Source organism: Astatotilapia calliptera, chromosome 6, assembly GCF_964374335.1.
Source record: "Astatotilapia calliptera chromosome 6, fAstCal68.1, whole genome shotgun sequence".
In the NCBI taxonomy this organism is placed as follows: domain Eukaryota; kingdom Metazoa; phylum Chordata; class Actinopteri; order Cichliformes; family Cichlidae; genus Astatotilapia; species Astatotilapia calliptera.
In genome coordinates, this window is record NC_137427.1 from 38818289 (window position 1) to 38950699 (window position 132411).

Genomic DNA, 132411 nt, shown 5'->3' on the forward strand with positions numbered 1-132411 from the left:
TTCTACTTCAGTCATGAAAACTGATCAATGATCAGCTGATGGGCTTTTCTCTCTTGTTTGTTTATCGCTCACTTTGCGCAGAAAGAGGAAACCAGCGGATGTCGCGCTAAACAACAGCAGCACGTTTAAGCTTGATCAGCTATTGTTAGAATTTATTTAATATTAATTTCTAGTATCAGCTGATGTTTGCTGGAGCCACAGCTGCAAAAAAGCTGGTGGTCATGATATGGTTTGGTTATCTGGTGAGAGGGAAACATGAAGATGAAACCAGGAGATGTCCTTACTGGATCATCAGAGCTGAACAGGTGATGGAGAAACAGGTTTATCTTTTAGGTGACATGAATGAGTTGAAGGGAAGTTATGAACTGTTTCTGAGAGACAAATAACACCAGGATCCTTTTCTATGTAGCTGACAGCTGGTAACTGTGCAGGGGCGGATCTAGCAAAGTGTGGCCAGGGGGGCATGTAGGGCATTAACAGGGAAAGGGGGGCACAAAGAAATACTTTTCTTTCTTATTCTCATTTAAAATGTCTAGCTTTTAAAAAATAATTATCTGAATCTTACAACAAACGATTGATAGATTGATGCATATATACCATCAAAACAGTGAACATCACTGTCACAACAGTGTTTATTTTCATTCAAAGGCTTTATGATTTTTCCTATAATGGTGGGCCGGTCTCTAGTCAAAATGCCCGGGCCAATTTTCTGTCCCAGTCCAGCCCTGTATGCAGCTCATCTGCAGTCTGGTGTTGCCTACATCTTCCTATTCAGAAGGCAGAATTTCCGAGTTCTGAGTACAATCGAAAGCACCACGACTGCAGTTTTTGTGTTGGATGTAAAAGGCGCACATGACACTGTGACGTAGGCTAGAATCATGGCGGCGGTCAACAACGGTCCAGGCGTGGGATTTCTCTCCTGGAAATATGCACATTATCTTTTCCTTTCTATTGGTAGGTGGCACAGTGCACTGTGGCAAGTAAGCAAGCTAGAAGACTGGCAAAGTTATGGAAGCAACACATTAACAAGAGAATTCTGAGTAAAACCAAAGTTACTTTCCCTAGTAACTAGTTACTTTGAAAGTAACGAGTAACTTGAAGTAACTGAGTTACTTTTGAGAGAAGTAACTAGTAATGTAACTAAGTTACTATTTTAAAGTAACTTACCCAACACTGGTTATGAGACACACTGGCAAACTTTTCATTGTGTATCCTGCCTCTCACTGTGGCTGGGAGAGGCTCTAGTCCCCTTATTTCTTAGTTGGAGAACTGCAATACTAATCAAGTGCAACATTCATTACTGTAGCCATTTTGACAGGAGCCACTGTCCCGTCCACATCTGCCTGTCCACAAAGATCTCGTTCTCTCTTGAAATCAAGATGAGACTTGACACTACTGTAGATTAACTACCCCACCTTGTGGTACAAATTTGCAATTACATGGAATCACATCTTCATCATGCAAACTCAAAAACCTCAACTGGCTATTTGAATACATGCAATACATTCAGTGAGGGTACACTGTGAATTATTTGTTCATCAACTTGTCTCTAATGCCACCAGCGACACTTGCGTTGAGCTTTGTCCATGTTTTCTAGGTTGCTAACATTCTCCTAGTGGCACCACTATGAAAGTTTTAAAATTCCTTTTTTTCCTTTTCTAAAAGATGAATTGTGATGCCACTGGAACATGAAGTCATAATATGGATGAGGACAGTGACTGCTGTACTAAAATCATTCAAATTCACTGAGCAGCTGCTATGGCATTAAACAAATTAATAACATGCTAATACCTCCTTGTGTTTTCTTTCCCAGATGCTCCAAAGCTTCCCTCTGTGTCAGTGAGTCCCTCTGCTGAGATAGTGGAGGGCAGTTCAGTGACTCTGACCTGTAGCAGTGATGCTAACCCACAGCTAATTACACCTGGTATAAGGAGGATGAAGACTCACCTAAAGCATCCGGACAGAGCTTCACCATCACTGACTTCAGATCTGAGCACAGTGGGAGTTATTTTTGTGAAGTGCAGAACACCAGAGGACGTCACAACTCCACCTTAAAGCTGAAGGCTGTAGCAGGTAAGTTAGACCAGCCATGTTGATTAAGCTCATACCACATCCATCACCTGGTTGTGTTTTTCTAATAATGGCCAGTTCTTGTTAAATTCCTGTGTGGGGTGAGAAGATGTTGATGTTGATTGTCTCAGTGTAATAAAATGCATGTAGCTGTCTCATGAAATGCTCTGTTTATGATTTTAAAATGGGAATTATATCTAAGAGCTTCCACAGCAGTCAATGGTTTATCCTCAGTAATTAAAATTAGCTTAGATTAAGTTCTATGAATAGTGGAATACAGATGCTGTAATGGATTTATCCTGCTGATATTTATATATAACACACTAGTTGGAGATAAATTCTGAATTTCCACGCCCCCAAACACACCACTTCCAGTTCTTATTTATACATATTTGAGCCCCCAGTTCTACAAGCTGTTCATTCTCGTTTCCGTGCCCCACACTCCCTCCCTTTTTTCAATTCTTTTACTTCTTTCACTTTACTTCTCATTAGTACACGTGGATCTGCCAGGCCCAGGAGCCATCGCCAAGGCCCAAACCACAGTTCAATTCATGTTTAAGTTATTCGTCTTTATCTACTAAAAAAACACTGTCAAACCTAAAATGAGGACGTGGGATCAGCTAATGAATGACTTCTAATAGGTTTAATAATTGCATTTGATCACTTTTTTTTAGGAACATGGACAATGGCATCTCTTATGGTTCCTGCTAGTCTCCTCATTATTCTTCTGGCTCTCGTACTCATCTCTCATCCTGTGGTTCATGTGAGTGCATCTTTAGTGTCAATTATTCTGTGGTCTAAAATTTGTTCATCTTAACTTTGAGTTTTGTTCTTTTGTTTGTCTTTTAAAATGGATTTTAATGAATGAACATGACAGAGCCTCCAAGCAGCAGATTCCTGAGCCTGTAGAGACACCAGATAACAGTGAAGAGGTGAGACTCTAAGTAAGAATACATACATATTGTGTGGAAGTGTGGGGAAACACATATAAAAATACAACTAATCCATTAGTCACAGTACAGAAACGAGCACTGCGTATAATTCACAAGGCTGGTTATCTAGATCATACTCACAAATTCTTTCTTCAGGCAAAGTTACTTAAATTCCAGGATCTGGTTAATTACAATACATCCATAATTTTGTATAAAGCTTTTACTAAACTTTTACCGGCAAATTTACAAACTAGATTTGAAATTCGAGAAAAGGTTTATAATGTTAGAGGATTTGGAGAATTCAAATTACCCAGAACTCGAACAACCCGTAAAGGTTTTTGTGTGTCTGTATGTGGTGTGAAAATCTGGAACAGTCTGAGTTTACAACTGAAACAATGCAAAAATATTCATAGATTTAAATTTCTCTACAAACAGTTGGTCTGGTCACAGTATACTCAATGATGGTTTTTTAGTGTGCTCTGTAATGTCTGTTCTCTTACCATTGCTGGTATGGATTAAAAAAAAAAAAAAAAAAAAGACTGTGCGTATGTATGTACATATATGTACATGTGTGTGTAGATATATATGTATGTATATGTATGTGTGTATGTGTGTGTTTGTTACTTGTAGTTATTACTGCCTGTTACCTGTGGTAATGTAATTTATAATTTATATATTCTGTATTCAGTTATGAAGGCTCTAATTGTTGCTTGCGAGCTGCAGTTTAGATGCTTGTATCTGCCCGGGGCTGTTGATGGGACTGTATGCAATAATGGGCGTAGCTGCGGGAAGTATATTGTTTTGTTTTGTTTTTTTGTTTTTTTGTTGATGAGTGAGTATAGGGGTGGGATTTAATAAGTTTTCTTCGTCCCACTCCTTTTTCAGGCAATTTTTGTTTTTTGTTTTGTGCATTTTATGTTCAATATAGGTATTTGTTGTGCCTGGAAATGAACAAATAAATGAATGAATGAAAAAAAAGAAAACACTTTCAAAGTGACTGCTGCAATCTCTACTTTCCAGCTTGTCTTAAAGTAATAACTGATTGGGCAGTAACTGTTTATTACTTTTCAATCTCACAGCAAACCATGCTCTTCTTTGTGTTTCATTTTAAATGCGTTTTCTCTTACATTTAGTCCAGGATAACCAAATGCACTGGAAAACACATGAACTAAACAGGTAGCCTGGCTAGAGAAACAGAGGGTTTACATACACATGGAATGGCGAGGGGAGGCAAAACATATGGGGAACACAAATTAGACACAAAGAGATGGACAAAGCTAAACTATTCACACTGAACATGGGACGGAAGACTGTCACAATAAAACAGGAAACCATGAGACGTAGACTGACATGAGCCTGACAAAGGAGTGGAGGAAGGGCAGAGGAGAGAGGGAGCGAGGAAACACAAAGGAGAGAGGACGAGATCAAAATATAAACAGGCCCAGTTACTCACTCAGACAACCAAAACCATAAATACTGAATAAGCTCAAGAATATAAGCAAACTAAACTAGCAAATAAAAGATACACAGGACGTAAAACAAGGCTCCAAAACACATAAAAACCAAAACACTGGGTCAACGACCCAGGTACGCTAACATGAACAGGAAATAAACCAACAATAACTGTAATGTGCAATATGTCTCTCTGCTTCAGAAAAATCAAAATAGTAAAATTTCCTTATAAGTTGTACTTACCTTAAGTTCTCTCTGTATATAATCCATGCGTGTAAAATAGTTATGTTTCTAATGTCTGCAGCTATGGCCAACATTACCATTTTTCCATGGTAATGACATTGTCTATGCTAGTGTCCACTTTTCCCAACATCAGGCAGATCATGTTCACACCCAAATTAGACCATCTCTGACCAAAAGTCACAGGAAGGAAAAGGAGGAAGAAGCAGAGATGCTCACATTTAGGAGTGCAAGTACCACAGCAGGGTGAGTTCCTTCTCACACAACATCTATCTGACTAAAAGTAGATTTTTTTTGTTGTTTTTTTAAATAATGTTTGTCTTTTTTTGATCACTGGTCAACATACATATTACATCAATATCATACCTACAGAAACCAAGAAGCAGCAGCAGATCCAGCTCCTCTGTACGATACAAACCCGACTTGGAAAGCCAAGTCGTAAGCTAATTTTTCCATGGTAATGTTTTAATATCTTTTTAAAAAGAGATAAGTGTGAATATAATGCACGCATGCACAGTGCTTAACACATTTATTAGACCATCTATCATAAAAACAAAAAGAAACAAATCATGCAGAAATCTGCCAAAAACTAACTAAAACATATGTTATTATTGATTAGGCAGCTGTGGCGTAAACCTTACATTGGGTAGTGATCTAATAAATGGTTTTTGTATTATATTTTTACTGGTAAGTTTGTCCAGAAATACGCTTACATCATAATTTTAAAGACAATTTTAAAATCTGACTGACACTTTTTTTTTTTCTTGTGTCTCTTCTACCCGTCTGCCTGCAGATATCACAACAAATTAATTTGGAGTTGAGCAACATCAATCACCAACTTCCTGGATAATCATACCAATCATTGTTTCTGCTTGAGTAACCAGAACCTTAAAACCCACATCTCTGTGATGTGCTGACCACCCCCTCAATTTCCATACATTATAGATATTTCTGGTATATTGTGCTGCGTTTGTGTTTTGGAGCACACAAAAATGACAATGATAATAATAATATTTTATTTTTCATAGAATCAGAGAACATTGGTGTAGCAGCCAAGGCCACCTCATGGGGTACAAATTGTATTTCTGCAAAACTATCTTTATCTTATCCTGTCAACTCTAAATGCAGAATACTATGATATAACTGTCTGCAGCTTACAGATTGTACACGTTCGTCATTAATCAGTGATGAACATTATATTATCATGAACAATCAATGATTATGTTTCTATATATTTGAGGATCATTTTGTATGTATCGCAAGCCATGTTTACATGGACACAAGTAAATCAATTAAGAATGTGACCGAAATAAAAATGCTTCATGCCAATTGGATGATTCTAACCCAATCAAGCTCGTTCACATCACAATTTCTTTCTGATCAAAACAGGTGGCTTATACTGTTTATTAATGTGATTGGTGTGCATGGAAACACCTTTCCTGATGTTTGGGGTAAAATTATCCTTATTCTGCATGCATGTGTTACCTCCTAAAGGAGAGAGAAGTATGTACTGCTGGGCTTGTAGCTTCATTAAAGACACCAGCATACACACAATTAATATGGGAGAAGAAAAATGATACAAAAGTCCCAAAAGAGAGAGGAGACAAACCAAAATCAGTGGCATGTAGAAAGGTGATGATAAAGGGCGTTTGTTTCCATCGAAAATCACAACTTTTTCTTTTACTATTTCTGGATGAATCTGCCTATGATTTAGTCTGTTCAAATGCTTGATGCATTTAGAAAAGTCCCCTGATTTAAGGTTTAAAGCACAAATTCTTCTGACTGTGAAGCACATCTAAACATGGCTATAGATTTTTCAATTAGTTCTTAGATTAATGTAGATTAATCCAGATCTGTCAGTGAATGCAAGGTTTAGCAGTTTATTGCATGCTTTTTGTCTTCTACTGTTAAAGTTAGATGTGAGGCCAAAGGATGCCATTTTATAGCAACAATGTGCATCTGAAATGTTTGTGCACATAGCATTAGTAGACACAAGCATTTGTGTGCAAGCTAAAAACATATAGTGGCTCTATAAACAGTAGCTAACATGCTTATAAAAGTTTCTACTTGACAAAGAAAAAAGAAAAATAAATGACATATAATCTAAAGAGTTGAGTATTTTTTTGCTAATCAAATAGTAGTTTCCTTTTGCTGCCAGCAGGTGTTTGTAAATAATGAAATAATTTATTCCTACTATACAGTGACCAGGGCTGGACTGGGACCAAAATATGCCCTGGTGGCCCACTATGATTATTTCTACCACATGCAAAAGCACACATGACATACCAGAGGATATATGGACTGTTAATTTCACTAGTGTTATTTCTCTGGTTACCTATCAATGATAGATCCTGCATTTTAGTAAAGCACAGTTTTAAATATGTTTTAAAATATTACATGATAATAACTGTAACGCCTGCAAACTGTAACTTCAAGGCAGGCTAAAATACCTCTAAACTGGACACCAAGTCTACTCGTAGCATTATTTAAAAATGAAGGCTATAAAGACATTTCTCTCTTTCATACACACACAGTTTGTGCACTGACACCTAACTCTATTGATTAATACTATTATGCAGGTTTTAACTCTGACTGAATAAAATGAGTCTTGTAATCATTTCTAACTTTTTTCTTCTTTTTTTTTACATTTTCTGCTTTAATTACTAATATTATTAGTAGTAGTAGTAGAAGTAGTGTACACTGACTGTGTGTAAGCTTACGTGTATGCAAGGCCCCCCAACACCACACACACACACACACACACACACACACACACACACACACACAAACACACACACACACACATGTGGTCTCTCTCTCACACACGTTTTTTTATTTTTTATTTTATTGCTATGTCTGGTTTTATTACTGTGTGCATATTAGTATTGTATAGCACTTCGGTCTACCAGGTGTGTTTTTAAAGTGCTATATAAACTAGAAAGTGCATTTTCTGAAGAAACTGCAGTGTGAATGCTTGAATCTGAATGTATGCACTGAAATGAATTAATTGCTGAATTTTGAGTTAAAAATATTGAATGAGATTAAAAAAAAAACAAAAAAAAAAAACACGAATTTAACCTGAAAACAAAGGTGCTGAACTGCTAAAAGCTGAAGGTTACACAGAAGAAGGAGTTGGAAAAAAACTGAAAATGTTTTAATTGTAAATTAGAAAACCCTAAGAAATGAGAAAAGAACATTTAGAGTCAGAAAACATCTGAATGAATATTAAAAGGTCATATTCTTTGAATCACTGAATGACTCAAATGTGATCCCTCCACTTTGATCCACACAGTTTAAAAAGTTTAAATGCCTGAGCTTTGAAAGATACGGTGTTGGAAAGAGAACAATAATGGCGACAATTTGAGGGTAAAATGATGGCTGTAACACTGTGGACACAGCAGCAGTTGAAAGAGAAGTGCTTAAGATGAATCTTGGTACAGTGGCAGGCAGAGCTCGTTAAGCAGGCAGGTGTGAGCCTGGTTGCTATAGTGACTGCACCCAATGGCTCCTACACACGTACACAGACATGCGCCTCACTTTTGCTGCTTAAAATGAACAGAAAAGTCAGGCCGAAACAAATCGTTCCCAAATGAAAAGTAAAAGTCGTATTGACAAAATTCTTTCACCGTGAGCGACAGCAATGTCTAGTCTACCTAATTCTCAGTTTTCATGCCTGTGGAGCTTATTATATGGACGTGGTGACAGTGGAAAGACACCATGCTCTTCTGATTTTCAAACGAACCTTCTGAGCCATTTTAACATTAGAGTCTATGGAAGAGTTGGAGGGAGGAGGCTGTGCATTGGTGGCATTTATGAAAGAACCATAACACCTGGTACAATAGTAAACACATTGGATGAAAGAGGACAGCCATGGCTACGTTTTGAGGGTAAAATCATACCTGTAGAGCAAACGCTGCGGACACAGCAGCAGTTTTAAAAAAGATTTTAAGATTAATTTTTTCGCTCCTCTCACTCTAGCAGTTGAGCTGTCTCACTCTAGCCCCAACATTCCGTCCCATACACACCCATTATAAACTCTGAAACGGGTGAAAAAACATCATGAAACTTAAACTGGAACTGAAGAAAAAGTATAATAGATATTGAAAAGATAAATACAAGTTGAATAGTTGAATGTCTTGTCTTCGTTTTAAAGTTTGAATGGTGGCTCTATGTCAATGTATGTGGAAGTAGTAAGAGTTTAAAAATGAATAAGTTGAATGAGAATTTGAAGGGTCTCCCCATTGAAATACATGGGAAATTTTTGTTGAATAAAGTTGAATAAAATTAAAAATATAAATGTTAAAAATATGAAAAATAGAAGCAGTGTTGTTCAAAAGAATAGGAATCTAACGGTGTTTGAATGGTTTTTCTAAGTTGAACGGTTTTGAAGTTATAGGATTACAAAAAACGTACGGAATACAGAATAAAATATAATAATAATAATAACTAGAAAGTGCATTTTCTGAAGAAACTGCAGTGTGAATGCTTGAATCTGAATGTATGCACTGAAATGAATTAATTGCTGAATTTTGAGTTAAAAATATTGAATGAGATTAAAAAAAAAAAAAAAAAAACGAATTTAACCTGAAAACAAAGGTGCTGAACTGCTAAAAGCTGAAGGTTACACAGAAGAAGGAGTTGGAAAAAAACTGAAAATGTTTTAAATGTAAATTAGAAAACCCTAAGAAATGAGAAAAGAACATTTAGAGTCAGAAAACATCTGAATGAATATTAAAAGTTCATATTCTTTGAATCACTGAATGAGTCAAATGTGATCCCTCCACTTTGATCCACACAGTTTAAAAAGTTTAAATGCCTGAGCTTTGAAAGATACGGTGTTGGAAAGAGAATAATAATGGCGACAATTTGAGGGTAAAATGATGGCTGTAACACTGTGGACACAGCAGCAGTTGAAAGAGAAGTGCTTAAGATGAATCTTGGTACAGTGGCAGGCAGAGCTCGTTAAGCAGGCAGGTGTGAGCCTGGTTGCTATAGTGACCGCACCCAATGGCTCCATACACACGCACACAGACATGCACCTCACTTTTGCTGCTTAAAATGAACAGAAAAGTCAGGCCGAAACAAATCGCTCCCAAATGAAAAGTATAGGTCGTATTGACAAAATTCTTTCACCGTGAGCGACAGCAATGTCTAGTCTACCTAATTCTCAGTTTTCATGCCTGTGGAGCTTATTATATGGACGTGGTGACAGTGGAAAGACACCATGCTCTTCTGATTTTCAAACGAACCTTCTGAGCCATTTTAACATTAGAGTCTATGGAAGAGTTGGAGGGAGGAGGCTGTGCATTGTTGACATTTACGAAAGAACCATAACACCTAGGACAATAGTAAACACATTGGATGAAAGAGGACAGCGATGGCTACGTTTTGAGGGTAAAATCATACCTGTAGAGCAAACGCTGCGGACACAGCAGCAGTTTTAAAAAAGATTTTAAGATTAATTTTTTTGCTCCTCTCACTCTAGCAGTTGAGCTGCCTCACTCTAGCCCCAACATTCCGTCCCATACACACCCATTATAAACTCTGAAACGGGTGAAAAAACATCATGAAACTTAAACTGGAACTGAAGAAAAAGTATAATAGATATTGAAAAGATAAATACAAGTTGAATAGTTGAATGTCTTGTCTTCGTTTTAAAGTTTGAATGGTGGCTCTATGTCAATGTATGTGGAAGTAGTAAGAGTTTAAAAATGAGTAAGTTGAATGAGAATTTGAAGGGTCTCCCCATTGAAATACATGGGAAATTTTTGTTGAATAAAGTTGAATAAAATTAAAAATATAAATGTTAAAAATGAGAAAAATAGAAGCAGTCATGTCCAAAATAATAGGAATCTAACGATGTTTGAATGGTTTTTCTAAGTTGAACGGTTTTGAAGGAGTAGGAGTACAAAAAACGTACGGAATAGATAAAATATAATAACTAGAAAGTGCATTTTCTGAAGAAACTGCAGTGTGAATGCTTGAATCTGAATGTATGCACTGAAATGAATTAATTGCTGAATTTTGAGTTAAAAATATTGAATGACATAAAAAAAAAACCAAAAAAAAAAAACCGAATTTAACCTGAAAACAAAGGTGCTTGAACTGCTAAAAGCTGAAGGTTACACAGAAGAAGAAGTTGGAAAAAAACTGAAAATGTTTTAAATGTAAATTAGAAAACCCTAAGAAATGAGAAAAGAACATTTAGAGTCAGAAAACATCTGAATGAATATTAAAAGGTCATATTCTTTGAATCACTGAATGACTAAAATGTGATCCCTCCACTTGGACCCACACAGTTTAAAAAGTTTACATCTCTGAGCTTTGAAAGACAAGATGTTGGAAAAAGAACAACGATGGCGACGTTTTGAGGGTAAAATGATGGCTTTAACACTGTGGACACAGCAGCAGTTGAAAGAGAAGTGCTTAAGATGAATCTTGGCAGAGAGAGAGAGAGAGCTCGTTAAGCAGGCAGGTGTGAGCCTGGTTGCTATAGTGACCGCACCCAGTGGCTCCATACACACGTACACAGACATGCGCCTCACTTTTGCTGCTTAAAATGAACAGAAAAGTCAGGGCGAAACAAATCGTTCCCAAATGAAAAGTAAAAGTCGTATTGACAAAATTCTTTCACTGTGAGCGACAGCAATGTCTAGTCTACCAAATTCTCAGTTTTCATGTCTGTGGAGTTTATTATATGGACGTGGTGACAGTGGAAAGACACCATGCTCTTCTGATTTTCAAACGAACCTTCTGAGCCATTTTAACATTAGAGTCTATGGAAGAGTTGGAGGGAGGAGGCTGTGCATTGGTGACATTTATGAAAGAACCATAACACCTAGTACAATAGTAAACACATTGGATGAAAGAGGACAGCGATGGCTACGTTTTGAGGGTAAAATCATACCTGTAGAGCAAACGCTGCAGACACAGCAGCAGTTTTAAAAAAGATTTTAAGATTAATTTTTTTGCTCCTCTCACTCTAGCAGTTGAGCTGTCTCACTCTAGCCCCAACATTCCGTCCCATACACACCCATTATAAATTTTGAAATGGGTGAAAAAACATCATGAAACTTAAACTGGAACTGAAGAAAAAGTATAATAGATATTGAAAAGATAAATACAAGTTGAATAGTTGAATGTCTTGTCTTCGTTTTAAAGTTTGAATGGTGGCTCTATGTCAATGTATGTGGAAGTAGTAAGAGTTTAAAAATGAGTAAGTTGAATGAGAATTTGAAGGGTCTCCCCATTGAAATACATTATAAATTTTTGTTGAATAAAGTTGAATAAAATTAAAAATATAAATGTTAAAAATGAGAAAAATAGAAGCAGTCATGTCCAAAATAATAGGAATCTAACGATGTTTGAATGGTTTTTCTAAGTTGAACGGTTTTGAAGGAGTTAGATGCCAAAAAACGTACGGAATATGGAATAATAATAAAGATTCGAATAACAATACTGTGAATGCTTTTCAAGCATTCACACTAATAATAAAGATTCGAATAACAATACTGTGAATGCTTTTCAAGCATTCACACTAACTAGAAAGTGCATTTTCTGAAGAAACTGCAGTGTGAATGCTTGAATCTGAATGTATGCACTGAAATGAATTAATTGCTGAATTTTGAGTTAAAAATATTGAATGAGATAAAAAAAAACAAAAAAAAAAAACGAATTTAACCTGAAAACAAAGGTGCTGAACTGCTAAAAGCTGAAGGTTACACAGAAGAAGGAGTTGGAAAAAAACTGAAAATGTTTTAAATGTAAATTAGAAAACCCTAAGAAATGAGAAAAGAACATTTAGAGTCAGAAAACATCTGAATGAATATTAAAAGGTCATATTCTTTGAATCACTGAATGACTCAAATGTGATCCCTCCACTTTGATCCACACAGTTTAAAAAGTTTAAATGCCTGAGCTTTGAAAGATACGGTGTTGGAAAGAGAACAATAATGGCGACAATTTGAGGGTAAAATGATGGCTGTAACACTGTGGACACAGCAGCAGTTGAAAGAGAAGTGCTTAAGATGAATCTTGGTACAGTGGCAGGCAGAGCTCGTTAAGCAGGCAGGTGTGAGCCTGGTTGCTATAGTGACTGCACCCAAGGGCTCCATACACACGTACACAGACATGCGCCTCACTTTTGCTGCTTAAAATGAACAGAAAAGTCAGGCCGAAACAAATCGTTCCCAAATGAAAAGTAAAAGTCGTATTGACAAAATTCTTTCACCGTGAGCGACAGCAATGTCTAGTCTACCTAATTCTCAGTTTTCATGCCTGTGGAGCTTATTATATGGACGTGGTGACAGTGGAAAGACACCATGCTCTTCTGATTTTCAAACGAACCTTCTGAGCCATTTTAACATTAGAGTCTATGGAAGAGTTGGAGGGAGGAGGCTGTGCATTGGTGACATTTATGAAAGAACCATAACACCTAGGACAATAGTAAACACATTGGATGAAAGAGGACAGCCATGGCTACGTTTTGAGGGTAAAATCATACCTGTAGAGCAAACGCTGCGGACACAGCAGCAGTTTTAAAAAAGATTTTAAGATTAATTTTTTTGCTCCTCTCACTCTAGCAGTTGAGCTGCCTCACTCTAGCCCCAACATTCCGTCCCATACACACCCATTATAAACTCTGAAACGGGTGAAAAAACATCATGAAACTTAAACTGGAACTGAAGAAAAAGTATAAAAGATATTGAAAAGATAAATACAAGTTGAATAGTTGAATGTCTTGTCTTCGTTTTAAAGTTTGAATGGTGGCTCTATGTCAATGTATGTGGAAGTAGTAAGAGTTTAAAAATGAGTAAGTTGAATGAGAATTTGAAGGGTCTCCCCATTGAAATACATTATAAATTTTTGTTGAATAAAGTTGAATAAAATTAAAAATATAAATGTTAAAAATATGAAAAATAGAAGCAGTGTTGTCCAAAAGAATAGGAATCTAACGGTGTTTGAATGGTTTTTCTAAGTTGAACGGTTTTGAAGTTATAGGATTACAAAAAACGTACGGAATAGATAAAATATAATAATAATAATAATAATAAAGATTAGAATAACAATACTGTGAATGCTTTTCAAGCATTCACACTAATAATAATAAAGATTCGAATAACAATACTGTGAATGCTTTTCAAGCATTCACACTAACTAGAAAGTGCATTTTCTGAAGAAACTGCAGTGTGAATGCTTGAATCTGAATGTATGCACTGAAATGAATTAATTGCTGAATTTTGAGTTAAAAATATTGAATGAGATAAAAAAAACAAAAAAAAAAACAACCCGAATTTAACCTGAAAACAAAGGTGCTGAACTGCTAAAAGCTGAAGGTTACACAGAAGAAGAAGTTGGAAAAAAACTGAAAATGTTTTAAATGTAAATTAGAAAACCCTAGGAAATGAGAAAAGAACATTTAGAGTCAGAAAACATCTGAAAGAATATTAAAAGGTCATATTCTTTGAATCACTGAATGACTAAAATGTGATCCCTCCACTTGGACCCACACAGTTTAAAAAGTTTACATCTCTGAGCTTTGAAAGACACGGTGTTGGAAAGAGAACAACAATGGCGACGTTTTGAGGGTAAAATGATGGCTTTAACACTGTGGACACAGCAGCAGTTGAAAGAGAAGTGTTTAAGATTAATCTTGGCAGAGTGAGAGAGAGAGCTCGTTAAGCAGGCAGGTGTGAGCCTGGTTGCTATAGTGACCGCACCCAATGGCTCCATACACACGCACACAGACATGCACCTCACTTTTGCTGCTTAAAATGAACAGAAAAGTCAGGCCGAAACAAATCGTTCCCAAATGAAAAGTAAAAGTCGTATTGACAAAATTCTTTCACTGTGAGCGACAGCAATGTCTAGTCTACCAAATTCTCAGTTTTCATGTCTGTGGAGTTTATTATATGCACGTGGTGACAGTGGAAAGACACCATGCTCTTCTGATTTTCAAACGAACCTTCTGAGCCATTTTAACATTAGAGTCTATGGAAGAGTTTGAGGGAGGAGGCTGTGCATTGGTGACATTTATGAAAGAACCATAACACCTAGTACAATAGTAAACACATTGGATGAAAGAGGACAGCCATGGCTACGTTTTGAGGGTAAAATCATACCTGTAGAGCAAACGCTGCGGACACAGCAGCAGTTTTAAAAAAGATTTTAAGATTATTTTTTTTGCTCCTCTCACTCTAGCAGTTGAGCTGCCTCACTCTAGCCCCAACATTCCGTCCCATACACACCCATTATAAACTCTGAAACGGGTGAAAAAACATCATGAAACTTAAACTGGAACTGAAGAAAAAGTATAATAGATATTGAAAAGATAAATACAAGTTGAATAGTTGAATGTCTTGTCTTCGTTTTAAAGTTTGAATGGTGGCTCTATGTGAACGTATGTTGAAGTAGTAAGAGTTTAAAAATGAGTAAGTTGAATGAGAATTTGAAGGGTCTCCCCATTGAAATACATGGGAAATTTTTGTTGAATAAAGTTGAATAAAATTAAAAATATAAATGTTAAAAATGAGAAAAATACAAGCAACAGTGTCCAAAAGAATAGGAATCTAATGGTGTTTGAATGGTTTTTCTAAGTTGAACGGTTTTGAAGGAGTAGGCTTTCAAAAAACGTACGGAATAGATAAAATATAATAATAAAGATTAGAAGAACAATACTGTGAATGCTTTTCAAGCATTCACACTAATAACTAGAAAGTGCATTTTCTGAAGAAACTGCAGTGTGAATGCTTGAATCTGAATGTATGCACTGAAATGAATTAATTGCTGAATTTTGAGTTAAAAATATTGAATGAGATTAAAAAAAAACAAAAAAAAAACGAATTTAACCTGAAAACAAAGGTGCTGAACTGCTAAAAGCTGAAGGTTACACAGAAGAAGGAGTTGGAAAAAAACTGAAAATGTTTTAAATGTAAATTAGAAAACCCTAAGAAATGAGAAAAGAACATTTAGAGTCAGAAAACATCTGAAAGAATATTAAAAGGTCATATTCTTTGAATCACTGAATGACTCAAATGTGATCCCTCCACTTGGACCCACACAGTTTAAAAAGTTTACATCTCTGAGCTTTGAAAGACAAGATGTTGGAAAAAGAACAACGATGGCGACGTTTTGAGGGTAAAATGATGGCTTTAACACTGTGGACACAGCAGCAGTTGAAAGAGAAGTGTTTAAGATGAATCTTGGCAGAGTGAGAGAGAGAGCTCGTTAAGCAGGCAGGTGTGAGCCTGGTTGCTATAGTGACCGCACCCAATGGCTCCATACACACGCGCACAGACATGCACCTTACTTTTGCTGCTTAAAATGAACAGAAAAGTCAGGCCGAAACAAATCGCTCCCAAATGAAAAGTAAAAGTCGTATTGACAAAATTCTTTCACCGTGAGCGACAGCAATGTCTAGTCTACCTAATTCTCAGTTTTCATGCCTGTGGAGCTTATTATATGGACGTGGTGACAGTGGAAAGACACCATGCTCTTCTGATTTTCAAACGAACCTTCTGAGCCATTTTAACATTAGAGTCTATGGAAGAGTTGGAGGGAGGAGGCTGTGCATTGGTGGCATTTATGAAAGAACCATAACACCTAGTACAATAGTAAACACATTGGATGAAAGAGGACAGCCATGGCTACGTTTTGAGGGTAAAATCATACCTGTAGAGCAAACGCTGTGGACACAGCAGCAGTTTTAAAAAAGATTTTAAGATTAATTTTTTTGCTCCTCTCACTCTAGCAGTTGAGCTGTCTCACTCTAGCCCCAACATTCCGTCCCATACACACCCATTATAAACTCTGAAACGGGTGAAAAAACATCATGAAACTTAAACTGGAACTGAAGAAAAAGTATAATAGATATTGAAAAGATAAATACAAGTTGAATAGTTGAATGTCTTGTCTTCGTTTTAAAGTTTGAATGGTGGCTCTATGTCAATGTATGTGGAAGTAGTAAGAGTTTAAAAATGAGTAAGTTGAATGAGGATTTGAAGGGTCTCCCCATTGAAATACATGGGAAATTTTGGGAAATTTTTGTTGAATAAAGTTGAATAAAATTAAAAATATAAATGTTAAAAATGAGAAAAATAGAAGCAGTCATGTCCAAAAGAAGAGGAATCTAATGGTGTTTGAATGGTTTTTCTAAGTTGAACGGTTTTGAAGGAGTAGGAGTACAAAAAACGTACGGAATACAGAATAAAATAGAACTAGAAAGTGCATTTTCTGAAGAAACTGCAGTGTGAATGCTTGAATCTGAATGTATGCACTGAAATGAATTAATTGCTGAATTTTGAGTTAAAAATATTGAATGAGATAAAAAAAAAACAAAAAAAAAAAAAACGAATTTAACCTGAAAACAAAGGTGCTGAACTGCTAAAAGCTGAAGGTTACACAGAAGGAGGAGTTGGAAAAAAACTGAAAATGTTTTAAATGTAAATTAGAAAACCCTAAGAAATGAGAAAAGAACATTTAGAGTCAGAAAACATCTGAATGAATATTAAAAGGTCATATTCTTTGAATCACTGAATGACTAAAATGTGATCCCTCCACTTTGATCCACACAGTTTAAAAAATTTAAATGCCTGAGCTTTGAAAGACACTGTGTTGGAAAGAGAACGATAATGGCGACAATTTGAGGGTAAAATGATGGCTGTAACACTGTGGACACAGCAGCAGTTGAAAGAGAAGTGCTTAAGATGAATCTTGGCAGAGTGGCAGGCAGAGCTCGTTAAGCAGGCAGGTGTGAGCCTGGTTGCTATAGTGACCGCACCCAATGGCTCCATACACACGTACACAGACATGCGCCTCACTTTTGCTGCTTAAAATGAACAGAAAAGTCAGGCCGAAACAAATCGCTCCCAAATGAAAAGTAAAAGTCGTATTGACAAAATTCTTTCACCGTGAGCGACAGCAATGTCTAGTCTACCTAATTCTCAGTTTTCATGCCTGTGGAGCTTATTATATGGACGTGGTGACAGTGTAAAGACACCATGCTCTTCTGATTTTCAAACGAACCTTCTGAGCCATTTTAACATTAGAGTCTATGGAAGAGTTGGAGGGAGGAGGCTGTGCATTGGTGACATTTATGAAAGAACCATAACACCTAGTACAATAGTAAACACATTGGATGAAAGAGGACAGCCATGGCTACGTTTTGAGGGTAAAATCATACCTGTAGAGCAAACGCTGCGGACACAGCAGCAGTTTTAAAAAAGATTTTAAGATTAATTTTGTTGCTCCTCTCACTCTAGCAGTTGAGCTGCCTCACTCTAGCCCCAACATTCCGTCCCATACACACCCATTATAAACTCTGAAACGGGTGAAAAAACATCATGAAACTTAAACTGGAACTGAAGAAAAAGTATAATAGATATTGAAAAGATAAATACAAGTTGAATAGTTGAATGTCTTGTCTTCGTTTTAAAGTTTGAATGGTGGCTCTATGTCAATGTATGTGGAAGTAGATACAGTTTAAAGAGGAGGAAGTTGAATGAGAATTTGAAGGGTCTCCCCATTGAAATACATTATAAATTTTTGTTGAAAAAAGTTGAATAAAATTAAAAATATAAATGTTAAAAATGAGAAAAATAGAAGCAATGTTGTCCAAAAGAATAGGAATCTAACGGTGTTTGAATGGTTTTTCTAAGTTGAACGGTTTTGAAGGAGTAGGCTTTCAAAAAACGTACGGAATAGATAATAATAAAATAGAACTAGAAAGTGCATTTTCTGAAGAAACTGCAGTGTGAATGCTTGAATCTGAATGTATGCACTGAAATGAAATAATTACTGAATTTAAGTTAAAAATCTTGAATGAGATAAAAAAAAAAACGAATTTAACCTGAAAACAAAAGTGCTGAACTGCTAAAAGCTGAAGGTTACACAGAAGAAGAAGTTGGAAAAAAGCTGAAAATGTTTTAATTGTAAATTAGAAAAACCTAAGAAATGAGAAAAGAACATTTAGAGTCAGAAAACATCTGAAAGAATATTAAAAGGTCATATTCTTTGAATCACTGAATGACTAAAATGTGATCCCTCCACTTGGATCCACACAGTTTAAAAAGTTTAAATGTCTGAGCTTTGAAAGACAAGATGTTGGAAAGAGAACAACGATGGCGACGTTTTGAGGGTAAAATGATGGCTGTAACACTGTGGAGATAGCAGCAGTTGAAAGAGAAGTGTTTAAGATGAATCTTGGCAGAGGGAGAGAGAGAGCTCGTTAAGCAGGCAGGTGTGAGCCTGGTTGCTATAGTGACCGCACCCAAGGGCTCCATACACACGTACACAGACATGCACCTCACTTTTGCTGCTTAAAATGAACAGAAAAGTCAGGCCGAAACAAATCGCTCCCAAATGAAAAGTAAAAGTCGTATTGACAAAATTCTTTCACCGTGAGCGACAGCAATGTCTAGTCTACCTAATTCTCAGTTTTCATGCCTGTGGAGCTTATTATATGGACGTGGTGACAGTGGAAAGACACCATGCTCTTCTGATTTTCAAACGAACCTTCTGAGCCATTTTAACATTAGAGTCTATGGAAGAGTTGGAGGGAGGAGGCTGTGCATTGGTGACATTTATGAAAGAACCATAACACCTAGTACAATAGTAAGCACATTGGATGAAAGAGGACAGCCATGGCTACGTTTTGAGGGTAAAATCATACCTGTAGAGCAAACGCTGTGGACACAGCAGCAGTTTTAAAAAAGATTTTAAGATTAATTTTTTTGCTCCTCTCACTCTAGCAGTTGAGCTGCCTCACTCTAGCCCCAACATTCCGTCCCATACACACCCATTATAAACTCTGAAACGGGTGAAAAAACATCATGAAACTTAAACTGGAACTGAAGAAAAAGTATAATAGATATTGAAAAGATAAATACAAGTTGAATAGCTGAATGTCTTGTCTTCGTTTTAAAGTTTGAATGGTGGCTCTATGTCAATGTATGTGGAAGTAGTAAGAGTTTAAAAATGAGTAAGTTGAATGAGGATTTGAAGGGTCTCCCCATTGAAATACATTATAAATTTTTGTTGAATAAAGTTGAATAAAATTAAAAATATAAATGTTAAAAATGAGAAAAATAGAAGCAATGTTGTCCAAAATAATAGGAATCTAACGGTGTTTGAATGGTTTTTCTAAGTTGAACGGTTTTGAAGGAGTAGGCTTTCAAAAAACGTACGGAAAAATAAAATATAATAATAATAAAGATTAGAATAACAATACTGTGAATGCTTTTCAAGCATTCACACTAATAATAACTAGAAAGTGCATTTTCTGAAGAAACTGCAGTGTGAATGCTTGAATCTGAATGTATGGACTGAAATGAATTAATTGCTGAATTTTGAGTTAAAAATTTTGAATGAGATAAAAAAAAAAAAAACAACCTGAATTTAACCTGAAAACAACAGTGCTGAACTGCTAAAAGCTGAAGGTTACACAGAAGAAGAAGTTGGAAAAAAGCTGAAAATGTTTTAATTGTAAATTAGAAAAACCTAAGAAATGAGAAAAGAACATTTAGAGTCAGAAAACATCTGAAAGAATATTAAAAGGTCATATTCTTTGAATCACTGAATGACTAAAATGTGATCCCTCCACTTGGATCCACACAGTTTAAAAAGTTTAAATGTCTGAGCTTTGAAAGACAAGATGTTGGAAAGAGAACAACGATGGCGACGTTTTGAGGGTAAAATGATGGCTGTGACACTGTGGACACAGCAGCAGTTGAAAGAGAAGTGTTTAAGATGAATCTTGGCAGAGTGGCAGGCAGAGGTCGTTAAGCAGGCAGGTGTGAGCCTGGTTGCTATAGTGACTGCACCCAATGGCTCCATACACACGTACACAGACATGCGCCTCACTTTTGCTGCTTAAAATGAACAGAAAAGTCAGGCCGAAACAAATCGTTCCCATATGAAAAGTAAAAGTCGTATTGACGAAATTCTTTCACCGTGAGCGACAGCAATGTCTAGTCTACCTAATTCTCAGTTTTCATGCCTGTGGAGCTTATTATATGGACGTGGTGACAGTGGAAAGACACCATGCTCTTCTGATTTTCAAACGAACCTTCTGAGACATTTTAACATTAGAGTCTATGGAAGAGTTGGAGGGAGGAGGCTGTGCATTGGTGACATTTATGAAAGAACCATAACACCTAGGACAATAGTAAACACATTGGATGAAAGAGGACAGCCATGGCTACGTTTTGAGGGTAAAATCATACCTGTAGAGCAAACGCTGCAGACACAGCAGCAGTTTTAAAAAAGATTTTAAGATTAATTTTTTTGCTCCTCTCACTCTAGCAGTTGAGCTGCCTCACTCTAGCCCCAACATTCCGTCCCATACACACCCATTATAAACTCTGAAACGGGTGAAAAAACATCATGAAACTTAAACTGGAACTGAAGAAAAAGTATAATAGATATTGAAAAGATAAATACAAGTTGAATAGTTGAATGTCTTGTCTTCGTTTTAAAGTTTGAATGGTGGCTCTATGTCAACGTATGTGGAAGTAGTAGGAGTTTAAAAATGAGTAAGTTGAATGAGAATTTGAAGGGTCTCCCCATTGAAATACATGGGAAATTTTTGTTGAATAAAGTTGAATAAAATTAAAAATATAAATGTTAAAAATGAGAAAAGTAGAAGCAGTCATGTCCAAAAGAATAGGAATCTAATGGTGTTTGAATGGTTTTTCTAAGTTGAACGGTTTTGAAGGAGATAGATTACAAAAAACGTACGGAATAGATAATAATAAAATAGAATAAAGATTCGAATAACAATACTGTGAATGCTTTTCAAGCATTCACACTAATAAAGATTAGAAGAACAATACTGTGAATGCTTTTCAAGCATTCACACTAATAAAGATTAGAATAACAATACTGTGAATGCTTTTCAAGCATTCACACTAATAAATGATGATGATGATGATGATACTCGCAACCAGTAGCGGTTTTAGATACGGGCGACATGGGCGGTGTCGCCCGTATCGCCCCGGGGTGACATCGTGGTGGGGGGCGGCATCACGGGCATCGGCAAAAAAAAAAAAAAAAAATGCTCGTACTCATGCTGCCCCGACGTCAGCCAGCGCATATTGGGAATGGTACAGGCACCGATTGGTTTTCTATCGCCCATTTGCTGGGAGTAAGGGCGCCCTCCGTTTGCGAGGTGAGCTTGCTGCTTGCGGAACAGGGAGGAGAGGGCTGTCTGGAGCAGCGTCTAATAACTCGCAAAATAAAACAGAATAAAAAGAAACCAACAAACACAAAAACACCAGACATCATGATACAGACTTATAATCTGCACCGATGTTCTTTTTCAAAATTCTATACACGAAAAGTGAGCGCGAGAGCCCTCGGTGCGCCTGCTCGCTGCTGAAGTCAAAGTAAACTTTATTGTCATCTCCGCTACAGTCCAGTATATGGAGAGACGAGACAACGAGGCTCCAGTTACAGCAGTGCAAGTAAACAAACAATATATATAAGAAGAGTAAGAAAATAAATATACACTTTAGGACTCGGGGTAAAGGGCTCAATAACAATTTAAAATTTAAAGTTTGATTATTTAAAGTCTCACACACAACCCTTCGAAAGGGGAGGGGGGCCGGCTGCTTCCATATAGAGCACATTTCATTTATAATGTTGTAAATCCAAGCCCATTATTTATTCATGATTTGAATCCTGGGTTGTGCGAAATCTCAGAAATAAACCTTAGACAAAGTGAATCTGTGAACTAAGGTGTAGGTCTATTAGGTTATGTTGTGCTGATCCTTGGGTTGAGGGATGGCTGTTCATACTGGAGTGCAAAATTAAAACCAATGTAAGATGGACAAGAAAAGTTCAAATCCATCAGGTCCTCAGTTTAGAAAAAAGAGAAAAGAAGAGGAGGAGAAACGAGCAACAGATACAGGTAAGCAGATGTGTCATTGGATAATGGCAGGTCATCCTGAAACAATCAGAATCAGAATACTTTATTAACCCTAAGGAAATTATGTGGGTTACAGTTGCTCCAAGAAGAAAATGGTAAAAATAGCAACCTAAATGGCGCAAAAAACTAAAAATATCACATGATTCAGTACATTTTAGAACCTCATTTAGCTCCTATTTGAATGAATCCTTTTCTGTCTTTGTTTCCTCTCTCTCCTCTGACTCTCAGCTTCTTACATCAGTGGATTTTGACCTGTTCTGTCATGGCCCTCTGTCCTTCAGGTACACGTCTGCCTTTGGTCTTTCTCTTCCTCCCTTACTTGCTATGTATGCATGTATTTATGTATGTACGTGTAGAAAAAAAATAATCCAACTCAGAGTTGTCTTGTATTCATTCTGAAGGTAAATACTTTTTGTACAAAGTATCAGTATTGGATCAGTAACAGCCTGAATTTTACTTGGTATCACATCGGAAAGAAAATCAGTGCTATCTCACTCATCACCATCACCTGATTGCATCCACCTGGACCAAACCAAATCATAAGGAGTGGGGAGGCGGGATCAGAGGCAAATTTGGATTTTATTCATCATTGCCCCCCAAAAACCTAATGCTAGGAAATATACACAATTATAAGTACTTTGTGAAGCAAATATAATGTTATTGTAACTAGTTAGAAATATTCTTTTAAAAAAAAAGTATTGACTGTTCTGTTTTCTCGGGCCTCTGTCAGTCATGGGCCCTTAGAATCGTCAGCACTTTTCTCCACCTTTTGGGGCCCCTGTTTTTGGCTGTAAAGTCAGTCAGAGAGCCTGCAGTGTTTTCTTCACAGTGGTTGCCACGGCATTTGTTTCTGATGACAGCTCATTGAACTGTTTTTTTTACAAAATTGCCTGGCTTGAGCAGCTGGGTGTGGGACTTTACTAAAAGCTCAGAGAGAGGAGACACCAGCATCTGAACAGAGACTCAAACCAGCAACCTGCAGCTCCCTGCTTGGCTGCTCCAGTTTTCTCCTCACTCATGTTGCCCACCAGTGATTTCTAGCTGCCCACCCACACAGCAGGCTAGAATATGCGCTGAGCCTCAGCACCAAATACTTGGACATGTTTTCTTTATTAAACAATGAACCAGACCCCAAAAAGTAAACAGCTGTTATTGCTAGGCAACGGGAGCAGCATTTGGAGATGCAGCACCTGACATTCCTGACCATGTGGGCGGAGCATGCATGGAATGGAATGTTCAGTAGAACTGTGCAACACAAGCACTTAGTTACAGTATGTTTCATTGTATCCAGACACAGCTAGAGACAGCATCTCTGTGCAGGACAAACGACAGTTGACGAAGAAAACATCGAAAACTTCACTTCACTCCTCTACAAAACGTTGGCTCCTTTGTTTAAAAGGCCAAAATGAATCGAGGGAGAACGAGAAGAGGATCGGCGAGTGCTTCACCTCACAATTCAGTACAGCTGATTAACCTGCAAGACGAATTTCAAATGATACAGGCTGAAAATGTCAAATTAAAAGAAGAGGCAGAAAAATCAAGAGGAGAAGCTAAAAATTCAAAGTTTGAAACTGAAGTAGTATTGCAGGAATTACTGCATGTGGGTCTCAAACTTAAAGGAGAGAAAATGGGAAAACAACAGGCAGAAAAGGAGAATGAAAACATAAAGAAAGAACTGTTGGAAGCTCAAAAAGCATTGGAGGAAGAGAAAACCACAGCACAAGAAGCCAAAAATAAATATCAAACTGCAAAGAAGGAGGCAGGAAATGTGATGCAGGAATTACAGGAGGTGCAGGAAGCTTTTGAAGAGGAAAAAAGGAAAATGCAGTTGGCAACACAAGAAGCTGTAAATGTAACGGCTGAAGCTGAAACACTAAGTAAGGAATTACTGCATGTAAAGCAACAACTTGAAGAGGAGAAAAAACGTAAACATGAGGCAGAAAATGAGATTGAAAATTTGAAGAAAGAATTGTTGGAAGCGCAAAAAGTGTTGGAGGAAGAGAAAATTAAAATACAGGAAGCAAAGAAAGAAATGGAAGATACAAAGAGTTACACTCAAAACATGAAGAAGGAACTGATGAAAGTGCAAGAAGAACTTGCAGAAGAGAAAATTGAGGTGAAGGTATTCAAGAAAGAAATGACGGTGACCAAGAAAGACTGCAAAGACGCACTCAAAGAAATACAAAAGCACAAAAAGGAAGCTAAAGAGCTCCTCAAACAGAAAGTGAAACTGGCCAAACAGCAGCTGAAAGAAAAATTTAAAGATACCGAGGAGCAGCTCAACAAAACCTTAAACGAACTGAAGGCAAAAGAAAAGAAAGCCGAGGACAGGAGGGGATTCTGGAGCAGACTGCTGAGAAAGAACTGACCCAGCAGCATCAAGTTTGAGGACATCAATAGTTTCTTCCTCCTTCCCCCTCTCTCCACCTTTCTTTCACCCCATCCTTCTTCTTGGGACGTTTGTTTGTTTTTTTAAAACTCTAATCTAAATACATGTACTGAAATACACAAATAAAATTGCCATAACTTGACTTCATGTTGCCTGCTTCTTTTCTTGTGTGTCTGTGGATGTAAAACAGTAACACACTTTCTGCTCTGTGTCTTTAATTGTAAATAAATGCAATATGTTTTCATTTTAAAATGCAGTGCAAAAAACTTCTGCTCTAAATCTTTTTTTTTTTTTTAGCAAAAAGCTTCTTTTTTTTTGCCTGTTGTGGAAGTTTTCCATTTAAATAAAGCCTGCAGACCAGCGGTGAGCGGTAGCTAACATTCTTTAACTGGCTGCGTTGCAACATTTAGGTAACACTCCCATGACCGCACTGCCACTTCCACAAGAACTGCTTCTCGATTTCCTTCCTTAACCCTTTCGTTTGGAGCTGATCTGACCCACTCAGATCAATACTTTGATTCCATTCAATCGATAAGCGATAGCTCTCACTCCACCTAGTTTGTATGTTGTTGTACATTTAGGTTTCCCAATATGAATTACCTTAACCTCCTAAGACCCGAACTCTTTCATGGCATGCATTTTTAATTTTTCTTTGCTGGGTTGACTGGGGGTGAATGTAAAAACAAAAGAAATGTAAAAACAAAGAATTAACAGTTTGTTTGTTTTTTTACCTAACTTTTGTTTTTGAGAAAAATGAGATCCACATATGACATTTGTTTCAAATTTTGATAGAACAGTGGCAGTATAATGTCCTTGTAAGTGGATATCAGGCCCTTGTAGAGAAAAATTAAGTATTTTGGTCTAGACGTCCCAAAATGTGATGTCCACATATGTGGACTCCAGGGGTCCGTTCTTCGTACCTCGCTTACTACATCCGAGATCAAATGACACATCCAAGATCAAAACATCGCGCCAACTTTGAGTTCGCTATTCCGGTTCTCCGAACACACCTGTTGTTGACGATTAGTATAGCTGGATGAAGTAATGTGAGATCACTGGGTGGCTTAACAGGGGCTACGCATCGATAGTAGAAACATTGATTGGCAACCCTTTGATTGGTCGGCGAAAATGTCGAAGGAGCGCGCTCAGTATTTTTCGGCAGCAGAGCAAGAACTCTTGATTGAGGGATTTCAGGAGTTTCAGAGTTTAATTAAAACGCAAGGGAACACTGCAAAGGCTGCAAAAGCAAGGAGAGAGGGCTGGCAGAAAGTTGCTGACAAATTAAACTCGTAAGTAATTTAATAATAATAATAATAATGGAGTGAATCTATATAGCGCTTTTCAAGGCACCCAAAGCACATGACAATGCCACTATTCAGTCACTCTCACATTCACACACTGGTGGAGGCAGCTACGGTTGTAGCCACAGCTGCCCTGGGGCAGACTGACAGAAGCCAGGCTGCCATATCGCGCCATCGGCCCCTCTGGCCAACACCAGTAGGCGGTAGGGTAAATTTATCATATCACACTATATTATCCAATATTATATTACATAATATTATAATATGTTATATTACATCCCCTTTCACATTAGAGCCACAACAGGACCCACTAGAACATGGGAACAAGTAAAAGTGAAATATAAGAATATTCTACAGAATGGTAATATTTATCACTTATATTGCTTTTCGTCTCTTGGAAAGAGACCCTGAAATAATCTGTTTGTTTGTTTATAACAGCAACCAAGAAAAGGGCAGAGCAAAAAAAGACAGGTGGTGGTCCTGCACCCCCTCGTCAACAAGTTGGTTAAGTGAATAATATCCTCACGGGAAAATTGATATCTCTCAATGAGCACACTGTCGCGCTGAGCTAAAGGATCCTGTCTGTCCCACAATATACGCTGAATTCTGAAAACTCTCCTTATCAATCTTGCACCTTCCGCAATGGGCTGCTCGCGTATACGGACAGGACATGGCTGCGACAGACTTCCCAAATCCACCTTCGCTTTTATAGCCGTGGTCTCTCATCTTGATTACACGAAGTAATTTGCAATTACTACTCTGAAATATGAATTACATCTGTAATAATCACATACATGTAATAGAATGTTAATAGTACATTTCCCTTTTTTAGGAAATGACCTGTATGTATCTGTGTGACATTAATAAATGGATCAGGTGCTGCATTATCTTTAGTTACATTGATAATATTTATTTATGGTACAACAGTGGTAAAATATCGCTGTTGCTTTCGTATAAATGAAGCGGACATACCTGCGTGGCTGCGATCTAATCTTGTTTACATAAAGTAAACCTGCTCCCGAGCAGGTTTACGCTTACGGCTCTGTTGCTATGGCAGCAAGTCCCGGATGAGCTTCGGGGAACCGAACGATCCAAGATCACGCGAAATCGTCAACAATCAAATCCAGCTAACCTACTTAGCGAGGTACGAAGAACAGGCCCCAGGTCCAAGAAGGTAAAACTGAATTTGTTGAGATCTCGTGTTACATAAATAAAAGTTGTAAAACTAGTTCTTCGTCTCTCTATAAATGTCTTTGGTTGTGTTGAGCTGAGGTTTGGAATTAGAACGCAGTAAAATAGCCCTTTAAGACTTAATAGAAAATATTAAGGGGCTACATGTGCACAGAAACCAGAGCGTCCCGGGTTTACTGGCATCATACTGATTATTAATGGGAAGAGGAAGGAAGTGTGATTAGTTTAACAGCTTGACTTCTGTCTTCTACTTACTGAACTGATCACTGAAAAACATTACCGTTAAAAGACAGCACCTTTCTCTATGGTAAGTCGAGGTTCATGTTTTAATGTAGTTATTTGATCGATTTTTTTACAGTAAAATGCAATAACTCAATTTTTTACTGATGTAATTTTCTTTGAAGTAGCAGAGAAAGATGAGAGGAGCAGCCATGAGTGTAACTGCAGCAGCAGTGAGTGGATTTGTTGGACTGCTTCTCACTGTGTCAGGTACTGAATACCTAAATTTTACAACAAAGGCTAAGCGAGTTACATTTACTTTAAAAGTTTACAAATATGATGTTTAAAATTATTGTGTTCATTAAAGAGGGATATTATTGTGCCAATGAACTGGTCTCCACAGATAAAGATTTTCACATATTCAGCATCTCTCATTAGCTTTATAAATACATAGACATGTAGACATAGGACTGTTTGATATAACTTTCTGTGGGTCTGATAGTAGTTTATCTGAAGGATTCAGTGATGAGTGTCTGTACTAAAAAAGGGAACCAAACCTCATAAATTAATTTTCATAACTTTCCATTCTGTATTTAGCTACTTGTAAATGAGCCGTTAGAGACCTACGAATACAGCAACAGGAGCATGAAGCACTTCTGTTTTATGTAAAACTCATCATCAGACTCATTAGAGAGAAGAGAAGTAAAAGATGAACATCTGGGACTCACAAAAACAGCGTTTAGGTTACAAAGTCCTATTTATCTCCTCCTGCAGGCTTGCAGTCTCTTTGTTCACTATAGCTTAATACATGAAGAAATCCCAACTCATGAACATAAAGTGTGACAGTGTGATGAAAAAGAGAGAGCTCTACTTTCATAGTAACACATCTTTTTTGGTTTCCATGTTTTCTTAGAATAAAGAAACCTTATACAAGTGTTTCCATTATTAATGTCACTGTGATTGTGTCTGTAGTGTCTGATGTGCTCTGTGTTACAGCGGTACTGGGTCAGACTGGTTGGTCAGTGACTTACACTTCCACTCACATCTGCGCATTAAAAGGATCAACAGTGGACATAGGCTGCAGCTACAGTTACCTAAACAATAGGAACCGTGGAATCATGGTTCAGGAAAGATTTTGGTTTATTAGAAATGAGTATTATGGGCCAGTGGATTTGAGAACAGACCCAGACTACACAGGGCGGGTTGAGCACCAGTTTCATGAGAAGGACTGCACTCTGAGGATCACAGACCTGAGAGAGAGCGACTCAGCACAGTACAAGTTCAGATTCATAACAAATCAGCGTGATGGAAGTTATACTGGCTCACCTGGAGTCACTTTGACTGTCACAGGTAAGATTTTCATTGAAAATAAATATTGTGTTTGTCTTTCAGTCACTTGCTTTTAGCCATGTTGCTTACATTCAACCTGCTCTGAAGGTTTGTTTTTCCGTGTTCATTCACTTTGATGGTTTAGTTAAAATGAAGACGATTTGTTCTTTCCTTCCATATTCAGACCTGCAGGTGAAGAGAAGAAAATCATCAGCCCACACAGAGCTGCAGTGTCACAGCAGCTGTGATGTAATTGATCCTCCATCATATGTTTGGTACAAAAATGGACAGAAAATAGAGGAAGAAACATCTCTGCGAGTCTCTGTTGGAGGTGATGACAGCAGCTATTCCTGTGCTGTTAAAGGACATGAGGGTTACCGCTCTGCTGCAGTGTGTGAGTTTACTCCACAGTGTCACTATGAAATGTCATGTAACATGTGAAATAAAATCTTCAATATTAGGGGAAAAAAAATCACAATTTAAAGATTTTCATCTCCTCCAGATGATCCAAAGCTTCCCTCTGTGTCAGTGAGTCCCTCTGCTGAGATAGTGGAGGGCAGTTCAGTGACTCTGACCTGTAGCAGTGATGCTAACCCAGCAGCTAGTTACACCTGGTACAAGGAGGATGGTCAAACACCTCTGAGTAAGGAGTGGTGGCTCTCCTTCAGCTCCATCCAGCCCTCTGACTCTGGACAGTATTACTGTACTGCTGAGAATGACCTGGGGAAGAGGACATCTGAATCCATCTTTATTGATGTGAAATGTGAGTGAATCTGCTTCAGTAATAGGTTTTCTTAAATGCATTCACTACCTTTCAAATGTCCTTAGTCCTTTTGTTTCTTCTATATTTCTCATTCACTCACACTGTGCCTAATAATCTGGCACTGTTTAATCTGTAGGAGGGATCTTATCAACAAATGTCTGTGTTGTTCTAACTTTTCCTGACAGACAACAAAACATTCACCAAGAACACAAAAAAGAAACCATTATTTCTACTTACTACTTACTACTTGTTTTGAAATCTGTCATCAGTGATCTACACATAACACAGGAACAACAACTATAACTATATCACTGGGTGTGAATAACAGAAAAAATAGAATTTAACTGCAATAGATTCATTCTTTAAAAAAAACAAAAAACAAGACTCCATATTCTAAAATGGTGCTGCATATCTCCTCCAGATGCTCCAAAGCCTCCCTCTGTGTCAGTGCGTCCCTCTGGTGAAATCAAGGAGGGCACTTCAGTCACTCTGACCTGTAGCAGTGAAGCTAACCCAGCAGCTACGTATGTCTGGTACAAGATAAATGGAAGAACACCTCTCAGTAAAGAACGGCAGCTCTTCTTCAGCTCCATCCAGCCCTCTGACTCTGGACAGTATTACTGTATAGCTGCTAATACAGTGGGAAGTAGGACATCTGAATATGTTTCTATTAATGTGAAATGTGAGTGGTAATAATTTCATAATTTCTTTTAGTGCGCATGCGCCAACCAGCGTGCAGCCTGTTACAGTCGCTCCTGCTTTTCTCTTAGTTTAGCTCTTTTTTCTTACGTATTCTTTTTTTTTTCTGACTTGTATTTTCCTCCGTTGTCTATCTCTTACTCAATCATGTGGATTGAGAGAGTTTTTGTTCTTCTGGTGGCCGTGGAACTGTTACTTTTATCATGGAACGGGACCGCGGCACATCTCCTACACGCACGGACTGTTTACTCCAGAGATCAGCTGATCGCCCTGATGCCGGCCGGCTCGCTGGCCAGGCCCGCAGAAGTGCCCGCAGAAGTACCAGCTGAAATTTGGAGGAAAACACATCGGGGATGCAGAGGTCAAGGACAGAAGAGAAGAAAAAAGGTGACGGTGAGACAGCGGAGGCTCGAAGCGAGGAGGAGGTTTAAACCGTGTCTGCCGTCTATCGTGATGGGAAATGTGCGATCGTTGGCAAGTAAAATCGACGAGCTCTCAGCACTGGTACGGAGTCAGAGGGAATACCGAGAGTGTAGCCTGATGTGTTTCACCGAATCATGGCTGCACCAGGTCATTCCCGATGAGAATGCTTCCGTGGAAGGCTTCCACACTGTTCGGGCGGACAGGGACAGCATCGCTAGCGGTAAGCGTAAAGGAGGTGGGCTTGCTGTTTTAGTTAACAACCGGTGGTGTAACCCTGCCAACATAACAATCAAAGAAAGGATTTGTTGCCCGGACACTGAACTGTGTGCTGTTGGACTCAGGCCGTATTATTTACCCAGGGAATTCTCTCACGTCATCTTGGTGGCTGTTTATGTTCCCCCCTCTGCTAACCCCACAGCTGCATGTGACACTATCCACTCTGCCATAGCTCGGCTACAGACTCAGCACCCGAGTGCCTTTATTGTGATCTCGGGTGACTTCAACCATGTATCACTGGACAATACACTACCAACATTCAAACAATATGTGGACTGTCCCACCAGGGGAGAGAAAACTTTAGACTTACTGTATGCTAACGTCAAGGATGCATACAGCTCCTCCTCCCTCCCCCCACTTGGTAGGTCAGATCATAACCTGATTCACCTCACCCCCCGCTATGTGCCAATTGTGAGGAGGGAACCTGTGACCACCAGGACTGTTAGGAGGTGGTCAGAGGAGGCAATAGCGGAACTACAGGGCTGTTTCGAGGTGACCGACTGGGAAACACTCTGTGAGCCTCACGCCGAGGACATCAATGGGCTTACTGAGTGTATCACAGACTACATAACTTTCTGCACCGACTCCATTGTTCCAGCTCAGACTGTTCATTGTTACCCAAATAACAAGCTGTGGGTGACTAAGGACATCAAAGCCCTCCTCAACAACAAGAAGAGGGCTTTCAGAGGGGGCAACAAAGAGGAGGTGAGGAAGGTCCAGGTGTTACTAAAGGACAAGATCAGAGAGGCTAAGGACAATTACAGGAGGAAGCTGGAGTGGAAACTCCAGCAGAACAGCATGAGAGAGGTGTGGAGGGGCATGAAGACCATCACTGGATTCAGGCCAACCAACAGCAGGGGAGCTGAGGGAGGTGAGAATAGAGCCGACGAGTTGAATCTGTTTTTCAATAGATTCGACACCACAGTGTCTGCTCCCACCCCCACAACCTCACCTGCAGTCAGCCTGGAATCCAGAGCCACACCACTGTGCCAGCCTCTCTCTTCACATGTTGCCTCCTGTGAGATTCCTGACACCCCTCCCCCACCCATCACCTTCACTCAATACCAGGTTGAGATGCAAATGAGGAGACTTCACTCAGGCAAGTCTGCTGGACCAGACGGAGTGAGTCCCCTTGTCCTCAAGGCCTGTGCCCCCCAGCTGTGTGGAGTCTTTCATAAACTGTTTATGCTGAGTCTGAGTCTGCAGAGGGTCCCGGTGATGTGGAAGACATCATGCCTCGTCCCTGTACCAAAGACGCCTCGTCCCAGTGGCCCCCAGGATTACAGGCCCGTGGCACTGACCTCCCACATCATGAAGACCCTGGAAAGGCTCATCCTGGACCAGCTGCGACCCATAGTAAGACCACATCTGGATCCCCTTCAGTTCGCTTATCAGCCTCGTCTCGGAACAGAGGACGCCATCATCTACCTGCTCAATCGTGTCTACACCCATCTGGACCAGCCGGCGAGCACTGTGAGGGTCATGTTTTTTGACTTTTCCAGTGCTTTCAACACCATCAGGCCGACCCTCCTGGGTGATAAGTTAGCAGCGATGCAGGTGGATGCTTCTCTGGTGTCCTGGATTGTTGATTACCTGACAGGAAGACCACAATATGTACGTCTCCCACAGTGTGTGTCTGACAAGGTGATTAGCAACACAGGGGCACCACAGGGGACTGTCCTCTCCCCCTTCCTCTTCACCCTCTACACCACAGACTTCAGCCACTGCACAGAGACCTGCCATCTTCAGAAGTTTTCTGATGACTCTGCGGTGGTTGGATGCATCAGCAGGGATGATGAGACAGAGTACCGGGCTGTGGTCGACTCCTTTGTCACGTGGTGTGAGCAGAATCATCTGCAGCTCAACGTGGCAAAGACCAAGGAACTGATCGTGGACTTCAGGAAGACCAGGAAACACTTGACCCCTGTTTCAATCCAGGGGGTCAGTGTTGACATTGTGGAGGACTATAAATACCTTGGAGTACACATTGACAATAAACTGGACTGGGCTAAAAACACCACAGCACTTTACAGGAAGGGCCAGAGTCGTCTCTATTTTTTGAGGCGACTGAGGTCCTTCAACATCTGCCAGAAAATGCTGAGGATTTTCTATGAGTCTGTTGTGGCCAGTGCGATCCTCTATGCTGTTGCATGCTGGGGGAGCAGGCTGAGGGTCGCAGATGCCAACAGACTTAATAAACTGATCCGTAAGGCCAGCAATGTTGTGGGGATGGAGCTGGACTCCCTCAAGGTGGTGTCGGAGAGGCGGATGCTGTCCAAGATAAAGACAATGTTGGATAACACCTCCCACCCACTCCATGACATGTTGGTCAGTCACAGGAGCTCGTTCAGTGAGAGACTGAGATTACCGAAAAGCACCACTGAACGACACAGGAAATCATTCCTGCCTGTGGCCATCTCCCTGTACAACGCATCCACTTAACACACTGTTTGCTGCTACAACTACACATGTTTCTTTTCCAAATATTTATTTATAAGTGACTTATGTATGTATGTATGTATATATATGTATATATTGTACTATTCTTAGTTAGCGTATTGTCTGTCTTGTCTTAATGTTGGTTTAAAATGGAGCACTGTAACAAAAAATAATTTCCCCCAGGGATCAATAAAGTATTCTGATTCTGATTCTGATTCTGATTCTGATATATTTCACCCATCACACTTCTGTCTTTCATAGTGAGATGTTTTTTTTCTGTCCTTTTAAATATTTTTTAACATGAAGATTAATTTGAGATTGAAATACTAGACTTTCCGATGTTACATTATGTCAATATTTTATCATTTTCCCAAAATACTAAATGATTGTATAAATATATTTTCTTTTCCAGATGCTCCAAAGTTTGTGTCAGTGATGGTGAGCCCTTCTAATGAATTCAGGGAGGGCGGATCATTGACTCTGACCTGTAGCAGTGATGCTAATCCAGCAGCTCAATACTCCTGGTACAAGAAGAATGGACAAAAACCTCTCAGTAATGAACAGCAGCTCTCCTTCAGCTCCATCCAGCCCTCTGACTCTGGAGAGTATTACTGTAGAGCTCAGAACAAAGTGGGGAGGAAGAAATCTGAATATACCTCCATTGATGTCAAATGTAGGTGAACAAGTTTACCGTTTTACTCGATCACTTGCTTGTTTCCGATGCTATCCAATATAGATTTTGGGCCCCATCTCAAGATTTCCAGAATCTTTTGATGATATCATGTACTGCAGATGATCATGTATTGAAAGTCTTCACAATTTTACATTGAGGAACATTTTTCTGAAGTTGTTCCACAATTTACAGATAAGATTTTTTGTACCCAACCAAGCTAATTTTTTTTTTACCATTATTCTTTTCTTAAAATGATACTTTTTCCTCAGACATTTGATCTTTTCTCTATGCTCTATTTTGAAACATAACATAAGATTATGAGATTATCAAATCAGTGTCCCCACTGACACTTTAGGTAATAGGGTTATGTAAATATAGTGTAAACATTAAATCGATTGGCTGATGAAGTCATGATGTGGCTGAGAACACATCTCTGCTAGCACCATCCAGATCTCCTCACTGAGAAGCTCCTGTAGCATTAGATTCATTGAGTTGTTTGATTTGATCAATAATTCAACCTTTGAAGGAACTAATAACATGCTTTTGTCTCCCTGTGTTTCCTGCAGATGCTCCAAAGCCTCCCTCTGTGTCAGTGAGTCCGTCTGGTGAAATCACAGAGGGCACTGCAGTGACTCTGACCTGTAGCAGTGATGCTAACCCAGCAGCTACGTATGTCTGGTACAAGAAGAACAGCCAACCACTCAGCAAAAACCCACAGCTCATCTTCAGCTCCATCCAGTCCTCTGACTCTGGACAGTATTACTGTAGAGCTGTGAACAAGCTGGGGTCAAAACTTAAATCCATCACTATTGATGTGAAATGTGAGTGAAACTATGTATAGGCTATAGTAAGTGAAAATATGTATAATATCATCTTTCTTCTCCTCTGTCTATTTCATGATTACAGTCTGCAGTGACATTTATCACAGGTCAGACAGAGGAGAGCACGGCAGTGATTCTGCTGGTGATTTAATAATAATAACTCTTAAAGGAAATTCAAGGCTGCATGAGGTTTTAAAAACATGCATATTGCTCAACTTCTCTTCATTACTGAGAAAGTTTACATTTTAAACTGATGATACTGTAAGAACGTTTTATGCCAAGCTTGAAAAGTGGTTAAAAATGTATGGATAGATGATCTAGCCCTGCGAGAGGTTTAAAAGCTGTTCAGGGTGTATTGACGAGTGTGAGAAAATAGATGATAGTGACAATGACTTAGATGAGAATAACAACATCCAAGCATTGGCAGAAAAACACAAAGTTCCAGAAAAATTCTCAATGAAATGAACCTTTTGAGACTGGACAGAGTGTCACACCTTCATATTCTGCTGGTGTGAATGTTAATAACAGCAAACATGCTCATTTTACTGAAAGAACAGACAGTTGTGGAGTTAACAATAATAAACTGTCATTTGATCAGCTTATATTGTGTCTGAGGATGTTGAACTCCAGAACTCGACACTTACAGACTTGTTTGATGTGGTCAAAAATTCAAACATTGAGGTTTTTGATTTGGTCAAGTTTTCAGCCTTTGAAGGAAATAATACCATGTATTTATTTCCCTTTGTTTTCTCCTCCAGATGCTCCAAAGCCTCCCTCTGTGTCACTGAGTCCGTCTGGTGAAATCAAGGAGAACATTTCAGTGACTCTGACCTGTAGCAGTGTTGCTAACCCAGCAGCTGGTTACACCTGGTACAAGGCAAACAATCGAACACCTCTCAGTACAGATTCACAGCTCTCCTTCAACTCCGTCCAGTCCGCCGACTCTGGAGAGTATTACTGTACAGCTGAGAACAGGCTGGGAGCATCAACACCTAAAAAACTTTCCGTTGATGTGAAATGTGAGTAAAACTGGTTGTTTCTTTAAGCTGATTACTCAGCGTTTGTTAACATTAACAGTCAGCTGCTACAGATCAATGAGCAGCTGCACTGGATGATGTAAAGGATGTATCATTTAGTAGCTCAGACTATGCTGTTAAACTGTGCTATATAAAAGTTCAAATACACAGTTACAAATGTTTTTTCCTCCAGATGCTCCAAAGCTTCCCTCTGTGTCAGTGAGTCCCTCTGCTGATATAGTGGAGGGCAGTTCAGTCACTCTGACCTGTAGCAGTGATGCTAACCCAGCAGCTAATTACACCTGGTACAAGGAGGATGAAGACTCACCAAAAGCATCAGGACAGAACTTCACCATCACTGACATCACACCTGAACACAGTGGGAGTTATTCCTGTGTGGCCCAGAACAACAGAGGACATCATTACTCCACCTTACAGCTGACTGCATCAAGTAAGTGAAACCAGAAATGTTGATTAAACACTGAAAGTTATAACTCACCATCTGGACCTGGTGTGCCTTCCATTCAAAGGGCACTGCTCTTGTTAAATTATTTCTGTTTGGGGGAAACTATACTGTTCTCTGTTTGTGTATGTGAGTCATAAGCGACACATGTAGTTGTCTCATGCAGCTTTCTATTTTTAATCAGACTGGGGATTTTTGGTTTGCTTAAGTTTAAGTAATTAAGTGAGATTAAGTTTTATAAAGCCATTGACTTACAGTGGTGATGTCTAAAATTGGGGTCACACCCTTAACTCTAAATGATTTGACCACTTTTCTTTGTTAGGAGCATGGAAACCAACAGTTATATCAGGAGTCTCTGCTATTCTCCTGGCTCTCCTACTCGTCTCTGTCATCCTATGGATCATGTGAGCAGATGCTAAGTGTCATTTATTGTGTAGTTGAGTTTGTAATATCAGTGCACATAGCACTTTGAACTAACCATTAAAAATGAATTATCCTGACCAGAAAAAAGAGATCCCCCAAGCAACAACAGCCTGAGCCTGGAGAGAGACCGGACACTATTGAACAGGTGAGAGGAGAGAGGAGGTGAACTATGTTGGTACAAAAGAAACAAAAACACATTCTAGCATTAAAGTGCAGCACTCTGTAGGTTCCAACAAAAAAAAGACAAAAAAAAAAGTTCTCTCTACTCTTCTTTGTAGTCAAAGTTAAAGCACTGATTTTAATCTTTTATGAATTGTACATTTCTTATGTCTACAGCTGCAATCTGCAGATGGCGAAGTCGTCTATACTGCTCTCCGCTTTGTCAAACACAAGGCAAATACGGTCCAAGCCAACATCAGACCAGCCCAGGCCAAAAAACACAAGGAAGAAGACGAGAGGGTCGTCTACTCCGCTGTCACTTTCAGAAGTGCTAGTACTTCCCCTAGGTCAGTGGCTTCTCGTGTGTTTACAGAAATAAAACAACTTAATTCAGTCTGTTTTGAGCTTTTTGTGATATCTGTTCAGCAGAATCCAGACCACAACTCCAGAAGATGCAGAGGATCCAGCTGCTCTGTACAGCACAGTCAACAGACTTCCCAGACATGGAAAACCATCTCTCTAGCAGACTTTTTATCCACGGTAATGTTTTAAAATCTTTATGAAGTCCTAAGTATGCATCCAGCACTCCTGAATACAGTTACATCAAAGACAATTTCAAATTTGACTGACCTTTTTGAGTTCTCTCTCCAACTTCTTCACACAGATGTCATAACTAACCTGTATGAAATTGAGCAGCATTGTGTTTAAGGTCATTTCTATCATTTTATGGGCACTTTTCCATTGTCACAAGAATCGCTACTCTTCCTGAGTTATTGGTCAGATATTAATGAAACATATACATGTTACAGTAACTTATTAATAGTGATGACTCTTGATCCAGATGTGCTAATGACATAATTAATAATATTTTCTTGTTTCTTTTGTTTCCCTGTGCTCTGGATTATTTTGGTTTTTACTGTAATTATTCAACACCAAAAATGATTGTAATTTTTTTTCTTTTACCCGTATGTAAAATACTTTCTGTGATGTATTAATACATCACTAACTTCACAATTATTAGCAATAAGGAGCCACTTAATCAAAAATATACTTATAGGTCCCTCTAAATGTATTTCCTAACATTATTTTTGTTTTGTTTTTGGCAGCAAAGAATAAAGCCTCTGTCCCTGCCTCACCCCTCCTTATTTCATGATTTGGTTTGTAAGATTCTAAGATATATTGCAATTCTCTGTACATGGGCCTCCAATTCTGTCTCCTCCAGCGTTTGCAATTAGTTCAAAAATGCCTCAACACACCTCTTAACTGGCACCATAAGGCATGATCACATCACCCCAGTTGTAGCCAATCTACACTGGCTCCCTGTTAAATACCGTATCGTTTTTAAAATCTTTCTGTATACTTTTAAATTTTTAAATAACCTGGTGCCCAGTTACCTAACAGACCTTCTTGGCGTGTATAACCCCAAGAGAGCACTCAGATCCTCTAACCAACTGCTCTTAGTGCAACAAAGGCCCTGACGAAAGACCAGAGGGGACCAAGCTTTTGCAATTGCAGCACCCAAACTCTGGAACAATCTTCCTATCGATGTTCGCATGTCAGATTCCATTCAATCGTTTAAATCACACTTAAAAACTCACCTTTTGAAGCAAATTAGACTTCCACCTGGGCCCTATTTCAGGAAGCCAGTTTAGTGCAAACTCTGAGTAAGTATACCCTGAGTTAACGAAAACTCTGGGTTTTCGGTTTCACAAAGCGAGTTTAGATTAATTCTGAGTGAGTTACTATGACGACACACTCCGTGAAGCTAACCTGCCCCCTAGCAGGTTTACTTCAACTAACCCTGACCTTCTCCGCCTCTTTGTCAGAAACCTGACTGTAGGAAGTGTCAGACATGGCGTGCCCCTTCCTTGAAGAGCCAGTAGATGTTGAAGCCCAAATTCTCCGCAGAGCTCTCCGCCGGGAGAGAGTGATTAGAGCGCTTTCGGACATTTTATCATTTCCTGATGATTTTCTGTGTGAACGTTACCGTTTTTCAGCACAATCTATAATTCATTTGAATAACATCCTCAGGCCTAATATTGCTCATGTGACACATCGCGGACATCCTCTCAGTTCTGTACATATTATTTGTATTGCACTTCGGTTTTTTGCAAACGGGAGCTTTCTGTATAATATTGGTGACGCTGAGCACGTTTCCAAGGTCTGTCGGGCAGTCAGGAATGTTACAGTTGCACTGAAACGTCTCCTGTACTCGTTTGTGGTGTTCCCCGGTCATAGACCCACAAGATTTATCAAAGAGGGATGCCACAAAATTGCAGGTATCAGGATGAACGAAACTTAATTCATGATGTGGTGATACTTGAACTACTACTTAAATTTTACATTTATTCCCACGGTTCCCAGGCGTGATTGGCTGTATAGATGGCACTCACATTCCAATCATTGCTCCTTCAGTAAATGAAGGAGACTATGTGAACAGGAAGTCTTTCCACAGCATTAATGTACAGGTACATAGTTCCCTGTAGCATTTCAAACTAACAAATTATTTCATTATAGTAATGGATGCTAATTTGTGTTCTCTGCACTGTGAAGATCATATGTGATGCTGCCAACATTATCACAAATGTGGAAGCCAACTGCTCAGCCTCTGTGAGTGGTGGTGGTGGAGGACCCCCACCTGTTTTTCGGGCCTCCGCTTTTTTTCTGTTGGCTATAACGGGTCACATTTGAGCATACAGAGTAAGCAAATATGTACTTGTAATGTGCTCAGATAATTTCAATAAGTGCTTACAGAGGGGAAATTAATGTAGCCTCTAACTGCAATTAATTTACATCGGACAAACAGACCAAGCACTATGGCTCATAATACAATTACACCTTACCTGTTTGGACTATATTTTTATATTTCATTTTTACTTGCTGCCAGGAACGTTTGGGGCCTGTTGGGTTGCACCTGCGCTCACATCACATCACAAAATCAAATGTATAAAATAAAAAATAAAATAAAATAAAATAACGTGTTAAATGGGTGGAAATCCCTAGATCAATGTTTAAATTAACACTCACGCATTGACTCTGTCGGCTATGTTTTGCCATGCATGCTCCCTTTCTTTTGCAGCTGAGGCTGTGTTACTTTTTTTCCGCGGAATTTGCATGTTATCGGCATATGCTGCCATCAGAATTTCGGCCTCAAGCGCTGTAAAATGCATTGACCGCGCCTTCTTTCCCTCCGTCTCCATGGTGACTCGCTTAATCTGTGCTCCACTAATCAGGGCTTTATGTATCCTCGTGCGCGCGCTTAACTTGGGGTTAAAGCAACTCCGCGTTGACTGAACTAATTGTTATCAGCCTTTCTGAAACCGAATATTCCGAGTTGGACAGTTCGGGGTTACTCAACCCTGAGTATCGTTTTTCACTCTGAGTTTTCTAAACCGGCTTCCTGAAATAGGGCCCTGGTCTGCAGTTGTGCTATGTAACTGTAACTATAACTGTTTTTAATTGTTTTTAACTGTTTTTGTTGCCTTTGTTGTAATCTGCTTTGCTACCTTGTGTGAAGCACTTTGTCCTTTTTAAATGTGCTATACAAATTAAATATTGATTGACTGATTATTGATTGATGTCTCTGTTAAAGGTGAAATCTGGGTTTAAAAAACTGACAGACAGTTGGAAATTAAACTCCATATAAAAGAAACTTCTTGAGTTTCCCAGTATTAGTTATATTACTTCATTTCAGACTGAAAAATAATGTGTTTGTGTTGCTTTAGCCAACATGCATCAGCTATATCCAAAAGTCTACAGAAAAGCCTGCCTCTCTCCGTTTACCTTTGAGCTGCTGTGTACAGATTTGAGCCTTTGTCAAACACTCTGAGTTTATTAATGAATTCTTAGAAAAACAGAGTCAGGTTAGAATTTAATACTGCTTCACCTCACCTTAAAATGCTTCACTGCAGCAGTTTGATCATGAAGGCAATTTTTGAGCTGTCAAAAGAATATATCTGGCTCTCATGCTGAAACACTAGAGAGCAGCAAAATTCAGTTTCTTGAAGTGGAATGGCAGAAAGGATCATAATTTGTTAGACTCCTCTCAGGAACCATGTTTGAAATCATGCTTCAGATTTTCTTTTTTTTATAAAGCTTACATCAGTATCAGGTTGAGTGGGGTCTTCGTCAGGTAATGCTGCTTTGTTAGTCGAGTAGTTATTTTCAACTACACCCATTTTCAGGTTTCATCACTCATTTAATTTAGTGGATTTTAATTATGGCTTTCCTGAAACACCCAAGGAATACGTGTGTTCTTCCAGACTAAAGAATTATTTACTTATTACCAAATCTCTAAACTACTATGGATCAACTCACTGAAATAAAAAAATATAAAAAACAATTTAAAAAACACCATAAAATCCTCAAAAAGCTCAGTCTGTCATAGAAAATGGAATCTGGCCTGAAAACTTTCACATCTTCTCTTGAAATATAATAATAAGATGTCTATGGCATTTCTGTATTATAAATATGTGAACAGTCTACAGTAGTAGTATAGTATACAGTCCACATTTATACCATTCCCCAACTCCCACAAAGGGAGTGGAGCAGTTGTTTTTTGGGGATCCCTTTAGTATAATGGGTTCTCTGTGGTGGAGCCCATATATGTTGCCCACAGGATTACCTTTTGTGGGCCCATAAAGACAAAATCGGTATGGATCCTACATGGGCCCCACTGTCAGTCTATGCAATATAAAGTACTTTGAAAATGCCTTTCCTTGTGATAAATAAAAGTTGTAAAACTGAGAATTTCTCTTTCTCTCTAAAAGTGGCCTTGGTGAGCTGTGGTTTGGCATTAGAACACCACAAATTATTCCCTCAAGACTTTATAGGAAATATTAAGAGTGCTGTATATGGATTGGAAAACCACAGCAGTCCCAGATGTACTGACTTCATGCCCAATAATAACTCGAAGAGGAAGGAAGTGTGCTTGGTCTAATAGCTATAGTTCTGCCTTCTGCTTACTGAACTGATCATATGAGAACATTGTCATTAGAAGACAACATCTTTCTCTATGGTAAGAAGACTTTGTTTACATTCTTATTTTATTGCACAGTGAAATGCACTAACTCAATTCTTTACTGATGTAATTTTCTTTGAAATCACACAGAGCGATGAGAGGAGCAGCCATGAGTGTAACTGCAGCAGCATTGAGTGGATTTATTGTCCTGCTTCTCACTGTGCCAGGTACTGAATACCTAACCTCTACAATGAAGGGCCTTTTCAGATGAAACTAAAAGAGATATATTTAAAAAATTACAAATGCATCACTTCCCATTACCATGCATTCTTTATTGAGTTATATTATTGTTTTGGTAATAAGATTTGGTAAAAATGTTGACATATTCAGCAACTTTCAGTCTTTTAAGAAGGATAGACATGGATAGGACTGTTTGAAATGTGCAGCACAACATCTGGGTCTGGGTCTAGTTTATCCGAAGGAAACTGACTCTGCACGAGAAAAAGAAAAAAAAAAGGAAAAGGAAAAAAAGGAACCAAACCTCATCACTGCATTTTCATAACTTTCTATTCTGTGTTGGTTACTAGCAAATCAGCCCTTAGAGACCAAAAAATACACTATAAAAAGTTTGTAAAAACAACAACAACAAAAAACAACAACCAATAACTGCCACTTGGATACCAAAAATAGTAAAATAAAATAAAGGAAATTTACCATCACATTAAAATCTTTTTCTGCATGAAAATACAGACAATGGTAAATTAAAATGCAGTTGTTTTGCAGGCAACTGCTGTTGAGATTTGGCTTTGCATAAATAAAATTGAAATTAAAATTGAATTCCATTTTAGCTTTGCATTTACATTAAATCTTGCAGATTCTTATAAAAAATTAAATATTAAATTAAAAAACTTGATTTACCTAATAGCATGGTCAAACTGTCTGATAAAATGAATGAGACTTATAATTGCAGAAAAGTACTGTTATTAGTGGGGGTTTTATAATGTAATTTGATGTGAAAAGTCTTTTTTTTTTTTATTAATGTAATAAAATAGTGCAATACAATTGGTAATAGAGATTTAGTGACAAAGTGGCATAAAGCCACTGTGGTATAATCCATAAAACCCTGTAACCTGCAGTGGTCTCCCTGTGTAAAGTTAATTTTCATCCTATGTCTCTGCTCATAAAATGAAATACTGTTGAGGTTCGACCTACACCCCTTGTTCAGAACTAAAATACAAAATCTGATTGGTGCTGATTTAACCCTTTCACTTTTTAATATATAAAAAATTAATTCCAAAAATATTTTGATACTGTTAGTGTTAGACACTTTATTTTAAGTACAAACAATAATTTAAGGAATCTAACATTTACATAACAATCAATAAATATGACGATCTCTTAAGAATAACAAAACAGAATTTACGTTTCTGTTTTTATTACTTTTTATTATTTTTATTATTATTACCAATTTTGGTAATATAAATGCACCACTTGTGAAATGACCATATACCTGTTGACAGTTTAATAAAAGTCGCAGATGTTATGTACTCACTTAAAAAACTGTGCACTCATTTGTAAAAAGTTTCCCCACCATTTTTAAAACTTTAATTACACAACATGTAAAGAAATGAATAAATCCATGTAAACTTACAAAATCTATATTTATTTTACTTTAATTTTTTAGTGTCACTTTAAATCTGTGCACCAAATTTTAAATATGGATTTACAGCAGTAAACTGCATTTAGCTGTTTTACGTTTTCAATAAACATGGAACGTATGCAAAGTTGTAAATTTAGTAATAAATAAATAAATACAAATAAAAATCATGTTTAATTGCAGCCACAGGTTTCTGAGTTTATTTACATTAGGCGTGTTAATGTATTTATATTTTTTACATCTGCATTGTTTACAGTGTACAGCAGCAGCCAGGCATGCAGAACTTCTGTTCTGCATTTTTATGAACTGCTCTGTCAGACTCACAGTCTCATTAGAGAGAAAACAGTATCAGATGAAATGTTTTTGACTAACTTAGGTTAAAAAATCCTATTTGTCAATTAACATTACGTTTACTCTTGTAATTCCTTTGTTCACTACAGCTTAACAATTTAATCATAAATAATAATGCTATTTAAAAAAGGAAGGAACGCTCTGCTTTTATAATAACATGCAAAGCTTTTTTATTATTTATGTTGCTTTTCATGTTAAAGAAAATGTAAACAAATGTTTTCATTATTAATGCAACTGTGATTGTGTCTGTAGTGTCTGATGTGCTCTGTGTTACAGCGGTACTGGGTCAGACTGGTTGGTCAGTGACTTACACTTCCACTCACATCTGCGCATTAAAAGGATCAACAGTGGACATAGGCTGCAGCTACAGTTACCCAAACAATAGGAACCGTGGAATTATGTTTCGGGAAAGATTATGGTTTATTAGAAATGAGTATTATGGGCCAGTGGATTTGAGAACAGACCCAGACTACACAGGGCGGGTTGAGCACCAGTTTCATGAGAAGGACTGCACTCTGAGGATCACAGACCTGAGAGAGAGTGACTCAGCTGAGTACAAGTTCAGATTCATGACAAACCAGTATGGTGGAAGTTATACTGGCTCACCTGGAGTCACTTTGACTGTCACAGGTAAGATTTTCATTGAAAATAAATATTGTGTTTGTCTTTCAGTCACTTGCTTTTAGCCATGTTGCTTACATTCAACCTGCTCTGAAGGTTTGTTTTTCCGTGTTCATTCACTTTGATGTTTTAGTTAAAATGAAGACGATTTGTTCTTTCCTTCCATATTCAGACCTGCAGGTGAAGAGAAGAAAATCATCAGCCCACACAGAGCTGCAGTGTCACAGCAGCTGTGATGTAATTGATCCTCCATCATATGTTTGGTACAAAAATGGACAGAAAATAGAGGAAGAAACATCTCTGCGAGTCTCTGTTGGAGGTGATGACAGCAGCTATTCCTGTGCTGTTAAAGGACATGAGGGTTACCGCTCTGCTGCAGTGTGTGAGTTTACTCCACAGTGTCACTATGAAATGTCATGTAACATGTGAAATAAAACCTTCAATATTAGGGGGAAAAAAATCACAATTTAAAGATTTTCATCTCCTCCAGATGTTCCAAAGCTTCCCTCTGTGTCAGTGAGTCCCTCTGCTGAGATAGTGGAGGGCAGTTCAGTGACTCTGACCTGTAGCAGTGATGCTAACCCAGCAGCTAATTACACCTGGTACAAGGAGGATGGTCAAACACCTCTGAGTAAGGAGTGGTGGCTCTCCTTCAGCTCCATCCAGCCCTCTGACTCTGGACAGTATTACTGTACAGCTGAGAATGACCTGGGGAAGAGGACATCTGAATCTGTTTTAATCGACGTGAAATGTCAGTAAATCAACTTTAATAACATTAATTTCTCTTGAACAGTTTCACTTCCTTCCTTATGTCATTATTTGTTGCATATTTAACATTTCCCTAGTTAAAGTGCAGTGATGTCTAAACTAACTGTAAAATATGTCAATAATTCTTCTGAAGCATTAGGTAACTGTATTTTATGCAAATGTCTATATTGTTTAAACTTTTTTTGACAGCAACAAAAAAGCACCAAGAACACAAAAAACTTTTTACTGTTTATTGACATCACTGTGATGTTCCTGTGTTGTATAATCTGTCATCAGTGATCTACACCTCACATACAGGAATGACGACTACATAACAACATCATTTTACATAATTTTGTAAGGACTCACAATAACCATGATGGGGTCTGCTCATGTATCCCGACAACATACAGACAGCCACAATACTTATATTCAGTGTTCTTATTAACATTAATTGATTTTGATAATATCGCCTGCAGATGCTCCAAAGCCTCCCTCTGTGTCAGTGCGTCCTTCTGGTGAAATCAAAGAGGGCGGATCAGTGACTCTGACCTGTAGCAGTGAAGCTAACCCAGCAGCTACGTTTGTCTGGTACAAGATAAGTGGAAGAACACCTCTTAGTGAAGAACGACAGCTTGTCTTCAGATCCATCCAGCCCTCTGACTCTGGACAGTATTACTGTATAGCTGTTAATAAATTAGGGAGGAGGACATCTGAATATATTTCTATTGATGGGAAATGTGAGTGGAACAATTTTTATACATTTTTCTCAAATCCACCAAAAACTTCTCTCTATGATAGTGAGATTTTTCTCTTCTTTTCAAGATTGTATTTACTTATTATTTTCTCTTTTTAAAAATGTTATTTTTCTTTTTCATGTACTGCATCAGATGTCATAAGTCTTTGAGTGATGACTAGTAAATCTGCAATCTTATACTGTACCTCTGATGTAAAATTTGATAATAAAACACTAGAGTTCCAGTTGTTAAAATCTTTTTAATTCCACATCATTTGCCCAATGGTGGTTTGTCTCGCAGATGCTCCAAAGTTTGTGTCAGTGATGGTGAGCCCTTCTAATGAATTCAGGGAGGGCGGATCAGTGACTCTGACCTGTAGCAGTGATGCTAATCCAGCAGCTCAATACTCCTGGTACAAGAAGAATGGACAAAAGCCTCTCAGTAGTGAACAGCAGCTCTCCTTCAACTCCATTCAGCCATCTGACTCTGGAGAGTATTACTGTACAGTTCAGAACAAAGTGGGGAGGAAGAAATCTGAATATACCTCCATTGATGTCAAATGTGGGTGAACAAGTTTCCAAAAATGTATTCATGTATTTTGAAAAAATATTTGTCCTCAAACATCTGCTTTGTTCTTCTCTCTCCACTTCATAATTCATTTCAGCTGCTGTCGATCCCTGAACTGCTCCATTTCTTCTATGTTTATATGCAACATCTTTGGGAAATCGTTTTATGTCTTAATTTTAAAGGATATATTTGCATATATCCTTTAAAATTAAGACATAAAACGATTTCACATGTCAGCCGATCATGATCATTGACTTCCATTTAGTTGTGAAAATGATAAATACTTTCTGTGTTGTTTGATCTGTTTAATAATTCAACCTTTGAAGGAACTAATAAACATGCTGTTGTCTGCCTGTGTTTCCTCCAGATGATCCAAAGCTTCCCTCTGTGTCAGTGAGTCCTTCTGGTGAAATCAAGGAGGGCACTGGAGTGACTCTGACCTGTAGCAGTGATGCTAACCCAGCAGCTCAATACTCCTGGTACAAGAAGAATGGACAAAAACCTCTCAGTAATGAACGGCAGCTCTCCTTCAGCTCCATCCAGTCCTCTGACTCTGGACAGTATTACTGTACAGCTGTGAACAAGCTGGGGTCAAAACTTAAATCCATCGCTATTGATGTGAAATGTAAGTCAAATAATTTTCACAAAAATGTCTGTAAATATTTCTACATGCTTGTCTATAATATCATTTTTCTTCTGGTCTGTCTGCTTCATGTTTACAGTCAGCTGCTGTTACATTTAGCACAGGTCAGATAGAGCAGAGCGCGGCTGTGACTGGTGATTCAACAGCTGCTAAAAATGAAGGGAAAGTCTAGGATCTATCAAGTTTAAAAACATATATGATCATCTGTTCTCCATCTGTAGATGATCTGTACTGAATGCCAGAAAACTGCATCTGTCAAAGATGAAACATGGTGTCCCCTGGCGGCTGGAACAGTTTCATACCACAGTGCTCTCTCTCTGTTTTACTCACAACACATACTTGAAGACCTGAACTTTACTACATAAAACTGATTTCAGTGTTTTTAACTACAGTAGCTGGTCCAGAAGATCTCCAGTATAAAGCAGTCTTTATTTAGTTTGTGTATTTTTGTTCTTCTCATTTGTTGTTTACATAATCAAACCAAACCCTGATGTATGCCTAGAAATGCAAACTAAAAGAGAAATATGTCACAAAGCCACACATGCTGTTAAGCATATTGTTTTTTCCAATTAGAAGTAAAATTATCGAAGCTTCTGTAAAACACATCTGTCTGTGGTTTCTAGACAATCTGCAAATCTTTCCTTTACTGACACAGTGATGGTGGAAAGTTTGAACTGGCCTTCATGTTCCCAGAAATGAACTGTAATTTGATCCACTCATTCAGTCACAGTATGTCTGAGGATGACGACATTGCTGCTAACAACATCCAGAACCCTTCACTCCTGTTATTGTACACTTACACAGTTAGTTGATTTGGTCAGAAATTCAAACTACAGTTATTTTCCTGAGTTTTCTCTTCCAGATGCTCCAAAGCCTCCCTCTGTGTCAGTGAGTCCTTCTGGTGAAATCAAGGAGAACGTTTCAGTGACTCTGACCTGTAGCAGTGATGCTAACCCAGCAGCTGCATATGTCTGGTACAAGATGAACAATCAAACACCTGTCAGTACAGATTCACAGCTCTCCTTCAAGTCCATCCAGCCTGCTGACTCTGGAGAGTATTACTGTACAGCTGAGAACAGGCTGGGAACATCAACACCTACAAACATTTCTGTTGATGTGAAATGTGAGTAAAACAGCTTTTTTAGCCTTGTTTTGTTTAGAACATTTTGCCATTTATTCAGATCATAAAGTTACAATGGGACTGAGAACATCTCTCTGATAACACCATCCAAATCTCATTACTGAGAAGCTCCAGTAGCATCAGGTTCATTGAGTTGTTTGATCTGTTTAATAATTCAACCTTTGAAGGAACTAATAACATGCTTTTGTCTCCCTGTGTTTCCTCCAGACAACCCAAAGTCTCCCTCTGTGTCAGTGAGTCCATCTGGTGAAATCACAGAGGGCACTGCAGTGACTCTGACCTGTAGCAGTGATGCTAACCCAGCTGCTACGTATGTCTGGTACAAGAGGAACAGCCAACCACTCAGCAAAAACCCACAGCTCATCTTCAGCTCCATCCAGTCCTCTGACTCTGAAGAGTATTACTGTAGAGCTGTGAACAAGCTGGGGTCAAAACTTAAATCCATCACTATTGATGTGAAATGTAAGTCACACGATTTTCACAAAGACTTTCAACATTCGTCACAGGTCACTTAGTTCAGAGCCTGACTTTGAGCCAGTGATTCAATAACTGTTGATAAATAAAGGGTAATCTAGGCTCCCTGAAGTTTATAATCATGTATATTTCTTATTGTGTGGGGGAACATTCATTTACAGGCTTGTTACACTTAAACTTCTTATCTTTTAAATTGTTCAGGGACTCTAATTCTGAAAGAATCTTAATATTGAACATTTCAATTGAATACTCATATATAGATATTTGCTTGCAGCAAATAGAGGCTGTGTACACTGTTACGTCACCACTAAGAGGTCTAGGGATGTGAGTGTGGGGATCGGTAACAAGTGGGTCCAGAATGGAATGAAAAGGAAACCAGACAGTCAATATATAATATAGCTTTATTACAAATAATCTTGACCAAAAGAGCCAGCAACACCGTTTTATCAATAATGCAAAGAAACAAAGGAAGCAGTTGCAGCAACAAAGGAAAAAACCACCTAACAAATAAAGGAGACACTTCTGGGGCCCACAAGCCCGTCTACTCACTCAACTTAACTCCTCAACACAGGCATGACAGACACACAAAGGACCCTTTCCAACACCTAGAGAACTGGTGTAGAGCCACAGGGGAAAAACCACCACACATACAGTTCATCTCCAGCTTATATAACCTCAGAGAAGTGATTGCTGACTGAGCCCAGGTGGTAAACGAGGCCAATGAACAAGAGCTGTGTCCTGGGGAGAGAGAAGAGTGAGAGAGAGACAGAGGGGTGGAGCAAGAGAGGAGGAGGCGGAGAGAGAACACCACCACACCCACACAAGGACAGTTTCAGGAGGATGATCTGATATCCTCGTGTTGGTGTTGTTCCCAGACCATCATGAAAATGTTGTTCCAGGTTCAACATTGCAAGTGACCAATCACATTGTTGTGACGTTATTCTTTTGCGCACCAAGCCATTCGTGCATTTATGAAATTCCAATGTTGCATGGACAATATCAATTCTGCTTACTGTTTATTAAAGGGTTACGGTTAGGGTTAGGTTTAGGGTCAGGGTCCGTTGATCGGCGGACAGAGGCGGTTTCTCGCAGCTTAAGTACAGTTTTTTGTTTTATGCCGGTTTTACCCGAAGTCGCAAAAGTATGACGTCACAACATTCTGATTGGTCACTTGCAATGTTGATCCTGGAACAACATTTAGTATGATGATCTGGGAACAACACCAACACGAGGATATCAGATCAACCGTGTCAGGAGGCCCTGCTAGGGCCATAACATACACCAAGAAAAGCAAGGTAGAAGACAGAAAGTGATACTTGCACTCGATGGTTATTGCTGACTTAAGTTTCTAAACATGAAAGCATTAAATTGCTGGATCCTGGAATATCCAGCAATTAATGCGCAGACAGAAACACTCTGATTGCTCAACAACATCCATGTGCGTGTGTATTCTGGTCTAAAGAAATATGCCAGAAATATGTCTGGCTCTGTTCTAAACACTTTGAGTGATTAACAAGGTCAGTGAAATGCTGCTGTGGGAGAGGGACCCAAAGCACTGGCACTAATAGACTTTAATTTCCACCACGGTTGCAAGGTCATAACACAGCTTGAAAAAAAATTCCCCTTCAGATACTAGGACCGGACTGAAGATGATTAAAAAAAACAACCAATGTCCAAAGAACAACATTGAAACACCTTCATAAAACCTGGAGAGCACTTTAGAAACATGCAGTAGGTGAAAGTCTGTCCTCTCTTATGCAAAATTCAGATAAGTGATGGGCGGCTCAAAACCTTCGGACAAATATCAGAGTTTAAAGAAATATGAAGCATAAATCTAACAGTTGTAGCCTAACAGAAAAATATAAGACATGTTCATAGTATAAACAAAAGTCTGAACAAGTAACAACCCAGCAAACAAAACTGAAGAATGTTGTTGTAATAGTGGCAGACATAACCTCCACATCTGGTTTTGGATCTTTGAGGAAGACTGAAATTTCTTTAAGTTATTTAATTTAATTTTTAATTTGATCTCTTTATTTGATAAGATTGAAATGCATGAATGAAGAACTATTTGCTGGAAATACTTTTGGTGATTGCAGTCAGTTTGACCATTAAGGCATTTTACACTGCAAAAGTTAAAGACCCTACAAAAGCACTAAGAAAATCACAATAATCCAAGACTATCTTTGAGCAAGCATTTAGGTACTTTTATAGGTGATTATCTAAGTCAAACATTTGTGAAGGAAGTGCCATCTTTCAATGACACTCTGCAATTGAGTGTTCATAGTGGAAAATAGATATGCCCCAAGAGAAGAAGGGGAGAGTCCTAGCAGCTGGCAGCTAGCTGACCTGGCTAAGAGCAGGAAATGCGAAGAGGCTGTATCTGCAGAAGGTTCTGGGTTGAAACTTCCTGGTCAGTCAAAGCCTTTCTGTGAAATCTACATAGATTTGTCAGAGTTCAAAAACCTGCTTGTTAGTTGAACTGTTGATAAAGATGCAGATGTTTGAGTGTAAATTTGTGCTGTGATAGGCTCTGTCTGTATTGCCTGTATCCTGCTTCTTACCCAGTTACATCTGGTCAATAAAACCTCCATTATAAGGCAATCATTATTGTTTTCAGAATTGGATATTTGTTCCAATAGTTTGTTGTTTATCATTAGTAAGGCAAACTCTGATAATATATGTTATGGGAATATCTTCATGTGTTCCTGCTAACACCATCCAGAACTCTTCACTCCTCTCATTGTAAACTTACACAGTTAGTTGATTTGGTCAGAAATTCAAACTGCAGTTACCTCTCTGTGTTTTCTCCTGCAGATGCTCCAAAGCCTCCCTCTGTGTCAGTGAGTCCTTCTGGTGAAATCACAGAGGGCACTTCAGTGACTCTGACCTGTAGCAGTGATGCTAACCCAGCAGCTACGTATGTCTGGTACAAGATGAACAATCAAACACCTGTCAGTACAGATTCACAGCTCTCCTTCAAGTCCATCCAGCCTGCTGACTCTGGAGAGTATTACTGTACAGCTGAGAACAGGCTGGGAACATCAACACCTACAAACATTTCCGTTGATGTGAAATGTGAGTAAAACAGGGCGTCATGGTTGTCAGTGTTTGAGATTTTCAAATCATGATATTCATTTTGATTCACATTGTCTATAGTATTCTATTTAAGATGCTGGGGTAAATAATGTTGTTTGCTAATCAACTAAATGATGTGGCTGAAATTTCATCATTATCTGATCAATAATTCAAACTTTGAAGGAAATTATAGGATATTGAATCCCTTTGTTTTCTCCTGCAGATGCTCCAAAGCCTCCCTCTGTCTCAGTGCGTCCCTCTGGTGAAATCAAAGAGGGCACTTCAGTCACTCTGACCTGTAGCAGTGAAGCTAACCCAGCAGCTACGTTTGTCTGGTACAAGACAAATGGAAGGACACCTCTCAGTAAAGAACCACAGCTTGTCTTCAGATCCATCGAGCCCTCTGACTCTGGACAGTATTACTGTATAGCTGCTAATACAGTGGGGACGACATCTGAATATATTTCTATTAATGTGAACTGTGAGTGGAAATAATTTCATATATTTCTCTCAGATCCATCAATAACTTCTCTCTATGACAGTGAGATTTAATCTCCCTTCAGAGGATAAATTTTTTTTTAAAGTTTTTTATATACTGCATAGGTTGTCATAAAACTTCGGCTCATTTCTGTAGTAATTCTACAACTTTATATCTTTGCTAAGAAGAAAATAAATAGATTCAACTACTGCACAAGACTTCGAGCTGTTACACTTTATAAATTCCTCATCATTTTAACAAATTACTGATCATTTGCACAACTGTTTTTCACACAGATGCTCCAAAGTTTCTGTCAGTGATGGTGAACCCTTCTAATGAATTCAGGGAGGGCGGATCAGTGACTCTGATCTGTAGCAGTGATGCTAATCCAGCAGCTCAATACTCCTGGTACAAGAAGAATGGTCAAAAACCTCTCAGTAATGAACAGCAGCTCTCCTTCAGCTCCATCCAGCCCTCTGACTCTGGAGAGTATTACTGTAGAGCTCAGAACAAAGTGGGGAGGAAGAAATCTGAATATACCTCCATTGATGTCAAATGTGGGTGAACAAGTTTATTTGTTTTAAGAAAAACTTTCTAAAATCCCTTCGTGTATAATTAAAATTGATTAACCTCAAACATTTGCTTTGTTAATCTCTGTCTGTTTCATAATTCATTTCAGCTACTGTCGATCACTGAACTGCTCCATTTATTGCATTTTTATATGCCACATATTCCCTTTGAAATCAATGCACAAAACTATTTCACATATCAGGTAATCATGATCATTGACTTCCATCAAGTAGTGAAATGATAAAAACGTTGTGATTTTTCAAAATGTACCTTTCAGTATATTAACCTTTTACACCTTTTACAGATGTAACTTCTTTAAAAAGGATAAATTCAATTTTCTTCATTAGTTTTTTTCTTGCATGCCAACTTATAAACATTTCAGTGCACATCCACATCTGCTGAATCATGTAAATAGTCCAATTTCATCAAATCTTAAAGTCATAGTGTAGATGGGAACATCTCTCTGATAACACCATCCAAATCTCCTCACTGAGAACTTCTGTAGCATCAGGTTCATTGAGTTGTTTGATCTGTTTAATAATTCAACCTTTGAAGGAACTAATAACATGCTTTTGTCTCCCTGTGTTTCCTCCAGATGATCCAAAGCCTCCCTCTGTGTCAGTGAGTCCGTCTGGTGAAATCACAGAGGGCACTGCAGTGACTCTGACCTGTAGCAGTGATGCTAACCCAGCAGCTACGTATGTCTGGTACAAGAAGAACAGCCAACCACTCGGCAAAAACCCACAGCTCATCTTCAGCTCCATCCAGTCCTCTGACTCTGGAGAGTATTACTGTAGAGCTGTGAACAAGCTGGGGTCAACACTTAAATCCATCACTATTGATGTGAAATGTAGGTCAAACAATTTTCATAACAGCATTTTTTTTGTTCTCATAATTTCTTGTTTACAATTAGTGAAGTAAACTGTGATATAAGTTATGGAAATGCCATAAGTCTGCTGTCAGACTCGACAACAAAGACTTCGCAACTTACCAGTCTGAGGACGTTAACATTCGTGCTAACACCATCCAGAACTCTTCTGTCCTGTCTATGTACACTTACACAGTTAGTTGATTTGATCAGAAATTCAAACTACAGTTACTTCCCTGTGTTTTCTCCTGCAGATGCTCCAAAGCCTCCCTCTGTGTCAGTGAGTCCTTCTGGTGAAATCACAGAGGGCACTTCAGTGACTCTGACCTGTAGCAGTGATGCTAACCCAGCAGCTACGTATGTCTGGTACAAGATGAACAATCAAACACCTGTCAGTACAGATTCACAGCTCTCCTTCAAGTCCATCCAGCCTGCTGACTCTGGAGAGTATTACTGTACAGCTGAGAACAGGCTGGGAACATCAACACCTACAAACATTTCTGTTGATGTGAAATGTGAGTAAAACAGGGCGTCATGGTTGTCAGTGTTTGAGATGTCAGTGTTTTGATTCACATTGTGTATAGTATCCCATTTCAGATATTGTGGTAAATAATGCCATTTATTCATATCATCAATTCAATGAGTCGGCTTAGATTTAGTCTTTGATCTAATCAATAATTTGAGCTTTGATCAAAACAATACCTTGCTATTATTTCCCTTTGCTTTCTCCTGCAGATGCTCCAAAGCCTCCCTCTGTGTCAGTGCGTCCGTCTGGTGAAATCAAAGAGGGCACTTCAGTCACTCTGACCTGTAGCAGTGATGCTAACCCAGCAGCTACGTTTGTCTGGTACAAGACAAATGGAAGGACACCTCTCAGTAAAGAACCACAGCTTGTCTTCAGATCCATCGAGCCCTCTGACTCTGGACAGTATTACTGTATAGCTGCTAATACAGTGGGGACAACATCTGAATATATTTCTATTAAAGTGAACTGTGAGTGGAAAAAATGTCATATATTTCTTTGAAATCCATCAATAACTTCTCTCTGTGATAGTGAGATTTAATCTCCCTTCAGATATTTTTATTTTATTTTATTTTTTATATACTGCATGAGTTGTCATAAAACTTCATTCCTTTAGCAATTCTACAGCCTTAAACTCCTTCTCTGCAGAAAAAAATAAGTTTAAATGTTACACTTTTGGCTGTTACATTATGTCAATTTCACAACATTTCAACAATGATGTTTTTTCTCGCAGATGCTCCAAAGTTTGTGTCAGTGATGGTGAGCCCTTCTAATGAATTCAGGGAGGGCGGATCAGTGACTCTGACCTGTAGCAGTGATGCTAATCCAGCAGCTCAATACTCCTGGTACAAGAAGAATGGACAAAAGCCTCTCAGTAGTGAACAGCAGCTCTCCTTCAGCTCCATCCAGTCCTCTGACTCTGGAGAGTATTACTGTACAGTTCAGAACAAAGTGGGGAGGAAGAAATCTGAATATACCTCCATTGATGTCAAATGTGGGTACATTTTTTAAGAAAAATGTTTGAAAATTCCCTTCATGTCTCCTCACTGAGAAGCTCCTGTAGCATTAGATTCGTTGAGTTGTTTGATCTGTTTAATAATTCAACTTTTGAAGGAACTAATAAACATGCTGTTGTCTGCCTGTGTTTCCTCCAGATGATCCAAAGCCTCCCTCTGTGTCAGTGAGTCCGTCTGGTGAAATCACAGAGGGCACTGGAGTGACTCTGACCTGTAGCAGTGATGCTAACCCAGCAGCTACGTTTGTCTGGTACAAGAGGAACAGCCAAGCACTCGGCAAAAACCCACAGCTCATCTTCAACTCCATCCAGTCCTCTGACTCTGGAGAGTATTACTGCAGAGCTGTGAACAAGCTGGGGTCAACATTTAAATCCATCACTATTGTTGTGAAATGTAAGTCAAACAATTTTCACAAAAGCAGGTTTCAACATGTCTGTCAGTATTTCTACATATGTTGGTCTATAATATCATCTTTCTTTGGGTCTGCCTGCTTCATGATTGCAGACAGCTGCTGTCTCTCCCTGAGCAGAGCAAATTAAGATAAAACGTTATTTTTCTTTTTTGTGTTACATTTTTAGCACACAGTGTTACTGTGCTGTTCTGGTCAGTCAATCAGAAATATGAAAGGTACTTTTCATCTTCATCTTGTCTTCTATTTATGGTTATAAACTTATCACAGGTCACTTAGAGGAGAGCCCGACTTTGACTCTGTGCTGGTGATTCAGTGACTATTGATAAGTAAAACCTCATCTTGGCTCCATGACGTTTAAAAACATAATATGACCTATATTATCTTCCTCACTAAGAAAACAAATTGACATTTAGGACTCTGATAGTAAGATTTCCTCTAAGGTACATTTTTCAATCAAAATTTGTAAAATATATTTTTTAACATTTTCATCCTTTGAGGACTGCAGTTTTCCAGAAAGTTTTCTGTGATTCCTCTTTCTCGAGAAGAAATAAATGTCAGTACTTATGGTGGAATCAGGTTGATACAGTGGTCATCATTGTCGACTTATTATAAGAAGGTTCTGGGCTGAAACTTCCTGGTCAGTCAAAGCCTATCTGTGAAGTCTGTCCAAAAACCTGCTTGTTAGTTTAACTGGTGATTCAGATGTCAATGTTTCAGTCTGTATTTGTGCCGTGATAGACTTTGCCTGTATCCTGCTTGTCACTCAGTTATGTCTGGTCAATAAAAACTCCAGTATAAGGCAATCATTATTATTTTCAGTATCTGTATTTTTGATCTTGTAATTTCTTGTTTACCATTAGTATGGAAATATCATAATGAGGATGTTGACGTTCCTGCTAACACCATCCAGAACTCTTTACTTGTGTCATTGTACACTTACACAGTTAGTTGATTTGGTCAGAAATTCAAACTACAGTTACCTCCCTGTGTTTTCTCCTCCAGATGCTCCAAAGCCTCCCTCTGTGTCAGTGAGTCCGTCTGGTGAAATCAAGGAGGGCACTTCAGTGACTCTGACCTGTGTCAGTGAAGCTAACCCAGCAGCTACATATGTCTGGTACAAGATGAACAATCAAACATCTGTGAGTACAGATTCACAGCTCTCCTTCAAGTCCATCCAGCCTGCTGACTCTGGAGAGTATTACTGTACAGCTGAGAACAGGCTGGGAACATCAACACCTACAAACATTTCTGTTGATGTGAAATGTGAGTAAAACAGGGCGTTTAGGAAACCTTCAGCTCATGAGTGTCAGTGTTTGAGATTTGCAAATCATTACATTCATTTTGATTCACATTGTCCATAGACCCTTTTTTAGATATTGTGGTAATTTGTTTCATTTTTTCATCAAATCATAATGTGGCTAAGCTTTTGTCTTTAATCTGATCAATAATTCAACCATCACACCCTCCGGTCCCCTTTCTTGAAGATGGGAACCACCACCCCAGTCTGTCAATCCAACCTCCATGCAACATTGTAGAGACGTGTCAACCTGGACAGCCCTGGACAGCATCCAGAGCCTTTAGGAACTCAGGGAAGACTTCATTTACTGCAGGGGCTCTGCCACCGAGGAGTTGTTTAACTGCCTCAGTTATCTTGCCCATAGAGATTGGCGAGTCATCCCCCTCATTCCCAGACTCTGCTTCCTCAACAAAAGACGTGCCAGTGGGATTAAGGAGGTCCTCGAAGTATTCCTTCCACCACCCAACAATTTTCTCAGTTCAAGTCAGCAGCGCTTCACTCAATGCAAGTAGAGCTCTGTGTGTTGAAGATCTCGTGGACTGGGGCCGATGTCCAGCATTCCCAGTGGATCGGTCTGCCAGGACCTCTGCTCCTGGCTGCTGCTGGCACAAAATGCACCCGACCCCTACGGCGTCTCCTGCAGGTGGTGGGCCTGCAGGAGGATGGGCCCATGTCTCTCTTTTGGGCTGTGCCCGGCTCAGCCCTGTGGACTAAGGCCCGGCCACCATACACTCGCCTTTGGGCAGCTTCCCCAGGCCTGGCTCCAGGACGGGGCCCCGGTAACCCTATACTGGGCAGGGTGAACTTCTAAATCGCTCTTTGTCTAGTCCTTCACCAAGGACCATTTTGCCATGGGAGACCCTACCAGGGGGCAGAAGCCCCTGGACAACATAGCCCCTGGGTTCCCTGGGACACATAAACCCCTCTACCACCATAAGGTAGTGATATGCGGAGGGGATCTTTAAAAAAAAGATACAATGCTGTCATTTTTCTTTGCTTTCTCCTGCAGATGGTCCAAAGCCTCCCTCTGTCTCAGTGCGTCCCTCTGGTGAAATCAAAGAGGGCACTTCAGTCACTCTGACCTGTAGCAGTGAAGCTAACCCAGCAGCTACGTTTGTCTGGTACAAGACAAATGGAAGGACACCTCTCAGTAAAGAACCACAGCTTGTCTTCAGATCCATCGAGCCCTCTGACTCTGGACAGTATTACTGTATAGCTGCTAATACAGTGGGGACGACATCTGAATATGTTTCTATTAAAGTGAACTGTGAGTGGAAATAATTTCATATATTTCTCTCAGATCCATCAATAACTTCTCTCTATGACAGTGAGATTTAATCTCTCTTCAGAAGATTTATTTTTATTTAATTTTTTATATACTGCATCAACTTTCATAAAACTTTGTCACATTTCTATAGTAATTCTACAGCCTTATACCTTTGTTTAGAAGAAAAAAAATAGGGTCAACTACTGTACAAAACTTCAAGCTGTTACACTTTATAAATTCCTCATCATTTTAACAAATTAGTGATAATTTGCACAATTGTTTTTTCTCACAGATGCTCCAAAGTTTGTGTCAGTGATGGTGAGCCCTTCTAATGAATTCAGGGAGGGCGGATCAGTGACTCTGATCTGTAGCAGTGATGCTAATCCAGCAGCTCAATACTCCTGGTACAAGAAGAATGGTCAAAAACCTCTCAGTAATGAACAGCAGCTCTCCTTCAGCTCCATCCAGCCCTCTGACTCTGGAGAGTATTACTGTACAGCTCAGAACAAAGTGGGGAGGAAGAAATCTGAATATACCTCCATTGATGTCAAATGTGGGTGAACATGTTAGTTTTTTTAAGAACAACTTTTGAAAATTCCCTTCATGTCTAATCAAAATTAATTAACCTCAAACATCTGCTTTGTTAATCTCTGTCTGCTTCATAATTCATTTCAGCTGCTGCCATTATCTTTATATGCTATGCATTCCATCTAAAATTAAGACATAAAACAGTTTCACATGTCAGCTAATCATGATCATTGACTTCCATTTGGTTGCCATGATAAATGATAAATCTAAACAATAAATGTTTTCTCTCATGACACTATGTAAACATTTCAGTGCACATCCACATTTGCTGTATCATGTTCATGGTTTAGACGATCTGACGTTTTTTCCTGGTGCACCACTACCATGAAGTTCAGCCCCAGATCTAAAAATGCTGGGAGTAAAATGTACATAATAACATAATGCATAATTTGAAAGTCTCACAAAGCCATATTTCATTTACAATAGAACATATAAAGAAATCTAAATCTAACTAAAATGAGAAAAACACTCCCTCATTTTAAATTTGATGGCAGGATGTCTCCAAACCTTGGATCATGGCCCTGATTTTTTTTTTGTGTAACGTTTCTTCTTCTTTTAATAATCATAATCATCTGGGAATTGAGGAGACAAGTTGCTGGACTTTTGGAAAGAGACTGTTGTCTCATTCTCTTCTGATGTAGGATTCTAGCTGCTCATTGGTCCTGATGTTATCTTTATTGTATTGCTTTTGTATAATGATGTCTTACAGTTCAATTCAGCACCTGGACTCTTTCACTATCAACTAATAAATTAAGTATGTGGTTTAGCATTACCCTCCAATTGGAACGCCTTTCAACACCCACTGGTAAAAGGCCTTACATCAGTAACTGTGTAGGAGAATGATGTCAAAGCTGTATACACCTGTATATACCTGTATATGCCTGTATACACCCGTATATACCCGTATATGCCTGTATACACCCGTATATACCTGTATATGCCTGTATATACTTGTATACACCCATATATACCTGTATATACCTGTATACACCTGTATATACCTGTATATGCCTGTATACACCCAAATATACCTGTATATGCCTGTATATACTTGTATACACCCATATATACCTGTATATACCTGTATACACCCGTATATACCTGTATATACCTGTATACACCCAAATATACCTGTATATGCCTGTATACACCCGTATATACCTGTATATGCCTGTATATACTTGTATACACCCATATATACCTGTATATACCTGTATACACCTGTATATACCTGTATATACCTGTATACACCCAAATATACCTGTATACACCCGTATATACCTGTATATACCTGTATATACTCCCTCGAATCTTTCTGCTACTGAAATCCCCATAACTGACCACTTCCTCCTTTCATTTAATCTCACTCTCTGCTGCTCTTCTACCAAGCCAACCCGTCTCATCTCGTTCCGCAACATCAAGAACATTGATATGGACATTCTCACTACCAGTTTGGACAATGTTCAGATTCCGGACTTCTATTCTAATCCTGATGATTTGTTGTTATATTATAATAATTGTCTACGCACGGTCCTTGATTCTCTGGCTCCTGTAAAAACCCACTCTGTTTCCTTCGCTCGCTCTGCTCCCTGGTTTACCTCTGACCTCCGAGCTCTGAAGGCCAGAGCTCGGCAGCTAGAGCGTAAATATAAGAAATCTGGTTTAACTGTTGATTCAGAAATCTATAAATACCATGTACTTCAGTATAAAGACTCCATCAACAAGGCCAAACAAAGCTTCTACTCTGGTATTATCAGTTCTTATGAGGGTAATGCAAGGACTCTGTTTTCAGTTCTCAACAAACTAATTCAACCCCCCAACGCTTTACCACCGCACTTCTATTCCTCTGAAACCTGCAACTCCTTGATGCCGTTCTGGACTACGAAAATCAATAACATCCACCAGCAACTCAGATCAAATGTTGTGTCTACGCCCTCTCCAGAACCTTTTCTCCTTTTTGAGCCGTTTTCCCACTTTTCATCTTCCTGATTTATCTGATATTTCTGAGTTCATATGTAAATCAAAGCCTGCCACATGTCATCTTGACCCCATGCCCACGGGGCTTGTGAAATCCTGCCTCTCTTCTTTACTCCCACTCATTTCTGCTATCATTCACTCTTCTCTCACCACCGGTATCGTTCCCTCCTTATTGAAGACTGCTCTAGTCACTCCTATACTGAAAAAAACCTTCCTTAGATCCTAACAACTTTAACAACCTCCGGCCGATTTCCAATCTACTCTTCATTTCTAAGATACTCGAAAAAGTGGTTGCAGCTCAACTTCATTTACACCTGGTTAATAATAACATCTACGAGAGATTTCAATCTGGTTTTCGCTCATGTCACAGTACCGAAACTGCTCTACTTAAAGTCACTAACGATCTTCTAATCAGAGCTGACTCTGGTCTTCTCACCATTCTCGTCCTTTTAGATCTGAGCTCAGCCTTTGACACCATTTCTCACTCTGTCCTTCTAAGCAGACTTTCCTCTCTCGGCATCTCTGACACACCCCTCGCCTGGTTTCAATCATATCTCCTCGACCATTCCCAGTTTATTCAACTAAGATAATTCCGCTCTCGTCTATTCCCCGTCACCTCTGGTGTACCCCAAGGCTCAGTTTTAGGCCCTCTTCTCTTTAGGTACCATCTTCAGCAAATTTGATCTTCAGTTTCACTGTTTTGCTGATGACACCCAGATATCTCTTGCAAACCTGATTCCTCCCTCCCACCTTCTTCCCTTACAGAATGTCTATCCAAGTTAAAATCCTGGTTTACCTCTAATTTTCTAAAGCTCAATTAGGATAAAACTAAGATCCTCCTTATTGGCACCAAATCGAACCTTTTGAAGGCAAACCATTTCTCACTCACCATCGATAACTCCACAGTTTTCCCTTCTCCTCAGGTTAAGAGCCTTGGTGTCATCCTAGACAGTTCACTTTCCTATAAATCTCACATCAATAATCTCACCCATTCTGCCTACTTCCATCTACGTAACATTAACAGATTGCTTCCTTCTCTTTCCACCCAGTCTACGTCCATTCTTGTCTTGTTACCTCCCGTACTGACTACTGCAATTCTCTTTTGCATGGTCTCCCCCTGTCAGAGATTTACAGTTAACAAACAGTCAGGTGAATAATCAACACTGAGACACTCGAGATAATTAACGTGCTGCACGGGTGAACTACTCAGAGAGCAATCACACCGAACTGCAGTATTCGTTTATTTTTATAGGTTACATCGTCAATATGCAAATTTAATCACATTTCCTGTTACGCAGGTCCTGATGCTGTCTGTGTGTAAGCTGTGTGTGTATGTGTGTGTGTGTGTCACAAAGTATGTGTGTTTCAAGTCAATTTCTAAGAATAATATAATGCAAGTCAACTTCTGCGGATATGTATTTCTGTACTGGTCTCGGTAAATGTCAGTGTCACAGGGTCAGCTTCCTGTTTCTACAGAAAACTGTGTCTGGTGAAATATGTATAACATAACTTTTGAAGCATAAGCAAATAAAACAATAAAAACTCCCTAACACCCCCAAAAATCCCTCCATAAGCTTCAACTAGTTCAGAACTCTGCTGCTCGCATTATCACCAGAACCCCCTCCTACCAGCACATCACCCCTGTTCTTCAGGAACTTCACTGGCTCCCTGTGAAATTCCGGATAATTTTCAAACTTCTTCTGCTCACCTTCAAGGCCATTCATAACCTCGCTCCTTCTTACCTTTCTGACCTGTTAACCACCACTTGTTCTGCCCGTTCACTTCGTTCTTCTTCTTCTATCCAGCTTACTGTACCTTCCTTCCGCCTCACCACCATGGGAAGCAGAGCTTTCAGCTGCTCTGCTCCCAGGCTGTGGAACTCTCTGCCCCCAGAAATAAGAAACATTGGTTCTCTCCCCCAGTTTAAATCCCAACTCAAAACTCATCTGTTCAAATCTGCATATTCACTGTGAATCCACTGTTTGTTAATTTTATCTTGTGCTTTTATTTTATTGTTCTTATTCTGCCATTGTTTTACTAAGTGTTTTATCCTATTGTAAAGTGTCCTTGGGTGACTTGAAAAGCGCTCATAAATAAAATTTATCATTATTATTATTATTATTATTATTATTATTATTATTATTATTATTATTATTATTATTATTATTATTATTATATGCCTGTATACTTCTGTATATATATGGCTTCTTCATTACATCATTGAGCTTTAATCTGCACTTGCGAATGGTGCAGTGAACTGTGTTCCTGAGCCCGTGCAGTGATCTAAATGGCAGAATGTTACCTGAATGTCTGGGGGACCAAAGCTCACAGGCATCTAATATGGATTTTTGGCCTCATCCCTTAAGCGGAGGATTTCTCAAAATTCTAAGAATCTTTTGATGATTTGATGTACTGTACACGATGTTGTCTTCAAAGTCTTGACAATTTTATATGAAAAAATATTTTTCTGAAATGTTTTCACAGTTTTTAGACACTTTGCAGACATTAGAGGTTAGACGTTTTGCAGATTGGTAAACATCTGGCCAGTTTCTTTTAGGAAATGGGGTTGTTTAAATAGTGTCGTTTGTCTAGATCTGATCATAAAGTGATAATGTGGCTGAGAACATCTCTCTACTAAAGCCATCTACTCACTGAGAAGCCCCTGCATTAGATTCATTGAGGTTTTTGATTTGGTCAATTTTTCAGCCTTTGAAGGAAATAATTCCATGTATTTATTTCCCTTTGTTTCCTCCTCCAGATGCTCCAAAGCCTCCCTCTGTGTCAGTGCGTCCCTCTGGTGAAATCAAGGAGGGCGGATCAGTGACTCTGACCTGCAGCAGTGATGCTAACCCAGCAGCTACGTATGTCTGGTACAAGACAAATGGAAGAACACCTCTTAGTAAAGAACCCGAGCTTGCCTTCAGATCCATCGAGCCCTCTGACTCTGGACAGTATTACTGTATAGCTGGAAATACATTGGGAAGGAAGACATCTGAATATACTTCTATCGATGTGAAATGTGAGTGGAAATAATTTCATTTTTCTCAGATTCAACAATTTTTCTTCTCACTGATCGATTTTATCTCTCTTTAGAGACTTTCATTTGATTTTTGATCATCTGTATCAATTGTCAATAAGGTTTTGCTCACAGTAGTTCAACAAACGTATACCTCTAGTTGATACATTTTGTCAATTCCCCATCATTTGCAAAGACTTCTGACTAATTGTGTTTAAAATGTGAGTCTGCATTTGTCCTGTGAGCGACTAGTGAGGAATTCTTTGGGATTCTGGCATGATCGCGCCACCATGGAGCGATCGTGGCTCAAGAGTTGGCAGTTTGTCTTGTAATCGGAAGATTGGCAGTTTGAGCCCCGGCCCGGACAGTCTCGGTCGTTGTGTCCTTGGGCAAGACACTTCACCCACCTAAAAGTGCTATATAAATGCAATCCATTATTGTTATTCTTTGACATGTCATCATAGCTGGGGTAGGCTCAAACCACCCAAAAATGCAGTAAAGCTTACTGTTTTTTCCAATAAGAAATTATTGAACCAACTCTCCAACATATCTGTCCATGGTTTCAAGATGATGTGCAAACTTTTCTTTTACTGCTACAGAAAAGAGGCAAGTAAAGTGGAAAGTTTGAACTGGCATTCATGTTCACTAAGAAACTATAATTTGATCAGACTGGTCAGTCATAATGTCTCTGTGGACATCAGTATTCCTGCTAAATCCTGCTGGAGTGGCTGTAGCTCAGGTTGGTGATTCAATCCCTTGCTGCTCCAGTCTGCATGGCAAATATCCTTGGGCAAGATACCAATGCCAATTTGCTCCCTGATGCATCCATCAGGGTGTGAATATGTGCATAGAAAAAAGTGTTTGTGTGAATGCGTGAAAGAGTCATGCTGTGTAAAGTACTTTGAGTCCTAGAGTAGACTAACAACATCCATCCTGTCATTTACACTTACAAAGATGTTTGATTTTGTTCAAAAACTACAATTACCTTCCTGTGTTTCCCCCCAGATGCTCCAAAGTCTCCCTCAGCGTGAGTAAATCTGTCTGGTAAACCCAGGAGAACATTTCAGTGACTCTGACCTGTGGCAGTGATGCTAACCCGGTCTGCTGATTCTGGAGAGCATGACTGTGTAGCTGAGAACAAATTTGTGCCGTCAACACCTAAACACGTTTCTATTGATGTGAAACATGAGAGAATCAGGTTGAGAGAAAAATGCTTCATGTTTACTTAATTAACACGTGAGGTGTCAAAATATATACAGAAACTTATTACATACACTCGAATCTCACCACATTCTTATTATATATACAATTATCATTGTATCTGTTATTTTTATTTGTGCTAACACATTATCTGAACTGCTTTTCTGCTCAATTGCACATTAAAAATATATTGTTATATATTTCATTCTTATTAGTTCATCTTGTCCATTCGTCTGTCCACAATTGATAAGAATCACTACTTCTCCTGGAATATTGATCAGATATAACCTATTGATTTTTGCTTTTTCATTCCATTTCTCTGGATTATTGCAATTATCTAATAATTGGAAAACAAATTATTGTTTTAGGTGTTTTTGTATTTACATTTCCTTTAACCCATAGGTTGTGTTTAAAGCTCTCTTTGTGCTCTGCAAATACATTACTGACATCATAATTCAAATTAATACAAAGAAACCAATTAATCAAACATAAAACTGAATCGAGTCACCCTTCTTTATGTTTTGTATTCTGAACTGCAGATATTCATATAAGGAAGACCTTTACGGAGTTCCTTCTGTGATTACATTGAAGCAAAATGTTGTTAGTTTAGAATTAGCGAATATCACCTTTTTTTTCTTTGTCATGTAAAACCACAGTAAAGGGATTCATCTGTCATTTTGCTGAACTTTAGTGTAAATGTACATGTAAAACCTAACCAGCTTCCTCTGACTGCCACTGTCATGTTTTACTGTCATTAAAGGAAAACAAATAAACACAAATTTAGAGGACTTATATCCGAGTAATACTTGATTATCCAATCATCTCTGTGTTATCATATTGTCAGTGTGTGACTGTGGGTAAAAGCATATAAGTGAGCAGAATACAGTGACCTCCTCATGTCTTGGATGGGAGGGACAAAAGGACTGAGGTCAAGAAATAAAATGGGAAATATAAACAGATAAACAGAACTGAAATAAATGTTATAAATTACGCATTAAATAATAGCCTTATTCCAGTGAGTTAATGGTAATGTTGTTATGTTATTGAAAATGTTCTCACATGCAGGTCTTCCAAATGCTGTGCAATCCAGCTGAAACACAACAAATATCTCATTCATGTGAGTCATTGTTGGAGTAGTTTGACTATTCAGTGCATGTGCCACTTTCTTGAAAAAATAACTTAATATCAGTGACAAAGTCAATGTTCCACATGTCCCACCACAGCTTGGGAGGATGGAAAGTATTTTAATAATGATCATTTGTGGGTTAGATGAGTCTGCCACGCTGCAGTTCACCAGGTGTGCACAGACTTTAAAATACAGTCACTGCAGCTCAAGGTTAGTCATGAGTGTGTATACTCAGATTATGTTATGCCCTTTTGCATCAAGTCTGCATCAGCTGTGTTCCCTTTGTTTGGTTATTTGTTGTTCAGTTTTGGTGACCTGTGTGTTTAGTTTTCAGTTTACTCTCCATGTCTGTTTTTATGGTATTAGGTTCAGCTTTGTTCCCCTCATGTTTACTCTTCCTGCATTACATTGTGTATTTATTGATTTTGTTTCCCTTCACCCTCTGTTGAGTTGTCCCACTAGCTCTGCTGTTCCAAATTTTTCCCCTGTGCTTCCTCGTGCCTTATGGATTTCTTGTTGCCTGTTTCTGGACTACCTGTACTTGTTCTTTTCTTGGAATAAACACTGAGGGTTAAAGTATGTTCAACCTTCATCTACCACATCCTGCATTCATTCACCATACCGCACACAGCACCTGATAATCATTTTAAAACACATCCTATTATTTATAATACAGTTGATTTAAAATTATTTCATCTCCATAAAAATACAAGAACAGACACATACAAGTAAAGTATTAATAGATTAACAAAAACAAAATAAAGGATGAGGATTTGATGCTTTGAATTAGAAATATAATAGGAGATGCTTCTTTCCCCTGCACCATACGTTCAGAAGTTCAGAACATCCTGTCTCAGTGACACTATTGAAATCCATGTTAATTTTTGGATAAAATTCTAGGCTTGCTTGTTATCAGCTCTTCTGAAAACATTAAGCTGATCCAAAACATTTCAAACTAGAGTACTACAGTTACTAGACCACCTATATTAGCATCTCATCTTTGGCTTCCTGTATTTCTTTCTTTCTTGGATTCAAAATTGTGATTCTATAAATTCTATATCCTGAATGATCAGACCCCATATCTTTTTAAAAGACCTCATAGCACCACATTATTCCAATATTGTATGTAAACATGGGCTCCTCTAGCAAACCAGTTCAAATTTAATAGTTAAGTCAAGAGAAAGGCTGATAAGTAAGTCATAATTTAGTTATAGTTCATCCTTAACTGCAAACTTTTATTAAAATAATAGCATCAGAAATTTTAAAAAGCCAGGTACCAGCAACTCCATCGATGAACTGCTGCTGTGACCATATTTTTATCTTGCCATTTCCCCCAATTAATAACAAAAACACCTTTGGTTAGTAGTGCCATTGTGGCCCTTTGTTCATCATTTTTATGAGCAGAGTTTACAGGTGTAGAAAGTGGTGGAACCTCAGAATCTCATCTCTGCTTTGTGTAGATATGTGTTACTGCTGGCTTCATCAGGTGGTGGCCTCCGGCTGATAAGCTGGAGGAGGTGTCTGGGGAGAAGGAGGCCTGGGTTTCTCTGCTGAGGCTGCTGACCCCACATGCCGACCTCAGATAACTAGAGGAAAATGGATGGATTTATCAGCTTTAGCACCTACACCTTTAGTGCTCCTCCACAGTTATCTTTCTTCTTCATAAACAGTATGATGCGAATCAAAAAATTAAAAATGGTGCTGACACTGTTGGAAAAAGGTGGGGGAACAGAGGGACCGGAGGCGTGTCTCAATGATTACATTCGACCTATGACACAAGGGGGTGGAGCACATGTGATTAAGCTAGCCATTAGATGCATGAGCACACCCCCATACTTCTTGTGCTACTTTTGGTATTAAAACACCACAAAATTAGTTCCTCAGGCTTTAATATAACACATTTAGAGGGCTGTATGTGGTTTTGAAAACAACAGCATTCAGTCCCAGATGTAATGGCTTCATCCTTATTCATGCTTCATGCTGAAAAAATCACATGAAAAAGAAGGAAGTGTGACAGTTTTACTTTTCGGTCTTGTGCTTCCCAACAGGGACATGATTTTTAAAGACAACATCTTTTTCTATGGTAAGTAGAAGTTACTATTTTATATCTTTATTTTTATTGTGTTTTTGCAGACTGGAAAATACAATATTTAAACTCTTTGCTGATACAATTTTCTGTCACGCAGACAGAAGAGAGGAGCAGCCATGAGTGCAACTGCAGCAGCAAGGATTGAATTTGTATTTGTACTGCTTCTCACTGCATCGGGTACTGAATAACTAACTTTTACAATGAAGGAAGCTAAAAGAGTGACATTTGTTTTAAAGTTATAATATGATATTAAAAGTTATAGTGTGTTTATCATGACATTTCCACAGATTATTAAAATGTTCCCACCATCAGCATCTCAGGATGTTTTTATCTCGACATGTCTCTGTTGTGGATGACTGCATAAAAACTGCATTGCTGTTTGAAACAACTCTAAGTGGGTCTGATAGTAGTATATTTGAAGTATTTAGTTACGGTGTCTCTATACTAAAACAAAACAGGAACCAAACATCTTCACTTCAATTTCTTCAATTTCTATTCTCCTTTTGGTTTCTAGTAAAGCAGCTCTCAGAGATCTGCAAACGCAGCAGCACTTCTGTTCTGCATTTTATAAAGTTTACTATGAAACTTATCATCAGTCTCATTGCACAGTAAACTGTTTGAAACACGAGCATTTTAACACACTAACAATAATTAAGATGCACATTAAATCTGAATTTAGGTTAAAATTACAGATGCCTTTCTTAGTCAACACCTTTTCTTTGTTAGAATAGAACAGAATAAAATAGAATAGTCCTTTATTGTCATGGCAACTGTGCATGAATAAAATATAAATAGTAAGACAGCAGGGAGAAATAACAAACAATTATAAATATATACAAAACTACAGAAAAGCACACAGTTGTGTGTACATCAATATAAAACTTAATTATTAAAGTGTTGAACATAAATAATAACATGGCAGTCAAAGTGCATAATAAAATATTAAATTTCATATAGAGAAAGCTTTGTCTCAATGACTTGCATTTCATTTTAAAGACACTTCGTACAAACGTTTCCATTATTAATGTCACTGTGATTGTGTCTGTAGTGTCTGATGTGCTCTGTGTTACAGCGGTACTGGGTCAGAATGGTTGGTCAGTGACTTACACTTCCACTCACATCTGCGCCTTGAAAAAATCAACAGTGGACATAGGCTGCAGCTACAGTTACCCTTCTACAAGACACAATATGAATACTGCAGTTCAAAAAAGACTTTGGTTTATAAAAAACAAGGATGAACCGTTGGATCTGAAAACATACGCGCCGTACTCGCGCCGAGCGGAGTACCGCTTTCATGAGAACGACTGCACTCTGAGGATCACAGACCTGAGAGAGAGAGACTCTGATGAGTACAAGTTCAGATTCGTAACAAATCAGCCTGATGGAAGTTATACTGGTTCACCTGGAGTCACTTTGACTGTCACAGGTAAGATTTTCATTGAAAATTCTACTGTTTTGTTTGGTGGTTTAGTTTAAAATGAGGATTATTTGTTTCTTCCTTACAAATCCAGATTTACAGGTGAAGGTGAGAAGATTGTTAAGCCACACAGAGCTGCAGTGTCACAGCAGCTGTGATGTAATTGATCCTCCATCATATGTTTGGTACAAAAATGGACAGAAAATAGAGGAAGAAACATCTCTGCGAGTCTCTGTTGGAGATGATGACAGCAGCTATTCCTGTGCTGTTAAAGGACATGAGGGTTACCGCTCTGCTGCAGTGTGTGAGTTTACTCCACAGTGTCACTATAAAAATCCTAAAATCATACAAAACATGTCAAGATTTAAAATAAAAAAAGACCACCTTATGTTTAAAGCCCTCTTTTTAAACTTTCTCTTATCCTCCAGTTTCTCCAAAGCTTTACTATGTGTTAGTGAATCCTTCTGCTGAAGCAGAGGAAGGAACTTCAGTGTCTCTAAACTGTGGCTTTAATGCTAACCCAGCAGCTAATTACAGCTGGTACAAGGGAAACATCCAAACACGTATCAGTGAAGGAACGGTCCTCGACTTTTCGTCTATCCAGCCCTCTGACTCTGGAGAATATTACTGCACAGCCGAGAATGAGCTGGGGAGGAGTGCATCTCAGTCCATCTTTATTAACGTGAAATGTGAGTAAATCAACTTTAATAACAGTTTGCTTGAACCCGTTTACTTTATTCCATCTCTCCTGAGTTGTTTTTCTATCATCAAATATTAAACATTCAATTCATTGAAAGGCGATTGCTGTGTAAACCTACTGTACAACCCATTAATATTTCATCTGAATGATTCAGTTACTGAAGGGTTTCTGGTCAAATGTCTCTATGCTTTATGAAAGCAACAAAACATTTACCATAAGAATTAAAAAAAAAGGAACCAGCTCATTTTGCTTTTTGCTCACATCGGTTTTCTTGTTTCTGTTTCTGGCATGATCTGTCATTAGTGATCTACGCAAAACACATAGAGGCAGCAATGTTTTCACTGCCAAACTGAGCATACACAAAACAAACTACAGAGCTTTTAGTCATAGTTATGCAACATACTGCATTCAATACAACACAAATGTATCTTTGCGTGTTATAAGATTTCCCTTTAATTGCCATCATATTTGAAATCCACAGTGGAATATATCTGCATCACAGAAATCACATTTTTTGACCTGAAAGTTTTTGCATGAGGAACAGATTTAGATTCAAACACCGTGAAGTTGATTCATCCTCATATCTTCTCCTTCAGATGCTCCAAAACCTGTTAATGTGTCAGTGACTCCCTCTGGTGAGATAGTGGAGGGCAATTCAGTAACTCTGACTTGTAGCAGTGATGCTAACCCAGCAGCTAAATATACCTGGTATAAGGGGAATAACAATAAACCTCAAAGTGTAGACACACAGCTTGTCTTCACCTCAATCCAGCGATCAGAGTCTGGACAGTATCGCTGCAGAGCTTACAACAGCGTGGGGGCAACATCTGACACCATCTCTATTCATGTGAAATGTGAGTGAAACTAATTTATACATCAGATGGTCCAGAAATCTCTCTCACTGAGAGCATTACTTCCTCATTATTTCCCTGAAATACTAACAAATTGAATCATTTTCTTTCTCTCAGATCCCCCAAAGTTTGTCTCAGTATCAGTGAGTCCTTCTAATGAAATCAGTGAGGGGAGCTCAGTAACTCTCACTTGTAGCAGTGATGCTAAACCAACAGCTAACCACTTCTGGTACAAGGATGGTGATCAGACACCTCTCATTAATGAACGGCAGCTCTCCATCACCTCCATCCAGTCCTTTGACTCTGGAGAGTATGTCTGTGCAGCTGAGAACCACCTGGGGAGGACGACATCTGAATCCATCTTTATTGTTGTGATATGTAAGTTCTTCACTCACCTTTATGCATAACCATCCAAATCTCCTCACTGAGCAGCTTGTTGAGCAGTCATGGAGTTGATTTAGTGAATAACTCAGTCTTTGCAGGAACTAATACTAACCTCTCTTTTTTTCTCCCTCAGATGCTCCAAAGTCTCTCTCTGTGTTGTTCAGTCCCTCTGGTGAAATCCAGGAGGGCAATTCAGTGAATCTGACCTGTAGCAGTGATGCTAACCCAGCAGCTAACTACACCTGGTACAAGGAGAATAGCCAAACACCTCTCGTTGTAGAACCACAGCTCTCCTTTATCTCCATACAGCCCACTGATTCTGGAGAATATTACTGCCAAGCTGTAAACAAAGTGAATACTTCCACGCCTAAATACATCTCTATCCATGTGGCATGTAAGTCAGACAGTGTTTAAAAGCAACATTCAGCTAGTTATTGTCAATATTTTATCTCATTATGAATTTGCCAATATTATCAGTTTGCAGCTCAAACTGCTTTATAATTACAGTTCAGCAGCTGACCTAAATAAAGTAAATTTATTTTAATATAACATTTTAATAACATTTTAATATCATTATCATCACTGACTTCAATTTATGATCATACATTTGTCTGGGATGATTCTGTGTTGTGGCGAGGTAGCAGTTCAGTGACTAAGATAGTTTATGTTCTGTTCTGTTAGACACTGCAGGGAGGTTCTGGGTTCGCACCTTTGCCCAGCTTGGACCTTCCTGCAGAGTTTACATGTTTTCCCAGAGTACAATGACACACTTGTTGCGTTAACAGGCAATTCTAAATTGAAGGTATGGGTGCATGTGAGGGCTGTACAGCTGTACTCCCTCTCTGATGATGATGTTCTCTTACCCAGTTTGAATTGGGACCATCTCCAGTGGTTAGATAAGCGCTTAAGAATGGCAGATGATAGATGACATTACCCAATCAATGGTTTGCTTGATAGCTGTGTACAAGTCTCATACAGAGATTTGTATTATTGTATTATATCAAGGCAGACCCCATTCATTTTTTTATAGACACAAGCCACAACCTTAAATATTAAGCAACTTTAAACTAAATTATCATATTAGCTCTCTGTTTACACATAAAACAGCTTGAAAAACACTAGTGTACACTAGTGTAACCATTAGGTTCACAGATTTGTTTGATTTGATCAATAATCAATAATAAACCTTTGCAGAAACTAATAACATGCATATAATCTATGTTCTTTCTCTACCAGATGCTCCAAGGCCTCTCTCTATGTCAGTGAGTCCCTCTGGTGAGATAGTGGAGGGCAATTCAGTAACTCTGACTTGTAGCAGTGATGCTAACCCAGCAGCTAAATACACCTGGTATAAGACGAACAATCAAACCCCTCTCATTAAAGAACCACAGCTCATCTTCAGCTCCATCCAGTCCTCTGACTCTGGGGAATATCACTGTACAGCTGAGAACAAGCTGGGGGTCTCATCGCCAACATACAACATCTCCATTAATGTGACATGTGAGTGAAACAGGCTTATTTCTGTGAAGGTTCTCAGTCATCCAGGTCATCGTAGTCTAAGGAGCTTGGAAAGAAAAGCATCTGGACTTCTTTAAGTTGCTTGAAGACGTTTCACCCCTCATCCAAGAGGCTTCTTCAGTTCTAAGGTCAAAATGTTGGAGAGTCCCAGATTTAGAAAGCAGGGTAGAAAACTTTCACTTGGTGCTTTAAATTATGTTAACATTTGCTTTACTTGGTCTTCCATCAGCTTTGTTGCTTACTCCACTACATGATCAAAAGGGAGTTTCTGTGTGAGCAACATATCACGGGAGTAAGCAATAAAATGATGTCAAATTACTGAATTCATTTTAAAAGTGATTCTATTTTAATGTAATTTTAGTTATTTTATAATATGAAAAAGTCAGATGGAATTGGTGATTTACATACTGATAAATCAAGACAGGTAGACAAACAGGTAGCAAAATACAGCCTTCCAGGGAAGAAATTCTTAATAAAATAAAGCTTTTGTGACCACTTAGTGCAAAGGACGGAGTGTAACACTTTCTCGTAATTTTAATATTTTAATATTTTAATATTCATATTTTAAAATAATATATTTTAATATATGAGTAAACAGCATAACAGCAGTTACTGAAGCAAGAGGCAACTTTGTACAGCTTACAAAAAAATTAGAAAGACAAAGCGAAACAGAACTAATGACCTGAACAACATCAGCTTTCCTGTTTACTTAACAATCACAATCAGCTCCCAATATTATTGTCATGCATTGTGTGTGGAAAAAGTGGGTTGAAACTGTATTGTTAAAAGTACAGGTCCGCTCTGTGTTCTCCTCCAGATGCTCCAAAGCTTCCCTCTGTGTCAGTGAGTCCCTCTGCTGAGATAGTGGAGGGCAGTTCAGTGACTCTGACCTGTAGCAGTGATGCTAACCCAACAGCTAATTACACCTGGTACAAGGAGGATGAAGAGTCACCTAAAACTTCTGGACAGAACTTTACCATCACTGACTTCAGACCTGAACACAGCGGGAGTTATTACTGTGTTGCACAGAACACCAGAGGGCATCATTACTCCACCTTACAGCTGACTGTTGTATCAAGTAAGTTAAATCTGATTTGTCTCATATCTGATCCTGTAGTTGTGTATTCTATTCATTTGGTTGAGTTTGGTTATGGTTCATTTTAGTTCAGGCTTAGTTATTAGTATTTAAAAGTGCCACCCTAATTCACTTGATCACTTTTTTAGGAGCATGGAAATTAACAGCTGTCATAGTCCCTGCTATTCTTCTGGGTCTTATACTCTTATACTCGGTCATCCTATGGATCATGTGAGTGGAACTTATGTGCCATTTATTGTATTGTCATTTCGCTAAGTTTGTAATTTCTTTAACACTTAATCATTATCCCAACTAGAAAAAACAGATCCTCAAAGCAGCAGCAGCCTGAGCCTAGAGAGGAACTGGATACCAGTGAACAGGTGACAGGAAATATTACTTGCTTTAAAGTAAATGCTGCTGCTTCACTTTCTGTAAAAAGTTTCCGGAAGCTTTCTGGAAAACCTTGTGTGGAATAGCTTTTAAGTTCTAAGACGTAAAATAGAACTTATGGTAAAATAAGCTTAGATGACATCTGTAAACACATATCTGTCCGCTTCCAGAGTGCTTGGTTGTTAGTTTCCATTTTTCATTCCTTCCACTTTCCCACACTGTCAAGCTCATTGCTGACATCACAGGTCTAGTCAAAGTATCTCTCTGGTTGCTTTCTTCAAGCCAATTACCATCCACTCCACGTTTCTTAAAATCTCACTGCTAATCTGTCATTCTCCCTTGCAGACTCCTTCGTGCAACCCACCTCCGCCCCATCTCTGCCTCTCCCATGTTACTCAGAGCTCCAGTCAAGCCTGCATCTTCATCACCACCACCAGCCTCTAGACTCTGGAGGGTCCTGCCTAATTCCTGTCACCGCTGGGAATCTGTTCAGCCTTGACCGGCCATCAGAGTCCAGTCACCAGATTGCTTGAAGGAATTCAGTTCATGAATAAATAGTGTTCAGTTCATCCTAACCATCTCTCCTCATTGACATTCCATTCCCTTTCTCACATTCCAATATAACTCTACAAAGTGTGTCAGTCTTGCAACTAATAGACCGCAGACAAGAATAAAAAGCCAAACTCAACTGTCCTGCACAGTTGAGAAAAATATATCAGCTTACACACAATATTTTAACACAAATGTGACAATAATTAAACCTCACGGAGAGCACGTCAGGCTCAAACACTAGTGAGCAAATTTAGAATGAAATCATATCAGAGCATATATATATATATATATATATAGATATATAGATATATATTAGGGGTGCAACGATACACAAAATTCACGGTTCGGTTCGATAATTTGGTGTCACGGTTTGGTATTTTTTTGATACAAAAAAATGTTCATGCTCTTTTAATTTGTCATTTATTAAAATTATAAATATATATTTTAACTCAAAAGTACAGTTTTTAAATTTAATGTTGCTGAAACAACAAAGTAATAAAAAAATAAATCTATCTGATCCAGAAATCACTCATCTTTGGAAAAGAGAGTTTATTACAGAGAAATGGCTCTTTCCAAAATAAAAGCTATACTATACGCTTCTTCTGGGCTATATTCTCAGCAGCATATTAAACATATCAGGTCCCCATAAGGAGAATCATGTGCTAACGGCTGTCTAAATGACTCGGGTAAAGTTTGTAGCATGCGTGCTTGTTGTTTTTGTCTGCTTCCACTTGTCTTTGCACTAGGATGATGTCGACGTAAATGTGCAGTCATATTCGTTGTGTTCCCACTAGTGCTGTCAGCGTTAATCTTGTTAAAATGACGTTAACGCCACAACACGGCAAATCTCCGTTAACGAGCTCCATGCGTGGGGCTGGACGGCCAACACGTTAACGAGCAAACTGTGCTAACGCAGTAGTTCCCATCCATGTAATTGAGCATTGCGTGGCACATCCAACATACTGTTTTTCATTTTGTCCATGACGCGCTTACCTTCAGGGTCATACGTCACATGAAGACCAAAATAGTTTCAAAGGCCAGATGTGAATGAGGGTGGGGGAGGTTCAATTTGCCATGTTGCAACGAGCTTAGCTTCTGTCTTGCTAGTTTGTGCTGCGCTCAGTGGATCTGCGCTCGACAGTGCAGCCTAGGCGGAGCAGTCGAACGCAGATCCACTGAGCTCTCAACACAGACAGCATTGTCAGAAGAAAAGTTGATAAAATAAATTAAAGATTTTGTTTTGTTCAATACATATGCGTACCGAACCAAAAGCACTGTATCGAACGGTTCAATATCGATACGAGTATCGTTGAACCATGAAGAGGCCGCTAGGAAAGCTGCAACTACCAAGTATCTACAGATCGTCAGGCAAGTCATGAGGAGTCAGCTGAACGGCAAGAAAATTCTGGGCTGTTAACACCTACACCCTTCCCGTGATCAGGTACCCTGCTGGTATAATAACCTGGCCAAAGGCAGCGATAGAGCAACTGGCATCAAGACTGACATACTTCTCTTGGCTTACGGCAGAGATGGTTGCATTTTCTCCTGTCTCCTCTCCCTCCCTTATCTTCCTGCTTGGCTTGTATTGTCTTTGTCTCGTTTCGTCTAACTGTCATAGACTCTCTTTGCCTTGTTCTTTAAAAATCAAGGAATTATGGATTTGATCAACTGGTCTCTAAACGCTTCTTGACACCTGAGAAATCTGGGTGTGGAGGAGCCTGATCGTCCTGCAGGAACGTTGGCTGCCAGATACACAACCATCTTTCGCTGGAACAAGTGGCATCTCACGTGCCTAGTAACGCTCTCAATGGAGGACATTGAAGAAAATTTTTCAGAACCTTGATAACAGCGTTCCTGCTGATTGGAACTGGCACAGCCCTGGCTTATCGACAAAGCGGTTACAGCTGCTCAAAATCCCACAAGGCTGCCCGGCATGATTGACGGTGGGTAGAGCCACGAGCAATCAGACTGTGATTGTTGAATGCAATATGGACTCAATCATGGAGAAGCTCACAGTTCTAGAATTGGGACCAGTGACAGACACTCTCTCTATCGATAAATCAATCAGTCACTATGTTCATTTGGCCTTCCTTCACCAGCCAGAAGCTCGAAGGCTAAAACTGGGACAAATACTCTCCCAGACTACAAGACTGTGTAGACTCTCTGCCCTATATCTTCTACTTCCACAAGGCCACCGGTGTTGGCTTAGGGATTGCTGACTTTTGCTTAACTGGGCAAAAGGAGACTGTCTCACGAGTTGGATACAGGATACACACATATGGACACACATATGCACACACACACCAATATACAGTCATCCCACCCCTCCCCCTTCCAAACACCTCCAACGTGCTTATGTCTTTTTATGTTGTGAAATGTGATAATCATGTGTATGTGATGAGGTGGGGTTTGTTTTTTTTTGTTCTCAAACTGATCTCCCTTTAGGAGCTCAGTCTGGGGGGAGTTCTTTTTTCTGCTCTTCTTTCCTCATATTATGTACGTCCATTGTTCTGCCTGTTATGTTTGTGTAATATATTTGTGGTTGTAATGGTAAGATGGCTCTGGAATGCCAGCAGCCTTAACAGCCTTCAGGATCAAAAGAGTTTTAATGAAATGAAATGAAATGAAAAAAAAAAAGGAAGCTCCTAACCTAAGTCCAGCATCCTGAGACTGCATTCTAAGCAGAAGGAAGAATTTTTACTGACACTATTGAGTGTCACTAAAAACAGTCCAGGATGAGGCAATGAACATCCATGAATACATCAGGAAGATGGCCCCAACCAACCACGTGCTCAGTGAATACTTCAGGCAACAGAAACCCAAGGCAGAGGAGGAACCATCATGGAAGGACAGGCCCCTACACGGTATGTACCACTGGCAGATAGTGGAGGTGGCTGACATCCAGATGTCCTACCGGTGGCTGGACACAGCTGGACTTAAAGACAGCACAGAGGCACTAATCCTGGCAGCACAGGAACAAGCTCTGAGCCCAAGATCTATAGAGGCTGGGGTCTATCACAATACTCAAGACCCCAGGTGCAGACTGTGTAAAGATGCCCCTGAGACAATCCAGCTCCCTGCAGCCCTTCTAGGGTGGTGGAGAATGACTGAACGATCATGTGGGACTTCCAGAGATAAATGGTGGTGGCTAACCAACTGGACACAGTGGTGGTGGTGGTCAAGCAGGAGAAGACGGCCATACTGATAGATGTAGCAATACCAAATGACAGGAACATGAGGAAGAAGGAACATGAGAAGCTGGAGAAATACCAAGAGCTCAGAGAAATATCAAGAAGATGTGGAGGGTGAAGGTAACGGTGGTCCCAGTGATAATCGGAGCACCAGGTGCGGCGACTCCCAAGCTAGGCGAGTGGCTCCAGCAAATCCCAGGAACAACATTGGAGATTTCTGTGCAGAAGAGTGCAGTCCTAGGAACAGCTAAGATAATGCACACGACCCTCAAGCTCCCAGGCCTCTGGCCTTAAAGGGCCTTAAATTGTTTTTATTAAAAAAAATAATAAAAAAATATGTATTTATTTTTTTTAAATCAATAATTTATTTTGAATTAAAAAAAATTCTCCCATCTAAAACCTTTTATGGTCAATATTAAAAACAAAAAATAAAGACAGAAACAATATCTGCAGTGAATTCTGCAGTGCCACTTAAAGGTTACTGAACCCTGTTTGGGATATGACATTTTAAACGTTTGAGTAAAAGCAAGCCAGTGAATAAAGTTTAACTTAAAAGCTGTTTTTATTTAGAGGTCACAGTCTATTACAACAAGGAATGTGTGGCTGATGAGTTTGTCAGTTAACTCAGACTTGACCACAGTAAGTTTTTGATGTTGTTTCTTTCTTCCTTCTCTTTGTAGCTAACCTTTAAATTTGGAAAAGCAAAAAAGCGCTGCTGCCCTGAATCACACAGCAGACATTCTTGCTTGAAATGCAAAAGAGAGAACTGTGTATCACTATTTTGAAAAGGAAGGACGTTAGGGAAGCTGCTTTTATAAGCTGTTGCACGGTTGTTAAAAAGCAAATTATGCTTTTCATGAGCACAGCAGCCTCTGTTCCTGTTATTATGTGACTGTTTTATTCTCATGCACTTTACTCATCTGCTGGAGTGTTACTGTCATAACAGACAGAGAGGCAAGAGGAGCAGCAATGGCTTCAGCAGCAGCAGTCGCCCATCTTCTTTTTGCCCTTTTTTTCTCTGTTCAAGGTAATGTTTACATATTTATATATATATTAGTTTTATTGTTGTTTCCCATGTCAGACAATTATGTTGAAAGATGGTATATGTGACTCCATCCATATGTTATGATGCTGCTGGGTCATATTAAAATACAGTAACAACAGCTTTAAAACTAGTGACCAGTGGTCTGCTGATGGTACCTTTCAGTTTCCATCTTTCTGTATATATTTTAATGAACAATTGTCATAAAATAGAAACTGCCTATTTACTAGGCTTATTTTTAACACCCAATTTCAAATCCCTGAAAAATACTGAAAGCAAAAATTAGATTTTTCTAATTTAATACTTCTTTTCTGTACAATATACAATTCCGTTTGTAGGTGTTATAATGATAATTTTCTATATACTGGCTTCCCTCTCGCCTATACTTTTTCTTACTCATCATTATATATAAAATTGGGATGTTCTTCCTGAAAAAAAAGAAGAGAGTAGGACTACATGATGCTTTTCATACTCTAAAAATGCTCAAGTATCTCTACTTCTTTGTTTTAGTCCTTACAATATGTGAGGATACACGTTTTATGAACCTGAAAGATCTGGGTTTAGTTATTCTGCTGCATAGAATTGGACCTAATAATTTTTAATTTCATTTGGGCCTCATTGCAAAGCAAATGCTGAAAGTACATTCAGGTTGTCCTTTACCTAATAGGTAAACCGTTACATGACACTTAGCAAACACTATTAGTTTTTTATGGACTTTTGCAGAATGTTATCTGTAGCCTTATGTAAAGTAAAAACAAAGTACACAGAACTGATTATAATAAAAACTGTCTGATAATAAGCTTTTGGCTTTCTGTTATTACTTTGTGGCATGCTTTGTTGATCTTGAACTCTTGAGTTTTTTGTTCACTATTATGTTTTTGTCAAGTGTTGTTATGTTACAGTATATTCAAGTTGTGTTCTTTTTTGTTTTATATTAATTCTTGGTCTGGTTTATTATTTCCTTTCCAATGGTCTTTTTGTATTTAACATTTTATTTAAAATCCTCCATTTTACATCATCCTTGAGTCGGGTTTCTGAGTTGTTGCTGTTATTGTTACCCCACCGCCATTCAGGTATAATTCAGGTGTAATATGGCATAACACTTATTTTTAATATACTTTTTTTATGCACAAACCCCCCAATTTGTGAATAGAGCCTGCTCTGCTCTGCATGTGTCTTAGCATGTCAGACATACACAACAGTGTCAGTACAGATTAAAAATACAGTTTTACTTCTGTTCTACTGATGTTGGACCAGATCTGGAAGATGCTGTGAAACTATAAAACTTGCAGTGCCTTTTATGAAAGGAGTCCGATACGAGTCAATGAGTGAGAGAAAATCACTTCTGACTGAACGCAATGCATAAATGGAGTGACTAAAAGTGACTAAACTCTCATACGATGTGACAATGTGATCAAACTGGACAGTGAAACCTAAGATTAGCTGGCATGATGTAAAGTAACTTACTACCAGCTGTTTTTGTTTTACTCCCTCTTAGGCATTCAAATTGCCCTTCTCAGGCATCCAGAGAAGGGAGGTTTGTATGCTTAAGTAACTGAGACAATATCAACTCTAGGCACCAATTTGAGCACATGAATGTCTACAATGCCCCTTCTCCTCCACCTTTGGCATACAACATGTGTGGCTGTTCTCTAGCCACATATGTAAATCAGCATTAGTCAGAAGGGAAACATTTTTCCTGGCGAGTGTAACCAAATATGGTGGAGGAACACGGCGTGTTTCCACAAACCAAAAAATGCAACTGTTCTAAATTTCTGAGAATCCATCTCAGAACCGTTGGAAAATACCATTACACACACACACACATTATAGTGCAGGTCTCAAATCCTCCTATTGTTAGATGTGGCTGTGTGCAGACAGGAATAGGACCCAAGGTGCAGACTCCGGAGACAGTCATGAACTCAAAAAGGCTTTAATTTGGTACTCAAAATATAACATAACTGAAAAGACTCAAAACAAACTTAAACTGGAGGAATGACAGAACACACAGCTAGGAAAACGGTAGATCGCGACACGGACACAGAGAAACACAGGGCTTAAATACACAGAGGGAGCAATCAGGGAATGGGTAACAGGAGGGAAACACAGCTGGGGCAAATCAGGCCTAACGAGACAAGGGGAAGCAAAACCAGACACATTAACATCAGACATGGACTTTCAAAGTAAAACAGGAAACACATAACACAGACTGAACAAAGACACAGACTCGCACGCACTGCAACAGAGGGAACAGAGACGTGGGACCAGGGCAGACACAAACACTGACTGGACACGGGGATATAGCCACTAAGGACACACAGAGACGCGAACTAGACAAGGGGATACAGCTGACAGGGGAGACAGAACAGCTAGAGAAGACAGAGACATAAACTATAAGACAGAACTCAAAGAAACCAAAGACTAGAAAGTATAAATAATATAATAAACTCAAAACCCCTGGGTCAACGACCCAGGCATCCTAACAGTACCCCCCCCCCCCCCCCCCCCTTAAGGGCTGGCTTCCAGACAGCCCAAACCAAAACATCAAAAAAAAAAAAAAAAAAAAAAAAAAAAACACCAAACAACCCAACCAGGGTGGGCGGCGGGGGAAACAGGATGGAGGGCTCGAAACAAACCAAACAAGGAGCCAGAAACAAAAAAAAGAACAAACAACGGAGCCTGGAAAGCAACAGAACAAAACACAGGAACAAAGTCCAAAACAACAGCACCAAGGCCCAGGCATAGTCCGAAAGCAAACAAACAAAAGAGCTCACGAAAGGTGCAGAGGCCCAGGCAAGAGTCTCAAAAAAAGTTCAGGGGGGCCGGCCCGGAGGCTAACGCACAACAGTCCAAACCCGGGCAGGTCAGGGGGGCGGCCCGGAGGCTGATGGTCCAAGAGCCCAGAAAACAGGTCAGGAGGCCGGCCGGGCGGGAGGCACCGACGGCGACCGAGCAGATCAGGGGGCCGGCCGGGCGGGAGGCACAGACGGCGACCGAGCAGATCAAGGGGCCGGCCGGGCGGGAGGCACCGACGGCGACCGAGCAGATCAGGGGGCCGGCCGGGCGGGAGGCACAGACGGCGACCGAGCAGATCAGGGGGCCGTCCATGACAGCAATGACATCCAGTCATCGGCCGGACAGGACGTGCAGGATGAGCAGGACGTGCAGGCCGGACAGGACGTGCAGGCCGGACAGGACGTGCAGGCCGTGCAGGACGTGCAGGCCGTGCAGGACGTGCAGGCCGTGCAGGAACAGACGAAGCTGAACACTCAGAGGCCGGACCAGGCGGAGCTGCAGAGGCTGAGGCCGGACCAGGCGGAGCTGCAGAGGCTGAGGCCGGACCAGGCGGAGCTGCAGAGGCTGAGGCCGGACCAGGCGGAGCTGCAGAGGCTGAGGCCGGACCAGGCGGAGCTGCAGAGGCTGAGGCCGGACCAGGCGGAGCTGCAGACTCGGAGGCCGGACCAGGCGGTGGAGCCGGTGGTGGCTGAACGGCCTCGCCAGAACCATCAGCAGACACTGGAACGTGCTGGCTGGGTCCTCCCGGACCCCCAGCTGACGAGGCAAGAGGCTGAATGGGCCCCTCGGATCCTCCAGCAGGAAGAGACGGCTGAAGCGGTTCCTTGGACCCTCCAGCAGAGACAGGTGGCTGAACGGACCCCTCGGACCTTCCAGCTGACGTGGCGTGAGACTGAACGGGCTCCTCGGGCCCTCCAGCTGACGTGGCGTGAGACTGAACGGGCTCCCCGGGCCCTCCAGCTGACGAGGCGTGAGGCTGAACGGGCTCCTCGGGCCCTCCAGCTGACGAGGCGTGAGGCTGAACGGGCTCCACGGGCCCTCCAGCTGACGAGGCGTGAGGCTGAACGGATGACCGAAGAGAGGAGCGACGGTGGCGTCGCTTCCTTTTAGACGAGGGAACAGGAACCGGTGGAGAAACGGAGACCTCCTCCTCATCCTACGACCACACAGAAAACCGCCAGAAAAAAGGCAGGCGCACGGACAGGCGAACAAGGTCCCGGCTGGCGTGAGGAAGGGGAGGAAGCCTGCAGTGGCGATGAGGCAGAGTGTGCGTTGTCCTGCGGCAGCGGTGGGGAAGATGTAGTGAGGGAGAGAGCAAGCTCACCAGCCCTGACCTGCTCTCTCCAGGCAGTTATGGTGTTCCCCAACTCAGTGTCCTTAGCGAACTGGCTAAGCCGGGGATTATGCCGAATGATGGCCTCCACCGCGCTCAGCCCCACTGCCATGGTCCTTAAATCCGGGGACAGGGCGATGCGGTCGAGCAGGCTCACCATCCGCTCCATCTCGCCGTGGAACTCAGAGGAAAAAGAGTCTGCAGGGTCCATGTTCTGGTCGCGATCTTCTGTTAGGTGTGGCTGTGTGCAGACAGGAATAGGACCCAAGGTGCAGACTCCGGAGACAGTCATGAACTCAAAAAGGCTTTAATTTGGTACTCAAAATATAACATAACTGAAAAGACTCAAAACAAACTTAAACTGGAGGAATGACAGAACACACAGCTAGGAAACCGGTAGATCGCAACACGGACACAGAGAAACACAGGGCTTAAATACACAGAGGGAGCAATCAGGGAATGGGTAACAGGAGGGAAACACAGCTGGGGCAAATCAGGCCTAACGAGACAAGGGGAAGCAAAACCAGACACATTAACATCAGACATGGACTTTCAAAGTAAAACAGGAAACACATAACACAGACTGAACAAAGACACAGACTCGCACGCACTGCAACAGAGGGAACAGAGACGTGGGACCAGGGCAGACACAAACACTGACTGGACACGGGGATATAGCCACTAAGGACACACAGAGACGCGAACTAGACAAGGGGATACAGCTGACAGGGGAGACAGAGCAGCTAGAGAAGACAGAGACATAAACTATAAGACAGAACTCAAAGAAACCAAAGACTAGAAAGTATAAATAATATAATAAACTCAAAACCCCTGGGTCAACGACCCAGGCATCCTAACACCTATCTTCCCTTTGTGTCACGTTAATCCTTTTCCCCTGTTCTTTTGTGTCACACTTCCTGTTTTATAATGGTTGTTTTTTTGATTGAGTTTAATGTCATGAGACATGGCCATTTCTCGTTTTGTCTGTTGTCTCCAGCAGACAAAATGTACTATACTGTATGTTATTGTCTCATTTTCCCCTGTCTGATTGTTAAAAGAACACTTGTAGCTGTGTGTCCTCCAAATCTGTATGTGCCTGTTCTGTGTTTCTCTCAGCATTTGAATTTCTCCGGCTCAATCGTCTGTGGTTCAGTTCCCTGGTTGTTCCTGGAATTTTGGATTAATCTACATTAATCCAAAATTCTTAATTTCTTAATTTGCAGTCTACTACAGTGAGAACATAAGTATTTGAACACCCTGTGATTTTGCAAGTTCTCCCACTTAGAAATCATGGAGTGGTCTGAAATTCATATTGTAGGTGCATTCCTACTTTGAGAGACACCTTTTAAAAAACAATTCAGGAAATCACATTGTATGATTTTTACAGCATTTATTTGTATTGCACTTTCTAAGTGGGAGAACTTGCAAAATCACAGAGTGTTCAAATACTTATGTTCCTCACTGTGCATATGTACATATCTCTTTCTTTGGCATTGTTTTTCCGTAAACAGCAATCTGTGTTCATCTGTAAACCTTATTTTATGATAGGTTAACAAAGTCAGAGTTGTTAGATAAGCTGGTTGCTGGAAAAGTGCCCACCAATACAACTCAAATTCAAAGAGTACACTTCATTAATGTTGTTATACAGAATAACAACACATACTGGATTAAAGGTAAATTCATGGCTTGCGTTTCCAGTCCCTCAAACATTACCTGGCAAAATATTAAATCCTGTTCTCTGGTGTTATTTTTCTGATTTGTGTTACAGTGGTGCAGAATAAGGCTAACTGGGGAGTGACATACGCTGCAGATAAGATATGTGCCTCCAATGGATCAACAGTGGAAATGAAATGCACCTACACATATCCTGCAGGGTATACTGTTACAGAAGAATTCTGGTGTTTTCAAGACAACAAGAACCTCAAAGTCAACTCAGATTACAAAGATCGGATTCAGTACAACTGTACTAAGGAGAGATGCACTATGAAAATGGCAGACTTGAAATGGACAGATTCCCGTGAATACAGGTTCCGTTTCATAACAGACAAATCTGATGGAAAATATACTGGTATACCTGGAATCACTTTGTCTGTCACTGGTAAAATTATCTAAAGATCTTTTTTCCCTTTTTCTTTTTCTGCAAAAGGTAGCATATTTATGTTTACAATGTGTAGACCACAAGGACCAGGCACAACCCAGATGTTTAGTTTGACTTATTTTTTTTTTAGTTTGCTCGCACATTCCAATGTTGGCTTCTGCCTCTATTGAAGTAGGGAAGGCATGATTAGATGATGCTTACCAGCTGCAATAATCAGCATTCCCTGAAACAATATCCTGAACCCGCTGCTCCACCCCTCCCCTGCAGCAGAGCCACCAACCACATCCACTGCAGTGGAGTGTGATCCAAACAGAGGGAGCAGCCAAGGAGGTAATAGCGAAGAGAGCTGACCACCCATCAGATGGCTAGGATCTCCTTCTCTATGGTGCTGTACCTGGCCTTCCACTCTCACAGTTTCCTGATTTACACAACTGGGCGGTCCCCCCCCCCCCCCCCCCCCCACCTTAACAATTGGGGCAAAACAGCTCCATGTCCAAGTCATTAGTCTGCAGAATAAAAAAACACAGGAACATCTAGGTGTGTGAAGTAGGGGTTCCCCACAGAAAGCCTTGTTAACCTGCGTCCACTGGACCAGATCTGGTACAACCTTCCAGGTGAGGTCAGTCAAGGAGCTGGTAAGCTGTGGCGGGAGTCTCCAGCTTGCCCCAGGAACTGCCTAACCTCCTTTTTGGTCTTGGGGCACGGGCAGGATGCAATTGCTGCAGTTTTGTCCATCTATGGATGCACCTGCCCACCTCCCAAGTGGTATTCCAGATACCATACCTCCCTTCGTACAACCACACACATCTTTGGGAAATTTGTGGGTCCAGGCACTCCAGGATCACAGCAGCCCACTGCACATGCTCCACCCAAGTGTCACTGTGGATAATAACAGTATCCAAATAGGTGACAGCACATGAAGCTTGCAGCCACAGCACCCAGTTTTTGAGGCATCGCAAGGTGGGGGGGCCCCTGACCAAGATGAATTGAAGTGCAACAAATTGGTGCAAACTGTACGGAGTGGAAAAGGCATGGGGTAATCATCAAACCATGACACCTCATTCACTTTGCATTAGTCAACACAGAACCATATATACCAATCTTTCTTTAAAAAAGAACTAAAGGTATAAACCACAAGCTGTGCGACTCTTCTGTTCTGTTTCAGCATTTCAGCCATTTCTTTCTGCTTAGGTAACCTGTAGGGCTGTAAATGCACCATCATGCCAGGCTCGGTTTCAAAATGGCCCTCTTTAAGATTTGTAAAGCTGGCAGGGGGGAGAACACATCTGCCAACAGCTGTTGCAATGCGGCAACATCCTCTCTCTGGCCTGTCTGTGATGGTTATCACAATGCGAGAATGGTGGAATTTGGCACCTACGGCCCCAACTCATCTCTTTCTCATGACAACCTCCCCAACGTGTGCAGCTTTGCTCTTAGGTCCAGAAAATATAGAATCTCATCTTTCGCCAGGCTCAGATGTTCTCTCCAGTTTTCTTTAATCAGGTCCAACACCCCCTACAAAATTCTGCCAAACAGTAGCTCAAGTGGAGAAAATCCAGTGAAGGCTTGGAGCATCTCCCACACAGCAAACAACATAGGGTCTAACCAGCGATGAAACTGCGAATCATGGTGTTATTCAGCTGCTCCACCAGCCCATCAATATGAGGGTGATAGACGCTAGTCCCGAAAGATTTAATGCCAAGTAATTCATACAGTTTGTGTGTTATTATTATAACACCTACAAACTGTGATTGTGCAAGACATGAACGATGCGCCCAGGGATCTGCATTAAAGGTAAAGGGCACAAAGTCGCTTGATGACCTGCTGACAGACAGGGTACCCACCACTGGCACACATCTCCCCTGAATGCCCGGACGATAAATTCGGGACATTATTTGCTCCAGAGTTTTGTCAAAACGCATGTCACCAGCCATTGGGTTATATTGAGCCACCTGGAAAATCATTTCCTGGTGGCTTTTATGCACCAGCAACTGTGTGTGGTTGTCCTGCATGAGAGTGTCGCCACTCTCTCAATACAATCTGCCAATATAATCAATACAAAATACGGGAATGTCAGATTCAGGGTACACCACCTGATCATCAATTTTTATTACTTGATCGAAGGCTGAGTGTAGACTGTCATCCTGAGGCTAACCTAGTAGCCACCTACTCTAGGGCCACCTTGTGTGGACATTCCTAGGTAGTCCTGGATGGGTTACGCCCTTGTCGTAGCTAATGAGTCATTTACAATGAGTGAATCTTTTGTTTTTATTTCTTTATGAACACCAGTGTTATTTTGGGACTTTTTTCACTTGTCCAGCTCTGCAGGTGGAGGTGACCAAAATAAGAGTAAATGAGTCCTGTACCAAGGCGGAGCTGAAGTGTAAGAGCAGCTGCACCGGGGATGTTTCTTATGTCTGGCTCAAGAATGGAGAGAAGGTCACAGAAGAAAATCCTCACATAACCAGCCTTCGGTTTAATGACAGCATCTGCTGTGCTTTGAAAGGACAAGAAGATTACTGCTCGGCTTCACTGTGTAAGTGCAGTGTAACTGACAAACTCTAACACAAAGGGTGGAGTTTTTTAAGAGGAACTTCCCCCAGCTTGATTTTTTTTTCTAATTTTATGTAAGCATTCGGCTTTTTGTGGATATACTTATTTCTATCTATTAAACAAATGATTATTGTTCCTCCAGATGCTCCAAAGCTTCCCTCTGTGACAGTGAGTCCATCTGGTGAGATAGTGGAGAACATTTCAGTGATTCTGATTTGTAGCAGTGATGCTAACCCAGCTGCTAATTACACCTGGTACAAGGAAGGTGGGCAAACACCCCTGTCCACTACAAAACAGCTCAGCCTCCCGTCCATCCGGCCATCTGACTCTGGAGTTTATAACTGCACAGCAGAAAATGAGCTGGGAATCAGGAAATCCAAACATCTTCGTATAAATGTAAAATGTGAGTGAAACTGCTGATATTTGGAGCCTTCTTCTTGTAAGTTACCAAAAAACAGTGCATACTTTACACAAGACTTTACACATGACTCTAACCTAAATAATATTATTGCTCCATAATGAGCAATTCAACTCACTCTGTCAGTGGATTTAAGTTTCAGCCAAATCAAATTGTTGACAATTTGCCAAGAACTCCCCCCTCCCGCTTACATATCTGTAAGGACAAACCTGCCTGGGAGTAGGTTTATTCAGTGACTAAACTGGTGGAGCCAGTTGTCGTGAATGCCTTGACTCCAACTAAGTAAAAAGAGCATTACAGGTCAGCACGATCATCTAGCATATCCTGTCTCACAATATTTATAGGGGCACTGCTTCATTAAGGACAGCATAATTCACATATGTCACTTTTTAGAACCACAGTTTAGAAGACAGATGTCTATGGACTCTTCTCTGTATGAACACCTCCCCTGAACAATTATGAACTAGACGAATAGATTACACCCTAAAGAATGACTGAATTTGAAATGTTATTATCCTGACCAGCTTCTCTTAATCTTATTCAGATATGATTTTATATTATTCTTCCATTTGCTTTTTTCTAATAGCCTTTGTAAGAAATCTGTTTCCCGATGAATGAAAAAAAAAAGATTTCTATGATCATAGTTAACTAACCAACCACAGCCTAACCAGGATCAGCCAATCCTGGCTCACCTAGTTAATTAATGTTATGTGACCCTAACACAGTCCTCTCTTTATAGCTAATTTCTGATGCTCTTCTTGTACAGGAAATAAGCAGAAGTTTAAAGATTGTATATGGTGCTTTACATAGAACAATCAAGTTCTACAACAAGTAGGACCTAATTTACAGTTAACATATGTTAGCATATTTCCTCCAGATGCTCCAAAGCTTCCCTCTGTGTCAGTGAGTCCCTCTGCTGAGATAGTGGAGGGCAGTTCAGTCACTCTGACCTGTAGCAGTGATGCTAACCCAGCAGCTAACTACACCTGGTACAAGGGGGAGCTATTCCTGACTTGGCCACGAGTGGGCGTTCATCATTTCACCTCGATCAGCTCTGAGAACAGAGGAAACTACTCCTGCAAGTCAGAGAATCAGTATGGACAGATCAACTCTTCACGTGTGTTTATAAATGTCCAGTGTAAGTAGAAAAGTGCAATTTAACCCTATGATACCTAAATCATCATTAGTGATAAACTGTGCCCTAGCACTACCTCTAACCCTAGATAATCTGAATATGTAATTACTGAGAGATCATGAAGTGTCTTGAAATGTTATCACTCAGATACTCCAAAGTTTCTTTTTGTGTTAATTCACTGTAGACACATAGGGAAATTCATGAAATTAGACTATGGTTTTAGTTTAATAATATTCTTAAATCCTCTTTATTGCTTGATCTGCACAAAGGTAGGAAAAAAATGTTACAAAACAACTATTTAACTAACACACCAGGCCCTCATTTTACACAAATCTATGCAGGAATAAATGTAGCAGGAGAGTATTTAGTGTGCTGGAATCAATTTTAAGTAAATACTGTGGAAACAGTAAAGTACAGGATTTCCACAATTTCAATTTACCCTCAAATTAAAGTGGCACACTCAGTCTCAGTTTATTTAGTTATTGGGCAAAACAACATCAGTGGATTTGTAGAAATAATATGTTGTCCTTTATGACAAAGTAATAGAACATTATTCTGTAACATGATTCATGGCTTAAGGGTCATCATTTGCTTTCATGAGTTACACACACTAAGCAAATATTTGCCTTGCTATATTTGTTAGTGTAATAAAAGGCTTTATAAACTGTCCTCCAGATGCTCCAAAGCTTCCCTTTGTGTCAGTGAGTCCCTCTGCTCAGATAGCGGAGGGCAGTTCAGTCACTCTGACCTGTAGCAGTGATGCTAACCCAGCAGCTAATTACACCTGGTACAAGGAGAATAAAGCACTGCCTCTAGGACCAGAGGGCAGTCATCATTTCACCTCCATCAGCTCTGAGGACAGAGGAAACTACTTCTGCAAATCAGAGAATCAGTATGGACAGATCAACTCATCATATGTCTTTATAAATGTTCAGTGTAAGTATTCTTCATTGTCCAAAGGCTTCTCTATACTTTGCATGCTAATATAAATGAATAATCTTTATAATTTCCCAGATGCTCCAAAACTTCCCTCTGTGTCAGTGACTCCATCTGGAGAGATAGCTGAAGGCAGTTCAGTGACTCTGACATGTAGCAGTGATGCTAACCCAGCAGCTAATTACACCTGGTACAAGGAGAAAGAAGACTCACCAAAGGCACATGGACAAACCTTCACCATTGACAAGTTTAGTCCTGCACACAGTGGGGCTTACCAGTGTAAAGTCCAGAACAACAGAGGACATCATAGCTTGACCTTTCTCTTGGCTGCTGTACGGTTAAGTGGGAATGGCACTGGTACGCCCTTTTACTTACTGAAAATCAAGTTGTTGCCAATCAGATGCTTTACAGATGGTATTGCATGGTGGATCAGAGTACACTTGTCTGCATTCATAATTCCAAATACTGTGACAAAATCCTGAACAACACTGGCTGAAAAGCCACCCCAAACTACCACAGAGCCTCCATCGTATTTTAAAGACAGCTTTAAGGCCCTTTCACATAGGACGCTGCATGCCGATTGCTGCAGTCTGAAACGCTCTTATTTCTATTGCTTGTGCTGTGCAAATTCAGTTTCCCATTATAGCACGGCATTCTTGGAAGTGAGACGTAATTGTGCATACCAGTTGAACTTTCACAGCAGCGTGCTGTGACGTACATTCGTGTGACCATTAGAAATAAATCCTACTGTGCTAGGTTCATGCACACAACCACACAATGAAGGAAAACATTCTGTACATACCAAGTTCAGTGAACTTTTTTGACACAAGTTTCAAAATGAGAATCAGAATACTCTATTGATCCCTAGGGAAAACTATGTGGGTTACAGTGCTCCAGTAAAAACAGTAACAAAAAGGCAATACAAGAAATAAGAAACAGCACAATATATATATATCCGACATAGCAAAATTGGTATGGTGCCGATCTGGCCCACACAATGTGCTTACATATGGCCCAGATACCACAAAGAATGACGGCCCTTTGGTGGCCCAGATCTGGTTTGCCAGCGGTGTCCCACTCATGGGCGAGCACAAGGCCAGTTGCAGACACAGTGGTGGTCCTGTGCTGGCCCATGTGTGTGGATTACCTCTGGCAAACCTGATCTGGGCCACCAAAGAGCCGTCATTCTTTGCAGTATGTGAGCTATATCGAGCCAGATGTGGCATGCCATCACACAGACAGTGCCATCTATGCCAGCCCTGGCTCATATCTGGATGACATACATCTTATCATGCCAGAAGTCAGCCAGCAGTGCGAGCTTGATACCAGATCCGGGCCAGACCTGTGGGACACATACACATAAGTCACTTACTAATAAATATCTGAATAAGAAAGAAGAGCATGTGCAAAAAGGGTGTAGCTATTGCAGTGTATACAGTGTGTTAGGTGGAGGAGTTGTACAGGGACATGGCCACAGGCAGGAATGATTTCCTGTGTCATTCAGTGGTGTTTTTTGGTAATCTCAGTCTCTCACTGAACGTGCTCCTGTGGCTAGCCAGCATGTCATGGAGTGAGTGGGAGGAATTATTATTATTATTATTACTAACATTGTGTTTATCTTGGAGAACATTCGCCTCTCTGACACCACCTTAAGACAGTCCAGCTCCATCCCCACAACATCCCCACAAGCTCCATCCCCTTGTGGATCCATATATTGAGTCTGTTAGCATCAGCAACTCTCAATCTGCTCCCCCAGCATGCATAGCAGGCATAGAGGATAGCAGTGGCAACAACAGACTAGTAGAACATCCTGAGCATTGTTTGACAGATGTTGAAGGACCTCAGCCGCCTCAAAAAATAGAGACGACCCTGACCGTTCCTGTAAAGTGCAGTAGTGTTTTTAGCCCAGTCCAGTATATTGTCTATGTGTTATTTATGTATAATCCACAATGTCAACATTGAGCCCCTGGATTGAAACAGGGGTCAAGTTTTTTTCTGGCAGGAGACTAGAATAAAACAGGAACACTGAGACTCGGATACGTAGACTTGACACAGGGACCAGTGAATAAAGACAGGAAAGACTGAACTTGTTAAATGGAACACAGGGAGGCATGATAACAGTAACGTACAGACCTAAGACCATAAAATACAAACACTGTGCATAACGGAATGACAATAAAGAACCAAAACCTGGAACATGAACTTAGCCATATAATAATAAAAGCCTGAATGATAATACATATCAAATACAGAACTATAATATAAAGATAAAAAAAAAAACTTGCTAAACATTCCCAAAACTCAAAACCCTGGGTCACAGACGCAGGACCATGACAGACTTGATCATTGCTGTTGCAGTCTGAATCCAGTTTGAATCCCCACACTGAAGCTGAAAGAGGAGAGGGTTTGGAGAAAAGTAGGTGGGCAAAGGTGTAGGATTTCCAGCTAAGTTCTGAAAATATGTATATGTATTTGATCTATCATTAGGTAGCTACTTTGGAAGGAAACAGTTCTTCCATTGAGTGTTGTAAAAGTACACGTATTCATGAGTTATACAAGGTGAAACTTGGCTTTACACTTAGTCTGAAGGGCAGTAACACTTTGTTATTCTATGGTGCCAGAAGTTGGAAACATAATATATAACAGTGTATGTAACAGGAGTTTTCATGTTATCCCCCTTACTCAGAAATGTGGAAAATCATTGCTGGAACAGTGATTGGCATTCTTCTTGTTGTCATACTCATGTGGATTTTATTATCGATATGGTGAGTACCATATCATTTTAATTATTTTACTTAAAGCTTTTCAGTTAGTTTAAGCAATCTAAACCTTTATTTCTTCCTCCAACTAGGAAAAAGCAGATCCCAAGAAAGCTCCCTGAGCCTACAGAGAGCCCAGGCACAAGTGCACAGGTCAGGAAGATCAATACATGTACAAAAGGTGGTTTCACATTTCGCAGACTAAAGCTGAAAGGCTACAGTTACAGAAAACTGACTGATGATTCATGAGAACTGCATCAGGCTTAGGCTCACAGTTGTACTGAGAATCACAAATGTGTCGTGTCTACAGAAGCAACCAGTAGAGCAGAAGTGCAGCCTTCAGTATGCCAGCATTCAGTTTTCTAAGAAGCAGACAGATCCTCTCTATTCCAACATCAACCCAGCTCAGGCCCAGAAGCACAAGAAAGAAGAAGAAGAGGAAAACAAAATCCATTATGCTACTGTCAAGTTTGCCAGTTCCAGTAGAGCACCAAGGTAAGCAACACATAGACATTATCATTGCTGTAGGATAAAGTTTTGTTTTTGAGAGGAACTTGGCAGGACAGTCATGCATCACCACTTCTTCTTTTGTTTTCATAGATTTGAACATTTAATATCACACGATATACACATCAGATTTCCTCGCCCTGTAAAGCATTAACAATGAAAAATTTGCCAGAACATTCAAATTTTTTCTAGAAAACTGGAGCATTCATTGAATCTTCTGGCAATTAAAAAAGAAATTAAAGGTCATTTTGCAGATGAGTTTTAATTTGTGCAACGTTTTTGTGTAACATATTACTCATAATTTGCTCATCTTAAGCAAAAACATACAAGAGGATCAGGGTTTAAAATTTTGCTGTATGAGGTAGTGTATCATATATCAAATATGATGCGCTCAGTGTTGCAGGGAGAGTATTTCACTTCCACTTCTGCAAACAATCTGTTTGTCTGTGTACTCATCTGTTTTTAGTTTTCATGCTTAATGTAAATCCTGTTCATACAGTCTAAAACATGACTTACTTCACACTGTTGAGTAGATAATGAGTTGGTTGTCAGCCCAGTCATGTTGGGTTTTTTTCCCTCCCTAGTTATTTGCCTATGATTCCACTGAACACATTCAAACCATAAGACTGATTTGCCTGTCTACTTTGCCTTGCATTATTTCCCAGGCAAAATAAATAGTCATGAGACTTAGCCATTGAGGTTGAGTCTGAAAGCCAATTCCATGTTAAAGTATCAAGTTTTAAATCAGAAATAAACATGGCTTTGGGGGTGGGCGGGTTATACAGCGTCCAGAGGATGGTCTGTGTATTCAAACCCACCTCTGGCGCTGGTGCTCTACCCTCAATTTTAAATGCATATAGACACTGAGGGTTTTCGGGATCAGCCGTGCTGCTCTCTGGTAGGAAGCATCATGTTTTAAATGCACTTTAGAACAGCATGCAGCAACACTACATATGAGCGGGCGGAGGGAGGTTTGGGGTCTTCACTCACCTCCATTCTCTGTTGACCGCCGGGGCTGGGAGGTATTGGCCGTCCGATTGGGGTTCAGGATGCGGGGCGTCCCTGCTACTGCAGATATGGGGGCGGTCTGCTTGCGTCCACCCCAGGGAAAAGGGTTACATCTCATGGGTCTAGGTGTGGTTTGCCTCTCTTGGAGAAAGGGTACCTGCACCTGAGGTATAGAGTATGTTTGGGAAGTGTGATTGTATGTACAGTGTCTATTTGTGTCTGTCTCCATGTCGGGTGAGTACTTGTTTATGTGCATATGAGGGAATGCACATTTGTGTCTGTGTGCGCCTGTTCGTCGGTGTCTATACTGTATGTCAGGTCAGGTATCAGACGCCACCTCTCTGGGAACATCTCAGGTCCTCCAAGGTATGGAGGCCTATCTCCCCTACCTGCCGGTTGCTGATGCCGTCAGACATGCGTTGGTGGTTCTTGGCGTCTGGGGCTGGGGCTGGGCGCTCATGTATGTACCACCTCACTCCTGGTGGCCGCTTGGCGGGGCCTGACAACTGTGGCCCAGTTGGGCCCCTTCGGGGATTAGGGGGCCCTCAGGCCTCTGTCCTCTGGGCCTGGGGCTCGGTCCTCTCTGGTACTGCTGGCTGCCAGCAGTGCCCGCGAACACATCACTGCAGCCCCGTCTGGCTGCTGGGTGACCCTGCGTCTGAGGCTCTCCTCAGCTCTTCCCAGGCAGGTGGCACTGTTGCCCCTCTGATGGTCGTCCTTGGGTTCTCGTACTTTGGGGCCTCAATCTCCCCCATACCTGCTTCATGCCCTGAGGGACGGGGCTATGGCTCCCCACACGCCCTAGCAGATCATTACATGGAGAAACCTTTTGAATACAAGCGTGTTGATCCACACAGGCGTGCACACGGGTGTTCACTGTTCATAGACACAAACTACACCTTTCTTGCCTGCTACTTCAAAGCACATTGTGTGCTGCACAATAACATTTAATATTTAGTATCTACTGTTATTTACTGTTAGCTAGTTTATTGTGATGGTGTTGTGTTTATAATGTTGCTCTCTTGTTTGTTTTTTCTTCTCTCGACAGGTGATCCAGATGATTTTTTTATTCAACCCCTTTCTCACTATCTCTTCTCCCCTCGGTTTTTTTTTCTCTCATTCTTTCTTTCTCCCTGTCCTATCCCCAAGTCATGCCTGTCCCATCTGTAACAACTGAAAATAAAATAAATACATAACAATAATAATAATAATAAAGGTCAATCAAATGGACCAATATGTCAAGACCATAATGAGCCACTTGGTACAGTAAACCCGCTAGACATCTTTCTTGGCCTTTACACAATAATTCTGATGAAGAAGAAAGAAAGAAAGAAAGAAAGAAAGAAAGAAAGAAAGAAAGAAAGAAAGAAAGAAAGAAAGAAAGAAAGAAAGAAAGAAAGAAAGAAAGAAAGAAAGAAAGAAATCGACAGCCTGATAAAAACCTATTTTGGTTTCTACAAATCATGACTGGGCGGTGATAGAGGTGAATGGATCTAGAGTTATGAACCCTTAGAATGACAGGTGGGTGCATTTTTGTCACTGTAAACTATTTAACATTCCAATAATAAACAAGGAAACTTGGTAACTAGTTACCAAGTTTAGCATGAATGTACAATCAGAATAACTGGCCAGCCGATGTTATAAACAAACAAACAAATACATGCATACATACACACAAAAAGACTAACAGTGTGAATGCATAACTTAAACAGTTATTGACACTATTTTAAACATTTGATTTATTTTAATTTATATATCCTTTCCTTCCAGTAACAAAAACCAAAAAACTGAGGAGGATCCAGCTACCCTGTACAGCGGCGTCAACAAAGCACTCCAAAAATATATGAACCAGAATTAGAAACTGCAATGCAGAAACCAACCCACTCTGTTTTTGTTATGATACATGGTACAAGGCAGTGCATTGAGGATGCCAAACTTTGCTTCACTTATTTGGAAGCGAAGAAAAATTCTGCAGATACACTGTATCGCCATGAGTATTCACTCACCCATCCAAATCAGGCCCGCTAGACGGGCATATTTATAAATAATATTATATTAGGGAAATTTTCCAAGACATATTTCTGACCTGGGGGTAGAACTGATTGTGAACTGGAAAGGGAAAATGCTTATGAACTTGCAAATTAAAAACATGATGCATTTAAAGTAGCCCTTTTTCATTTTTATTTAAGAAGAGAATTTGTTCTAGTGTGCGATGGCCAAACCTGTTCCTTTTCGTGGAGATAATTTCTCCTGCCTTATCGAAAATCCCTTCACATGGAAAAGAGGAGGCTGGAGTGCAGAGAAACTGGTAGAGATGCAGTTATACAGTCTACCTGGGTCTACCAAACCATCAGATAAAGAGAATAAATAAATTCAATTGCTGCACATTTGGCAGACTAGCAGTTTAAGATTAATTAAACAATAAAATATATATTTTTACAACATTACATGTAAAGAGTCAAGTGGAAGTTTTTCTAAAGTTATTTAATGATATTTATATTATGGAAGCAGATTTTTGACATTTTACCTTTTTCCCGTTTTCAGATAAAATAAACACGCACAAAACAAAAGCAAACAGCCAGAACAAAAAGCTGGAAAACCCACCAGATTCACCAAAATCAACTCAAAATTCTCCCACACAACAGAACCTCCTATTCCTCGCTGACTCCAAATCTCTCAGTGAAATGATCAGTGGTTCGCTATCTGTCACCATCAAAACACTCCACAAATCCCGCAAATGATTCATTTCCTTATAAACCATTGAATCAGACACCGAAGCAGTTAGGTTCTAAGTGAAGCTTCGGACGTCACTGATCACGTGGCTCTGGCCAAACGAATCAAGCTTCGACACAGTGCTTCTGAAGCAGTGTGTTGATTTTTTTAACACACACACCGGAGCTTCAGCTTCAAGCGGGCCATCACTACTGTAAATAGTTTTGTCAAGTAGCAATCGTGTATTTTGTTCACCTTGTATATATTCTTTACTGCAGCAGCCTAGGTGTGAGAAGCCATTTTTGTTGATTGAGTTTTCTCGTTTTTCATTTAGAAAGTTAGGTAAGTGAATTGTCTTTTGTTTGGTTTTCATTTGTATAGGAAAGCATAGGGACCATTAGGGAGTTTTGTTTGTTATTTTTGGCACTGCTCACTGCTGAAGAAAATAAATGGCTGCTTAGCACTTTAAAAAGATATTGTTGTTTGTGTTCTTGCTTTGGTGGAGCGGGAGTGGGCCAGTGGGTTCAATACTCGCCTAGACTAAGAACGTAACATAAATTGGGGGCTTGTCCATTCTTTTCCTTTTTTCTTGTTGGGTCTTTTGGTGAGTGGGCTCTTTCGTTCTTTGTTCATTGCCGTTGTTGCAGGTGGGTTACCTGTGTTCTGGGTTAGCTCTGCTTTTTCTGGTTGGCAGTTTTTTCTTGTGTGGGAGTATGGAATTTAAATTGGAGGATTTCACTTTAGGCCCAACTGAAGAAAAGTTGGACAGATGTAAAAAGGATGACCTCATTCTTATTGCCAATTTCTTAGATGTGACTGTGCCATTGAATGCAAAGAAAAAAGAGCTTAAAGAGCTCCTGTGTATTAAACTGCATGAAAGGGGATTGTTTGGTGAGCCAGGTCCTGCAGAGGGCGTCAAGCTGGGAGCTGTTGCTGGTATTCCTGCCCCACTGAAAAATCTCCCTTCTCAACCTGGCCCTTCTGCGGAAGAGCTGCAGTTAAAGCTGCGCATAAAGGAAGTGGAGTTAAAAAAGCAGCAGTTGAAGGTGGAAGCTATGCTCCGCCTTCTGGAGAGGGCTCTGGAGATAGAGAGGGAAGCCTCTGTATCTGCCAGTCCTCCTACACCTCGGTCAGCTCCGCAGTCACCATCCCCGCAGTCACCATCCCCTAAGCCAGAAGACAGCTTTGATGTAAGTAGGCACATCAAATTAGTCCCAGCATTTAGAGAAACTGAGGTAGACTCTTATTTCACAGTGTTTGAGCGCATTGCAGGTGCACTACACTGGCCAAAGAATGTATGGTCTCTTTTACTTCAATGCAAATTGGTGGGGAAAGCTCAAGAGGTATGCACAGCTCTTTCACTTGAGGACAGTTTGGACTATGACATTTTGAAAGCTGCTGTCCTGCGTGCATACGAGCTTGTGCCAGAGGCTTATAGGCAAAGATTTAGGAATGTGAAAAAATCTGCCACCCAGACTTATGTGGAGTTTGCCAGAGAAAAGAAAACTCTGTTTGATAAATGGTGTCACGCTACAAAAGTAAAAACCTTAGATGACTTGCGTGAGTTGGTGTTGTTAGAAGAGTTCAAAAGTCAACTCCCAGAAAAAGTGGTAACCTACTTAAACGAACAGAAATTTACAACTCTTGCCATTGCTGCTGTACAGGCTGATGAGTTTGTGTTGACACACAAAGGGGTGTTTTCATCTCCTGTTCACAGCCCACCGACCTCTGTTAGCCCTAAAATCTGGTCTCCAAAGAACACCCGTCGTACCACCACCTCATCCATTGAAAATAGAGAGTGTTATTATTGCCATGAGCAGGGACCCCTCATTGGCTGCACACATGAGGGAGTGCAGCAAATTGTTGTTCTGCAGTCATTTCGTTCCCAGGTCCTAAGCTTAGCACATGACCATATCATGTCCGGTCACTTGGGAATCACAAAAACATACAACAGTGTCCTCCGTTACTACTTCTGGCCTGGTCTCAAATCTGATGTAGTAACATTCTGCCGCTCGTGCCATACATGTCAGCTTGGTGGTAAACCAAATCAGGTAATTCCGGTAGCTCCATTAAAACCCATCCCAGTTGTTGGGGAACCATTTGAGCATGTCACTGTTGATTGTGTTGGTCCTTTTCCAAAAACAAAGTCCGGGAACCAATACCTCCTCACCATGATGTGTACTGCCACCCGTTATCCTGAGGCCATTCTGTGGCGCTCATTAAAAACCCGTGGGATTGTGAAAGCACTTGTTAAGTTCTTTTCTACCTTTGGACTACCTAAACACATCCAAACAGATCAGGGCACAAATTTTATGTCTAAAGTTTTTGCCCAGGTCATGACAAAGCTCGGTGTTAACCATCACACTTCCAGCGCGTATCACCCAGAGAGTCAGGGTGCCTTAGAAAGGTTCCACCAAACTCTGAAAGACATGCTTCGCAAATTTTGCACTGAGTCAAGCCGTGAGTGGGATGAGGGGTTGCCACTACTGTTGTTCGCCGTCAGGGAGACATGCCAGGAGTCTTTGGGGTTCAGTCCAGCTGATTTAGTTTTTGGCCACACTGTGCGTGGTCCGCTACGTCTTTTGAAAGTGAAATTTCTCTCAGATAGGCATCGTCCCAGAGAAAACATTCTGGACTATGTTAGTTCGTTTAGAGAGAGGCTGGATAATGCCTGCAATTTTGCTCGTGATGCGCTAGCAAAGGCTCAGGTCAGAATGAAAACCCATTTTGATAAAAAGTCAGTAGCATGGATGTTCCAGTCAGGTGATCGTGTGTTGGTTTTCTTGCCTGTCGTTGGTTCTCCCCTGCAGGAAAAGTTTTCCGGTCCGTATGTCATTGAGCGTAAACTGAGTGAAACCGATTACGTCGTGTTAACCCCTGACCGTAAGAAGAAAAGTCGCGTCTGTCACATCAACATGCTGAAGGAGTATGTTGGTCGTGAACGCTCTGGTCCGTTGCCTGCTGTGTCACCTATTGTGTCAGTGTCTGTCTCTCGACCCTTATATAGTCCCTGGGATGATGGGTTGGATGACAGGCACAGCTCTGTTTCCGGTGCACGTCTGAGGAACTCTGAAATTTTGGCTGACTTAGATGTCTATTTAGCACATCTGTCTGATCCTGCCAAATCTGATGTCCGAGAGCTCATTAACAATTACCCAACTCTTTTTGGTGATATCCCCACTCAAACACACGTGCTAAGTCATGATATCGACATGGGTGATCACAAACCAATAAAGCAACATGCCTACAGAGTAAATCCCACTAAGCGTGCCGTAATGCAGCAAGAAGTCCAGTATCTTCTTGACCATGGTTTTGCCCTTCCCAGTAATAGTTCTTGGAGCTCACCATCATTACTCGTTCCAAAACCCGATCAAACCTCCCGTTTCTGTAACGATTACCGAAAGGTAAATGCTGCTACAAAACCACTCTTTTCCACTCCCACGCATGGATGACCTGATCCATCGTGTGGGCTTGGCAAACTTTGTGACCAAACTTGACCTCCTAAAAGGATACTGGCAAGTCCCATTAACCAAACGCGCATCAGAAATCAGTGCCTTTGTTACACCCGATCATTTTTTGCAATACACCGTCATGCTGTTCGGGTTAAGAAATGCTCCTGTCACATTCCAACGACTGATGAACACTGAGTTACATGGTGTCATAAACGGCAAAGTGTATCTGGATGCTATAGTGGCCTATTCATCTACCTGGACTGAACACCTCAAAACTCTCAGTGAAATATTTGACCGTTTGCATGATGCCTCTCTGACACTAAACTTGGCTAAGTGTGATTTTGGAAAGGCTGTTGTAACCTACCTACACTCTAAAAAATGATTCATGGGGTTAGTAAGTAAAGCTTAAAATTAATAGCTTTTTCTGCATAAAAAATTAAGTTTGTTGCATGTACACATTGTAATCAGTTGATAACTTAATTTAATGAGTTGGTCGAAATGAAAATAAAGAAAACAGTCTTAGCTCAGTAATATATCGATTTTGAACAGACATTTCTGTGTTAACTTAACATGAAAGTGTATTCAGTTAATACAACTTAAAAATCTCGTAAGCGTCCTTTAAAAGCTGAGTACAAGGCTGACTTGCCCGGACATGTTGTGCTCTCAGACCACTGATCGAAAGAAACGGAGGCAAAGAGAGAAAGCAGAGAAGCGGCATTTTGTACGGAACATTATCAAACGTTAAAGCTTTGTGGTGAGTACAATTTTTTGCCTTGTTTTATTCACAGCAGCTAATAACTCTAACTTTAACTCTATCAACACGCACTGCAAGAAATCCTTTTTACACAACACTAAACTCTTCCTCGGCGAGTGGTGGTGATAAGCTAGTAACGTTACACTTCTGGCTAACTTGTGAAGTAATTCGACCGTAACATTAGTCTTTGTTAAGTTTTGTTTTACGGTGGCAGCCAAATGGTGTTAATTGACACTGAGCTTCTGTAGCAGTAGTTTTAACTCTGCAAAGACAGGGTAATACATGTTTTTCTTCTTTCTACTTTGAAATCGTTGCAGCGTTGATGAAGGTTTGACCAGCAAAAGGCTGGGCCATTTTACATTCATGACTAAACAAATGTAGGTTACTGAGTATACATTCGGTTTAACATCGATGCATTTTGATGTTTAAGTCCTAGAGTTATTTTTATGTGAGATTGAAGTTTGTTAATTGAGCCCTAGCTGAAGAACAGCCTGTGTCAAAGTTCAGTCAAAAAACGCGGGCGAGGAAGCGAACGCCATGTTGTAGAAACGCCACAGGAAAGATCTTAAGTAACATTCATAAACTAGTTGTTTTAATGACATTACATTGAGTGTGCATTAGCACATAAAATATAATTTTGCTCTTTTGGGTGTTAACTGCAGATACATAAGCGCAGTTGTATCACTTAAGAAAAAATATCTTTGATTTGGAAACATAACATAACATTCTCCATTCGCAGGCAGGAAGTTGTCAATCAAGCACCAAAAATCAATGACCTGAAAGAAAGATGGCCTGCTCTTTTTGATGCAGTTCAGGTAAATATTTTTCCATAAGATAATTTGCAGTATGTATTCTTTTAAAGTAAATTGTATACATTAACATGTTGTGCCTATTTGTGCCTTTTTTTTATACAGATAAACCAAGAATTCAGAAGGATCACCACTGTTAACCTGGAGACAACATTCATGGCAAAGCTAGACCAGTACTCTCAGAAAATAATGTCCTTGCTGTCCTCAAGAGGAGGGGCTGCAAAAATGCGCATTCGGCGCATCCAGAACATGCTGCTAGAGGTATGAATGAATGAAATGCAGTTTATTTCAAATAGGATAATCCACTTTTTTTTCCAATAGGTGATATTGAGTCTTAAAAGGTAGCTGTTTACAACTCAACTATGTCAAATTATTGTTTAGAGCTTGAGGCACAAATATCAATTAAAACTATAAATACTTAATAATAAAACAAATTATAGGTGATGTGGATCATGATTGGCAGAGTAATTTGCAAGATTTTGCAGTTTTTCTATTTGTTACCTGGATTTTTCAAGTTCATGAATTGATCATTTCAGAGAAATGGCTCTTTGAAATGATCAATTCATTATTTTGATTATCACTGGAAATCTATAATTGGTACAGTTCAGGCCATATAAAGTCAATCCTTTTTTTTTTTTTTTTTTTTTTGGATGTAATTATCAAAAACCCATCCTCCTCGAAGAGCAGTTCGACATTCTTTTTCTTATTCACAGGACGATTCTGTGGAGAGAAGGCGAGAGGTCGCTATCCGTGGCTTAGTGGTGTATCTCAGGGAAAAGGAGGAGGATCTCTTCAAAGAGCAGGTAAATCAGACATGACTATACTTTGTATTAGAGGTACGATCTAATCTATTATTAATTGATTTCTAAATTAATCGGCAACTATTTTGATAATTGATTGATCGGTTTAAGTAATTATTTTAGAAAAAGAAGTCCAAATTCTCTGGTTTCAGCTTCATAAATGTGAATCGTTTCTGGTTTCTTTACTCCTCTATGACAGCAAACTGAATATGTTTGACATTTGAGGTTATCATATTGGGCTCTGAGAAACATTGACATTTTTCACCATTTTCTGACATTTTCTGGACCAAACAACTAATCAGATAATCGTCAAAGGAGCTTGCAAAGAGAACCTTCACAGACATAATCAGATAATCGAGAAAATTGTTAGTTGCAGCCCTATTTTGTGTTACTCTCATGTATAAGTATGATTACTTAAAACATTTATATTGATTCTTATCTACCAGGATGGTGGCGGGGATATTACCAATGAAGTGATGAAGATTGTAACCAGAGGTGCCACAACGTCTGATCCAGCCAGCGCAAGGATCATACTTGAAGGAACAGAAGTCCTAGCAGACCTGGATGTACCCAGAGCCTGTGCCTTGCTAATGGGGCTGATATATGCACTCAACCTCAGCTACCCAAAAGAACTGAAAAACACTTTTGAAAAACACTTTTGAAGTGTTTCAAAAGATATTCCTCGAGCTGGATGATCTGAAAGCCAGTCCTAAGGTAATGTCACTAAAAAGTAAACTGTTGTACTAAAAAATGTGAAGAGTGAGGCTATCCTCAAATTAAACGGGAAATGTTCCACTGTTGTTTGCAATGTGTTGTGTTACATACTTTACAGTAGGCAGTAGGTGTAAAGTTGAGCGTTGAGCATTAAGTACACCTAGTTAAAAATAATGCACTTTAAAAGGATAGCTCGGGTCTTTTGAAGTGAGGCTGTATATGAGGTACATATGTATTGTGAGTGTATTACACACAGTAGATGGCAGTCAGTAAGCTCCACCTACGGAGAAGCAGACAGGGCCACCGGCACGCAAGATGAGCCTCCATCCTAATAAAACTGATGTCAGTTTAAATGTACATTATATCAAGAATATGTTTACTGCTTTATTTTGCTATCAGACAGCCTTTTCTGTGAGGAAAGAGAAGTTCTACTGCTTGTTGTTTCAATCGCTCTGGCCCACCAGCGTCCATGGACAAAAACAGCAATTTTACCTGACAGCACACAGGAGTTGCTGGTCTCCTGCTGCCTTGATCAGTAACTGTAATTGTGTTATTTGGTGACTTTGGTGTTAGTTCGGGTTAGTTCAGATTTACCAAAGTCACACAAACAAACTGAGCCTATCGTGCGTGTTGGTGGCAGGAATGTGCTGACTGCTGTCTACTGTGTGTAATACACTCACAATGTACTTCATACTTAAAAAAACCTAAACTATCACTTTAACACAAACAAACTTGAATCAGAGCATGACTGTCAAAATGTTCAGTCTTTTTGAGACAGATTTACAGGGGTGTTTTATGTCATTTATTTTATGGAGGCAACGATTTTGTCTGCTATTGAAATGTCAATGAGTCTGGAATGGTGGACTGGTGTTCTAATAAACAGTTTGATCATAAAACTGGAATTTCAATGTGTAATTTATTGTATAATTGTAAGTTATAAGTTATTGTAAGTTACTAGTACTCAAAAAAATTAAGGTAACAATTTGCATGGATATTTCTGAGTAGAATAAAAGTAAAAAAATAAGTTTTAATAACTAAATGGAGTAATTTTTTAAACAATTAAAATTAAGTTGGTTCAACTTAATTAAGCTTGTAGAGGACAAAGCAAATCATGTTGTTTGTACGTAAGGAATAGAGTTTGCCTAACTAGAGAACTCTTGTGGCATTTACGCTATAGTGGCTAAGCTGAAGTAACTTAAAAAGATCCATGCAAATTGTTACCTTAATTTTTTTACGTTAAGCCAGCAGATCTTTTTTTAGAGTGTAGTGAAACAAGTAGGACAGGGTCAAGTCCTCCCTGTTGCTGTGAAAGTGCAGGCAATATTAAACTTCCCAGCTCCGCAGATGCGTTGGGAGCTGCGGCGTTTTCTAGGCATGGCAGGTTATGGGGGCTGGTGCAGTGCTTTTGCAGGAGGATGAAAATGGCATTAAACATCCGGTCTGTTTCTTTTCCAAAAAATTCCTAAAACACCAATTGCATTACAGCACGATTGAAAATGAAGCCTTAGCCTTATTGCGAGCCTGCAGCACTTTGAAGTGTACCTTGGGTCCAGTCCAGTTCCAACCGTCGTGTTCTCTGACCACAAGCCTCTCAAGTTCCTAACTCGAATGCAGAACAACAACCAGCGCCTTATGTGCTGGTCCTTACTCCTCAGGACTTCAACATTGAAATCCGGTACAAAAAGGGCTTAGAGAACGTCATGGCTGATACCCTCTCTAGGTCATGAATCAAACATTTCATTTGGGGTTAAATGTTTGATTTTTGGGTGGGGGGAAATGTTATGATCTAATGTTGGCAGTGTTTGTTTTATGTGTGACTCCTCCCACCAGAGGATGGCTGTGGGTTTTTTCCCCACTCTCTTAGGAGGTGGATACCTGGGCGTGCCTGCTGAGTAGTTGGGTGGAGTTTCTTCCTGTCCTTGGATTGGATAATTGGCTAATCAACTCCAGTACTTAACTACCAGATGACAGCCACCTGGCCCCCTCTCTCATAACCTCCACCATCCAACAAAGAACCTGTGTTTGTGATTCGTTGCTGTGTAGAGTGTCTTTGCCAAATTAATTTGCAAGTATAACCTTGTGTGTGTGTGGCGTTAGTACCTCCATTTTGTAAATAGCTGTAAATAGTTTTGTCAAGTAGCAATCGTGTATTTTGTTCACCTTGTATATATTCTTTACTGCAGCAGCCTAGTAGGCGTGAGAAGCCATTTTTGTTTGAGTTTTCTCGTTTTTCATTTAGAAAGTTAGGTAAGTGAATTGTCTTTTGCTTGGTTTTCATTTGTATAGGAAAGCATAGGGACCATTAGGGAGTTTTGTTTGTTATTTTTGGCACTGCTCACTGCTGAAGAAAATAAATGGCTGCTTAGCACTTTAAAAAGACATTGTTGTTTGTGTTCTTGCTTTGGTGGAGTGGGAGTGGGCCAACTTCTTGTTGCATTCAATACTCGCCTAGACTAAGAACGCAACAACTGTTTATAAGATTTGGGGAAACCTGCAGTCAGCTGAGACTGAAGAAGTCACTCGGATGAGTGACGAAACGTTTCTCCCACAAAACGCTACGTTCAGATGAACAGAATCAACTTTTGGAGATTTGAATTATACTCAAATATTATGCTGACTGTCATTTGCATCAAATATTTAGGGAAATCAGAGAAAAATATCATCTGCATAATAATTTGGAACGCGGTGTAAAAACAGAAATCAGAAAAATGAGTTTGTGGGACCATTAACAGCCTTTGCCTAGAAGATCTCAGACTGCGAGAAGAGGTGTAGGGTTCTAGAAGAATCAGCTTCAGGACCACCAGAGTCAGTCTGATGATATTGATCATTAGTACAGGTTTCCATACAGGAAACAAACAGGAGATACGTCCAAGCAGAAAGATTAGGTTAAGAGATTAATTTATAGAGTGATCATTTATGTGTTTGGTGCCATCAACTGCACTACTGTAAATGCTGTATCAACAATCATTCTGTACAATACGATAATTATACTTCTACAACTTTTTAGAACAGTTTATGACTTGCATAGTTCATATTTCTGTATAGTTTTCATATTTATATGCTGTTCATAGCCTGTATATAGCTTGAACACTCACTACAGCCTGTACATACTTATAGTCATAGCATATTCATAACATACTTCATACCGTGTACATTGTAACATACCCATAATAGACCCATATTTTGTACCTTCATACCTATAATTTCTGTAATATATCTATATCATGGCTAAAGCACCTTCTGGCTGGATGCAAACTGCAATTCTTTGCCTTGTACTTGTACGTGACATTCTATTTCTATTCTATTCTATTCTATTCTATCAACATACGATATAATGGAGTTTCTTTTCTTAACACAGTTACAAAAAGTGTGTGAATATTTATAATGATTTGATCAGATCCTGAGAGTTTATGGCTCACCTGCTAAAGCAAACAGATGTAGGGTGCAGTAATGACATCTTCTGCTGTTCTTGGCTTCACAATAATAACTCTCACTGTACTGATGTGTTTGGTAAGTCTGAGTTATCGGTGTGTGCTATCAAACAGAAATATGTCCATACGGAACCTGGTGCTTGTAGATAACAATAATTATCCTGTGATGCAGTTTAATAAGTAGAACAGGAACAGACTGTTAATGCATTTGTTAGTTTCCACTCTGATCACACTGCAGTCAGGTTCATGTTGAGTTTTTGTCAGTGTGAAAACCACAGGAAACCAATAATAGACTTAAGGCGTGACAAACTATTTACAGCAACGGAATAGGTAACAAAAATGTCACCTCTGGTGCATGTTCATAAAATTAATTAAACTGTCCACATTTCCTTCATTTCTGAAGCTAAATGCAGACATACTGCACTCGATACAGAGAGAAGGACCAAAACAAATCCTCCCACTGCACTCAGTTAAACTCATAATGCTCCGGTCATCTGTCTATGTGACTTCAGAAGCAGTAAAACATGGCAGCAAGTAAATAATGTGACCACATGTACACACTAATAAACAATTCTACTTTGGGCGATCGTGGCTCAAGATTTTTGGGAGTTCGTATTGTAATCGGAAAGTTGTCAGTTCGAGCCCCGTTCGATACAACGACCGTCTCGGTCGTCGTATCCTTGGGCAAGACACTTCACCCGTTGCCTACTGGTGGTGGTCGTGGCGCCAGTGTCCTGCAGCCTCACCTATGTCAGTGCGCCCCAGGGTGGCTCCAATGTAGCTTGCCATCACCTGTGTGTGAATAGGTTGATTACTGAATGTGTAAAGTGCTTTGGGGTCCTTAGGGTCTAAGTAAAGCGCTATACAAATACAGGCCATTTACCATTTCAAAGGTGAAGGGATGATCATCATCTCTAAAGAGTCGTTTACGCTCTGGTGTGCAGGCAAAAGACAGAAATCACACTTCTGAAATATGTCAGCTTACTTCCTCTTCACAGCTTTCATGCGCACAATGAGCCAATACAAGAAAAAATGAACTTCCTGATTTAATCTGTACTGTTGAGTTGGTGATAAATATCTGATGTTTATCACCAACACAACAGTTTCAGCCTCTTTTAAGCTCCCTTGTTGATGCAGCTCTTTGCTCTTTGATCCACATTTGAAAACCACGCGCACAGTTTATAGTACCATTATCATACTAGTGATCTGTTGCATTGTGAACTGAAGCGCCTGCTGCTACAGGTGATCATCATACAATAAAAATAATAAAGTTATTGTGGTGAGTAAACAGATATCTCAATCTTTATTTGCAGTCCTGCTGTTTCATTAACTGCTCAACTACAGGAATGCAGCTCTATTAGCATAACACCCCCAATCAGCAACAGTGACCACAGATCATTAAATGGCACAGCAGTCTCAGTCATGATGGCCATTACTCAGTACTAAACAAATAGCTGCAATTCACATGACAAATTAACAATAGCAATGATAAATGCACACAGGATAACTGAAATAGCTCTTATTAACACTGTGACTCTACTCATGAATGTCTGCATGAACGTCCCATGAGACTTTGGGTTAGTGGCCCCCCTCCCTAAGGCACTACAATGTTCTATAAAGAAAACTAAATAATAATAAAAACACAAGACATGCAGCTTGTGGGGATAGGTTAATTGGATAATCCAAATTGCCACTAGGTGTGAATGTGTGAATGGAATGTCTGTCCCTGTGTGTTGGCCCTGCGACAGACTGGCGACCTGTCCAGGGTGTACCCCGCCTCTCGCCCTATGACAGCTGGGATAGGCTCCAGCGCCCCCCACGACCCTGAAAAGGATAAGCGGAAGTGAATGGATGGATGGACATAAAAAATAAGAAAAACAAGTTTTCTATCAAACAATCACATTCATGCTCTGATAAATGGCCTGCATTTGTATAGCGCTTTTCTAGTCCCTAAGGACCCCAAAGCGCTTCACACTACATTCAGTCATTCACCCATTCACACACACATTCACGATGGCAAGCTACATTGTAGCCACAGCCACCCTGGGGTGCACTGACAGAGGCGAGGCTGCCGGACACTGGTGCCACCGGGCCCTCTGACCACCACCAGTAGGCAAACACAGAGTTAGTATCTTGCCCAAGGATATTTGGCATGCCGCCAGGAGGCAGCCTGGGATCGAACCACCGACCATTCTGATTAGTGGCTGACCTGCTCTGCCACCTGAGCTACAGCCACCCCGCTGTAAAGACATCAGGGAGTAACCTGACGTTCAGTATCATGCCCAAGGATACTTTGGCATGCAGACTGGAGAAGCCAGTCAATCAAAAACAACCTTCTCATTGTCAAATGACCTGCTCTACCTAAGAGGCTTGCCTGGGATAACACATTGGACTACTGAAGACTGGAAGAAGGTATTATGGACTAATAAATGAAAATTCAAAATCTTTGGTTCATCACGCAGGATCTTGGTACGCTGCTGAGTAGAAGAAAGGATGGTTCCACAGTGGCTGTGTCCAAATTCAGAGGCATCCTTCAGAAACTGCATTTGTAGGCTGATTAAATCACAGTCAGGTGATGAAGGCTGCCCAAATTCGAAGGCTGATCCAAATGCGGCCCACAAATGCATCCACCATTTCCCTGGATTTGAAGGATGGTTTGGGTGTATCCTTTATGGCCCACCCTATCCCAGGATTCATTGCGATCCATACTGGAGAATTTTGTTCTTGTAACAATGGCGGTCGAAGTGAGAGATAAAGTGAGAGAGGAGTACAATTTTAACTGTAAGTATTAAAATCTGGTGGGATAAAAGTTTAATTCTTAAAGCAGTTGTGTTGTTAGGGTTTGGGAGTTTGCATAGACATGTTTTTTTGTAAGAATCACCTCTAAACCAGCTTGTATGATGGGTCCTGTGGTTTTTCATGTATTGCCGCTTACATACAGCTAATTTAGATTTTCTCAAATTAACCTTTTTGTGATATGTTGATCACAATGATCACCTCTTCATCAGCCACTGTGGCATATAGCTACAAGATCCATTTATACATCTTATGCTTATGAGTAGTTTTAACCCTCATGCATTACAGAACAGCATGACCCTCTCAGACCTCTCAGTGAAGCCTTCTAAAGAGAGCTACTGTAAAAAGTCTTTTAAAGACATAAATTGTCTTAAAATAAAGACAGAAGAGGAAGCCCACACACAGGCTGTATGGTTTTACTGAATTGTTTTGGTCACATGCATTTCTGCAGTGTTGGTTGTTCAAAGTAAAAAAATAACTCAACTAAACCGGATGTGATGGTGGGTGCCAGTCGCTGCGTGTTGTGGCTTTTATTAGTGACTTAGAGAGCAGAAACCCACAAAGGTATCTGAGTGCAAAAAAACAGAAAACACAAAATAAATAATAATTTTTAAAAAGCTGTTTTATTATTAGTTTACTCCTAACAAACCAGACACATGAACTTTTATTATGTTCTCACACATATTATAAATTAGGATTGAATTGTGACAATGAAAAACTGACACATTTGCATCACTGCGTGTATTAGAGGTGTGAAAAGGAAGGAAGGGCGCTTTTACTAACCTGAACTCAGTTTTCTGCCTGCAGACCACATCAGAAAGGCATCTTAAGAGACAGAGTGAGAATTGTTTTTTGATGTGTCTAATTCCTGGATACATTATTTACCTGCTAACATTTCTTTTCTTCTCTGAAGTCACACAGACAGATGACAGGAGCGGCTATGAGTTTAACTGCAGCACTCAGAGGAGTTTTTATCGTGCTGCTTTCTGTGTCAGGTACTGTATGTCTACAGATAAGACCATTTGATCTTTTTGCTCTGAAAACAAACAGGTGGTTGAAATGACAAGTGAGTCAGTGATATAATAACACAAAATGTTGATCAACCGATGCAAAACCATTTTGGAATTCTGCTGTCATTGCACTAAAACAAATTCATTTACTCCAGATACAATAGCACATGTGTTATTGTGTTTTCTGATGTGCTCTGTGTTACAGTGGTACAGAGTCAGAATGGCTGGGGAGTGACTTACACTTCTACTCAGATCTGTGCTGTAAAAGGATCATCGGTGGAGATACGCTGCACCTACACATACCCACCCAGAATAAATAATGAAACTATTGAAGTTCAGAAAAGATTATGGTTTACTAAATTGCAACAAGATGTACCTGTGGATCTAAAAACTGATCCAAACTATGACGCTCGAGTGGAGTATTATTTTTTTCGGAACAACAGCACTCTGAGAATCACAGACCTGAGAGAGAGCGACTCAGCTCAATACAAGTTCAGGTTTGAGACAAACTATCGTAGTGGACGTTATACTGGCTCTCCTGGAGTCACTTTGCTTGTTACAGGTAAAAAAAAAATTAACATTGATGTTTCTATGTATCTGTAACTGTTGCATTACACATGTTTATGGGTTTTTTCTTCCTCCAGATGCTCCAATACGCCACTCTGTGTCAGTGACTCTCTCGGGTGAGATAGTGGAGGGCAGCTCTGTGACTCTGACCTGTAGCAGTGATGCTAAGCCAGCAGCTAATTACACCTGGTACAAGGAGGATGATCAGAAACCTCTCAGTAAAGACTCCCAGCTCATCTTCAGCTCCATTCAGTCTTCTGATGCTGGAGAGTATTACTGCACAGCTGTAAACGACCTGGGGACAAAAAGGACTGGACACAACATCATCATTGTGAATTGTGTGTAAAAGACCATTAATATTTTAAAAAATACATTTCTTCATATATTGATATTCTGGTACTGTAGTTCATTCAGTAGCTTCAGTAGATTATTATTTTATTCACTTTATTCTATTGGCTTAAAGACATGTACTGCTCAATTAACCCAAAGTCAAACTGCAGGGACTTTGGTACATTTAGGAAAAAGCAACCTCTGTGAATCCTTCATGTTAGTGTTCTCGTATCTGATGGATGCATGAGATGAAGGTGATAAAAGAGCATCAAAGAGTGTCTGGAGGAAGAGGACCAACATTGCCAGAGAGCTATAAAATGAACCTGAGTGAAATACTCACGTGCATGTTTATGTTAATGGACAAACTGTCAGAAACAGACTGCATCAGGGTGGAGTAGGAAATCCTTTAGTCAGACTTGTAATCACAGCCTAGCACTGTGCAGATGCACTGGCTTTAATAAGATAACACCAGAACTGGCAGGTCCACCACTGGTGATGAGACCTGACGAGAATTCACACTGAGCACATGTGACAGAGTTTGGATTTGCTGCTTGTAATATTTATGTAAAATATCTGCCTCCTTGATTTCTTATTTTGCATTTTTGCCACTTGTTTGTTTGTGGTCATCAAACACATTTTACCATTAGACGAATGCAAAATGCAGCTTTTAAATAGTGTTTTAATTGATTTCATTTCATTTAACCCTTTAACCATCTGAATCAGCTGTGTTAGATCAAGACTACAATTAAAACATGCAGGACACTGGTCCTCGAGGCCTGGAGTTGCCCACCCCTGGTTTAGGTTAGGGTTTAAAAGCTATCCAGCTATCGATTCAAGTGATATCTTTATTCAAAAGTTCTAGAGGTGTGATAAATTAGTAACATTTTTAAAAAGAAATCTGTAAGGGGGCAAATACTTTTTCATAGTAATGTGCCTGATCTCCACGTGTTAGCGAATGATATATTCACTGCTGGATAAAATCGTCAGACCCATTTTCAAACCTAACTCTGGGGCTCATAAATCAGGAGATTCAGACCATCTTTGGTCTAAAGAAAGCATTAAAGAATGACCCATGAGTGTTTGTTTAATGTGAGCTGTAGTGTTATTGGGCGGGGCATGTAGTTTTATCTTCTACTATGAAAACTCAATCATAATGTGTAATTAAACATTAAATATGTTCATGTTTCCTCCTCCAGATGCTCCAAAGCTTCCCTCTGTGTCAGTGAGTCCCTTTGCTGAGATAGTGGAGGGCAGTTCAGTGACTCTGACCTGTAGCAGTGATGCTAACCCAGCAGCTAACTACACCTGGTACAAGAACAATGATCGCAAACCTCTCAGTGAGAGCTTCCAGCTTGGGTTCAGCTCCATTCAGTCCTCTGACTCTGGAGTGTATTACTGTAAAGCCAGAAACAAGCTGGGGATGAAGACGTCTAGGAACAAACTTCTTGATGTAAAATGTAAGTAAAAACATGGCTAGTTGTTCACTGTGCAGCTTCAGTAAAGCACTCTGGATTCCAAATGGCTTCTGGATATACATCCCTGAGATGTAAACCATCAGTAAGACATGCAGTTAGTGGGGTTGGGTCTGGTCATTCTAAATTGTCCATAGGTGTGATTGTGAGTGTGAATGGCTATCTGTCTGTCCCTGCAACACCTGCCTCCTGCCCTATGGCAGCTGGCATAGGCTCCAGCCCCTCCGTGACCCTTACAAAGATAAGAGGATGGATGGATGGATGGATGGATGGATGGATGGGTGGTACTGTAATTGTCTGAATGCCACAAAACCCTCCACAACAGCACAGATTTGTTTCTGCTTTGAACATATTTTTTGTGATTCTGGTTGAATCTGTAGGTTTCTTTTGGTTGGGTTTGGTTTCATTTGACTTTCAGAATGATAAGTAGAAGACTTTCCTATATTTACATCCTTTGTATTGATTTGAGTGGTTGAAGGACAGAAATTAGACTCTTACATGTCACGAGAGAGACCTGATTGGCAACCAAAGGATTATGTAAATCCAATTACCTAATCCAACGATCACACTACATGAACATGCTTAAGTCATCAATGGACAGGCAAACTCTCTGTGTCTTTACCTTCTCTTTCAGATGCTCCAAAGTTTCTGTCTCTATCAGTGAGTCCCTCTGATGAGATAGTGGAAGGCAGCCCTGTAAATCTGATCTGCAGCAGTGATGCTAACCCAGCAGCTAATTACACCTGGTACAAAGACAACAAAGTACTGTCAGTAGGACAACAGGGTGTTTATCACTTTATCGCCATCAGATTGGAGGACAGTGGGGATTATTCCTGCAAGTCTGAGAATGTGCATGGAGAGGCCAACTCTACCTCTCTATCAGTGGATGTACAATGTGAGTGTTTTTTGTCAGTCTAAACGTTCAAAATACTTTTTAAGAATCTTAACAGAATTTGAATATAAATTTACATAGTGTTTAATTTACTGTTTACTAGATCCTCCGAGACTTCCCTCTGTGTCAGTGAGTCCCTCTGCTGAGATAGTGGAGGGCAGTTCAGTCACTCTGACCTGTAGCAGTGATGCTAACCCAGCAGCTAATTACACCTGGTACAAGGAGGATGATGAGTCACCAAAGGCATCAGGACAGAACTTCACCATCACTGACATCCAACCTGAACACAGTGGGAGTTATTACTGTGTTGCCCAGAACTCAAGAGGATATCAGAACTCCATCTTACAGCTGGATGTTGTGGCAGGTCAGTTTGATGCTCCTCACAGTTGAATGATCTGTGAAACTAGATGTGCAACTCAGACTTGCATCCTGTTTGTTTGTCTTCTTTTTAGTGAAATCAGTAATAATCGCGAATATCATCAGGTTGAGTCTGGTGGTTCTGATGCTGATTCCTTTGTTTTTGTTGAGTATACAGATAAGGTAATATATATGTATATATAAAATCATCAGTTCCATTACTTTTCTTTTCCCCCCAACTTTATCTTTAAAGCTGCTGATTCAGTTTCAATAAAAATTGATTTGTTATTGGAATTTATCCAGGAAGAAGAAACAGGCAAACTTACATACTGGAGCAGGTGGACCTGCTGATATGATCCAGGTAAGAAGTGCTACACAACAGACAGTTTTTGCAATATGAATTAGAGCCAGTAATAATTTTACCACAATGCAATATATGTTTAAAGAAGCTCTTTTAGTCTTATCATTATTTTAATGTCTCTCCATCAGTTAGATTCTCATTCTGTTTATGAGAACCTTTCAGCCTTAAAGGCCTTCGCAGCAAGCACAGACAGACAAGAAGGTGCAGGAAGATCTGGAGTGAAGTCCAACTAGCTGAGAGTCCTGCATGGAAGAAACATAATGAACTGAAATCCATGTACCTCGTAAATATTATTTACTTGTTGAACCAGATTAAAAATGATTTAAAGAGAGAATTGTCATCCCTAAAGTAGTACAGGAGACTGAGGTGAGGCGGGAATGAAGTGGACACATTAAACTTAAGCTTTTTTCTTTTTCTTAAATTTAGCAACACATTTCAAAACAAATTTTGTATTAATTTTATTGCTACCGCATGATGATGTGATGCTTCACAGAGCTAATGAGATATTTGTAAGACGTTTTGCTTTCTACTTTATTTGCCCTTTAGATCAGTGAGCTTTTGTTTGCTGTTAAACTGTGAGATAAACTGTGGGAAACAGTTTCAGCCTTCTGTTGTATACTTCTGATGTTTTTGTAAATACAAAATGTAAAGTCTTTTTTACATCAAACTCACACCATGTATCTCCCCTCCTTGTAAACAACAGCAACTTCTTCAACTGAAGTTGTAGCATCATTTCGGTTTTCTCTAAATGCAGGGTGAAGGTTTGTAGAAAGTTTTCTTTTTTTCAATTTAGCTTTAGATTGTTCTAACGTTTATTTTCAGATTGCATTCTCCTATATTAAAGACAAATACAGTTTACATGTATTTTTTTCTTCTGAATCCTTCTGTTTTGTCAACAGAAAGATTAATTTATCCAGAGACACTGTGTGCTATGTACATTTTTGAAACCAGCGAGGCTTTGTGCAGATGTAAATTATAAATTCATATACATTTGTTGCATAAAATAGTTGATGTCAATCAGAAGAGAGGTGATAACCTAATGCTGTAGCAGGTATAGTCATCCAGCTCTGATGTTTATCTGATCACTCTATTTGCATTAAATCACATATATTTGTATATTTCCTCCATAAGCACTTCTTGAATAAAATCTCTGATATATCTTTGATATATTAAACAGGGCTAAACATGTAAAATAAAAATGGTTCCAAAGAAATAATATTAAGATGAAGCTCCTGTCTCCTCACATCTCAACACTGTCACCAGTGCTGTTTCTTTTTTTTCAGTTCTCAGCTATTTTTGTCATGGTCCTGAGTCTGACGACTTAGTGTTTTGTGTTTCTTTATATTTCTTGTTCTTGTTTATTCTGTCTTTTGTTTAGGTTTGCTATGTGTTAGGGTTTTGTTTCATGCCTGCCTGTGTCCCCTCTGTCTGTCCATGGTGTCACTGTGTCTGCTCGTGAATCTGTCTAAGTTCAGTGTCTTGTCTGGTTCTCTGTGCCTGCTAGTTTCCTGTTTTATTCTGAAGGTCTCTATCTCATGTGAGTGTGTTCAGTTTACGTTTCCCCTGTCTCGTCAGCTGTGATTTCTCCCAGGCGTGTCTCCCATCCCTTGATTACTGCTGTGTGTTCTTCTGCATGTTGCCGGTTCGTCTGCGTTAATCTCCCTGTTGGTGTCATTTTGCCACTTTGAAAATAAACATTCACTCATATCAGCTGTTCTTTGCCTGCGTTTTGGGTCCTTTAATAAGTCCACATGGCTCATTAGTGTTAATTCCTCCCTGAGGGTGTCCTTTCCTCTTCATTCATGTTTCATTTAGTTATGTAACTCCCTGTTTTGCTTTGAGAGTCGTTGTCCTTGTGCTTTGCTTTGTTTGTCTCATCTCTTGTGATTTAGTCCACCTGTGTCTTGTTCTCTCCAGCTCGTTTCACTTCCCCTAATTAGCCGTCTGTGTATACATTTTCACTGTCCCCCATATCTTATGTCAGAATGCCTGCGTATCTTCTCCAGGGCACCTTATGCTGAATGTGGGTTCAAGTTTTGGTTTTAGTAGTTAATAGTTTTCATTTTTTTCATGTATATATTTGTGCAATCAGCCAAATAAATGACTTGCTTTTAGTTCATTCCAGTCAGCCTTTGTGTATCTGCCTTTAGATCATCATACTTATCGGACTCAACCCATGACAGGATGAAATCATTAGATCTATTTTCATAGCATTGTCCATTTTAGAACTTTTAAAGGGCTTAAATCCCATGTACACTCTACCTAGTAGAAAAACACCATCCCTAACAATAATCCCAAAACTATATGACACAGAACGTGCATTATAGCAAGACAGGGTGAAAAAACTTCCATCAGTTTGCCTGACAACTGACTGCTGGACCTCTAGAACCACCTGCTCTTTCATGCCTGTCACTTGCCACTTTATTGAAATTTACAAGATGACATCTTTCCAGCTGGACTGCTTTGACTTCACTGACAGAAACACTGCAGAAAACCTGGTACAGGAGCTATTAAGAGTGGCAAATGAGTGGCAAGACAGGACAAAGTGGTGTACTGTGTGAGTGATAATGCTGCAAACATCACCAAAGCCATAAAAAATTCTGAAGCGGACTCACCATCCATGTCTGGCACATACATTAAACCTGATGATTTAAAGATTCCCTGAAGGTAGGGAAAACAACCATGGACAAGGTAAAGGCTATTGTGGAGTTTTTCCACAGAAGAACAGTAGCGATGCCTATGAGACTGTCCTGAGGTTTCCAGTTGTGTATAAAAGCTGCCACCTCTCTAAGCTCTGTTTTGTTCTTTGTGTGCCAAAGTCTGTTGTTATGTAAAATCCTTTCGAGAGTGCAGAATTATTAGGCAAATTAGTATTTTGTCCACATCATCCTCTTCATGCATGTTGTCTTACTCCAAGCTGTATAGGCTCGAAAGCCTACTACCAATTAAGCATATTAGGTGATGTGCATCTCTGTAATGAGAAGGGGTGTGGTCTAATGACATCAACACCCTATATCAGGTGTGCATAATTATTAGGCAACGTCCTTTCCTTTGGCAAAATGGGTCAAAAGAAGGACTTGACAGGTTCAGAAAAGTCAAAAATAGTGAGATATCTTGCAGAGGGATGCAGCAGTCTCAAAATTGCAAAGCTTCTGAAGCGTGATCATCGAACAATCAAGTGTTTCATTCAAAATAGTCAACAGGGTCGCAAGAAGCGTGTGGAAAAACCAAAACCAAAATAACTGCCCATGAACTGAGAAAAGTCAAGCGTGCAGCTGCCAAGATGCCACTTGCCACCAGTTTGGCCATATTTCAGAGCTGCAACATCACTGGAGTGCCCAAAAGCACAAGGTGTGTAATACTCAGAGACATGGCCAAGGTAAGAAAGGCTGAAAGACGACCACCACTGAACAAGACACACAAGCTGAAACGTCAAGACTGGGCCAAGAAATATCTCAAGACTGGTTTTTCTAAGGTTTTATGGACTGATGAAATGAGAGTGAGTCTTGATGGGCCAGATGGATGGGCCCGTGGCTGGATTGGTAAAGGGCAGAGAGCTCCAGTCCGACTCAGACGCCAGCAAGGTGGAGGTGGAGTACTGGTTTGGGCTGGTATCATCAAAGATGAGCTTGTGGGGCCTTTTCGGGTTGAGGATGGAGTCAAGCTCAACTCCCAGTCCTACTGCCAGTTTCTGGAAGACACCTTCTTCAAGCAGTGGTACAGGAAGAAGTCTGCATCCTTCAAGAAAAACATGATTTTCATGCAGGACAATGCTCCATCACACGCGTCCAAGTACTCCACAGCGTGGCGGGCAAGAAAGGGTATAAAAGAAGAAAAACTAATGACATGGCCTCCTTGTTCACCTGATCTGAACCCCATTGAGAACCTGTGGTCCATCATCAAATGTGAGATTTACAAGGAGGGAAAACAGTACACCTCTCTGAACAGTGTCTGGGAGGCTGTGGTTGCTGCTGCACGCAATGTTGATGGTGAACAGATCAAAACACTGACAGAATCCATGGATGGCAGGCTTTTGAGTGTCCTTGCAAAGAAAGGTGGCTATATTGGTCGCTGATTTGTTTTTGTTTTGTTTTTGAATGTCAGAAATGTATATTTGTGAATGTGGAGATGTTATATTGGTTTCACTGGTAAAAATAAATAATTGAAATGGGTATATATTTGTTTTTTGTTAAGTTGCCTAATAATTATGCACAGTAATAGTCACCTGCACACACAGATATCCCCCTAAAATAGCTACAACTAAAAACAAACTAAAAACTACTTCCAAAAACATTCAGCTTTGATATTAATGAGTTTTTTGGGTTCATTGAGAACATGGTTGTTGTTCAATAATAAAATTATTCCTCAAAAATACAACTTGCCTAATAATTCTGCACTCCATGTAGTTTCACCTTCTTCTAATTCAGGAGAATAATGCAAACTAAAACTACATAATAGCTTCACAATCATTAATCAGGGGCATAACGTGGCATAAGATAATATAATAATATCACAGTCCCCCTTTGATCTCTTTTAAAAGTGATCACTTACACCCTAGAATCCAGGTTTGCGAGGTCCATTTCTTCTTCTTAGTCCTGAGGCCCTGTGTCCCCGTTTAACGAGTGGACCATATTGGACGACCTCTGTGATTGTGCAGTTCAGATGCAAGAAAAACTATGATTACAACAACAATAGTAGTTACAGATGACACTCCCATCGCTCTCCAGTTCTCCCACAGCTTTATCTTGGTGCTCCAGTTTCCCCAACCTCATTTTGGTGCCACCTTGTACCTTTCAAACGTACTCAGACTAGAACCTCTGTCCAAGGAGCTTTTAACCTTTACTTTATTGCTGCAGCTATCAGTGTCTTCCAGTCGAGTGATTCTCTGCTCTTCTTTCTTCGACCTCAGGGGTTAGACCACCCTTCAGTCGTTGCACAGATCAGGGGATTATTCTGCCCCGATTTTCAAACAACGATCTGTGTATTCTGGGGTCACAGCCGTGTCCCCCTTTTTATCAAGAGCCTCTCGAACCTCGTTGGTCTGGTGTTCCTGGTTTTTTGCCAACCCCTTCATGGTTATTGCTGTGTTTATGGGATCCATCCTTTTGAGGTGACTAACTAGAGCCCAAACTGCATGACCCTTGGCCCCAGTTGCTGTCTCGGCAGTCTCCACGTCTATCTCTGCTGCGAAGGATCCTCATATCTCCGTGACCTCGTCTGGTGTCAGTTCCTTTCTCTGTAAGGCAGAAAACCAAAACACCTCTCTGCCTAGCCTTAATAATCTAATGTTGTTATTCATTGTTCCTCGAGTGATTCAAAATTGGTTTAGAATATTCAGAATGTTCAGGACTCTCTGGCCCAGGGACTTATTCTAATCATAATCTATGTGTGTGTAAGCATGTTTGCATTTAGCCCTCTGCACTCAAAGTCAATACCTGCAATATATCAGTCCGGACCATCACGCCGAACGAAGCTTATGACCTTCTAAAGACTGAGTGCCAACTCATTATGAGCACATTTGCAATGCGTATATGAAAATAAAAATAACCACTTATTTTAGTAAAAGAAATCAAAAACAAATTAACCATTTTTACTTCTAACCTTTGCCACCTTTTTACAAAAATCATGTGTTTCTTTCAGCCTTCCGTCCTACGATTTCCTCTCTAGTGCGATACTCAGCTTCTCATGAACACAGGCATTTTATCCTCTAAACGCTATTCAGTTTATTTCAATATATATTTAAGATATTATATATATATATAATAGATATTTAAGGTAGACACACGTAATTAGCGGCAGCTGTGTTGTTGATCGGGAGGAAGCAAACAGTTTGTGACCGCTGCGCTGCTGTTAAATCCTGGAAATAAAGAATCTGAAGGACAAGATGAGTAAGGCTGGAGTTATTGGACTGTATCAAGTTTAATAACTTCATGCATACCAGGCACATCGCGTCACCCCGCCAACGAACACCCCAGTGGCTTCAAGCCTAGGCTTAGCCTCTACAGGAGAGGTTTCAGCCATGAAAAGTGTCATGGTCCCTGTGCCCTGCTGGTCAATCCTCTATTGGGCAATATGTTTGTGGTTTGTTTGCTCTCTCGCCCTCTCTCTCTCACTCTCTCTCTCTCTCTCGCCACGGCGATGCTCACTGCGGGCTCCCGCTGCTGGCCCACACACCTGCTCATCACCACACCGGCCGCTGATCCCAGCTGATTACTGCACTACTTAGATGGCGAGTCTGCACTAGTCTTCGCTGGATCGTTGAACTATCAGCGTCAGTCAAACTTGTGTATCTGCCAACCTGTATCTTGAAAGCCCTTTGTTATTATCCCGCTAACCCGACCTTTTGTGTTTAGATCGTTTTTGGAACCGGATTCTGAGAGGAGTGACTGAGGAGGAGCTTTTGTACAGAAAGTGTGGAGCACCTTTTCCCCTAACCCTGTTTCCCACGGACCCTGGCGACCCGGACCCGTTTCCCCTGCACGTTGTACATAGCCACTTGGTGATTGTGTTCACTGTGAATAAACGCACTGTTCTTCGCTTAAAGGGAAACCCTGGCCTGCGCCTGAGTCTCTTTCGGAACCCTTAACAGAACGATCCAGCCATTATGGACTCAGCAGGACAGGACCCCGTGGGCCGGGCTCTGGCCGCCCAGGAAGCCGCGCTGGTCCGCCATGAACAAATGCTCAGGCAGCTACGGCAGGATGTCGCCGCATTGACCCTGGCAGTGGCGCAGTTAATACCGCTGGGGGGAAATGCGCAACCAGGGAATCCCCAGCCGCCCAGCCCGGCTCCCCAGGCGGCACCGCCCGCCGTAGCGTCAGGTAGCTCACCGCGGGTCGGTACGCCGTCTGACGGACCTTTACCCACACCGGAACCATTCTCGGGTGAGTCTGACAAATGCGCCGGATTTTTGGCTCAGGTGTCTCTGACGTTTCGCGAGCTGCAGCGTTTTCATGACAACGATGGGGCGAAGATCACTTATTTAGTTCAACTTCTGAGGGGCCGTGCACTAAAGTGGGCCCAGGTTGTGTTAAACTCTGATCCTGTCATCACCTACGCTGACTTTCTCTCCAAGTTTAAGAATGTGTTTAACCCAGGCACCGGGGCAGAGGCCGCTGCTCTCCGTCTCCTCAACTTCAAACAAGGTAGGAGAAGCATGTCTGATTACGCTATCGACTTCTGGATTCTGGCAGAAGAGGCAGGGTGGAATCAGGAGGCGCTACGGAGCACGTTGCTGAACAATGTCAGAGAAGAATTAAGGGACGAGCTAATCATGCGTGATCTCCCTGCCTCCTTTAATGAGCTAATGTCCCTGTGCATTAAGGTGGATGAGCGGTTACGGGCTCGCCGGTCGCAGCGGAACTACAACTTCCATGAGGCTGCGGGAGTCTCTGGCACCGGCGCCATGGCGGATGCCGGCCTCTCCCGGACTCACGAGAGCGGGGACGGAGAGGAACCCATGCAGCTGGGCGGCTCCCATCTCACCGCGGCGGAGCGTCAGCGCCGGATTACCGCCGGTGAGTGCCTCTATTGTGGTCACAGGGGACATGTTGTGGCTACCTGCCCTTCGCGGGCAAAAGGGCGCGCCCGCCAGTGATGGTAGGAGTACTGGTGGGCGAGCTGAGCCAGGAAGAAGCTCCTCCCCGTTTAACACTACCGGCCACGCTTTCCATTCACTCTAAGAGCCGCTCCCTATCGGTGTTAATCGACTCTGGGGCGGAACAAAACTTTATTGACTGTCAGTTAGCCCGGCAACTTGGGTTACTATTGGAGCCCCTGCCTCATGCATTACGTGTTACGGCATTGTCAGGTCAACGCCTTCCAGACATCACTCTGGTGACGGAGCCTGTCGAGCTCACCCTCTCTGGCAATCATTCTGAAGAAATCTGTTTTTTGGTGTTTAAAGCAACTCGCACTCCACTAGTTCTCGGCCATCCTTGGCTACAACAGCACAACCCTCACATAGATTGGCTAAAGGGGCGTGTCACTGGGTGGGGGGAGGACTGCCACATGACCTGCCTTAAAGCAGCCTCGCCTCCAAGCACTGAAACGCCCTCTCCTGGGGTATTGAAATCAGCTGATTTAACTAATGTGCCCTCTGTTTATCACGACCTAGCTGAGGTGTTTCAAAAGGCCCGCGCCCAGTCACTCCCTCCGCATAGACCCTATGACTGTGCTATCGAACTGCTCCCGGGAGCTCCTTTACCCACCAGTCGGCTATATAGCATCTCACTTCCAGAACGAGACGCTATGGACAAGTACATCACGGAATCCCTGGCTGCCGGCCTCATTCGGGCCTCCACCTCTCCAGTCGCGGCAGGCTTCTTCTTTGTCGAAAAGAAGGATAAAACCCTCCGGCCATGCATTGACTATCGCGGATTAAACAACATCACAGTAAAAAATAAATACCCTCTGCCGCTCCTCAGTTCTGCCTTCGAGCTCCTCCAGGGGGTTACTGTTTTCACCAAACTGGATTTGCGAAACGCATACCATCTGGTTCGCATCCGTGAGGGCGATGAGTGGAAGACCGCCTTCAACACCCACCTCGGCCACTTCGAGTACCTTGTCATGCCCTTTGGTCTCACTAACGCCCCTGCGGTGTTCCAAGCCCTGGTGAACGACGTGCTCAGAGACTTCATTAACCGTTTTGTTTTTGTCTATCTAGATGACATCCTGATCTTTTCCAGAAACCAATCCGAGCACGAGACCCATGTCAGACAGGTCCTGCAACGACTCCTCGAAAACCGATTGTTCGTCAAAGGAGAAAAGTGTGAGTTCCACGTCTCCACCATTGCATTCCTGGGGTACATAATCGACCAAGGAAACCTCCGCCCGGACCCTGTGAAGGTAAAAGCCGTTGTTGAGTGGCCGGAACCTCCTAATAGGCACCAACTGCAACGTTTCCTTGGATTTGCCAACTTTTACCGGCGGTTCATTCGGGACTTCAGCCGAGTTGCCTTGCCGCTGACCCAGCTAACCTCTCCCAAGCTTCCTTTTCAGTTGAACAAAGAAGCTCAGGCAGCTTTCCAAGAACTGAAGAAACGATTCGCCTCAGCCCCCATCCTGATCCAACCCGACCTCACGCAGCCATTTGTGGTCGAGGTCGACGCGTCCGACTCAGGGGTTGGAGCGGTTCTGTCGCAACGGAAGGACGGTAAGCTCCACCCTTGTGCCTTCTTCTCCCGCCGTCTGTCCCCTGCAGAGAGAAACTATGACGTCGGGGATCGGGAACTGCTGGCGATAAAACTAGCCCTGGAGGAGTGGCGGCACTGGTTGGAGGGCACGGCTCAGCCTTTCCTCGTCTGGACAGACCACAAGAACCTGGCATACCTACAATCAGCTAAGAGGCTCAACGCTCGACAGGCCAGGTGGGCCCTGTTTTTCACCCGTTTCCACTTCTCCATCTCTTACAGACCCGGTTCCCGGAATGTCAAACCCGATGCCCTGTCCCGTCAGTTCTCAGTCTCGGAGGACACCACTGAGCCCGCTCCCGTTCTCCCCGCCACCTGTGTCGTGGGCGCCATCTCCTGGGGGATCGAAGCAGCCATTCGGGAGGCTCAGGTGTCGGAACCGGATCCGGGAGGTGGGCCAGCCCAACGGCTCTACGTCCCTCAATCAGTACGTTCTCAAGTACTTCAATGGGCCCACACTGCCCGCTTTACGTGCCACCCAGGGGTCCACCGCACTATCAACTTCCTCCAGCGCTACTTCTGGTGGCCCTCTCTGACTAAAGACGCTCGGGAGTACGTCTCCGCCTGCGCGACCTGTGCCCGGAATAAACCATCTCATCAGCCGCCCGCTGGACAGCTCAATCCCCTGCCGACTCCGTCCAGGCCGTGGTCCCATATAGCTTTGGACTTTGTAACCGGACTGCCGCAATCAGCAGGCAACACTGTCATACTTACCATCGTAGACCGTTTTTCTAAAGCTGCCCACTTCATAGCTCTACCCAAGCTTCCCACGGCCATGGAGACCGCACGACTGCTTACCCGTCATGTGTTTCATTTGCATGGGATCCCGGAAGACATTGTGTCTGACAGAGGCCCCCAGTTCACGTCTGGCGTCTGGAAGGAATTCTGCTCCTCATTAGGAGCAAAGGTCAGTCTGACCTCCGGTTACCATCCCCAAAGCAACGGTCAGTGTGAGCGAGCTAACCAGGAGCTCGAGGCAATGTTGCGGTGCACAGCGTCCTCCAACCAGTCCATCTGGAGTGATGAACTACCCTGGATTGAGTACGCCCATAACAGTCTGACTTCCTCCGCCACTGGTCTGTCTCCCTTCGAGGTCTCACTGGGTTTCCAGCCGCCTCTCTTCCCCTCTGTCGAGGGTGAGCATTCTGTGCCATCTGTCCAGGCCCATCTACGGAGGTGCCGACGAGCTTGGCGGGCCGCACGGACGGCGTTGCTGCGCACAAAGGACCGAACCAAACAGACCGCAGATCGCCGCCGCACACCAGCTCCAGCATACAGCGTGGGACAAAAGGTATGGCTGTCCACGCGCTTTGTTCCTCTCAGGACTGAGTCCAAGAAGCTCAACCCAAACTTCATTGGTCCCTTTGAGGTTTCGGCACTGATCAACCCCGTCTCTCTGAAACTCCGGCTGCCGCACAACATGAGGATTCACAATGTGTTCCACGTCTCCCAAATCAAACCTGTCCGGAATAGCCCTCTGTGCCCTCCTTCCGGGCCCCCTCCGCCCGCCCGGCTTGTGGACGGCTTACCCGCCTATTCCATCACGCGGATTATGGACTCTCGCCGCCGCGGGCGTGGCTTCCAGTACCTTGTGGACTGGGAGGGCTACGGCATTGAGGAGCGGTCCTGGGTTCCGCGGGCCGCTGTCCTGGACAAGCGTATGCTGCGGGCCTTCCATCTGTCTCATCCTGGTAAGCCTGGTGGGTCGCCGGGGGGCTCCCGTTGAGGGGGGGGTACTGTCATGGTCCCTGTGCCCTGCTGGTCAATCCTCTATTGGGCAATATGTTTGTGGTTTGTTTGCTCTCTCGCCCTCTCTCTCTCACTCTCTCTCTCTCTCTCGCCACGGCGATGCTCACTGCGGGCTCCCGCTGCTGGCCCACACACCTGCTCATCACCACACCGGCCGCTGATCCCAGCTGATTACTGCACTACTTAGATGGCGAGTCTGCACTAGTCTTCGCTGGATCGTTGAACTATCAGCGTCAGTCAAACTTGTGTATCTGCCAACCTGTATCTTGAAAGCCCTTTGTTATTATCCCGCTAACCCGACCTTTTGTGTTTAGATCGTTTTTGGAACCGGATTCTGAGAGGAGTGACTGAGGAGGAGCTTTTGTACAGAAAGTGTGGAGCACCTTTTCCCCTAACCCTGTTTCCCACGGACCCTGGCGACCCGGACCCGTTTCCCCTGCACGTTGTACATAGCCACTTGGTGATTGTGTTCACTGTGAATAAACGCACTGTTCTTCGCTTAAAGGGAAACCCTGGCCTGCGCCTGAGTCTCTTTCGGAACCCTTAACAAAAAGTGTGTCCATCACAAGCCCACCACCATGATCTCAGGTCTTGAGGCAACAATCATGAAAACTAATCTTAACTGAGAGTGTTGGATGTCCTCATTGTTGCAGAGCACATGGACAGCATACTCACCTGGTTCTGTGGGCTAGCAGCACATGTCACACCATCCATCACCCTTGTCATCACATTCAATCTTGATCTGAGAGAAACCTGAAGACAGAAACGTTCAATGATAAAAACACACAGTAGAATAAAATTGTAAGAAGTCATCAGTTGATGCAGTTTAAGGACACTTGTTCTTCTGTGCAGTCTCACCTGGAGCGCACGTTTCTAGTTCATGCCATCATGACCAAAGATTCTTCAATTAATAGTTTAAAGATGTCCGTGAATGCACTGCTAACTGCTCTTCACCCTTATAAAAATCAACATGCATTTAGAATAAGAAACACTTTTACAAAACCAAAAGCTTCACTGTACTTAGTGATTTATGTCTAAGTTTGTAACTGAGAGAGCGGCTCAGTGGTGCTGAATTATATTTCCAATAGAAACACAATTTCATATGTTGTAGTAACAACACACTGCCACAAGATGGCAGCCTAGGCCTACGTTACCATGCTGTTCAAGTAAAAAAGAAAAAGTGACAGAGCCTTGAAAGAGTGACAGAGACACGTTTTATGAACTCATCTGTAATGTGTCACCTTTTCTGTAGAATGAAGAAGTGCTTCCCTTCTTTTAAAGTAAATACAGGCTTACAAAGATCTTCTAAACATGTTTCTGAAATAATCCTAAACACAATCATTAAATCAAAAATGCAAGAAACTATTTATTTAATCACTCTTCTTAACTTAATTCCTTAACTTATTACAAAAATAAACAAAGACTTTTCTGCTGTCTCACCTCTGTCAGTTTTCATGCTTTTGCAAGAACAGGTGGAGGTGCAGGTGGAACTTTGACTTCACTGTGGTTTGTATGTGCAGGCAGGAGTGTGACATCTCAGAACAGCAGAGGATTGTCGAGCACGGTGACTCCTGCTGCGACGCCCCCGTCTGACTGTCCTGAGCTCTTGGTCCTCAGCAGACGGCCCACACACTCATTCATCACCATGTCTTTACCCTGCCTGTAAGAAAACCAAGAAAAGGCTAACATTAGAAACAGCCACCAACCAATCCCTTTTACTCCACCACCCAAAAACCAGTGAGAAACACTAGCTAGTATTAACTTGGAATCAAAGTCCACTAATCCCCAGGCTCCCAGCATAACATACAGTCCAACACAAACTCCACAAACTGTCTTGCTTCAGCTGACTTTCCTTCACCTTCTCTCCAGACAATCTGTTGTGCTCTTTTCAGCACAAAGCCACATTCCTGCTCACTGATCCTCACCTCTTTTTAACCTAGTCTCAGCAACTTTGTCCCATAGCTCGCACATCCTTTCCACCTCCATCTTTCTTCCCAGCCAACTGATACATACCTTTTTCCTTCCTTAAAAGCCAGCCTAAGAACTACGATTTTATATACGCCCCATAAATGAAACTGCCATTTTCAAAAATCGTATCATCCAAATTCATGCAGCGTGGCTAAATTAAGAATGAATTGCAAACCCGAGCTTCCTTGCTAACATGATTAACAGCTAAATACTATCATAGTGGAGGTGTGAAATTACTGCTAAAATAGTTCATATGAACCCTGATACTGGACTATGTATTTATCAAAACAAATGATCTGATATTACAAAGAAAACTAATGATTGCTTTTTACAGTATTAGCCCAGAGTGATGTAAGGCAGGGTGGTTAGTCAGCCATAACCTGCTGACAACTTGTATCTGGTAGCTTTTTCACATCCTGATCAATGTTGTTGTCAAGTGTGTCTCATATACACTATTATCTCAGTCACAGTACAGCATGCATGAATCACAGTAGATACAAAGTAACGCAAAACAGCAGGCAGTCATGTATGTGTCGTCACTGTTTTGACTGGCTCATACATGGAATGCAAGCAAATGCTGCATGTGTGTGCAGATCCACACATGCACTGCTTAAACTTCCCTAGTTTAATAAATGGTGAGCAATAAACAGAAGTTTTCAACATTTTTAAAGATGCTTCTATCCCCCCGCTGTACCTCCTCCTTCTCGCTGAGACTTCAAGACAAACCGTTCTGCTGCTGACAAGGCCACTGATACTGTTTTGTCCCTCTCTGGACCCTGTAGACGCGCGCAACCACAGAGAAATAAATCAGAGGAATAAAATGCAAATGATATTGCTTACACTGAACAGCAACACCCAGGTGAGGATTATCTAATGGCAAATTTTCCAAACAATGAAAAAAACGTGCCCTTTTTCTCACCGTGTCTAGAGTGTTAAGGTCAGCCAATGTCGCTCGGATCTGCTGCACAGCTTGAGGCTGGTCTGGGAAGAATCTGTCCAGGACTCCAGGTCTGGGGAGCACTTGCTGAACCTTCTTGGTACCAGCCAGGTGAGCGCTGATATCTGGACACTTCACAGCTCGAGAGCGCTCCATGAGGAGACGAGCATCCCAGCTCTGCAATTGAAAACAGACAATGAATTCTCTGCTTGTCTTTTTATCATTAGATGTATTTCTGTATTAAAAAATTCCGTTTATTGGGCCACTTTGTGCTAGAACAATTTTTCCAGCATAAAAGAGCCTCTATCATTTCACTAACTTTTGGAATCTTATTTCACTGCTGCTAATGACGTTTCACAAACTGTCACAGGTTTTTTAGCTTCGTTCGTATAAACTTTCTCGTGGTTGAGATTCCTGAGAAAACAGCCAGCACACTGAGCAGCAGAGGGTGACAACAGTTGGTTTATAATACGCTGAGATTTGACAGACAGAGACAGAAGAATGAAGGAGAACAACACAGAGTCACGCTATCAAGGAGAACCTGGACGGTAGATTCAGCAATTTGGCTTGAAACTTGCAAACTGTTTTAACTTGTTATGTCCGATTAAGTTTTCCTTCCAGGATGCTCGCCAGTTTTCTTTCACTTGTTTCCTGTTCCTGCCAGCAGAATGCACACACAGCTGCAGTAACTACACACAATGTTGCAGAAAACATGGAGCAGCAACAAACATGTGCTGGTCTCTAATCACCCATTCAAACTGACACAGCGACAGGTCTGTGGTCACTTATATCAGCCAATCAGGGCTAGACTTGGTGTTGCTTAGCAGGGAAAGAAATAAACTCAATGATAATGACGCTCCAGTTTCTCATGAATACGAATCACTTTAAGCAAGTCTGCAGGTTTCAATTTAGTGTTTTTAACTAAACTCTTTGATGTAGTCATTCTGAGTGCAAATCAAAAGTTGGACCTGTTCAGAAGTGTAGTTGTCAGGCATGTAACCGTTCCTGAAATACACCACAGTTTGCCGTCCCTGAAGTGAAAGTGACACAAAAGACACATTAATCCATGTCGACACACAGCGACCTCCATCTCCTCTTCATCCAGTTTGGAGGCCTTCCTTGAAGTCTCTCGTGCTGTTGTCCACTGGGAATCCCCACATGTGCCTTTTCCCCATGTCTATGACATGTAACAAATATAAAAAAATAGCAAGAATTATAAAGTAAATGACAAGATTTTCCATTTACTCTAATTTAACAGTAGTCATCTTGCAGAAGACAGTCGTTTGGTTACTATAGTAAAAACTATTATGTCAAATTAACCAAAATGAAAAACAAAATCACCTAAACTTGCATTTTTCACTGCCTTCTGTAAAGTGTCAACAAATGCAGACATTTTGCTGTCTTCAGCAACAAAAACGCCATCATTTTTCCTTCTATTAGTCCCACATATGATCGTTGTAAACTTGGAGAAGCCTCTCTCACTCATTTATTTTGGACTTGCCCCAAATTGCATAACTATTGGTTGGACAGTTTTAAATGTTTTTCTGATATCTACAATTGCACATTAGAGCCGGACCCAATAACTGCATTGTTTGGATCTTCCTCTTCCCTTTTACACCTCAGCTCTGCTGCACAAACTACATTTTTGTTCGGAATGGTAATTGCTAAGAAAATGATCTTGACTCTCTGGAAGTCGGATATTGTAGCTCAATTCAAAATGTGGCTAACAGAACTGACTGCTCTGTTGCACGTGGAGAGGATTAGGTACACATCAGCGGACAAACTTAGTCATTTCTTTGATGTGTGGCATTTTATTTCTGTTTATTGCCGGTGCTTAAGTAGTATTTTTGTTGTTGCTGCATAATATTTTGCTTTATCTGTGTGTTTTTGCCCGTGCTGTTGTGTTGTCTGTTTTGTTTTATTGGGTTTTTTGTTTGTTTCTTCTTTTTTTTGGGGGGGGGGGGTCTTTTTTTTCTTATATCAAAAAATCTCAATAAACATACTTTAAAAAAAATAAACGCACCATCAGCCATCATGCTAAATTTGCATCTTCAAAAGTCAATGCAGCCAGACTCACACCTGATTATAAATGTTCAGGAGACACTGTTTAATGTTTAGTGTTAACTTAAATCACTCATCATTTACAGTATTACAGAGTTCGGGGTTATGGGTTAGCACTGTCATGTTACCCGTAACTGTATTAACTATGGTAGTAACTTAACTAGCAGTATTGGTCAAATTACTTGAAAAAAGTAAACCAGTAACTATTACTGATTACTTCCCCCAAAAAGTAATCCCGTTTTGTTACTGATTACTTATTTTCAAAAGTAATTAATTACTTAGTTACTTTTTAAAAACATGATTTACAACCTGAATAGGTGATAAAACGATAGATCTTTCAGCCCAATTCTACTTTTTCTGCATAATCCATCATACAAAATGTAATCAAATGGAAAAGTCTGTTTTTAAAACTTGTTTTATTAGTTTTAATCTTTTAACTTTATGCATCAAGCAAAAATGTAATTATATGCAACATTCTGACTAGAAGAAATTTGTTTAACCTTTAAACCTATTTTCTGCACATTCCAGCACAAAAAATATTTTTTTGTGTGTGTGTTTACACTCAGTCTTTCAAATAAATGCAAGTGAAACACAGCAGAAAATAAATAAAATGAAAGACTCAGCGGTCCTGTTGCTCTATTTTCACCTGTATAGCAGGCAGATGTTTGCTGGATTTCTTACCTGTAAACAGTGGGTCGTGTGTGATAAAAGCTTGTGCAGGAAGTAGCAGGTGTAGACTGGCCCACTGTATGAAGTGATAAGATGTGAAAGGACATATATA

At 40.6% G+C, this 132411-nt stretch overlaps 4 protein-coding genes across 4 annotated transcripts; all 4 read left to right on the forward strand.

The window, feature by feature from the left end:
- The first annotated feature begins 34064 nt into the window (after positions 1–34064).
- On the forward strand, positions 34065–36756 carry LOC145429238 (B-cell receptor CD22-like). Its single transcript, XM_080302501.1, has 3 exons — positions 34065–34319; positions 34886–35140; positions 36350–36756. The coding sequence occupies exons 1-3, from the start codon at positions 34082–34084 to the stop codon at positions 36613–36615; spliced, it is 759 nt and encodes a 252-aa protein (XP_080158627.1). The 5' UTR covers positions 34065–34081; the 3' UTR covers positions 36616–36756.
- A 5559-nt stretch (positions 36757–42315) lies between these two features.
- On the forward strand, positions 42316–96690 carry LOC113024542 (hemicentin-1-like). The gene is made up of 37 exons (XM_080302613.1): positions 42316–42388; positions 44446–44799; positions 44963–45172; positions 45281–45541; positions 46017–46277; positions 46575–46835; positions 47209–47466; positions 48347–48607; positions 48833–49087; positions 51917–52177; positions 52401–52658; positions 52952–53212; positions 53821–54075; positions 54348–54608; positions 54829–55086; positions 55350–55610; positions 55771–56025; positions 57047–57307; positions 58351–58608; positions 58901–59161; positions 63932–64192; positions 65195–65216; positions 68702–68781; positions 69653–70030; positions 70116–70325; positions 70450–70710; positions 71318–71575; positions 71690–71950; positions 72090–72350; positions 73193–73456; positions 89800–90060; positions 90733–90993; positions 91072–91350; positions 93680–93758; positions 93845–93905; positions 94063–94247; positions 96316–96690. The coding sequence occupies exons 1-37, from the start codon at positions 42316–42318 to the stop codon at positions 96317–96319; spliced, it is 8430 nt and encodes a 2809-aa protein (XP_080158739.1). The 3' UTR covers positions 96320–96690.
- A 5111-nt stretch (positions 96691–101801) lies between these two features.
- LOC145429239 (uncharacterized) lies at positions 101802–105410 on the forward strand. The gene is made up of 6 exons (XM_080302503.1): positions 101802–101821; positions 102099–102185; positions 102925–103000; positions 103100–103255; positions 103708–103797; positions 104241–105410. Exons 1-6 carry the CDS (start codon positions 101817–101819, stop codon positions 104454–104456), a joined length of 630 nt encoding a protein of 209 aa, XP_080158629.1. The 5' UTR covers positions 101802–101816; the 3' UTR covers positions 104457–105410.
- A 5949-nt stretch (positions 105411–111359) lies between these two features.
- LOC113024700 (B-cell receptor CD22-like) lies at positions 111360–117435 on the forward strand. Its single transcript, XM_080302498.1, has 9 exons — positions 111360–111730; positions 111951–112307; positions 112390–112650; positions 113839–114099; positions 114749–115009; positions 115110–115370; positions 115459–115546; positions 115667–115724; positions 115853–117435. The coding sequence occupies exons 1-9, from the start codon at positions 111661–111663 to the stop codon at positions 115955–115957; spliced, it is 1722 nt and encodes a 573-aa protein (XP_080158624.1). The 5' UTR covers positions 111360–111660; the 3' UTR covers positions 115958–117435.
- The last annotated feature ends 14976 nt before the right edge of the window (positions 117436–132411 follow it).

What these genes read in the sequence shown, in the direction of transcription:
- LOC113024542 (XM_080302613.1), top strand. Translation starts at nt 42,316, where the DNA reads ATGAGAGGAGCAGCCATGAGTGTAACTGCAGCAGCATTGAGTGGATTT. An exon ending in TGTTTTAATCGACGTGAAAT is followed by an intron (nt 45,542 to 46,016) that starts GTCAGTAAATCA and finishes TATCGCCTGCAG; the next exon opens with ATGCTCCAAAGCCTCCCTCT. An exon ending in CATCACTATTGATGTGAAAT is followed by an intron (nt 54,076 to 54,347) that starts GTAGGTCAAACA and finishes TTTCTCCTGCAG; the next exon opens with ATGCTCCAAAGCCTCCCTCT.
- LOC113024700 (XM_080302498.1), top strand. Translation starts at nt 111,661, where the DNA reads ATGACAGGAGCGGCTATGAGTTTAACTGCAGCACTCAGAGGAGTTTTT. An exon ending in CGTGCTGCTTTCTGTGTCAG is followed by an intron (nt 111,731 to 111,950) that starts GTACTGTATGTC and finishes TCTGTGTTACAG; the next exon opens with TGGTACAGAGTCAGAATGGC. An exon ending in CAAACTTCTTGATGTAAAAT is followed by an intron (nt 114,100 to 114,748) that starts GTAAGTAAAAAC and finishes CTTCTCTTTCAG; the next exon opens with ATGCTCCAAAGTTTCTGTCT.
- LOC145429239 (XM_080302503.1), top strand. An exon ending in CTCTTTTTGATGCAGTTCAG is followed by an intron (nt 103,001 to 103,099) that starts GTAAATATTTTT and finishes TTTTTTATACAG; the next exon opens with ATAAACCAAGAATTCAGAAG. An exon ending in TCCAGAACATGCTGCTAGAG is followed by an intron (nt 103,256 to 103,707) that starts GTATGAATGAAT and finishes TCTTATTCACAG; the next exon opens with GACGATTCTGTGGAGAGAAG.
- LOC145429238 (XM_080302501.1), top strand. Translation starts at nt 34,082, where the DNA reads ATGGTGAGCCCTTCTAATGAATTCAGGGAGGGCGGATCATTGACTCTG. An exon ending in TACCTCCATTGATGTCAAAT is followed by an intron (nt 34,320 to 34,885) that starts GTAGGTGAACAA and finishes TGTTTCCTGCAG; the next exon opens with ATGCTCCAAAGCCTCCCTCT. An exon ending in CATCACTATTGATGTGAAAT is followed by an intron (nt 35,141 to 36,349) that starts GTGAGTGAAACT and finishes TTTTTCCTCCAG; the next exon opens with ATGCTCCAAAGCTTCCCTCT.